This window comes from Argiope bruennichi, chromosome 2, assembly GCF_947563725.1.
Source record: "Argiope bruennichi chromosome 2, qqArgBrue1.1, whole genome shotgun sequence".
NCBI classification, from domain to species: domain Eukaryota; kingdom Metazoa; phylum Arthropoda; class Arachnida; order Araneae; family Araneidae; genus Argiope; species Argiope bruennichi.
In genome coordinates this window covers 39,304,853-39,449,031 of record NC_079152.1, presented here as the reverse complement: position 1 = coordinate 39,449,031, position 144,179 = coordinate 39,304,853, and the positions used below count along the sequence as shown (strand labels likewise).

At 27.8% G+C, this 144,179-nt stretch overlaps 4 protein-coding genes across 5 annotated transcripts; 2 read left to right on the top strand and 2 right to left on the bottom strand.

The window, feature by feature from the left end:
- Positions 1-27,880: 27,880 nt before the first annotated feature.
- Positions 27,881-44,823, bottom strand: LOC129961681 (uncharacterized). The gene is made up of 3 exons (XM_056075211.1): positions 44,525-44,823; positions 30,647-30,778; positions 27,881-29,499 (listed from the first exon to the last, which is right to left on the bottom strand). The coding sequence occupies exons 1-3, from the start codon at positions 44,586-44,588 to the stop codon at positions 29,255-29,257; spliced, it is 441 nt and encodes a 146-aa protein (XP_055931186.1). The 5' UTR covers positions 44,589-44,823; the 3' UTR covers positions 27,881-29,254.
- A 9,370-nt stretch (positions 44,824-54,193) lies between these two features.
- LOC129962171 (gastrula zinc finger protein XlCGF49.1-like) lies at positions 54,194-54,889 on the top strand. Its single transcript, XM_056075910.1, has one exon. The coding sequence runs from the start codon at positions 54,194-54,196 to the stop codon at positions 54,887-54,889; it is 696 nt and encodes a 231-aa protein (XP_055931885.1).
- Positions 54,890-59,210: 4,321 nt separating this feature from the next.
- On the bottom strand, positions 59,211-103,003 carry LOC129960900 (GON-4-like protein). Of its 2 annotated transcripts, none has more exons than XM_056074622.1 (18): positions 102,313-103,003; positions 99,482-99,613; positions 94,510-94,626; positions 92,049-92,213; positions 89,265-89,433; positions 86,039-86,182; positions 85,382-85,685; positions 83,993-84,107; positions 79,894-79,980; positions 75,569-75,719; positions 73,849-73,978; positions 72,020-72,170; positions 71,347-71,460; positions 69,453-70,136; positions 64,712-64,986; positions 62,796-62,898; positions 60,563-60,637; positions 59,211-59,326 (listed from the first exon to the last, which is right to left on the bottom strand). In XM_056074622.1, the coding sequence occupies exons 1-17, from the start codon at positions 102,613-102,615 to the stop codon at positions 60,566-60,568; spliced, it is 3,216 nt and encodes a 1,071-aa protein (XP_055930597.1). In that variant the 5' UTR covers positions 102,616-103,003; the 3' UTR covers positions 59,211-59,326; positions 60,563-60,565. The 2 variants fall into 2 exon arrangements, with proteins under 2 accessions (XP_055930597.1, XP_055930602.1); XM_056074627.1 differs by having other exon boundaries at positions 60,567-60,637.
- A 6,830-nt stretch (positions 103,004-109,833) lies between these two features.
- On the top strand, positions 109,834-111,071 carry LOC129962170 (uncharacterized). The gene is made up of 2 exons (XM_056075909.1): positions 109,834-110,273; positions 110,330-111,071. Exons 1-2 carry the CDS (start codon positions 109,834-109,836, stop codon positions 111,069-111,071), a joined length of 1,182 nt encoding a protein of 393 aa, XP_055931884.1.
- Positions 111,072-144,179: the final 33,108 nt, after the last annotated feature.

The following is a 144,179-nucleotide window of genomic DNA, read 5'->3' as shown; positions in this document are numbered from 1 at the left end:
GTGAACCAGTGGTGGACCAGTGGAGTCGAAGAATAGTCGGGATTGACGGTAAAGAACTGGCCTTCCAGAGATAAGCGGAGCAGAGACGGAGTGAAGCTAGTGCTGAACTAAGCTGTGCGCTACTCTCTGCAGTAGGGACTTGTGTATGCTGTTTTTGTTGCACGTCTCGGCTAAAGATAATCGTCTTCTGTGCTTTATATAGTTGTCGTCTTTCTGCTGTCCTGTGTGTCTTCGTGTAAATAAACGTCGTTGTTTTATTTTCTACTGCCGCTTGGTGATTGAGCGTTCTTCACACCATATAACTCCCACTATCCAAACGAACCCCGGAAATTTCGGAACAATATTTTAAATAATAGAAAAGCTTTCTTGAAAATTCTGTGATTTTCTACATATGATTTTTATGAAAGTATATATTTTTGTTGCTCGTTGTCAACACATTCACAGTTTTTTTCCAAACATTCAGCCGGTTATGATATTTTAAATTAATTGAATTTATTCTAAAATGTATCCTTAAATTCAATTTTTTTTATCAAATTTTTTCACTGTGAATCTTGAGAACAAAATTAATTTAATGTATCATCCATCTCTGTTCCCTTTTCCACTCCCGTAATCTTAGAATTCTGTAACTAGTAGTTTGATGCATCTAAGATCTTGGATATAACTTCGAAAATTTTAGAAATCAATTACATGTAGAATTTTATCTTGAACAAATGACAAAATAGTTTCTTTTACCAGGCTTTGCGTCATTGGAAAGAGTGAGTACTTTGAGTAATGTATCCTCTCAAAATAATCCGATGCATCAAAATTTCTTGAAATAAGAGAAATAATAAGAGAAATAAATAATAGACAACTAATAAAAAAATAATTGGTAGTTAAAAATGAATGATGATTTTCATTCAAGTGATGCACGATCAATAAAAATCTTTGTAAATAAAACCTATGTTTTTCTTTTCAACAGATTTTTAATAATTGGGAAAATAAAATACTTTTTAAGAAAAAGTATTTTTTACATTGTCAAGGTTTCATTTGGTCAGAAATTTGAGCCAGTTAATGATTTTCTTGTGTATAAGAATCACATGCCAAATTTACTTGACGAATTTATTATATTTTTGAAATATCATATTCACGTGAGCACTTAAAGGTATAGTTCCGTTTTTTTTAATTAGAGGGATCTAAAATGCCGCAATACATAAAAATCTAATTATAGTATTTAATTGTCTTTATTTTATTCATGTGCACTTCGTGAACAAATAATTAATTAATTTTAAATTGTAATTTATTTATAATACATACAAATACGTCAATTTTAAAATATAATAATTTAATTAAAATACATGTAAATACGTTAATTTTAAAATGTAATCATTTATTTATAATACATACAAATACATCAATTTTAAAATGCAACAATTTATTTATAATATATACCAATACGTTAATTTTAAAATGTAATAATTTATTTAAAATACATACAAATACATTAATTTTAAAATGTAATCATTTATTTATAATACATACAAATACATCAATTTTAAAATGTAACAATTTATTTATAATATATACAAATACGCTAATTTTAAAATGTAATAATTTATTTAAAATACATACAAATACATTAATTTTAAAATGTAATCATTTATTTATAATACATACAAATACATCAATTTTAAAATGTAACAATTTATTTATAATATATACAAATACGTCAATTTTAAAATGTAATAATTTATTTAAAATACATGCAAATACGTTAATTTTAAAATGTAATCATTTATTTATAATACATACAAATACATCAATTTTAAAATGTAACAATTTATTTATAATATATACAAATACGTCAATTTTAAAATGTAATAATTTATTTAAAATACATACAAATACATTAATTTTAAAATGTAATCATTTATTTATAATACATACAAATACATCAATTTTAAAATGTAACAATTTATTTATAATATATACAAATACGTTAATTTTAAAATGTAATAATTTATTTAAAATACATACAAATACATTAATTTTAAAATGTAATCATTTATTTATAATACATACAAATACATCAATTTTAAAATGTAACAATTTATTTATGATATATACAAATACGCTAATTTTAAAATGTAATAATTTATTTAAAATACATACAAATACATTAATTTTAAAATTTAATAATTTATTTAAATTACATACAAATACGTAAGTTTAAAATGTTATAATTTAATTATAATACGTCCAAAAACGTTTTTCACAAACTTTCACTGAAAATGAAATGCGATTCAAATGAATAGAAGTGGGCAAAAAACTGTCACTACTATTTTACAAAACTTCTCTAATTTTCTGTATACAGCCCCAAACCATCAACTGCAATAAACAGCACCGCGTTATAGATTTTCCTGAAATTGAAATTAAACTTAGTGCTCTCATTTGCAATTAAAGTAGTAAGAAATTTAACAACCTATAGCAGGAAAATTATTCTCGAAGGAACTGGCGACAAATATATCCAAAGCATTTCCAGCGTTAGAAAATTCACAGGAATACACTGTTGACATTACACCAGATCTGACTTTAAACTGCCTATCACTTTTCCTGCGTGCACACGTCCCGACGCATTTCTGAATATTTATTTCCCATACATTTTAAAGAGTGCTGGAAGGCCGAAGGATCGGCGTGAATAGCAACGAGTTGTAAATAGAGAATTATTCATGAAATTTCAAAAAAAAGAGGGGTCTGCTGAGAAGAGGGAATAGAATTACTTTTATTTCTTGTTATAAGCAAAATAGGTTTGATGTTTTCTTGCCTATATTTATTTTTCAGAGAAAAGTGAGGAAGAATTTTTTTCTGATTCATAAAATTTGAATATCGTTCTTTGAAATGAAGAATGTTCCCATATATTTATTTTGGGTTATTGAGGAAATTGATGTTTTGAAAACGTTGAAGCGATATCAATTGAAAAGTGAAATCGCTTGGTGGATACCATATTTTTTTACAAGTATCAGATCCGGTCAGATGTTGAAATTTAACGGAATTTCTTTATTGCCTTCGTCAAGTATATCTGAACTTTATGAATTTTCTAAGCTTAACTTCTTTAAATTATAATGTGAATAATCAGAAAAAAACTTTCTTTTCACATTTTATAAGGAAGAAAAGAGGAAGGAAACTAAATGTTATTAATTGAAAGAGAAACTAAAATTCAGAGAGGTATTTCAGAAATTAAACATCTTTTCGAAATTTTGTCGAATATTCACATAAATAAGAAACTTCAGAGTAATACGACATCTTTTATTTCAAACTAAAATAGCGGTAGTTTTAATAATGACTAAGTGGAAAATTCGTAATAATTGATTTTATATGCCTCTTCAAGAATTTAAGAGAATATATATTTTCATTTTTAATTTCCACTCTCATGCTTAGAATTGCATAAAAAGCACTTTTTTTAGGTTAACATGGACAATCGAGTAATTTGAACATTCTACTATTTTCCCCAATAAATCCATTTTTATAAACCCAACTTAACAAAAGATATAATAATTTTTTTAATTCAAATTCGTAATTCGCAATTTTTTAACGAAGAGTTGAAGTTTCCTTCTATTACTAGTACTTCGAATTTAAAGAATCTAGAGCTTTCTAAAACTCTGTCAAAAGCTCAAATACTCAAAAAGTCCAAAATTCATCTAAAATGCATCAACTGGAGCAGAAGAAAACAAAAGTTAAAAGAAAAGTTTTATGAATTTTAATTTTAAATAATAATAGAGTGCAGGTACTACAGCCTATTAGCTATAAGTTTTTTCACTGATAAGGTTACGGAATCTCTGGTTTATCATCCAAAAACCATAATATCCATAAACCAAATGTGTTTTAAAAAATTAATATATATATATATATATATATATATATATATATATATATATATATATATATATATATATATATATATATATATATATATATATATATATATATATATATATATATATATATATATATATATATATATATATATATATATATATATATATATACAGTGTGGCTATAATTAAACTTCCCCTATAAACAACATCCTACAACTAAAACGGGTGAGCGGATTACAAAGAAATTTGGTATATAAATTACACACGAGATGCGCTCATGGAATTTCAAAAAAAAAAAAATTAGTTCCAAAATGTCGACCAAGGAACGCTTTTTCAGGAAAAACATTAAATTTAACACAATAATCGACCAAAACGGAATACAAAAGCTTACGGGTAAAAATTACAAAATATTAGCAATCCAGAACAGGAATTATGAGGAAAAAAATGAAAAACCGAAAAAAGCTAAAAACTCCATAACGCTTCGCATTCGAAATATCACAACTGATCAGTAACGATCTGTTATAGAATACACTGACCATCACTTGAAACTTTGCAGGTGAATGAGTGTGGTCACATGGAGCACATTATGTTACATCGCCCTGGACACGATTGAAAACTGCTCCTTTTATGAAAATTCGTCCTAGTCCTTTTTCTGTAAATTGAAGTTTTTTTTCCCCAAATCAATTATTACAAAAAATGATAAGTGGAAAATATAAAAAATAAGCCTTTATTTTTCTTCAAGTTTTAATATTTTTGCAAATATAGGTTCTAAACTACTTTTTCGTTTTCAGTAATTTATGACCCCCTAAATCATCAAATCCGCATGTTACCAGCATGAAAAAAAATCTTTTAAAAATGTGCTTTCACTTAAAAAAATTCATAGGCTAAACATCATTTATTATTTTTTATTAAATTTTTACAGCTTCCAACAGTTTTCCCGACTCCATATATTTTTGCGATTTTCACATATACACGTTTCATCTATATACTACTAAACGTCGTTTAGGACCCCATGTTGCATGGTGATTCTTTATCCTGTTGATGGCCATATCAAAGAGAAATCTACCAACCACAAAGCGAATGAAACGTAATGTTTATATAAAGTTTAAGATAAATATATTATTGATATTATCTATTATGTGTATACATATATATATATATATAGAGAGAGAGAGAGAGACAGAAAAAAAGAAAATTTCCCTTAAAAATATGTTTCAAATAAGTTAAAAAAATTATAGCAAGTAAACGAGAAAAGATTCAATAGACATTAATCTGCATTTTTGATTTCTCAGTAATTAGTGAATTTCTAGTTAATGTTCTCAAAGATTCGTACTATAAAAAGAATATTAAGAAGAATATTTGTTCTCTTTAATTCAAAAAGCGTCCCTAAAATTTGTGAATCCCAATATTTAGATGACGTTTAGTAGCTAATTAACATTTCAAAACTGGTTAATGCTCTCAAGGGATTCAGCTTTTAATTTCAAAGTTGTGATTGCATTTTTCTCGATAAGAATTTCTCTCAACGTTTACTGCTTCGAGGGTGAGAGCAATAAATAAATGCCTTTTCCTGGCAGAGTGTTATCTTTCCTGTCTAGACTCCATTATTTGTACATTCCTTAGAAGATGGATGCACTGGTGATGTAGGAATTCGATCGATATTATAAAGATATTCCCTGAGCAACAATATTGTGCGGAATAGTTATTCTTGTACCTTAGGTATGGTATGTGAAAAATACTCAAAACAAAAATAACATCTTACAATTTCTTGCTCTGACTTTTGTCTACTATTTAGCTTCAGTACTTTAAAAAATAAAAAATTGACATTATCTTCCATCTGATAATTCCAATGATATATTCATTTCTACTTGATATGAAAATTACTCTCAGATTTACATAAAGCTTTTCTTCCGCTCATTCGCAAAGCTTACCCTTTAGTAAATAGATGGATCAGATAATGTACAGATTTATTAGTTTGCCATAAATGTTTAGACTGACTATCAATTGAAAAGCTAAAACTATTTTAAAATTCTCTGTGAATGGCAACATTCTTCAGTATGGCAAGATGTTTGATAAACAAAGTTGTTTATTATTAATAAGTGTCTAATTTTGTAAAGTTATGTCATTTGTATATAAGATTTCTTAATAACATCTTTTCCATTCATGCATGCTAAGGTTATTTACAGACAATTCTATAATTAAAGTTTGGATATCATAACAAATTAAATTAAATTTATATCTTTATAATTCCCATTCTAAGACACTCAGATCAGATGTTTCCGATGGATGTTGTCGGGTATGATAACGATATGGAGTGGCTACCCTTACGGAAGACGGGTCGTGCTTCTTATGGGAGGGGTTGTACCGTGACCGGAGATTGTTCTCAGGACTCAATCATAATTACCATCAATATTGTCTCGACGTCCAGATGATTCATTTTTCCCATATGCCTAAGGGTTTGACGAAAACAGCTAATTTATGTTTTTCTCGTTGTAACTTTATAACAGAATTCCTTCCGTGTTTTAACATGCAGAAAGTATAACTTAAAATTTTTCCTAGACTAGAAACCAAAAATGGCTGTGGTGGTATAAAATCAAAATTATTTTTCAGTAACCCTAAATTAGTGTAAGGAAATGGAAATCAAACACTTTTCAAAGCACGGTTGATATCTTTGTTGAAATTACACATTATTAAAACTTTCAAATAATAAGAAAATCTCATTAATATTTCCTCAATAATAACTAAGACAATTTTTTAAATAAACTTAAATACATCCTATCCTACATTCCTTTCAGCGGAAAATGTATAGCAAATTTTTAGCCTAAAATTATATTAGTTTTTTTTTTACGTTGTAAAGAAGAGAATAATCCTATAACTTCCAATTAATCTTTCGCCCCTTAATTTGAATTCCAAAATTATTTTACGTTCTAAAAAAACAATTGACTGACTCTGACATCAAATTTAAAGACAGCCAAATTAATGCATTTAATTCGATAATCAGTAGAAAAAACTTAATTTTCTTCAAAAATAACATCAAAATTAATATCAAGTATTTTCAACAAGCCGTATGTGCTAATATTACTAATATTTATTATTCAAGTTCTTAATAATTATTTGTCCATAGGATTTTCTTTCTTTAAGCATTAATAATTAGAATACTTATTATCAGCCAGTTTTAAGTCTCGCTAATTGTTTGATCTATATGTTAAACACTGTCTTGAAAGGATTTTGGCCCTCTTGAAAATGAATAGAATTACAAGTTGACTAAAAATTTGCATTTTGCTTTTTAAAAAATCAGAAGTACAGAATTTACCAGTACTTCTTATACTAGTACTTCAAGTACTAGTATTTATCTCTATATATCTCTTAGTAGAAAAATCAAATATATATCTCTTGTTTTTAACAAAATTTCAGTTATTTAATTAATAAAAAATTCTATCTTGAATTTATTTTTTAAATGTATTTTTACAAATCCATGCATTTATTACTATAAATTTGCCTACATATGGTTGAAAATAAATTATCGAGCTTTATAAGTTTCATAGTAAAGGTGACTGCTTGATATAACTATAAATATCTACAGAACAAATCTCAGTATTAAATTAACAATATTTTTGAACAATTTCTGAAACTTTACATGCTCGTAGCAGGCTGAAAATTCAAATTCCTTTGAAAAAAATATTGAGATAGTATGCAAGTTCATATATATAGTTACATTAAACTTGTTTATAAAAGACTACAGAAGTCCAAAATTCTTTTATAAACATGTTTAACTTTAACATACAACGCCATTAATTTGGAAACTGCATTTATATTCTAGAGGATACAAATAAAGTGAAATAATAAGCATATATATATATATATAAACTTGTATACTATCTCAATATTCTTTTCAAAGGAATTTGAATTTTCAACCTCCCTCAAGCATATAAAGTTTCAGAAATAATTTAAAGCCTTCATTTATGTTCTAGAGGATACAAATAAAGTGAAATAATGAACAGATATCTTAATGTAAAAATTTCTGCATGATACTCCAAACATTTAAACTTTAAAACCACCCCTAAGAATTCCATACCTTTCAAATATTTACTTTATTCGTGAGAAAATTGGTTGCAGTTCTGTGTCTTTTTAAACTATGTTTCTGAAAATGCTGTAATAATATAGATATACCAATATGTAAACATTCTTAATAGATACTAAAATTTTTCAGTCGAAATATGACAATAGAGTAATAAAGATTTAAAAAATTAAAGCTAGTTTTGATAAGCAATTTAAAAATTACTATGGGAAATGAGGGCCATTAGTTCCATAATATTTTGAAGATTTGCTTTCTAAATAAATAGAGAAGTATTTTAAAAGAGATTCAATTAAAACGTTTATCACGATTTTTCAAAAATTCACCAACAGGCATCAGATTCGATAGTGTAAATAGAATAGATTGTGTGTAAGCTAATTAAACCTCATTACATGCAAGAAAAATACATGCAATAAGATTTAATTAGCTTATATGCATATTTTATTCTTTTATTTCAATTTACTCTTAATATTTGTAAAGATGAAATCTTATAATTGATTTTTAACTCATTTCCTGAAATGCTAGCATTTAAATTTTATGCATTCGTGTATTTTGAATGACTACATACTATTTTAATATTTTTCAGAATTTAACTATTATTAATAGATTTATTTAAATAAATTATAAATAAATAATCATTCTATGTAAATATCATCTCCTAGTTATGAATCTGACTTCAAGTTATTAATTAAAGATTCTATAATATTGTAATAATGAGAAAAACTAAAGATTGGAAAGTAGAAAATAAATAAAAGTAATGAAATTGATAGCAATGAAAGTTTATTACCGTAATAAAAGTTAGCGCTTTAAACAATTTTCAAAGCCATTTTTGATTTTTCGATGTGATTAATTTTATCAAAAGAATAAAATTAATCACTAACTATGAAAAAGTAGTTCATAAAACAGGTATTTTTAATTTCATATTTTTAGCTTGTGAATAAAAAATATGGTCACTAATTCAAAAACATTGAAGCATGATGACTGATTGCAATGGTCATCTGCATCGCTCTAGAAACCAAAGTGTTTTAATATATTACTTTCTGTTAGTTATACATTTTAAATTTTCACTGAGCCGAAATGTATTTTAAGTTCAATTTTTCTTAAAATTAACTTAAATAGAAGACAAATATAAGTTAGAAAGTTATTCAATATATAGTAAAATCATAGTGTCTATTACTAATAAAAATGTACACAAGCATGTTCTATCCATAATTACTGTACACGAGCATGTTCTATCCATAATTACTGTACACGAGCATGTTCTATCCATAAGTACTGTACAGAGCAAACACTGTTTAACTTAGAGTTACTAAATTTGGAATAAAGATGTATTATATTGGGTTATATACACCTCGAAAAGATTTTTAAAGTTTAATTAAAATTTTTGTTAGTTAAATTAACGAAAGATTTTGTGATTTTCCATGATAACATTGTGAATATTACAGCACAAAAATGGTTTTTATCCCCTCTAAAAATTTAAAAGTGATCCTTTCAGTAATATCAATTAGTTGTCGCGCATTTTTTTAAATTTTAATTTAGACAAATTTTTAAGTATATTTTTTATGCAATACTTTGGATAGTATTTTTAATTAAAGAATTAAATTAAAGTAGTTTCATTTCTTCAGTCTTAAAATGAAAAACTGAATAGGCATTTTTCATCAAACTTAAAATAAAGAACTGAAAATTCTGTTTATGTATCTACTGTCTATTGGAAAGGAACTATAGATTTTCCTTTTCTTATTTGATTTTATTAGAATTTTTGTAGCTTACAACAAAGCTTACTAAGATATTAAGTTATTTAAGAAATATATCAAACATATTAAAACATTATATTTGCCATCAGCAGATCTGACCGGTTTGGCTGCTAACAATATTTCAGAAATGATTATCACAAATTGACCAACAATATTTATTGTAAAAAAATCTCATAATCATTGACAGAATGCTTAAGAGATATATAAAAAGTATTATTTATAGTACACTTGAGGTGAAAACAATAACATCAAAAATTTTGTTTCCTTTCGATGGGAATTTTTATCCATATCTTTCTATCATAATACTTAGGAACACTTAAATAAAAAATAATTACTAAAATCAGTTTGAAACAAATAGTCTACTAACAGAAAGAGATCAGATATATTAAAAACTTGGAAAGAAAAAAAAAAAAAAAAAACGGAACTTCATAAAAATAATGTAAAGTAAACATAAATAAATGAATATTGAAATGAATTAACTAATATAAAAACTGCTTAAAATATCAAAATATTGTAAAATTGTTGCGTAAAAGAAAATCAATTGATCACAGAAATTATAAAATTCAATTCCAAAAATGCCAAAAACTGCACTCGCATTTTTATGGAAATGCTTTTGCCAATCTGAAAGAAAATTTTGCCTATTAGCTGTTGCCACAATGAAATACTAAATAAGAATAAATAAAATATGAAAACTGCACTCTCATAATTACATTATGTTACGGGACTCTCAAATTAAAAATACCATTATAATAGTATTCAAACAAATGTGATCTACTTACAGAAAAAAATAAATTGATAAATATAGAATAAAAGAAAATTGCTGAATAGAAGAAGAGAAATAACTCCGCATTATCTATATAAGTCTTCATAAACACTTCCGTGTTCAAAATGCGAGTTTACATAATAACAACCAGTTATTTTTCATGCTCATTTTCATTGTTCGCACACGTGCAAAATTTAGTGTAGTTATATTAACTTCCCGTTTTAAAGCAACGCTAAATCTATTTTGGAACGGACCTCGTAACCTTGAAACGCGGTTAGATAACGAGAACGCCACCTGAGCTGTCAGCACCCTCTTCAAACTTCCGCATTAGCAGGGGGGTGGAACACTTGACCCCTATTGATTTAAAATGGGCCTGGCACGCTTACACGACGGTTCTTCAATTGTATCGAGCCTCTAACTTGAAGCCCTCAACTCGCAAAGCCGAAACCTTACCACTAGGGCACCGCTCCCCTCACAAATACAACAGAATAGAGGCCAGAACAAATGTTAAATGCCAAAAAAATGTTGCTGTCATCTTAAAACAATTCTTATATAAAAATATTCTTTATTTTTAGTACATTTTTTTCCCATCAGCATATTTTAATCTAGACAACATACTATTGAAATTACATCTAGACAACATTCTGTTGACATATATTAAGTCATACTTCAGCAATTTAATTTTGAATTCAACTACACATTTTGCATGAAGATTAAGAATGACAGAACAGCCAAAAGGTACATGGCTTTATTTTTTTGTTAGATGAGAGAAAATTTATGTTTTTCATGCGACTATGACATTACACGATTTGATTCCATGAAAAATATTCCTGTTTTTAAACAACTGAAATTATAAAACTACTAAAGTAACTCTGCTTTAATTTCTGAATCATATATTTTATTATTTGATTAAATTTGATTGATTGATTAATTTTGTTAAAAATATTTGATTTTAAGGAGCATAAATTTTAAGCTTTAATTTCCTTAATTTAATCTGAACTTATTTTCTTGGCAGCAGGTACATAAAAAATGACAGGAATCCATCAAAAAGAGCTAGGAATCAAAAGCACATATGAGGAGAATACAATTACTCAAGCATATTCCGAGTTGGTTGGCATCAACATTGAGAAAATATGTCATGAATAACCTTTCGTAATCGTGCAGTTTAAGTAAAATATACAAAAATAACATAAAAAATTGATCTTAGGTGAATTAAAGTAAATTATGGAATAAAAAAACAAATATTTTTCAAACTGCTTAAAAACTCTTTCAAAATGATTATTACTTCTATTCGAATGCCAAAAGAATATTAAACTTTCTTTCCAAAAGAAGCGATATTTCAAATATTCAGTTAATTAGAACTTTCATAAGAACTTCGGTACTTTTCCGTTTCCTGGGGTCGTAAAATATCGCCACACTGTTGGAGATTATTTTACGATTATTTTTTTAACAGTTTCGTGAAAATAAGTTAATTGTTGGAAACGACATTAGGAATATAATTGTACTTTTCCATTTCCGAGAGATGTAAAAAGATCGCCAACTTATTGGCGAGTTTTTTAAAATTCTTTTTTTGCTGACGATTTTTATTTTATTTATTTATTTATTGGCGATTTGGCGAAAATAATTTAATTGTCACCAACGTCCCTCGAAAATGAAAAAGTACCAAAACTCCATTCCTTTCTCCTATACCTTGAAAAATCAAGATAAGATTTAACAATTATTCAAAAAAAACCTCAAAACTTTATTTTCAGTTTTAAGATAGTTAATTTACATCTTTTTATGTGAAATATCTTTTACATCTTTTTTATGTTTATTTATCATCAGCATTTTTACACTCTGACTTAATCTTTTTTATCCCTCCTATCTCTGAACTGAATTAGTTATTGGTATTTTGTTTAAAAGTCAAAATTTCAAGAAAAAAAAATTATTTATTTTTTTTCTTTATATTGCAAACATGTCATTCCCAGAAAAATATTTCCTATTTTAAATTACAGTTCCCAGAGCTTACTTTGATTTCATTCAAAATGTTTTGCTTTTTATAAAATTTTAGGATAAAATTTTAAATTGGAAACAAATTTTAAAGATTTTGATGTTAATAAACTAAATAAAAATCAGTTTGTTAATTATTTAATAAAAAATTTATACTAATTAAAATATTTTACTATGTTACTTCTAAGTTTTTACTTTAAAGAAATCATTATTTTCTTCCCTTTAGTTTTAAATGATGCAGTTTCTAAAATTTTCTTCTATTTTTTCAATTCAATAATTATTTCAAGTGTTTCCTATCAGGATGCGTCCACCTCATTCAATATTATGTTTTAAAGCCTCTTGCAGTAATTTAAAACGCAAAACCTTTTAAAAACAATAAATTGAATCGTTATGATAATGTTTTATTTTCATCAGTTTTTTATATATGTGTTCGTAAATTAGTGTTATTAATTTGCTAGTGAAGATATTTTTATAATCTGATTTCCCGATTTCTGCATTCTGTATTTTTTCTTTCACTTTTCTGATATTTATCATCATATTATTTAATATGTGCAACTTCTTACTCTTCAGTTTCTTTAGAAGTTATTTTATAAGACTGATAAATCTCTTTTTGGAAGCATTTCAGATCTTCTCTCAAATTATAGTGAAAATTTTCTGTTCAAAAATTAAATGATTTAATATATACAACTTCTTACTCTTCAATCTCTTCAGAAGTTATTTTATAAGACTGATAAATCTCTTTTTGGAAGCATTTTAGGTCACCCCTCAAATTTTTGAGAGAATTTTCTATTCAAAAATTTAATGATTTAGTATATACAACTTCTTCCACTTCCGCTTTCTTTAGAAGTTATTTTATAAGACCGATAAATCTCCTTTTAGAAGAATTTTTTTAGGCTTTCATTTCAAATTTTCTTGAAAATTTTCCATCCAAAAATTTAATGATTTAATATATACAACTTCTTACTTTTCCGTTTTCTTTATAAGTTATTTTATAAGACCGATAAATCTCTTTTTGGAAGCAATTTCATCCCTCTCCTCAAATTCTTGAGAAAATTTTCTATTCAAAAATTTAATAATTTAATATATAAAATTTCTTACACTTCCGCTTTTTTAAGAAGTTATTTTATAAGACCGATAAATCTTCTCTTGGAAGCATTTTTGATGCCTTCACTTCAAATTTTCTTGAGAAACTTTCCATTCAAAAATTCATCCAATTTCGTTCAATAAAAACTAATATACTGAACTCTAAAGATATGTATTTCCTGCATATATTTCTCTCTCACAAACGCTTCTATCTTTCGCACTTCCTATTTCCCAGTAAATTTCATCAGATCAAAGTTCACTTGTTGATATTAAATTTATTCTTTCTCTCTTATTTTTTAAAATTATTTTATCATTTCTTTTTAAAATAAAGTATTTACTATATATTCTATTCTTCTTATCTAAATATAAAAATTCTATTCTAGATTCAAATATATTTCTATGCAGATATTTTAATAAAATGCAAAAATCCGATATCGCTCTTTGCTTCTGAGTAAAATGTATGTATGAAACATTGAAACATGATATCCCGTGTCGGTGTGAATACATTTGCCAATTTCCGGAACCATTTATTGCTGTATATACTTCAAGCTAAAATAACAGAGTAATATTTGTAAAGTCTAGATTTTTATCAATATACATTTCATACTTCAACATGATAAAAAAAAGGATTTCTTTAGAAATTAATGAGTTGTTTCCATGTACTACAATAAAAATAAATATAAAATTTATGTCCTTTAATATAAAAGATAAAAAAGCTTAAGCGAAGAATTCCGTTACAAAAAAATTATTGATTTTATTGTTGATTTTTATGCATGCTACTTAATAAATAATTTATAATTATTGAAATTTCATTTATCGTCACTTTAATTACAATTTTATTAAGTATGAGCATCTTATTAAGATATTTTTCTAAATTTTTCTTATATTTAGTTGAAAATGACCATCAAAGTTTATGATCGTAGCAGGATATGAAAGCTTTGTTTGCGATGTCAAGTTATTGTAAATATAATTTATTTGTGATTGTTTGTATAATTGTAATAATAAGTAAATATAATTTTATAATGATTTCATAGATTTTAGTCTAAAGATTTAAACCTAGAGAATTCGGGGTCAAGTTAAACCGTGAATTCCTTTTTATGTTTTTCCAATCATTCTAATGCAATTTAAATTCTGTAATAAGTGAGATTGTCTTGCTGAAAGATTTTATTTATATGGATATTGTAGCTTCCACAGAGACTAGTACACTCATAATATTCCACGAAATTGTTCCTTATACTATAAGTCGGTGACATTTTTTTTTACTGCAAAGAAGCATTTTAAAAATTATACATACCGAATTAATACTTATGTAATGGAAATTTAGCAATTTACGTGATAAATTAAACTCTTAAAAATTCATTCAAAAGTGTTTTTAAATGGGATTATCTATGTTTTAACTAAAGGAACTACAATAGAAAGCCTACAATTCAATTATTTATTGATTAATTAATTTCATAATTAATAAATATATTTTTAATGAGGTAGAAAGATTACCATTGTTATAAATTTACTAGAAATTATTTAATTTTAATTTTGAAACAAGATAATTCATTCACATTTCTCAGCTGACTTTTTAACTGATTTTCCTATAAAACGCAGGAAAAAAAGTATTACTAATTTGAAAATCAAAAGAAGATCAAATGTATATTTTTAGATGAGCTTAATTATCAGGTAAACTGCTTTAAGTATCAAATACACCTTGATATTTCCTAATAAAATTTTATATTACAGACAAGTTTGCAATGTAGAAAGAATAGATTTCTAATTTTCTAAATTTTCTAATTCACTTTTAAGATTTGTTAATTTTGAGTCCCAAATTTCATCGATTTTTGCATACTATCTCCTATTAAAAAAATATTTTGCAATTAATTATATTAAATTTATAACTAATATTTTAGAATTTTTAATTTCATTTTGATATAAATATATTAAAACCCTTTCGTGAAGGGCGTGTCATATATGCATCACCAATGAATGTCTCTATGGAATGCCGGGCGTACCAACCCTTGCATTTCTGGAAATAGAACTCATGGGACGGCGATGCATATGTGCATTTTAAACTGGAACAATTTTTAAACGCCACTAGATGGCTCCCTGTATCCATTACTTTTGAAATAAATATAGTTTTAGTATCCTGACCTTCAGTTTGCTCATATTCAGCCGTTGGTGTTTTACTCATCAGCTGTACCAGGGGATGAGGGAAAGGTTAATGTAAATAAACAGAACTGGGTTGTGTAACTTTCCACTTGATAGAATCCTTCACGTTTCTGATCTCACCTCCGATTTTTTTTTTTTTTTTTTTTTTTTTTTTTTTTGTTATTACCGTGTAACCGTAAGTAATCTTTTTGATTTTTACCGTCAGTTCTGTTATATTTGGAGCAGCTTTCATACATTTTCGCATTTCTTTTTTTATTAGGAAAGATTTGGTTTCGGTTTTATTATGGCAAAAAAAATTCCATTTGTCAAAGAAAGAATGTTCTCGCATTATAAATGAACTAATAATCTAAAAATGTAGAAAAAAATGACGATGTTATAGGACCTAAACTTTATTTTTTGTAATGTTTTCTTTTCAAAGTTACACGTAGCGACGCAAAACCCCCTTCCTGTGGGATGATTCCTTACGCGTGCGCTCCGTCCTGTGCGTGCGCCTAGGATAGAGGCTTCCCGTCCCGAAAGGGTTAAATACTTACTTATAATGATCGGTAGTTATGAATTAAAGATCCGCTTCTTGCTAACCCTGCCCTGTATTTTGATGTTGCTTCCACAAGTTCTGCATCAATTATTATGCGGTGTTTGTTCTTCGATTTCTCTTGACGTATGGTCCACCGTATCCATTCATAAGGTAGGTCAAAAGTCTGATTTATTAAAAAATGGAGCTTTTAATCAGGGAGTGACAATCTATTCTTGCTACTTAGAGCTAAAAGTCAGTCTTATTGTCGATGGAATCAACAGCAGGGATAATATGATTATTCATCTACTTCGAAACCAACACTCGCTAACTATCCACTTTCTGCGCACTTTTCGTAATTCATTCCTTTATTTTAGCTCATAATTGTTTCATTTGTCATTAGGCAAGAACGCCACTTATCTCTCTTGTGTTATCTTGTTGTAGTTTAGCACTGTTCCCACACTACTTATTGCCATCTTTCCTTTTTTTATGCAGTAGTTTTGGTCAGAATAACTATCCCTCCTTTTTTTAAGTCTGATTAATCTTTCAAATTTTTCGTGGAACCAATGCTTCAGTCTTTCTTGGATACTCATAGACACTTACTTACGCATCACATGTTTCGGGTATTAGATTACAGCGAGAAATAATAAGAGTTATATTATGTGACTCGACAGTGTATGAGCAACTTTCATATAAGTTTATGATATTTTTGAGTTTTCTGCAGTTGAAATGAATTCTGGGGTACTGTGATATCCTTCGATGTAATACGCAGAAAGTTTAAAACATTCATAGATGAATGATATATGTACAAATTGTAGTTTTAAAAAGCTTCGAAATTATCAGGGAAATTTCTTCATGAAAAACTGAATCAGGGAAAAACAGAAAATATTTAATAGGTGCTTAATTTAAACAATCTAATTCATTTTCTAACAATAACAAAAATTAACCAAAAATCGATAGAATGAAGTGGGGAAACGAATTTTAAGAAACACTGAAAAGCTTTTAGATGCTGTAATTAATTTTTCAAATTCAAATTCTCATCATTTGAACTTTAATTCACTTCTACATCAAGAAAATGCAATGTGCACTTCAACGATCTCATGTATTCTACCATCGGGAATTGCACTTAAATGATGATTTTAAAAATGTTGCAATTAAAGAATCAATAAATTTTTTAAAACAAAATTGGTGCAGTAAGTAAACTTATCCTCAAAGCTATTTCCAAAGTTATACAAAAACAGGATGTGAAAATTAAAGGTTATTAATTTCATGCCCTAAAGTTATTGGTTCCCTCATCGATATATATATATATATATATATATATATATATATATATATATATATATATATATATATATATATATATATATATATATATATATATATATATATATATATATATATATATATATATATATATATATATATATATATATATATATATATATATATATAATCTCATCAAATTTCAGCAGATTGATTGTTTGTTTTTATTAGTTAAGATGGTTTACCCATATGAAAACAGTGATTAACACTGGACTTCATTGTGAAGATAATATTTTATAAACATTTTATCTACACATTTGGGACACTGTGATGCCTCAATTCAAATAATGAGACTTTGCCACCAGATAGTATGTATTCTTTAATATTAATAAAACATGTAAGAATCGTCACTTTGTTGGGTCCAGAATAACAATGAAAAAAAAAAGAAAAGAAAGCTTCAGTAAAAATTCAAGATTGATTTATAAACTGCGCAGCTTCATTTCGATTGCAAATTCAGAGTAAACTCCAAATATGCTAATGTGTAGAAATGATTGAAAAAATATCAGCATAAGGGATATCTAATTGAAAGAAAAGGAAAGAATTCGAATGAATTCGAAAGTATCATTATTTCTTTAAAGTTGGATATATATATATTTGCATTTTCCTATAGTTATATCAGACGCCTTTATTGATGTTAGTACGTATCATTAATTTAAGAACGTTCATCGACAGAAAAATTTTTGGGTACCAAAAAATTTCATAGAGCATTATTTATGAGTTGTGTGTGAAAATTAAGATACTTCTAAAATTAATCAATTTTCTTTAGTAATTAAGTAGAAAAACTCATTAGATAAAACTTTCTATTTATTTAAGAAAATGTCTATTAATGTAATTATTTATATTAATTTATAAATATTTTTCTAATTATTTAATTTTATCATCTAATTTCTGTTTTATTTACTACAAATTTCAAGGAATATTTCATTGTGAATGGATATTTTCATTTAAGGATATATATTTTTATCGATTTTCTTTTATATTTTCTCTGATTTCTGACAAATGAAACAAAAACAAAATAATTTCTAATTTAACTTTCTAAGCAAAACCATTCAGAAATCATATATTCTAATGGTGATAATGATTAATAATATACACCAGAGAATATTTCTTTTCTGTCTCTTCTTCTTATCTTCGCTTTTACAATATTTATTGCGATATTCTTTTAAAATATTCAGAAAGAAATGTTTCTTTTACAAAACTCCCAATAGAGGGCAGCCTGTCTTTCAAAGACTTCATTGCTTTTACATAACTCCTAATAGATGGCAGCACGAAATGGATGTACTTTATTCACGCAAAGTGAGAAATATTTAAAGGTAACAATCAAATTTTAATTGTAATGAAGCTGTTAAATAATTAATATTTTCCAACTAAAAAATGATTGAATTGTAAAAATATAAAATAAAAAGATCTTATATGGAAGAGTATACTTACTTTTATTTGATTTATTTAAACGTCCTGTTTAGAATCTATTTCATAGAAAAGATTTTTATATATAGAAAATCGAGCCATATACCTTGATATAATAAGCGCAATTCTGTCAGACATCGCACTTTCAAGATCTACAAATGAGAGATAAAAGGAACTTTAAAGGCAGGAAATCATCCAAAATAAATAGTTTCAATGTTAATAACTGTGTGAGTTTATGTTAAAGTTAATACCAGAGTGGGTGAAAGAAATAAGATATTAAATTAATATTCTTAAAAATTTATTTGAAAAACTCAAGAAAATGTTTGAAGAATATAACAACAATCTTACTGACTCGTCGAAATCTTTGTACATTAGGTTAGTAGTATTAAGAATAAATAACTTCAAAAATTGTAAAAATATCATGTTATTTTTTTAAGGTTTTTAAAATCACTTGTGCAAAATATAGCTGAAAATAATGTATTTAATAATTCAGTTTGAACTCATTTTTAAACAGAAAAAAAAAAGGTTCAGGAGATGAAATTCGTGAATCAATGTTTAATTGCATCCTATTCTCAAAATCTGAATTACTCAGTAATGGCAGTGCAATAGTGGACGTCATTTAATGTAATCGTGGTTAATACTAACATTCACTTTATACTATCAAAATTGTCTGGTCTAAACCAAAATATTCCAATGTATGAAATAAATATTTGTTTAATGTGTGCTCACGATATAGTTTAATGTTATCGGTTTTGAAGTAAGAGATTGATCCTCCATTTCCAACTAATGTTAACGACTGACATTCATGAAAATTTCTCACTTCAGTTGCAAGGAAACTATTTTTTCTGATGTAAAGTAAAAAAAAAAAACACCATGTGAATGCTCGATTTATGATTAAAATAATTAAATTTAAATATAGATATAACGTTGCTTTTGTTGTTAAAAATAATTTCTAATTGAATACACAAATATTTACATTATCAGTTTGTCTGGCGGTTTATTATTCTAAAACTACGATGAATAGTCACAACATTAGATACATTTGCTGTGCTATTAGGATACATAGTTCGAATCTCTGTTCAAGAATAATCTTTAAAGATGTTGGTGAAGCTTCTATTGAACATGATATTGGTTCAAAAGAACTATCAGCAGTAGTAAATACTGAATTGCAACAGTAAATACTTTGGATTTACAACGTTTTTAAATGTGGATAGCATCTTTGTAGTGATTGGAAATCTTGTTTCGAGTTCGGTTGAACTCAGAGGGATGTCCATCTCTATATATCATTTGATCTGTAGTTTATTACCAACCTCTATTTGATCATTAAACTTTTATTTGAAACTGTTTCGAACAACCACTTACCATCAGCATTTGAAAGGGTCTCGAATGGTTATTTTGTCTTCGACTTCAAACTGATTCACTAGAGAATCCTCACTTTTTACATAAACATTCTCATTTAGGAGTAATAGATCTAGATATATATTTACATCACGATATTAAAGCATCATTGCAGATGGTAAGTAGCTGATAGAAAGGGAGGTTTTACGATACTGTCTTAGAAATTTCTTCAGTTTATATTTTATGTTATCAAAATCTTTGGATTGTCACATAGCATCTTTAAAAGTTTGAAAAAATCTTTGTCTGTCAATTAGAACTTAATGGTTTATCGAAGAATGAGGGCCTCATCTCATAAATGTTGGTCTTCAGATTCTTCCATAAGAAGTAACCGAAGCGCGGTAAATCGATCGATGGAGAGAGGGAGGTGTCATCGGAGTGATCCACTTCACCCAATCATTGCCTCACAAAGCGTCATCCAAGCAACTGCGGATAACTGCTTTGCAATGAGCTGACACATCGTCTGATGAAACCAATTTTGTTAACGAACCGCTGATGAAACACTTTCCAGCAATTATATTAAAATATTTTCAAGAAAAATACATTGTACAAACAATTGAGTTGCGTTGATAGAAGATATGGGCTTATGAGGAAATCATTTACAATGCGCATTGAAATGTTCACAAAGAAGCGTTTTTGGAGCGCATGGGGAGGGGAGAAGTAACTCGTGTATTTATTTTTCAATCATCAACATTATACTCATTTAAAACGCCTGCCTATGTAAAAGTTGACTCGAAACAGCCCATAAGTTGGGAAATTTAACTGCTACTCACATTTCTACAAGAACCATTGGTAAAATTATAAGCTCAAAGAGTAATTATTTGCTTTAAAAGCTTAGATTCTCTGAATATGGAATGGGTGTAGACGTTCTTCATTTAAAATTCCCCAAACAGTGAGTTTACTCTTAAGCACAGACATACAAAATCTTTGTTACATGCGCAGGTAGTTTTATCCAACAACATACAGGGTGTGTTCTTCAATGTTTGGATGTCGCACAGTTTTTGTTCTTATCTTTGACTTGGCAATGAATGAATCATTTTCAAAAAGATGCCGATGCAGTTATTCAAACATTTTTTGTTCCACATTTGCACATTTTGTGTTTGGCATATCCTGATGCAATAGCCTGCTGAGCCGTTACTATTAGAAGCATCGCACGTACCATTTTAATAGGAAAAGACATATTTATCTGACTTTTCACTATTCACAAAATCTTCATTGAGGCCGAAAATACAATTACAAGGGATATTTTCTAGAAGATGCATCAGATAATTGGGCTACCAACTAACTACACTTGTCTAATTCCTATTACTATTAGTGGCTGCAATTTCGGGCATTTATTGTAAATAATGATGTAAAGATATTTCAAACAAATAATAATTTTTTTTCTCATGTATCGTTTCTTGCATTCATCTCCAAATACATCAAATTCGATTTTGCATTCCGATCGAAAGTGCCGATTTCGATCTTAGAAATGTAGGTTTTAGTAAGCTGTACCATACTTCAAAGCTCTTTTCATAATTTTAAATCACCTTGTAAGTATGTCAGCTTTAAAATATATAATTTCATCATATAATGTGTTGTTGAAATAATACATAGTATGAGAAATCTTGTTTATGGAATTAGTATAATAGTCTTGAATAATATAGGCATTTACTTTTCTGTAGTCTGTAACAAGTTTGATACTACCGGAATGCTTGTTACTGCGTGTAAAGATGAAGTCAAAAGGTAGTTTGAAGATCTGATCCTATATACTGGAACTCCTCTTTACTTCTAAAATTTATGAGGAATCATTTTGAATAATCAATAATTACCCTTGCTACGTATAACTTTTAAATAAAGATTTTATATCCTCCACTTAATAAAATTGTGGCAAAATTTTATGATACTTTAAAATGCTGGAGATAAATTTAATGAATGCTGATCAGGCGATCGCCGAATTGAAGCTTTTTGAAAATTTTTCGCACATATATCAATTAGTTTCTAATCTTTTAAATGCATTAGTAATTTAATAAATTTTAGGAAATCGACTTTCATAATATTGATAACCATTAACGCAAGGAAAAATCTGCAGTGAAATTTACATCAAAGATTTAAAGTAAGAATTGAAAATTTAGATCCATTTATTAGATTCCTAGGAAATCCTATTCTCATTAGCATCAAACAATTAATTGTGATATAGAAAAATATTTCGCGACAATTTAGGCGTTATTACATAGAAATACCTTATTATCTATCGAAAATCTCAGCTGAAAACTTTTATCAAAAATTACGTTTGTAGGCTGTGTGATTTCTCTACTTACTTGGCCTCCGCACTTTTAAAGCCAAACATTTGAGAGCATCGAAATGTACAAAAAATGCGAAATTTGGCATGAAACTAATAAACAATAATGAACGATAAATCTTATTATCATCATCGAACAAACAATCGATAAGATTATACACCATCTTTTATAATGAGGGGGATCTCAAAATGTATCCTGAGACATTTATTATACTTTTTCGTTGAAGAAACTGATCCTGCACGCAGTGCTGGGACTTCATGAAGAAAAGGAAAACTCCTTGAAGTATACGTCCGGAATCTTCGACTTATTTAGAGTGATCAACCGCGAAAGTTTCAATTGGATAATTGTTGGATTTTACCTTGGCCATTTAATAGGATATCCAATTCCACAACCCCAAATCGAAGGAAATAGAAAAAATAGCTAGAAAAATCTCTAAATAAATGCTTCAAGTTTTTGGCAGGAATTTCTCTGTTAAGAAATCACTAGTTCAAACCTTCATTTCCTCACCATATGCGTTTATTTATTATCACTTAAGGACGCTTCTGAAAGCAAACTTCAATTTCAAGATCCTTAATTTCCAGAATACTCTTTGAATAGTTGCAGCTTCAAGCTTTTTTACTGACCTTTAGCGAGATTTTAGGTTTTGAAAAATATGACGGAAACGGATCACAAAGTATCTTGATAATTGTCGATGATCAAGGGTTTATAAATCGTACCATAATATCCTATACCTAAAATACCAAAACTGTTCTCTGCCATATTTTTAAAAAAGCGCAACTTCATATTTCTTTTCCACTCAGGAGAAATTTTCAAGGCGATTCATGAATTATGATCATTTGATTCATCGTTATTATACGAGGGTGGTTTGGACTCGCTCGTGAACGTCATTGTAGCAAAACAATGTGTGAAAATTTAGCAATATGGTTGGTATGAAAAGTATTTAAAATAATATCAACTGAAAAAACAAAAAGAGTCCAATAACATTCCATATATCGTAACGTTATCAACCTGAAATCAATTCCTAGATTTATTGGATCCCCATCGTGATTAATAGGTAAATCACATTAAGTAGCTGGGAGTAAGTGCAAGCAGTTAAGTGTTCTCTAATTGCAGTCTCTTATATTGTCATTTATTTTGGTAAATTGAGATAACCATATGATGACTTATCGCAATGCAGTAATTCTATTAACATAGAACTTTCTAATTTCTCCGCTTATTTTATTATTATTTTCCAGAAAAAAATAAGAGACCAAAATCGCAATCATTTTGGTTTTGATTTTGCTTTCCTTTAAGAAAACAATTGTAATTTCATTCTTCAAAAAATAATATTGATTTTCGTTTTATATCTTTGAAATTTCGACTACGATGGCATTCATCTTATTATGTGCAGGTCTGATGATTCTAAGGAGATTATAAAAGACAAAATTCATTTGTTAAAATTCTATATATAATTAAGGTAATGAATATTTCGAATGAATATTTATACATATGTATACATGAGTGTTTAAAAATATTCCGACGATGTAAAATCTTTCAGTAAAAATATTAAATATCTTTCAGCACAAAGTGAAAACACTGAAATTCCATTTATTATGGGGCATGGTTATAAAATTAAGAAGCTCTGAAAGTTTGCTTTAAATCCTTAAATACCAAAAACCAAAACTTCAAAATACTTAATCAAAAAAAAGTTGATAAAGATGATCTTTTCAACACATATGAGATTTTTAAAAAAATGACACACAAAATTTCTTTCTAATAGTATTTTATTTACAATAAATTTTAACAAGGCAAAATATGTACAATTAAACATTAATTATTAGAAAAAAGGGCAAAAAATATTACTAATTTTCTACTGTATCTTTATAAGAATAAGAAATATGGTTGAATTTAAAATATGTTAAACAGAAACATCACGAAGAAGGAGATGTAATAGTCAAAATGTTGTTGTGCTTTTATGTCTGTTGTAATCTATCACTTTTAATACTGTTACCAGCATTTTAAATATAATATACTTCAAATTTCATGTAATTACGAATATTAAATTAACATTGAAAAAATTTTACAATAAAATTTGGAAATAAGAGAAAACTTGTCCATTAAGAATCAGATGAATTGTTAAAAAAAAAAGCTTCATTTCTCCAACCTTGAATTTTGATTTACTTTTAGATGAATATACTAAAAAGTGAAGGAACAGAAAATGAAATAAGGCATTTTACATAACCTTCTCTTTGCGTCTTTATTTTAATCGAATCTCTAATTTCATCAAAATTTCTGCTGACTAAATCTTTTAATCTCAATAAATATGATGAAATAGCAAGTGATACGTTTTCAATACATTTTAAGTGATTCTTTTGCAGTAATATCGTTAAAAAGTGAAAAAAAGAACTGTTTTTGTGGAAAGCACAGAACTAATACAGCTATAAATTATAAATATATTACAAATCTATTGTGTTTCTTGAGATTACAAAAAAAAATCATACAACATGAATTAAAGATACATTGTATTCTCATTTATAATGAAGTAGGAAGAAATGGAAATGGAGATAAAATGGCAGTTTATTACATATTTCAATGAATACAGGTCAATGATACCCAAAACTATTGAAATGAATTTTTTAATTGCTATGATATTTCAACTTATAATTGCATTAAATTATTCAAAGTTATTCTACGCTATTGCATGCGAAAAATGATTTTTTAATATGTAATGTGAAAATAAGTCAACTAGTCAGAATCGTCATTCAAAAACTATTCTGTGATTCAATGAAAACACCAAAATCAAATTCCAAGCTATTTTCAAATGCCAAAAATAAATGGAGTTATTAATTATTTAGTAATTTTGCAGTGAAAATGATTAAAGTTATTTTAATGTAGAGGATTGTTTCAAAATAGTTAATGAATAGTTAAATCTAGCATTTTACTTCTAATACAAGTATTATTGACCTTGTTCTAAAATGTGAAGTTTTTTTATAATAAATCTAAATTTTTCTCATTTTTTAAAGACTTATGTTATTGCTATTCCCCAAAAAGATAAAGAAGCAAAACAGATGATTTTTCGTTCAAAAGCAACAAATATAAATATAAAATAATAAGATGACATTTTTAGAACAATTATTACCAGGAATCTAAATAAAAAATTAAACTTTTGTTTAAAAAAATGGATACGAAAATAATTTTGTTAGGGTTTAAAAGCAACAAATATAAAATAATAAGATGGCATTTTTAGAACAATTATTGCCAAGAATCAAAATAAAAAAATTAAACTTTTGTTTAAAAAAATGGATACGAAAATAATTTTGTTAGGGTTCAAAAGCAACAAATATAAAATAATAAGATGGCATTTTTAGAACAATTATTGCCAAGAATCAAAATAAAAAAATTAAACTTTTGTTTAAAAAAATGGATACGAAAATAATTTTGTTAGGGTTCAAAAGCAACAAATATAAAATAATAAGATGGCATTTTTAGAACAATTATTGCCAAGAATCAAAATAAAAAAATTAAACTTTTGTTTAAAAAAATGGATACGAAAATAATTTTGTTAGAGGATCCACTTACAGGAGAATTCTAATTTATGCAATTACCAAAAAAAAAACCAATAGTGTGCATCTCTATTTATTTTATACAATGGAATTAAATAAATTTGCTATAATTTGTGTCACATTGCCACAATTTTTGTAAGTTTTTCTATGGAAAATACGATCCTTATTTATGAGTGCTCTATATGCTTGTCTATCAACTTCTTAAATTGTTTTCTGTGTTGAACCTATTAAAGTGAAAATTACAGTAATTCAATATTTAAAATATCTCTTCCTCTTTTTAATGTGAATAAAAGTGCACAACACACACTTACGGAATGGAGTAGAAGTACGGAGCTGTGTTAAAGCCATACAAATGACTTCCATCTAAATCAAAAATCATCTATTGAAAGACACTTTGGGGTGATTTGGTGATTCTCACTTTTCTAAGTGGCAAGCATATAATTAAATGAAAACATCTAATTATTATAAAATTTATGAACAATAATCTTTATATATTTATTAGGCTTATAAATCATATGATTTATAAGAAAAGAATTTCTTAATAACCTGCAATATAGTTTATTAGTATATTTATTAAAAAGTTGCACAAAAAAGTGCTTTCCAATTTAACATAAAACTAAAATTTCTAAAGACTTTTTTTATTATTATTTAGAGTATATATAATATTTATTTCAAAATTTAAATAATATAACATTTGTATGAAAGTTTCATTTTCATACAAAACTTTGAAAAGTTAATTATTAACGCAAAAAGAAAAATTCGGAATCAGTTTTTGTTTTACAGTTCAATTGATTTTAATTATACCAGTTTTTAATGGAATAATATTTTTAATTTTAAAAAAGTTGTATAGATAGAGAGAATGTGTGTAAATTCTTACAATGCACACTTGAGTGAAATAACAATTGAAATAACATTGTAGTACAACGTTTCTAGAATTGTATTATTTGCTTAGATAAGTTGATAAGATAAGTTGCTTAGATAAGTTAAATTGATAAGATAAGTTAAGTTGCTTATATAAGTTATTACTGTACAAAATTATCTGCTTCTTAATTATACATCCTTATATATTTTTTAATGTGAGACACGTGGTAATGTTGCAATATAAAGTATATTATTGTGCAGTCTTTTTATGGAATTAGAATTTTAAATATTTATTTCGTTTGTCTCTTTTTATTCTGTTTAAAAAATAAATGTTTTATTATCTATGAATTGCATGAAATTGTGAACAATTATTTATATGCTGGTAGCTTTGATGGAAAAGTGATATGTAACTGTAGTTCTTTTGATCCCATAAGAGTTGATGCGTCTAGTAACAAGATAAAGTGATAAATTTGTTTTTAGTGAAAAAAGTCTATCGCTACGTATGAAAAATTGCTACAACTTTTTAAAAGTTATTTTAAATTGTCTTTGATCTTCTAAACGAGTGACATCGCACTTATCACGTAGGAAAGCAGACTTATGAAATGTATTCTGAATAACACATCATTTAGTATTTACAATCATAATATTTATATAATTATATTTTTTCGGAAAATCAAAATAGGAACTTAAATCTATGATCTATTTTAATCAGGAAGCGATGAAACTACCTCAAATATACTAAAAAGAAAAAAGTGAACTGTTATGGACATTTAACTATAGAATAAAGGAATACTTAGAAGATTATATTTTGTTTTTCATTATTTTGAAAAAACAATATCATTATATCAAAACTTTTATCAGAAACAATTAATATTATCCCAAATAAAAATGTCTGAATATTATAAATCCCAAAAGAAGCTAAAAGCATTCCAATATATTATCGTCACTTACATACAATTTGAAACAAACTTTGTTCTAAATGTAGTAATTTATTTACAAAAATTGCTCTTGATTTTTTTTAATGTTACAATATTATGAGAAAGAGGAAAATCAAGTGATTATCCTTAATTTAATTTAAGAAACTTTAAAAGTTTTTCTAAGACCTTCTCACTCCTTAATACTTGATAGTAATCTTCTGCAATAAATGATTTCAGTCTTTAATAACGTTAAATAATTCTTTGAAAAAGAATACAAAACAGTTTTTTTTTCTTTTTTTTGTAGATTTTGAATATAGAAATCATATCCTATCATATTTACACAATTTACATGATTCAAAATGCAAATGTAAACCATTAGTTTTAAAATTACTATTAACATATGGAAAATATCCCGATTTTATACATTTTAGATACTATATATATATTAATTTCTTGATTTGTGCAAGCAACAAATGCAAAACTAAAATATTTTCCAGCGTTCCGACCACCTTGTTCAGATAATATATAGCTCAATATTATTGCATCAATTATTATATGATTATCAATATAACAAGATATAATGACTAATTTTGGTTATAATAGATAATTTATACAGCAAAACTATTATTGATATAGTAATATAAAATATTTATATGCTCTTCTACAAATATTTCTTCTTGAATGCTTTTTAAAAACTGAATATTTCTATAATCTAGAATATTTTTTGTTTTGAAATTTCAATACGAAGCAAATAAAGTTTTGATTTTACTCCTGAATTGCAAATATAATTTTCTACCTCAGTTTTCAGTACATTACTAATTTTATTTTAAATGCAATGTTGCTCTTTTTGCATATATTAATATTCATATAATAAACTTGTGAACCTACTCTTTTTTTTTTGTGCTTTAACATTAAAATATGGAGCATCATGAATTTAATACTGCAGTAATTAGTGATTTAAATTTGTTTGTAGTTGATTGAGGCAAGAATTTCCTATAATCTTTACTGCATCAATTGTCTTTAAAAACAATTTTTCCATTCATTAAGTATTAATTTTTTTTCTCAAACGAACCATTTTACTCTTACAGTCAAAATCCAATCCCTTTCATACATTTTTGCATTCATTTCATGTATTTCTTCAATTACGTCTTCATATAAAAATCTATTTATTTTGTCTGAAATTGAAATGATTTTTTAGGAAGAGAAATAATTATCTAGTGCCAAATAGGAAAATCACATTCCCAATAAATATTAATCTCAAAAAGAACATTTTTATGCAGAGGAGTGGCACTGTTTTGATTAAAAAAATCATTTTAAAGAGAACAATGAATCAAAGAAATATTTCTATGTATAACGTTGAACTCCAAGAAAGATTGTGAGGATAAGTAATGCAGATATGATTGCAAAAGCAGGCCGGCAGATGGCACCACTTCCTGTATTGCATCCATTTTCTTTACAACAAGTTACGCAGTCGTACTCATCTCGACTCCGATCACAATGATCGAGACCCAGACCTGACGCTTGTGATGCATCTCTTAAAGAACAAGGTGCAAGTGCGCATGTTTTGCGGATCCAAGCTTCCTCCCCCTCTGTAAGAGAGAGTTTCCAAAATTAATTAGCTTCAAAAAATTACATTAAATAAACACAGACGCATAAATAAAAGTTTGCATAATTATGGAGCAATTACTTCAAACTATTTCATTTAACATGGGAAGAAAAGTATTTTATATTCACCAGATAAAAGCCAGTTCACTTGTCATCAAAATATGGGGAAAGATACACAGCAATAAATTTTTACTAGTTATTTACTTTAATACAATACGTACTACTTACTTCTATCCTAATTAAGTAATCATTACTTTCAACGGTTCTTCTTATAGGTCATCTTAATACCTATACTTTTTTACATATGACTTTTTTCTGAGAATAATAGTTTTGCATTTAAGCGCGGAAACTGATATTTCACTTCCATTCCATACCTCCTGCTCTCTAACAATTTTGAGTCCTCAAATTCTGATTGAATATATATATATATATATATATATATATATATATATATATATATATATATATATATATATATATATATATGAAATTTTTAACACTTATTCCTTTCTATATCTCAGTGCTTAGTTGGAATTCTAAAAATTTCACTTAGATTTAAAAGAACAAAAAAATGTTTTTCCGAATTTCTGCTTTTTAAAACTCATTCCTAACCTAATTAACTGACTTTAGCATTCGATATCGATCGTTCACCTTTGTCATCTATGGCACATAGTGCACCACATTTGTCATCTCGTAATTTTGCCATGCACGATATACTTTTACCACGGCGGCCCAAGAACCGTTTACAAAATTAGCCGTTTCGGAAATGCTTCCACCTGAAAGCCAATGATTATGCCTTTTTGGACGTCGGATAAATCGCTCCGTTTCTGCATGACTATAAGAACGGAAATGTTTTCCGAATGCCTTTAACATACTTTATATATCCACCAAATTTGCTTCGAACACGTGCCTTCTGCGATTGGCTATTTAAAGCTGACGTCAAAAGTAGGCGGTGGTCACATTAATATGACTGGACTGTGTATTTGCTTTCCGTATAACTTCATTATTTATTTTATTTTTTACGTTATTGATTTCCAGTACAATTTTGAAACACCACTGACGCTACAACAAAACAGAAACCATATTAAAAAAAAAAACGTGTTAATAAAGGAAACTAGGCAAATAACTTACTTAATTTAAGAATCCTCGTCATGCAGCTATCATATGCTTGATCCTCTGGACATGGTAACAAGTATTCATCTGTACATTGGTCAGACTTTCTCACTTCACACTGATAGCATTTCAGTTTCTCAAGCGTGCATTCTGTAAAAAGCAAAACGATCAATATATTACTCAAGATCTTAATTCCCATTTATAGCATTTCATGATAAAGTGAATTTAAAAAATCCTCTCGACAAGAATGAGGACCGAGATAGATTTCATATAAACTCAGTTAATACTTCCTGATTCTTCCAAATAAAATCAATGAAGTATTGCACACTGAAGATACCTTAAATAACGAATTTATTGCTAACGTATAATTCAGCATATATTGAAAAATAAATGATAAAAAGGATCTGAAATGCCATATTTAAGTAAATAAATAATTATATTCAAATGCATTCAAAATAGCTAAAACACTTTCAGATTCTGAAATTTTCTAAAGTTAAATCATTTTTACATGATCTTGCAATAAAGATTTCTTCTCCTTTATTTTTATTTAATTACTTTTCTTCAAGCTATTTAAGTTTAGTTCATGTGCATTTAATCATAATTTCAAATTAAGGAAAGAAAGTAAGATTAGAAACTTTATTGCTTTATTTATTTAAATGTGGCAACACAGATCAAGTTAAAAATAATCGAAATGAGGGATTAAAATCACTTTCACACTAAAACAAAACAATTACAGCTATCTAAATACTTTTAATTCAAAAGTTGTTCGTCTTAAAAAGATATCAATGCTTCTAACTTGATTTTTTTAAAGTAAAAAAGTTATGTGGATATTAAAACTCCAGCCGCACCAACCCTCCTTTGATTCGTAGATTAGTCATGTATGAATTATCTTTTTACAACATATCAAGGAAGGTTAAAATCTAATCTCAACATTACTATAATTACCGTGTCTGCTTTACTGCTGTGTGCGTGTGTGTGTGTGTGTGTGTGTGTGTGTGTGTGTGTGTGTGTGTGTGTGTGTGTGTGTGTGTGTGTGTGTGTGTGTGTGTGTGTGTGTGTGTGTGTGTGTGTGTGTGTGTGTGTGTGTGTGTGTGTGTTATAAATACATATCCTCAGAAATTTTACCACAGTATCAGAAGAACCATTGCTATATGTTGCCTTCTTATATGGAATCTACCTAAAAAAAATGTAGATCAAGAATGAAGGCTGTAAAAAAAAACTAAACCTTCTTCATATAAGCTACACAAATGTTGAAGTAATAAACGCTTTACTCCTGTTTTGAAAAAGGAATCGTGCATTTGACTTTTCACTCATTTCTTGATATACTGCAGTTCTAAAACTCTAATTGGTAAAAATTTAACTTTTGAATAATTACAGAACTTAATTATCAAATAATCGATTGATTCTAAACAAATTTTAGAACCAAATTAACCTTTGACTATAATTTAATATGCACGACCAGAGTTTTTCTATATCTTCGTAAGAATTCAGGTTCGAGATACGTTTTAATATTCTTTTTTATAAATAGATTAAATGTGGAACAGATAATCGTGTTTGTGCTAAGTAACCAGTTATATGTAGAACTCGGTATAGTATGAAGAATTTTCACAATAAATAACTGTATAAGGAGTATTTATTGTAAAGACAGCTATAAAAGGAAATAAAAATAAAAGTTTACAAAAGTTCGCCATATGGATTGTGCATTCTAACTGCAACAGCCAATGAATCTATGAACACAATGAATGACATAAGAATCTTTCTAAACTTCCTTATTAAAGTCTATTATCAAAAAATATTAAAATTTAATCCTAAACTCCTGAATATTAAACTTTCTTATTAAAATCTATTAGCAAAAAATATTAAAGTTTAATCCTAAACTCCTGAATATTAAACTTTCTTATTAAAATCTATTAGCAAAAAATATTAAAGTTTAATCCTAAACTCCTGAATATTAAACTTTCTCTTAAAATCTATTATCAAAAAATATTAAAGTTTAATCCTAAACTCCTGAATATTAAACTTTCTTATTAAAATCTATTATCAAAAAATATTAAAATTTAAATTAAAAACTCCTTAATATTAAAGTCTATTATTAAAATGATCGAAATTTGAAACTACTTAGTGTATTTTGATCATAGTCTATTGCTTTTATGACTTGCCTATTTGTGTTCAAAAATTATTTTATGTTTTGCAATACAATTATAAAATTGCATTGATTAAGAATAATTTTTATAATTTTCTCTCAACTCAGAATGGTACAAATGTTTTACTACTAAGCAATCTGGTTTAAACCATAGAAATAAATAGTTCTTAATAAATTTCCTTTAATTACCCTGTAGATAATTTTACTTTCTTTCATATAATGTTATCCAATGCATCATTATAAGATTGTTTTCAATGAAAGATACAATATATAGATGGTCGTTTAGTTGTTACAAAATAATCATAGATCGTTTGCTCATATGAAGTGATGAATATAGAAAACAATCCAGTGTACCACCACTTATTTCCCAATAGCCCATTTTAGTAAATGAATGCTGAGATTGTGTCCTCTAGTATTGTCTAAAAGATAAAACCTTTAACAAGCTTTTTTTTCATGTTCGGTTTTTTTTTTAATGATTTTTTTAATATTTTTGAATATAGAATTTTGTAACTTACTTTTCATTCGCTTCTTGTTACACTAAAGTTCTGAAAATTTCACACTTGCGTGTTTCAGATGACAAAATTAGATTTTAATGTATAAAATATTATCTTAATTGAATGTTCATTCCATAAGAATGATACCATCTGGTAAATAATTTGTAAAGAGAATTATTTTGTGATCTCATTATATACGTATATAAACCCTGTATGTATATAATAAAGGATGTTTTTAAAGATGAATTCAAAAATAAAAAAGGGGAAATTTTTTTTTAAAAATCCTTTTAAAAAGATGTTACACATGTCTGGTAAAGAATTTGTACAAAGGTGTTTTTATGATTCCATAATATATATATATATATATAATAACTGATATTTTTAAAGATTAATTCAAGAATAAAAATGGGAAAATTTTTAAAAAGTGTTTTTAAAAACATGTTTGCTCTAATGTTCTATTGTTAATAACTACTAAGAGAAGAAAGTAATTTTTTAATCAAAAATATGGACTTACAAAATAGTAAATTTGGGTGATGTTGACAGAAATCCTCAACTCAAAGTTGAAATTTTTATCTCATTTTATGAAAAGCTAGGGATATTTTTTTGAATACGATCAATTTATTAGTATCGCTTCAAATTTCTTACAAGTAGGATAATGAACATGCATGTGAGCGCCTAGCATTCTTCGAGCAGAATCCAACACCATTTTGCGTTCAAGATGCCTATCTATACGTTTCGTAAAGTGGGATTAAAATGTTTAAAAAACAATCAAGCATCCACTGACACGTGACATATGATCAATCATCCGCAAGTGACGTAGAAGCTATGTATAATCACCGCAAGTTAAGCAAAAAGACAGGTTTACAACTCTCAGATTCACGCTTTGGAATAAACGGGGAAGGGAAGGGTCTCAGTTGATTTTTTTCGTCTCAAGAAACAGCAGTTAACTAGGTTTTGTACTGCGAAACATTGGGAAAAATTCCTTATACTGCTTCATGATAATGCAAAACAATATGTTTCAGTTCAAAACATCAGATAAAAAGCTTTTTGCTGGAAGATGTTCAATCATTTCTCTCCTTTCCTCTCCTCCAATATTCCAGACCTCTCACCTTGTGAACATCGCTCCTTCCAATATCTGAATACTTTCCAGAATGATATGTAATTAGGCATTGATAACGAAAGAAAAATGACTCTGAGTAAATGGCTATCGGCAAAATTATAAATCAGAAAGGTATCCAAAATTTTGTTGTTCGTTTCAGTGAGTTTTTCACTTTCAAAATTAATCTTATTTTTTAAAAATTAATTGCGCAAAAATAAGATTAATTACAAAATTAATCTTATTTAACTTGCAAAATTAATTTTTATTTCAAAATTAATCTTGCATTCTAAACAAACCTTTTATTTTTATTTTTTATATAAAATGTTTTGTTCTTTTTCCGATATGCATTGTGGTTTGATTTCCTGACTGTGTGCTTTATAGTAATTCATATTTGTATGATTTTGTCCTAGCACAGATGTTTTTGTTTAAAAAAAATAAATTTCTATTTTTTTAATATAATGGCATACCCAGGGCATCAAAGAGGATATATATATCGCCTCATGAGAGATAATGGAAACAAAACATCAGAGCATAAAATTCAGAAAAAAAGACACATAAAGAAATGATCGAAGTCTTATGCTCTAAAAAAGAAACTGGATTATCTTTCTTTTGCTTTTTTCCAAGACTATTGTTCTTCTAAATGTGAATACATTTACAACCAAAGCACCAGTTTAATTAATTAAAAGATAAATAATAAATAATGTATAGAAAAGACTTTATTTAAATAATTCTTATCACAATAATCAGGAATCTGCTAAGAAGGGAGTCATTTCCAATTTATTTAATTCCAAATAAAGGATAGCAGATTTCAGTAATAAAATTTTCCTTGGATTGTTGTTACATTATTTGAACTCTAGATTGAAAACGTGACACAAAGGCAATATTACTTTTGTAACTTTGTAAATGTGTTTCCTATCTTTTTCTAACACGTATCCGTCATACGTCTTCCACTATATTGATCCAAAGAACTTATGTTTTTGAAACCAGAAACTTAGGAGAAAATTATGCAAAAAATTATATATATGAAAGAAATTTCAAATATATATATATATATATATATATATATATATATATATATATATATATATATATATATATATATATATATATATATATATATATATATATATATATATATATATATATATATATATATATATATATATATGCATCTTTAAATAAAGTTTCTACATGCAAGAAAATTTCAGAGATGGTGAACAAGAAGGTTTTAATAACAGCTTAAGAATTTTCAGATGTTCTTGATATTCTTTTTGAAAAGTTGAATTTTTGCGTTTTCTATGGATATATTAAAAAAAGTAAGAAAAGTAATTTATATAAATTTTATATTTATAAAAAAATACTGGTTTTTTTATATAAATCTATGTTTAAATATTATTATCTATAGCTATGTAATTGAATGCTCGTTCGTTTATTTGTTTGAACCTTAAACAATTCCACACCAGTTCGAAACGAAACCTAGCACAGCTTCTTGGCACTTAAAAGAATTAATTGTGTTATAAAAAATGAACCTAAATACCAATGCACTTCTAAAGAGAGATAAATGAATATTGAATGATTTTACGTTTTTCCGACATAATTTCATATCATGTCATATCACAAATATTAGTTTTTCATCTTCTCAGAATTTTAAGAAAATTAGCTTTTTAGTGACATAAATTTCATTTCCCCCTGACTTTTTTTCTAATTTTAATATTTTTTTTAATTTAATTTAAACATAATTCTCAAAAATACCTTCCCCTCTATCCTAATATTTAATTACATCTATCATTTGCATGATTTTGCCAATATTAAAATTAAATTTTTGACTTATATTTTCCCTTTTTGCTTTAATTTCTTAGCAATTATCAGTATGCTAATGTAATTTTCGCCTTTAAATAACCCTTTTAAAACTGCCACCCAATTTTTGGTTGCATTTATTGAAGTTTTAAATGCATCAAATTTAGGAGCATTTTATTCTTAATTTTCCATAACTAAAAATAATTATAATGCCAGATCATGCATCTAATGCATAAAACAATGTTCCATTATGGCTCTATTTAATGTTTCCGATGCACAATCTTAATAATTTTTTACTTTGTTACATACGTAGTCTAGAGAATGTATTGTAATCCTTAAAAAATTCGAAAGGGAAATTTGGACGAATCTCCACGTTTGTGAACCAGTTTCCTCTAAAAGTCACCAGGAAGATACAAAACCGTGCTAACAATTAAAAAAATATTTTTATTGAAAAAATTTCCTTAGTTTTATAGATTAATCATTGCTAATTAAGGTTTCGAAATTTTTTTTAGAATAAATGAGCATTTTTACTGAAATAAAATGAAACATATTTTTGGCAAAAGCATCAATAGAAGGAAATTTTCATTGTATTCATTTTAAGTATCCAAGTTCTTTTATTCACCTGTCTTGAATGCATATTATTTTTCTGTCAAAAAGGATTTCTAATATTTTGTTAAACCCAAAAATGCCGGAAGTATCAGTAAATTGCAATGTTTCCTCACCATAACTGTATTCTTTTGTTGGAAATGCAGTCAATTATAGAGTCCAGGGATGAAATGAGGAGAGTGATTTCTTGAAAAATTGTCCAACAACTGTAAAAGAAGCTGTGGAAAGAAATATAGCACGTTTAAGTGATGTTGCGTAGCAACGGCTTTTGCACGAACTTCTTCAGAACTTTAGGGAGAAAATCGATTTATACTCTAAGAAATTAAGTTATACGATCGTGGATTCGTGTATATTTGATTTTGGTCTCGCAATTCAATCCAAAAATAGCCTATTCTATGAGGTTTTGCAGTCAAGAACTTGCATCATTGTTAATAATAGGGAAAATGCCTTTCTTTTTCCTCAAAAATTACAAATATGTATTTAAATACTGTTACATTATTGATATTTTATTCCGAATAAGAAATATGCATATATTTATATTGAAAGTAATAAGATAAAACCGTGCCATGATTCCAATTGCTATCCCGTTTCTCCCCATTAATTTCTTCATAGGAATGATATATTATCAGTGGTTCTTCACCCTGAATTTTCAGAGAAATCGAAAAAATATATTTCACTGCACATTTATAGGAAAAAGCCATAACAAAACTCCCTAACCGCAATCATTGTACCAATTTTCGAAAAATTTTATTTCATATGATAAATTATGATCCCGAAATGTATCAAAAAAGGGCACCTGACCCTCAGAGCCAGGTATATTGGTTATATTTGATTTTAGATATATCGGATCGTTTAGATATAATTTCATTCCAATGATTTCATCAAAGCCTTGCTATTTTAATTGTCTTACTTAAATTATGTTCATTATGTACATAATCTTTTCAAATGGAGACAATCCCATAGCATCATAGCGCTATTAAAAACGTAAATAAAATAATAACTTAATAAAAACTAACCTATCTTTTAAATTTCGAATTATTTTAATTTCACTCTTTTATTTGTTTTACAAATACATAGATATTACAATTAACCTAATAAAACAATAATCTATCTTTTAAATTTCGTATTATTTTAATTTCACTCGTTTATTTTTTTTATAAACTACATAGATATTACAATCCTTCTTCAACTTTCAACAATGAAAGAAAATTCTATCATTCAATATTTGATGGAGCAATAAAAATGGTTTGAATTTCAGGACATCAATATAATCTATTGTTGAAGAATAGGAAAAATAATATTTTTTTTTTTCTAATTGCCAAAATTTAGAAAACATTCCCATAACTATTAAACTGATATCACTAAAAATATTTTATTTAACTTGAATCATTTTTTTATTCATTGTGGCAGCTCTAAATGATGCCAAGTGTGCCTCTTATGCCAAGTGTGGTGGCTCTAAATGATGCCAAGTGTAGTAGTTCTAAATGAAATGATGAGGTTTGTTGAGAGCCAGCACGCACGTACACTCATCTAAATAAAATTAAAGATTTAGATGGTGAGCGAATAGTTAGTCTTAGAAGGCGGCTAACAGTAATTAATTTGTAATTAATAGAATCCTTTAAACTCCTTTAATATAGGTCAAGTATTCTTCACTAATTCATTTCTGGAATTTATCACGCATGTCTCAAAAAGTTAAAAGACATGATACGCCTCTAAAGCATACGTTAAGGCGTAATTTCACATATTGCTTAAGCTGAAATCTGTTAGGTACCTGTGAATAAGTATGAAACGTTTTATCGCAAAAGGATATTCGAATATTTATGGAGTAATAACTGATTTCATGATTTGAAGGATAATTTGTACTTGATTGCTGAATTTTTATGACAACTATGTAGAGAAAGCTTTCACCTTTCAATCGCTTTATCCTTTAAAGGGCCATTTTTTCTAGTCATGGTATATTAAAATAATTTTAGGATTGAGATTGGTTTAATAAAAGTGATTCATTTAACTTATTAGATAAATTTAATTTTATTAATTAATTAGCAGCAAATCAAAACACGGCCTTTTGTGTGAGATAAGGAACTGAAGCATCTCAGTTTCTTCTGTCTTACTGAAAAATGCCTCATAACTTATCCCAATCTATATAACTTCATTCGAATGTTGATAAATTTGATGGAAAGCATACTTCCCATGGCCCTTGAAAGAGTTAACATATTATAGTAACTGTTAAAAGTAATTCAATAATTTGTATAAGCTATATATGTTATTTTATTCTGGTTCCTTCATTCATGTTAATATATCACCCTTTTAGATTGCTATCTTTCCCAAGCACATTAGTACGTGTTAAGAATGTTAAAAGAACCTAAAATCGTAATATTTTTTCCAAAGCACATTCTGATCTTCCGGCGTTGAAGAATATTCTACCCAAGGGTGCTTTTCGATGCTTTTGGAACTTTAGTTAGTTTCCGTTTTGAAGGCATAAATCGTATGAACAAATAATAAGTTTAGAATTAAAGTGTCCTTCCAAATGTTTATAATTACTTTAGTTACTGAAATTTGTATTATATTTTAAGTCTTTGCACATGTTTTTTTTCTTTCTGTTATCGACTGTAAAATGTTATCAAACAAAAAGCAGATCCATTGATTTGCACCTAGACTATTCATATAGAGTCATTATTTAAGTAAATTAAATTCAACAAAATAAATAATAATGAATTTCCTACGTTTTGCTTCCTCGTATATAAAGCCTGCAAACTATTTCAATCGTCAAAAAATTCAAGCTCAAAGCTCTTATTAATCTACATGTTGTTGATATACTTGAGTCCGAAAAATAAATCTTTATTATTTTATTATTGTTGTTTTGTCTTATTGTTATTATTATTATTTTCTAGTCTGATGGCACGTGAATACGGCAACCTAAAAATAGAACAAGTTAGATAAAAAAAATATTATGTAACTTTCACACAAAAATTGTGAATACATATCAAATTTTGGACAGAATTGCTGATGGAAAATCTATCGATCCTTGCCTGTTAATGTGTGGGCTATAATTCATAAACGAAACATGATAAATGGATGAAATTTGGATATATACAAAGTTTTATCACTAGAATTATAGAATTACATCAGAATTTTTAACAAAAATCCCAAAATATTGGATATCTAATGTTATGCTAATTCATGCGTTTATAAACTCGATAACTCTAAAACAAAATAAATTAAATTTGATATGTGTACTTGCCACTGAAATTGTTAATTTGCTCCAACTTTTGGATCTAATTAGTTTAAGAAGAAAGGTCCGAAATATATAATAACTATACAAATGATATATAATAATGATATATACTTACATAATATATGAAAATACAATATATATATATATATATATATATATATATATATATATATATATATATATATATATATATATATATATATATTATGAAAGATTTTCTCCAGTCTTAGCGGCTTAGTTTCACTTTTGATATTATGAAGTGCTATACGCGTCACAATAATGCGAGAAACAAGAATATCCTTGAATAGATAAACCCAATTAAAGATATGTAGGCCTAACAAAACTTTCAGTAAGAATTGAAGAAATATTTTAATGAAGACTAAAAATGAGATAAAGGTCTTCAGCTTAAGAGACAATCAATTACTTCCAAAATTTCGTTGGATTAATTTTATTTAAGCATGAGAATATTTTAATTGTGATTGTTAAATTAAACTTAGAAATTATGTTTCTAGAGTGCAGGATTGAATTAATAGTGTCAGTTGCTAATTAAACCAATTAATTTTTTAATTTATCAATGAAAAGCGGAAACTCTTAACGCTACGAAACATTTGTGGAGAAATTATCATTTGTTTAAAAAAGGTAATTTGCAATAACCGATACCAATGCAGTATTTTTGTCATTAATCTCTATAGTGATTCGAAGTGAGCAGTGGACTATACTTATACTTAACTTAACTATATACACTCCTTTTGAGGTGAGTAGTTCATATAATGCATGGCTGATTGCGGTATTGCATTGCTGTTGGCTTTGTTAAGCCTTACAAACTGAAGTTGTTTACAGCTTCTGCGGGGGTTGGGGAGGCGATGCGGGTTAACGTTCTAAAGAACCTCTGAAAGACTCGACCGAAAGGGCGTGTAAAGGGGTTGCCTTAATTTTAAGATTGCCAAGTTTGGCGTTAAGCTATATTCGCGTGAACACTCTACTTGATACAGAGTAACTGTTAGAGAGAAATGACGTTATTTAATTTTTTGAATGAAAGCCGAAGCCTCATATAGAAAAAAAAATGATCAATTATTCAGATTCAACATATCATAGAAAGAATGGCAAAATGTAACTAGGTTGATTAGACAAGAATATTTGATGATGCAAAAAAGAACTGCATTACACATAGCAATATCAAAACGGTTTAATCCTGTAAATCCTCAGCAGAATGCAAAATGGTTGTTGCAAGATTTGTAATCAGCAATTTTGATATAGCAATGGGCGAAATGATTTTGTAGCATTAACCTTCAGATTTTGAGATTGATGAAATCTAAAATATCCATTTAATGAGAGCATTTTGAGAAATGAACCAAAAAGGGCATTCTCCTTTGTAAAATCTTTAATTATAATCCTTTCACCCTCCATTGGGATTTCTTATTCTTGTCTTCGATCATCAGCAATAAAATGAATTGACGAACATGCGGAGAAATGATTGTATAAGAGAAAGAGTCGATCTAAAAGGTGATTAGATAATCTATGGATTAACTTCCCTAGGAGAATATAACTCTATTGATCTAATGTCGTAACATTTGTACTAGCTTGTTTGTAGAGATAAGAAAAGCGTTAATATCTGTTGTATACGACGTCCGCACCATGGAAATAACAAGACTTTAGCAATCACAGACCAATACACACGATGCTATTAAGAACCCTGTTGCAAATACTTCCAAAATCAATATAGAAATGACATTTGATAGTTGTTTATTCCAGATTATTATGAATTAAATTACAATTTTACAATGCTATCGTTTCGTGTTAAGTAGATCTATACCCGGGGGTTATTGGTTTACTATCGCAAGACGAAAAAAAAAAAAAAAATAGATAAATGATTGCAATGAAATAAGTTATAAAAACAAATTTTTAACGTAGTTTGTTAAAATTATGATTCAAGTTGACAAATAATGCACTAGTTTCGCTTATATTAAAATCTAGTTCAAAATTAAGATAAAGAGAAAGGGGCTTTGCACTATTATTGTTTTAAGCAGCAAAAAAATTATTTGGAAGTTATATTATGAAATAGTTTATAACTAATTTTAATGTTGTATTTAGAATATTATGAGCTCTTTTGCTACACAAGAAAATAAAAATTCAAGGATCAAAAAAAAAAACCGAACACATATATATAATTATTAATTACATTCGCTCTATGTTATTCAAGATGATATAAAAAATTTATTATTCTGAATGAATGCATAATGCTTTTTCATTCACTTAACATATGATCACTGAAGTATGCTGTTAAAAAGCATTGATAGCTAAACATATTTAATTGTCTTTTAGCAGTGCTTGACCTTGGAAAAGTTTCAGTTTTATTTTAAATTTCCTGCCAAAGAAGGATGTCCACAGCATCAAAGTATATAATTGAAAAAAACTCAGAACTGAAAAAAAAAATTCTATACTTTTACGGTCAAGGTTATCATTATCAAATTATTATCATGAATTGCAACATCTTTGCAAAATCATCTTATTATGGATTGCATCATCTATCAGCATCAACTTTGATAACAATCTTTATTCTAATTAAATAATTATAAACTTAGAAATTGCTTTTTAAAACTATTTAATGTTACTATATAAAATATGAGCTTTTGAGCGAATTCTATTCTAATTCAGTCTGTCCTTATTTTACAGCTTTCAGTTATTTTAAGGGCAAAATAAAATTACATTTTTAATAATGTAATGTATTTTATGCTTAAATGAATATTTTTCTGCAAAATATAAATGAATATCTTTCTTCAAAATTTCATTTGTCTTTGATAATGTAAAATACTACTAGCTGTAATAAACCAGTTAATATATCAGCTTTATTAAAAGCAATTTATTTCATTTTAATTTAATTTTCAATTAGGAAATAAATATGTTTTATCTCCCTCAAAATTCTTATTCTATTCTATCACAGGATTTATTAACTTTACAAAATAAATTTTAAAAATACGTGCTATTTTATTTGAATTTGAGTAAAGTTCATTATTTTAGAAGATTTTTTTTCACTACAAGAACTTAGAAGAGTCTCTATTTTATTCAAAATTTATTCCTATCTCTTTCTTAAAAATAAGTAAACTTGGTAAAATTTTCAGTCGCAGAAATCTGCATCTTTCACTTATATTAAATAAGAGTTTGAATTGCAAATACAGAACTTAACCCTTTAAAGGGCCATTTTTTTCTAATCATATGATGTTAAAATATTTTTAGGCTTGAAATTAGAATAAGAAAAGGATTCATTTAGCTTATTAGATAAATTTAATTTGATTCATTAATTAATTTGGTAAATTAATAATTAAGTGACAAATCAAGACACATCATTTTGTGTGAGATAAAGAACTGAAGCATCTAAGTTTCTGTCTTTCTAAAAAAATTTGTCAGAACTTATGCCAACCTACATAATTTCATACAAAAATTAATAAATTTGGTGGGAAGCATACTTCCCACGGCCTTAGAAAGGGTAATAAAAGCTCACTATTTTTCTATTTAAATTAAATAAAAGAAACTATTTATTATTCTATACAAATTTTACTATAAAAATTCTTTTTTTAACAATTTTTTTTTCAGGAACATATAATTCCATAATAAAGATGCTCTTGCAATTTAATAGCTGTTTTAAATATGCTGATAAAAAGATGAGTGAGAAGTAAAATTGAATTAACCAAATTATAAATTCTTTTTATTTTTCAAAGAATAAGAAATCAATAAATCATTAACTTTTACTATGATTTTTTTTAATTAATTTGCCTAAAATATTTATTTTAGCATTGAGTCTACTCTGATAACAGTAGCTTCAAAATTCGTGTTTCTACAAACTGTAATTTTTATTTTGCCTTTTTAACAATTATTTACCTTTTATTTGCCTTTTTAACATTTAAACAAGGAAAAACAAACTGAAAAAAATATCTATTTTTTTATCGTATATAAAATTTTAACTTACTTAGATTGAATTTAACTAATCTGAAAATTATGCAAAAGTAAAATATAAGTTTAAGATATTATTTAAAATTTGCAAGTCGAATAAATTTATGCATTGTCTGGATGAAAGGGAAAAGAAACTGAATTATTTAAGTTCTTTCGTGTGTAGTCAGCTGAAATTTTCTTTTAGATATCAAGCTTTTAATTTTATTATTCAAATTTTTCAAATCGAAGATATAGAATAAGTATTTTTATAAAGCATATTTAGTATTTTTAATTCATCGTCAAGTATTTTTATTTTTAACCTTTTTCTTTGAATGAAATATCGGATTTTACTAATTTATTCCTTTTTGTCTTGGTAGAATACATCAAATAGGAATAAATGTTAATTATTATCGAAATTCTCTTTTATTTTCATGTTTTATAGAATTATTATATGTATTTGTATAGATGGAGAAAAAATTTGGTGCAGTAATATTCATAGGTAATATATACTGCATTTAAAACAAATGAAAAAAATATTTAACGATTATTTTAACATCAAAATCAAAACTAATTATCTAAAGAAACCTCTACTCACCAACACCAAGCATTAAAGGTAACAGAAAAACCAAGTCGAAAGCATAAATATAGAGGAATCGCATCACGCACGTTTCCAAGCGAAACAAAACAAATTTCAAATATCTGTCTCTTTTTCAAGTAGATGATGAATGCACAACTGTAGAAAATGATTTATAATCATGCAACTCGGCAATTTTAAAGACAAAATTCACCAAAGAATAGGAAATGGGCAGTGATTACATGAATGTGGTCCCGAACTTCACAGAAGCATGAGCTTTTATCGATTCCTTCCTCGGATGGAGATTCGGACGAGATGAAGAAAAGGGATCGGATGTGGCCGTGCACACGAGCGCCGTCTTGCGCTCGGTAGTTTGCTTCATAAATATTTTATATGCGTCTTGTGGCTTGAAGTTAGAAAGGTTTTTTTTTCATAAGATTTGTCTTATGCAGGTATAAGGAGTCTAAAGGTAGAAGTAAGATTTCAAGTTGTGGTTAATAGCGTTTAAAAACTTTGTGAATGATTTTTTGACATAAAATTTTAATTTTTTTAATCTTTTAAATAGCTATGAAGTTTTGTCGGCTTTATTTTTATTTTAAATTTAAATAAAAAAAATTTACAAATTTATGTAATTTTAAATTTTAATTGATTTTTTTATGGGAAATAAAAATTATTTTAAAAAAAATCATAATAATATGAACTATTTCAAATTAAAAGAGAGATTTTTTAACTTCATTTGTGTATACCCCCTCCCAAGAAAAGGAGGGGGAGCATAAACTTTATTAGATAAATATTATGCCATTCATTATTTATGAAAGCTAAATTGAAATTTCATTTTTTATATTTAATCTAAAATTTAAATTAAATGTTAGAACATATATCGAGCTCTTAATTTCAGTTTCAAGGCAAAGATCTGTACAAAATTTAATTACAAATTAAAAAATATTAATTAAATAGTTTGGTTTAATTTTTTTTTTTTTTTTTTTTTTTTTTTTTTTTTTTTTTACGTATTTGCACTTCTGTACCTTATGCTATAGGTTATTTCAAAAGTACAATTTATCAAATAATAAATAATTTTAAGAATTCTGTCATGAATTTTTAATTGTGTATTATATTTTTTAATGAGAAAGACAAATTACTAACAGGTTACCCGCCCCGTAAAAAAATGAGAGAAAAGTAAATGGTTGTCATCAAGACATTATTGAAGTGGGAACTATGGTTGAGTCCTTATGGGCATCGTAGGCTAAGTACAACCTTTCTGTAGGAAGTTGATCCCGCCATCGGTGGACAGAAAACTTCGCCATAGGGAAATGAGAACCAACTACCACACATCTCTATATTTGAAATATCTCCTAACTTCTCAGAAAAAAGATTAAATAAATAATGGCATGAATAAAAATTGATAATTTTTTGCATGTATAGAAATAATATGCAAATCGCATGAGCAAATAAAATTGTAGATTTTTTAGGCAATTATTTAGTGAAAAAAAATGGCAAACTGAGTCACGGATTTTGGATACCTTAAACCCAATACCAAAAGAGCCGCGGTGGCCTAGTGGTAAAATCTCGGCTTTGCAACCGGAGAATAGTCCTAGTGTTGCTTTAAAAAGGGACGTTAATATAACTAAACTAAACGGTAGCATTAAAAAAAGATTTTAATAAGATTTCTAGACTATGTGGGGGAAGGAAAAATAACAAGAAATCTATCAGAGTTTCTAAAATATCAATATAAATTACTGAACAAAATAAATGTTATTCGGAAATTGCAATTTCAAATATACAATTAAATAAAATATTTGATACATTTTTTTTTCTTAAATTATTTTTTTTTTTATAATTTGTGGACAGCTATGTTACTATAAACAGACTTTAGAGATTACTTTGAATCGCATAGTAATGACGGTTTATATATGTCTGAGCATATGGTAGTATAAAAATAAGGTATCAGAAATATCACCACACCATGTAAATGTTTTAATGGTAATTGCATATTAATATATGTTTCATTGGTCAAAGTGATCACTACGAGCTGTAAATACAAGAAATCACATGGCTGGTGCATGAATTTCCGAATATTCGACAGAATTCAGAAAATATCTTAGACTTTTACAGCAGCTATTGCAATGTATGCAGACTTGTTCCTCGGTGATATTAATAGAGATAATGTGCATCATTGGCATGATATGCTGACAGAAAATGTCATGAATTTATGATAGATCAGCTAAGATTGATTTTGAAATGTATGTAATGTATCTTATTCATTCTAATTTAAACATGAAAAATATATGTTATCATTTTATATTTTGTTTAAATAATTATATCGCCTAGTAGAAATAAAGTTCTTTTTTATATTATATAAAATTTATGAAATTCAGTTAATTTTTTTTTAATTGCAAAAGCCTTAATCTTTAGCAATTGATTATTGTTTTATTTCCTTGAATGAACTTCACTGCAATATGTTTATGTTCTACTTCAAATAAGTAGCTTCATCATACAAATTCGATTGCAAACAGCATCTGATGCAAATCAAAAAAATTCACAAAGTAAGAATTCAATGCTTTCTTTATTTACGATGTAGAAAATTCTTTTGAAACCTTAGTACAACTTTTTATATAATTTTAATGATCTTTTAATCGCGTTCTTTTAATGTAATTGTTCTTGTTTTTCATTACCATATTGACTAATGCTAAAGAACATTGATTTCCGAAATTTCTGTAATTTGGCACAGTTTATTTTAGTATAAAATTTGCTTATTACCCCATTCAGAAACAGCTTGGCATCAATTAGAGAATTTTTCGGTTTCAATTGGGAACACTTGTAGCTGAAGATTGCAATAACCAAGCCTTCTGAGTAGTTCGTGGCTCTCCTGAAACTTTGTAGTTCAGTAGAATTGTGCTTTAGCTTGAAAAAAACAATACATAACAGCAATTTTATTGCTTTAACTTCTTTGGATGGCTATCCAAAAGAAGTCTCTACTTTTGATATTGTATACCGGATCGATTAAAGGAAAAGAAAGTTGAAACATATAGTTTTTCATGTTTAAATAAAAACCTATTTGCATGAAAGAAAAGGTTTAATTAGAAATTTTTAAGAATTAAAAAGATCTACAAAATGAACTGTTGAACTTTAAAATAGCTTAATTAAAACAAGAGTATATATTTTTTAATTTAAAACCTTGTCCGAATTTGTGGAGAGAAAAATATCTTATTCTAAATATACTGTTTTATAATTTCAAACATTATTGAAATAGTAAGCAAAACTGAAGAAAAGAATTGAATTATATATCTAAGAAAATTTGAAGTTCAAAAATATTTTTCTGAAGAAGCCAACAAATCTTTAATTGAAAATTTTAGTTACCATTAATCCCGACGGATCAGCTGATCATCATAGACAGCTAATATTAAATTAAAAAATGCATAGATAAAATGTTAAAATCGGGCTTCGAGGTGCACTAAAACACTATTATAATTACTTGACTCGTAATGATGATTTGAAATTTCTTGTCTGTAAATCAGATAAATAAGTCTGAATACGTATGCCTACCTTAAATGAAATCTTAATTCAGTAAAAGAGATCAGCTTTGAGATGTCTCATGACAAAAATCTCATGAAGGAATTTAAAAATGTAATATATGCAAAATGTGATTAACAAGAAGAGATGGATATTAGTACAAATTCGGGAAAGTGATTAAATTTTTATGTATTTCAGTCTTTTTAATGTCAGAAGGTTGCGTGTTCAAATCACGTCCGGGCCAACAATGTAGCGGAGTGATATGAGCGAGAATAGAACCTGGAACCTTGTGGTTCAGAGTCAAGTAACATGACCACAATACAAAAGCACTTTCTCGGGTAGCGTAGCTGTTAACTGGCTTATAAGCTTTTCACCACAACATCGTATATTTAAAAAATTGATTTTTGAACGATGCTATTAATTAAAAATATAGAGAGAGATCACAGTTTCGAACCAAATTTAACTGACGCATGAAATAAATGAAAACAAGTAGATCCATACCGAAACAAAACCTTTTGAATGAAAGTTATCATTAATAAAACATCAATACAATAATAAATCATCTCAACAATAATAAATCTTAAAAATTGCCATTATAAATTATTACTCATTATTTACTGAAGTATATATATTTGTATTGTAGCGCATAAATTTTATTTATAAATATAATTAAATAATAAAAGTTTAAATGTTTAATTCTTTGATTATAAACTCTCCATTTGGGATGCATTCATTTTTAATCGGAAAATACTTTTGACATGGCTGATATTTGTTATTATTATTTACATGATAAAAATTTGAAAAATATGAAAACTATTGTATTATAAGGATAGGATGGCTGAAATTAAAAAGAACAATAGCAATTCAACTTTCACTACCGGGACTGTCTTTTAAAAAAATAGATTTTAAATTCCAAATCTAATTAAAGATTCAAGTAAATGGCTTTAAAAGGAGAAAATAAGCTTTGGTTTAACGCTAACTTTAACACTGTTGGGGAAAATAAAATGAAGAATTGTTTATTGACACCAACTTTTAACTAACGAAAAATAATTAATATCTTTTTTAACTTTATTTTTAAAATCATTTTAAGTTAACTGCCCTTATTTTCTATTTCCTTTTTTAAGAGTGAGAAATGAAATTTAATCTAAATATAACGACCTACGTTTTGCAAAAAAATGTGAGAAATCTTAAATTTAAAAGAACCAGGGGAGACGAGAGATTTATTGGTTCCACGACTTAAAGTGAAACAGTGGTATTGTGGAGAAGCATGACAGAAAAGAAGAAAATTTCAGAAAGGAGTTTTAAAATAATAATATGGTTGAATGTTGGTTTATGAAGGCTTATATCCATCAACGATTTGGTACACTAGTATACGAAAGATCAGCCAACGAAGTGAAAACCAAAAATATGTTTTTCCGACTCAGAGTTGTCTGAAAATGTGCAGTTTCGTCAAACTCTCGAGTTCAAATTTTTTGACAATCACAATGCTTTCTCATCATATACCAGAAATAAAATTCTTTATTTGATTTGATTTTGAGCAGAATTGCTGTGATAAAGATATTCTAGTTTTTTTACTACTTTATAACTCTTGTTAAATCAAGTTATTATCTTTCATTCTTTTTCAGTTTTTCAGCATTGTTTCTCAGAATATCCATGTGCCCTTTTCAGTTCACCACTTCGGCTTCTTTTCAAAACTTACTTCGCATTTCTTGAAGCATACTGTATTGTGTATATATATTTGGATTACTGAATATATTAAAAGGAAAGTTCATGCAGTTTTTCTTGGTAGTAAAAATTTACAACTCGTGGTTGGAAAATTTCTTTCAGTGACACTTTTTTCTATACTAAGAGCTCATTAGAAGCTTTTATATCAAGGTTTTTTTTTTTTATCAAGATTGAATAATTATAAACCACGTGCTAAAAAATTTTATTTCTCCTCATCTAAAAGCTGAATAAACGAAGTAGATTTAGCTGTTAGAAAGCGGATAATTTACTCTGTTTTGATGGTTTCAAAGACTTTACCTATCAAAATACTAAAGAAGACAGTCAAATTTGAGAGCTGATTGAAGAAAAATTTCTCTATTACAACAACATATAAACCTTTGGATGTATCCCTATTAACATAAGATATTTTACGGCATCTCTACAATGTTGTACGACATTCTGAATGCCGGCCAAAGTCCTGTAGATATCTTAACAATGTTGTTGGGCATTTTGTGCTAATTGAGATATGTGATTTTGAAAGTTTTTTTACCAATGACAATGACTACATATCCTGTTTATTTAAGTACTCTAAAAAACTTTAGGAAATAAATCACATGAGAATTAAAAGAACATAGGTCAACCCACTTTCTTTTGAGAAAATAAAAGGGAGCAAAATTGTTTAGGTTTAGTATATTTTATTTTCATAGGGAAGAACTTTTAAGAATTTTTAAGGTGAAAAATTTTAAAAATATGGTTTCTGGAAGTGTTAAAATATTTTTCGACAACTAAGAAACTAATTTTATTTGGAACAATACGCAAAATGAGTTTCGTGAATTGTATTTTGTCAATTGATATGTACACTTGCTTCATATCCTAAATTTAAGATTAGAAGTATAAATAAAAAGAACTGATTTCACTTTTTGTGCTTGCATCAAGCAGTAATTTTTAGAAGCGATATTTTCAAATAAATTATATTAATGCAGAGACATGGTATAATTCTTAGAGACATGGTGAAATGGGATGAAGAAGTTGAGAATCGCCAGATTTTTTAGACAGAACCAGCAGACAACCACTAGATGACAATGTTTGAATAATCGAACATATTTCGTCAATGACATTTGGAAGAATATAATTACAATGCAAAAATGGACAGAAATTTTATTTTTCATTGCTTTATTTTTTAAAATATATACTGACACATTTTGTAATAATTTAATAATAGAATCTCAGAAATTGGTAAAAATTTGTTTGATCTGCGTAAAGCATGAATATTTTGTTTCAATATCTTACTTTTGTAAATGCAATATTTATGATTCAAACCGGCTTTTATTCACAAATTCAAAAATACATTTTTTTTTGTATAGATAAGCAAAAAATTAATTTATTGCTTTAAATATCACTCAATTCTCTACAGACAGTATAAATAAAATCAATAATCAATGCAATCAGTCAGCAGATGATGTGATGGTGAAGACAAAAGATAAAATGAAAATATAATTGCATGCAATCTTTTGATCTTAATTTTAAAAAAAAATTCGTCTGATCATATCATATATAATTTTCAGAAAACAAATACATTTTTTATTGCCTATAGACTATAACAATTTGTAATCGTCAAAAAATTCGAAAAAGACTTTGAACAGTTTCCATGTTTCAGACCACCCTGAATCAGAAGACATAAAAGTATGAAATTATGTCTGTCTGTCTATAAACACGGTAACTTAAAAAACGCTTTACTCTAAATGGATGAAATTTGCTACATGGATTTAACACCAAATCTGCAGTTTTTTTCCCAAAGTTTGAATAAAATATATTCATAATTTTTTTTTCTATTTCTCTAATCACCTGAATTTCTAATTAAAATATTATAATGTTAAGAATTTGTCAGTAATTCAGAAATATAGTGGTTAATTTAATATATAAATTAAAATTTGTTTTTATATCTCAATTGCTATTATTATTTCTAACGAATACTATTATTTACAAATTACAAAACTATCTCGACAAATGAGATTGTAACTACGTACGTTCACAGGAGAGGAATAATATCTTGGTCGAAAGTATTTTGAGGCATGCGCTCAAGAATCATATGAATAATAACAGTTAAGCTCTAAAAATTATTTTTATAGTGACAAAATTTTAAAATTTTCAAATGGCAATACGAATTTTTTTTCGTGTTTTCCGTAGCAAAATGCAACAAATGACGTTCGAACGGTACCTTTAGCACGAAATTCACCAGCTGTAGACAGACTAATAAGAAAAGAGAAAATAATCAATAACAGCAGTGAAATAATAACAACAACAAAACATTTTAATGTGTTTCACAAATTTTCTATTTGACCTACTTCAACCACGATAACACTTCAGATTTCACGTCTCTGTTAGGCACACTACAAATGTTTTTCTTTTCATTTTATTAGGTTTCTGTGAACGGCATGATAGTTACAGTCTTATATATCGGTAGGTGATTTTATAATCACCCTGCCAATACGTACATTGTATCTTCAGTGATTTAGTAAATTTTAAATCTATTACTTTACTCGAAGGATCACGAGGAATTTTATATGCCTTTAGTGATAAAAAAATAAAGTTTTATCCAAAATTCAAAATTACAATATTTTTCTTTCTTTAATTTAAATTTTCTTTTCTGTAAAATATATTTTTAGCTGAAGTTTATTGGAGAAAAAGTTCTTGCACATCATGTATTCTCATAAAAACTTTTTACATTGAATTCCTGGAGTATGTTTTTCATGAATCGAACCAATTTATTCTAGATTTCCAATGTTTGAGCCCTTTGAAAATTTTATTCCTTTCGAGCAAAGGTATATAGTTTGTATAATGAATAAATAAAATTGATGTAGAATCTCATTAGAAAAATCCAGAATAGAAATATTTAAATGCTGAAGTTGAACTGAAATTCTTATATTTTGTGAATATTTCAGAAGCAGTATTTAAATTGCAAAATATCCACTTTCAATTTTATATCATTTTAAATAATCTTTAATTGCAATAGCTTGTGTTAATAGAATCTTTGTAAAATTATAATTTCCCTATTTTCAATCTCTACTAATAAACAAAATGAGTGTATAAATATGTTTTTCTCTATTGCCCTCTACAGACTAGACCATTTGTACCCTGTCAAACCTGACACATATGTACTTTGGAGGGTTGGAATATGCACTTCGAAACGATATATTTGCGATCTTATGTATAATTTTAGTTAATAAAAAAATAATTGAAATTTGGTTTTGTCGCCGTTAGCTTTTGAATATATTACAGAGCAAAACTGATTTTTACACTGTCTTAAAAATAAGCTTTGCATTAAAACTAATTTTTGTCGCGTATTTTTTAAAAATTTTAAATCAGTTGTTAAAAATATTTTAAGCATATTTTACAACAATATTATTCTTAAATTGAAAAGTAAATCTTTATCATTTTTGCTTGTAATACTTCATCATGGCTTTTTTTTCCAGTGTTGATCAGAATATAAAAATTCACTTATTTCTCCATGTTCAAAATTTTTTATGAAATGTGAAATTTAAAATGAAAATTGAAATTTAGTTTCAAAATAGTAATTTAAACATATGGGGCATTAAAAGGTGAAATAAATGTATCAGTGAAACGGACGAAGGGGGTGGGGTGAGAGGGATCATTAAAGCTGTAAATGATTTGAGTAAGCATAATACTTTTGACATGATTTATATACAATAAAAGTTTAAATGGAAATTTAAATTTTTGTAAGTTGTTTTCTTTTTCTTTTACTTTTTTTCTATCTTATTTATTTATTGTTTTCTTATTTTCGAACATTAATTAATTTTATTTTACATAAATAAACGACAAACTGAAACATTTTATGAAAAATCGAAGATATTTTAAATTAGTTCAAAGAATCGAAGGTATCAACAAATGTATTCGGATCACTTCGGGTAAACCAAATTATGCCATGTTGAAGCTGCAGGAAGTGTAATTATTCAAGAAATTTTGCTTTTTTAATCAAATATAACATCCTAATTTATTTCACTAAATTAAGATTTACATTGCTGTTTATTGAGATAAAAGTAAATAGTTTTGATAGTGATGATAAATATTTAAAAGAAAATAGAGTTTTCACAATTTGCTTATTTTGTTCTTCATTACGTGATTTGATTCTTGCATGAGCAAATTATGTAAATATTCGAGCAGAATCTTTTAAATCTGCCTTGATATTATTTCAGCAAAATAAACCTCACATAGATTGTTGCAAACGTTAAAGTCCTTTTTTTTTTTTTTTTTTTACTACCCTCTGTACCATCTACACGCACGTTATTTTGAAATTCGTGAATGGCAACTACTACTCCAAATAAAAAGATCCCTTATTTTTGTATTTTTTTTAATTAATGTTTGTAAATAATATGTTCCACTATGCAATTTTTTTATAAGTCAGTTATTATATAATCAATTATTTTAATATAGAATAAATAATCTATATTATTCAAAATGTCGTCAGATATACAGAAAAATGTAGAAGACGAACAGCTGGTTGTGAAATATAGTGACTTATTGAAAGAGACCAGTTCTGAACTGTGTTCTGCTACTTCTAAAAGGACACATGTTTGTGATTTTTGCTTTAAGGGATTTTTAAACAGAAGTTCTCTCCAGTGCCATTTACTGACACACACTGGCGAGAAACCTCACGTTTGTCAAGTATGCAAAAAAGGTTTTACGCAAAAAAGTAGTTTGCAAACGCATAGTTTAATACATATAGGCATGAAACCTCATGTCTGTGAGGTGTGTTCACGTTCATTTACTGACAAAAGTACCTTGAGGAAACATTATCTTATTCATTCAGGTGAAAGACCCCATGTTTGTGATGTTTGTCAAAGAGGATTTGTTCAAAAAAGTACATTGCTAAAGCATTATATGACTCACACTGGAGATAAACCACATGCATGTGAAACTTGTGGCCGAAAATTTGCACAGAAATTCAGCCTTCAGACTCATTATTTAACCCATATGAAAGAAAAACCATTTGAATGTCCCTTATGCAATAAAAAATTTACTTCAAAATGCAAATTGGGTCGACACGAAAAAACACATTCTAATGGTCATCTTTTTCTTTGTACAATTTGCAACAAAAGTTTTAAGGCTAGGGTTAGTTTAGAAAAACACATACATACAAATGCATTTGACTAAACTAATACTTTATTGTGAAAATGCAATATAGGTTTCAAAGGGAAGGGAAAACTTAAAAGACATTATAAGAGGCATCAATGATGATTTAAAAATTGTTTCATTAAGAAGATTTACATTCAAAATTTTTTTATTGTACATGATATGAATTTTCTATTTTAAATGCTAAGCATGTTTATTTGGGTGAAAATTAAGAAGGAATGTCACATTGACGTTATAAATACATTTAAGGTGATTTGATATTTTAAATAATTTTTATTTGTTTGAAATGTGATAAATATTTTATTCTGTTTGATTTTTTTTTCAAAGGGAATGGTTTATATGATATATAAATTTTCTTTTGTTATCTTTGTGACTATATATGTTTGTAAAGTATCAAACAGAAAACACTAAATACTTGAATGAAACATTCATATATTTTTCAAGTTGTGAAAATTTGTTACTGTATAGCAAATTGCATCTGTATTGTTTTAATTTTTAAAATCATACTGCATCATTTATGTTTTTGTTTTTTTTCCTTTGATATGTTATTTGATATCAAACACTGAAAGTATGTCATTCTAAATAAGTTGAAAATATCTATTTAGAATAACATATTGAAGAATATTTAAAATCTTCAGTAATTAAATATGAAAGATCTTAGCAATCTTAATTATTTCTTATTTTTATAATAAGAAAAAAAACTGAATGTATTATATTTATGGCAATTGAAGTTATGTTTTAAATTGTTATAATCTTTGAATTTTAATTCACTTGTTATTAATTAATGTTATTTGTTATTATATTAAATGTTTATTTAGTAGAAAAATAAGAATTTAAAATTTATACATTGTGTTCATTTTAATGGAAAGACTATTTATTGTTTTCAAACTTTTACTTAATTTGTTTCGTGTTTTTAATTACGGAATTTTATAATCAATTTTCACTATCTTTCTGCAGTGCTAGAGTTTTGAAATTTTGTGCACTTACATTATTTTTGATTTTTGGAACTTGTTTATTAGCTAACCAATTAATCTGATTAAATACAGACCTATCATTTGACATCACACAGTAAGGTTATTGAAGAAATAATGTTTAAGATTTGATAATATTTATAATAATGAATTTTAAATTAAAGACTGAAAAATGATTGTTAAAATAAGAAGATATTTTATTTTTCTTTAACATGCTAATAAAAGTACAGATGTTTAAATATTGAATTTACATTTTAAATATCTAATTCTTTTATTTTTACTTTCATTGTAATTTATCATATAATTGTTTCATTTTAACTATATTGTTACATTTCATTTAAATTTGCCATCTCAAAATGAAAAAAAGAAACATACTGAGCAAAATACATAATTTACCTTTGGTGCTAAAAGAACCATTTTTTAAAAATTTTGATTTCCTAAATCTTAGTTTTTTTCTTTATTTTTTTTGTCTTTTCCTCTGTCTGTTGCCTTTCATATTTTTTTTTAACTGAAAAAAAAAATTAAGCTATTTTGCTGTAAATTTATATAAATAATTCAGATTTCATAGAATTTAAAGATATGCCTGTGCAAACTTAAATTAAAATTTTTCAAAAAAAAAAAAAATGAATAATAAACATCAGTAGTTATATTATTTGAATTTGTGATGTTTGCTGCTGTAATGAACATAAATTAAAAATTTTCCCTTCTTTATTTTAGCAGTTTTTATAAGTAAATGTTATTTTTTCCACTTTAAAATTTTACTGATGAAAGTATAATCCTTGTTCTTAACTTATGAAGAGTATTTGATAACTCATTTCTGAATTATGTTAGCATACATTTTTAGATGTGCATTATACAACTTTTAGTTTCTTCTATTTCATAAAATTCTGTTAATATTTGTGAATGACATTCACTGATTGACCAATGGATTTTTACAATAATAATTTAACCAATACCATTATTTTTAATACTTTGCCAATATTTTATTATAATTAATATCTTGTAATTTCTGAAGTAATGCTCAATATACATTTGCTAGCAGTTAAATGTTTCAAATTAATATTCTCAATAAAAGGTCATATTCTACTAAATTCATTTAATTACCTGCGTAGCATATGATATGCTGGTTTAAATTTTTTAAAAACATTTATTTGTGATGTTTTGAATGTTTTTTAATCAATATATGCATACATATAGTTTGTTCATTAGAATAAATTTAATAATCTTGTTAAAAATTTACTGAATAATTATTTATCAAATGTACAGTTTTATAAAGAAAGAAAATGAAAAGCAGGCACTTTCTTATTGATAAATTTTTCATTAATTGTTTAATAATAAGAAATGCTATATAAATCAAAATGGTTAAAGATAAGAATTTGAATATATAAAATAGCTTGTTTATATTTACATGTGATATAATTGGCATTTTATATGATTATAATCGTTGCATATATTATTGTTGCAGATTTTATTATAATTGTTGACAAATATTGTTGTTTTCTTGGCTTTTTACTATTCACATCATTTACAATTAATATAAACTCAGTTGAAAAATTCAGATACAAAAAGAGTATCAAAAGTCATTAAATCAGCTAACATAGAAGAGTCATATTGCAAAGTGTTCAGAATATACACATGGTATGACGTGGTAACTTGCAGATTTTATTGTATTTCCCACTATCTAAATGGCATATAATCATTCTCATTCCTCTCACATTTGCAAGAACATGTCTGATGTCATTTTTACTATGCAAAATGTGATTTATATTCTGAGCTTAAATAAATTAACTGGCAAAGAAATGTCATAAAATATGAAGGTAGCTGTGAAGCAACCTTGTGAATGCCATTCTTGTTTGAACATAAAATCTCGATTGTCAACCTATATTTGTATCCTGCCTTACATTTTCAACCTGTGCCCAGTGATATTGATTTCATCTAAGAAAAACATCTTGACATTTAATAAAACTCACTATGCTTTCCAGATATACATAGAAAACATTTACTGATAATGTAGGAAAATTTGACAATCTTCTCTTTCTAATATATGCAAAATGTATACCTACAATGAACATTTTGGGAGTTATATAAAACTGTAACAGCATAAACACTTCAAATGTGTCTTGTATTACAAAATAAAAATTTATATTTTACTCAGGATTTTGAATAATCCTGTCATCATTTGTATGCGTGATATTATGTCCCTGTTTGTAATGAATTCAAATCTTAAAATGTATTCATAAGCAGTTAAGTTTATAACTGCTTATGAATGATGTTTTTTTGGGATCTCTGAAGTAGTCCATATTATTGTTCATATATTAATCTGTTCAAATGTGTTTAAAAAATCACTATAAGATATACAGTGACTTTACTAGATCCAAATGCATATTTCTAAAGGGGGAAAAAAAATTGGAATTAAGGACCATTTGTGCAGCCCATCACATCTAATGATTAAAAGTTTTTCAAAAAATGCATCCATACTGTTGTGTCACAAGGCACACATTCCAAAGAGAAAGGAAAATTTATAAGCTTATGGTAATAACAAACCTGAGGTTGTTTTCATAATTAAAATATTTACAACTTTTTATGATATATGTAAATAAATACATGCACTATAGAGATGAAATACTAATCAAATTATTGAAATTAGTTTGCTGTATGAAGAATTTATCTTGTTTCATGTAACAGGTTTTTTTAATTATTATTATTATTATTAATTCATTTTCAGCATGTATATTATCAGAAACTTATAAACTACAATTTAAAATTTCTTCATATTTACATAAATGATGAATATTATGCGATTCCAATTGAATAGATAAAGAATTTACTTTGCATGAAGTTTTGTTATGGTGGTGATCATTTTAAATATATATAAAAGCATATGATTAAGAAGGATTTGAAATGCTTAATTTAAAATATATCTATAATAAATATTGTCTGTAAATTTTATTGAACACCTTGTCTACTTCTATGAACATCTGACAACAGTCAGTTTCATTTCCATTGTAATTAAATGAAATAAGAATTATCAATTCATTAAGATTTCAATTTAATTAAAAATTATTACATATAAATATATGCTGTAAAAATAATATGTATAATAATAATCTTTTATGTTATTTAAGGAATCAGAAATAAGAGCAATTATTAATTTTTATATAAATTTATTCTGTCTGTAAAATAGGTAACATTGCTATTCCATTTTTAAATGGAATTAAAATTTTAAAGATGTGCTGATAATTTTGCTTTCCTAATTTACTAATAAAGACGGTTACAGAATCATACGTATGCTATATATATGGCAACAAATAATAAAGATATCAGATAATAAAAATAGTGTAGTATTTATTATTGATATTAGAAAGAATGCATAAAGCTTTGAGGTTTTTTTTATTTTATAAGAATATTATGTACATATAATTTAGAACACTATACAATATGAACAAGGTTTCTGTTTCCCAATCAATTTAAGAACTTGAAAAGGTACCTGAAAAAAATATTAAGAAAATTAAAACAAAAGAAAATTTCCACAGTATTCTTAAAAGTAGAACAACAGATATAAATACAGGTGTGGAACAAAATAATACTGCACTTCAAATGAAAACACTGTGGAGTAAAGTAAAAATAATTGCACAATAAACTGAAAAAAATTTAAACAAAATGTGCCTATGAGATAAAAAATTATGGTAAATTATTAAATAAAGTTTTTTTTTTTTTTTTGCATGAAAAATATAACAAATTAGGCTATCATAGAGAATTCAAAATCACAGTCTAGATTCATAAATGACATAAAAAAAAGAAAGACATTTCAAAGAATATGAAACATATTAAAAATGTCAGTGCATTACTGATAACATAAAACATTTGTCAACATGGCATTGATAATTTGTATACAATGATAATTTGCATACAATGACATGCCTCTATACAGCACCTTCCTCATAGGAACGAAAGAGGGGGACAAGTTACCATGAATATCTTGGACATTTTGCCAGGCTCTCCGCAGAACACTCTATACACATTCAGTGAGTCCCCTCACTTGTTGGTTTAAATGGTAATGAGATAGCTAAGACAGCCTCAGCTGACATATTTCTCGGTGATGCAACACTAACTTATTTTGAAATCTCCTCTATCAAAAAAAATGGAGTCGAGTGCACTTGGGACAGTTCCACTTGCTCACCTTTGGTATTTTGGTAAGAGTCCTGGTTGGTGTCACCATCTGAATATCTCTAGAAAACATCAAACGGCTCTCTCTCTTGTTTTTTGAGTGGACACACTAAATTCCTCACCTCCCAACACGACCGAAGAATCTTTGCTGAATGTCCTTGGTGCAAGGCAGATCAAGCCTCTTCCAATCATATTCTTAAATGTTAACATTTTACTATTTTTAAGATTTTAAGGGATCCGCTATTGTTTTTGAACTCTTTTAGAGATCTTTGGTTTCATGGCAGTGGTATAGTGGCACTATACCACATGGGATCACAAACAACAACAATGACAATTCAATATCTTAGTGCCTGCTTCAGATAGAAAGATTATATATATGAGGGATGATCAAACAAATGAGGATGTTTTTATATTCAAGATGAATTTACAATAATCATAAATGTAAATTATGACTAATAATATTATCAGATAACCTACAACATTTACATATGTTACAATTTGTACATAAATTTAAAATCAGAGAAAAACTAATATCATAATTTGAACAAATATTCACCTACTAATGATTTTCACTTCCATTTTTCAGTTTCTCTGAAAGCAGTTTTAACAAGCAAATAAATCGCTGTTTGACCTAAAATACAAAATTAATAAAAATAAACTACATAATAATTATGAGTATTGCATCTACTAAGCATTTATTTTTATTTAACATAATTAGAAAGAGAATTCATAAACCTTTTATATGATTTTCGAGAGCGATTTTGTGACTTTTTCAGGGGTGTTTGTGGGACCCCAAAAAATCCCCTGAAACTTTTACGGACTTACTACCGACATTTTGGAGTTTCGAGAAGGCGGGGGGGGGGGGGAGAAATGAAAAATTACGATTATGAAGTATTGAATGACCTAATTATAAAAGTTCAATGAATTACTTTTTTTGCAAAATTAAGACCTTTGAACCCAGGTCACGTGATCGCACATCTGGTCGAACGAAGTCTCTCCCTTTATTTTCTGCCGCGCCTACTTGCCGAAAAGAATCCAGAAGAGAATGTCCGAGAACCGGGGGAATGAGTCATAACTCGCAATAAGGAAAGAACAAAAAAGAAGTTTTTTCCCCCTTTTCACGCATTATCACTGCCTTTGGAGAAAGAAAGGAAAAGTTTTCACCACACACACTGACCTTGCGTTTTCTGCTTTCAAAGCAAACAAAATTACCCAGATCAAAATAAATAATTCATTATTATTCCTACTTCCTTTTGAACGACGATCCCCGGAATTTCCGGGTATCGAAGTTCAAAATCCCCGGAATTCCGGGGTTTCCCCGGAGCACAAACACCCCTGCTTTTTTTTCAGTCAGCTTGGATGAGATGAACATTGATGAAGAGAATAATGATTAAAATAAAATGAGTTATTCATTTGTGTTCAAATGAATGCAATATTGTACAGTTTTACAAAAAAATTGTGCAAGTCTATTAAATTAAAGTGCTAGAACCTACAGCTAATTAAGTTTACATGGATATTAAATAATTAATTTTAAGCAAATGCATATTTTACATAATGGAAATAAATTTAAAACAACAAAATCTTTTGAAATATTTCAAAGTCAAAACTAAACCTTCCATTAATTTGAATATGCAAATTCCAATAACTTATTTTTACTACCAACATTTAACTATTCAAATATACTTTATTTCACAAGGAAATAAATTGTTTGAAAATTTTGTTTTTTAAATAATACATTAGAGGATGCAACAAAAATCATTAATTTAGATGCATATTATATAATCTTATATGAATACATGTGATCATTTTGCTTTAAAACCTTTCAAGTAACCTAAGATGTAATGCTGGAAACTTGAGGGTTACATCTCCTGCTCACTAATCCCAAGAATCACATTTGATTCTTTTGGCATCCCTATATGACCCCAGCTCATATTATTTGCTTGCAATATTGTTATGTATTTGCTATTAGTAATAAGAAATTGTATATGTATTCATCACTAATAATAAATTTTTTTTTAAATATAAGAGAAAGATTAAAAAAGGAAACCAATTTCTGCAATGGAAATTTTCTAGTAGCAGCACACATATATAATTCTAAAAATACTTATAAAATGAAAATTGAATTAAAACTGAATTTCTTTAGCCCTCGATTTTGATAAAATATATTTTACAAAAATGGTTTGACATAAAATTAATAATGAGATAATCACTGAACATGGTGAATATTATTAAGATTAATCAAATAATGTCAGTCAATTTTGATGAACTATATCTTATTGCAAAAATACCATTATACATTAATGATATATTGTTTTTATCATATTATCTTAAATTATACTTGAATAAGAATGATAGAACATTCTGAGTGATTAGCTATACTTCAAAGTAATGAAATTAATTGGTGATGAAAATTAGAGATGCTCCAATAGTTTGCAAACTTCACTTCAACTACAAAAATGCATAACACTTCTATTTCATTCATTTGAATTTGAGCTTTTATTGTCTTCACTACTCATTTTCAAATTAAATAAAAACTGCTCAACTTAAATTCATTTTTTTTTCATTCTATTTAAATATATATATATATATAAAAGCATTGCCTCAGAGTTTCTGCTGTAAGAATGTAAACAATTTAAAAATGAGAGTTGTCACAAAATGACAATTAACAAATTCAGTCTGATTCTGAACCTTCCTTCCTGAAGAAGTATTATACAAATACAAGTTGGCACAGAAAATTCACAATAGCTTAAATTACATAAATTAATTTTCATATAACATCTATATTATACCTTGATAGGTGTTATTGATCCTATTTCATCTGCTGATACACGGAAGGCACGCTTGTTAATTCCATATTTTTGACAATTGGAAATAATTAACTGGTCTTCCTCTCTGGTTAAAAAAATATATATATTATTTTATTTAAATGTTATAACACATTAAAAAAATTAAAAATACACTTGACAACTAACCGGTTTAAACAATGGAATTTAGATACATCTAAACAAAAGTTATAATTAACAACCCATAATCCAACTAAATTTGATTCTAATTAATATATATTTAGAATAAATCTAGTTAATTTTTTATTTTTTTTTCTTAAATGCTTCCTTGTTCATTTAAAAAAAATATGCACAGGATCTTACAATCTAGTTTCTATTCCAACTGGCAGGTTGTTAATTAAATATATATTTTCAACACTATTTTCATACAAATGTTTCGTAAAATTGGGCTTTAAACACTAAACTTTGATCAGTGAATGCATAATTATTGCATATAATGTGAAAATGGCATAACTTGTGTAATCCATCATAAATACTGCAACTGCAAATACAACTGGAAATTAAGAATGACAATAACAACACATTTCTTACGGCTTAAAAGCTATGGTAATAAAATTGAAGGGAAAGTGTATTAAAGTGCTTCCTACTGTTAAAAGTAGTTTAATTTTGTGTGATATTTCTTTACAGGAATTAGAAATTTAATAAATTAAAAACGGATCAAGTTTCAAGAAAATAAAAATAATTTACATTTTTAAAGACCTTTTGAGAAATACAGAATTTGCAAATCTCTATTATTAATAAATATGAATATGTGTGTGTTGGCACTCTTAAAGGGTAAAACATTGATCTACAGTTACTAAATCTGGTACTTGTGTACCTTGGTGGAAGGAAATGTGCTCCTTAGAATATTTTTTAAAAACTTTAACTGAAATTTTAATTAATTAAAAATTAAGCTGAGTTTTGGAGTTTTCCCACAATAACTTTTGAAAATATTATTGTGAAAAAATGATTTTTACACTGTTTCAAAATGTAATCATTTGGTTTAAAAATTATATGTGTTTTTACTAAATTTTAACAAAAACTCATATAAAAAAATACCCCCCCCCCTTTTTACTAACAATTAATTGCATTGTTAGCTTGAAATTCAAAACAGTTTCATTGCTTCATCAAATAATTAAATCTCATGATTTTTCTTCCATTGTTGAAAGCTAAGGAAGAGGGATTCTGTTTAACATTTATGTAGTTTACACAACAAATAAAAAAAATTAAAATACCATAAAATTTAGAAAACAGATGATTTATGCATATAATAGCTAATATAATCATAGCAAAATCATTATACTATGATTTCATTGAATTGGCCTCCATTAGAAAAGTTTATTTCCATAGACAATGAATTGAACATAAGACAGATTAGCACAGCTTTAATGTTTGTTAATTTGATGGAATCATGCTCATCAAGTTATATCTAAACGATTTATTTGAGAATATATATATATATATATATATATATATATATATATATATATATAACCAATATTCCTGGCAAATCAACTAGTTGCTTGAAGCAAATATTAAATAAATAAACAAGGAGAAATTAAAATTATTAATAAAACACTTCATAAATTTAATAAAAATAAATTTAACTGAAAATAATATTATTGCATATATTTTTCAACAATTTTTATAACACAATTAACTTAATAATAAATATTCTTTAGGAAAGTTTCAGAAAAATCAAAATAATTAAACAGTTATAGAACAAATAATTAAACACACGCACGCACACACACATATATAAGCCTTTCGGGGAAAACTAAGTACACTATCTCATAAATTTTAAAATAATTAAATAATGGAAACAAAATATTCAATAAACAACAAATAAAATTTAAACAGCATATGTGAGAAAATGTACTTACGTGCTCCAGTTTTTTTTAGATTTACCAGGCTTCTTTGAACGTACTTTATTTTTGCAAGTATTTAAATCTTTTTTTCTTTTTTCTTCTGAGCATATGATATCCCGAATTGTACTAAAATCAGATGGCAGACGCTTTTGTACTGAATTTGATGCAGGAGGCAAAACAGCATCTTCATTAATACCACAATAAAATTTTTGAATTGGTTCAAGAAGTTCATTGCATATAACATTGTCTTCATCTGAATCAGAACTCTCATCACCATGTGATGTGACAATCTGTAAACAAATGCAAAAAATCTTTAAATTTCAAATTTTACCAATGAGATAGTATTATGAAAACAGAATTAATCCTAGAAAATGAATATTGGAAGAATAACTTTGTATCAGTGATACAAAAACAATAAAATGATAATTAATGAATTAATAACTAGGTATATGATGAATTAAATTTGTTACATAAATAATAAAAACATTTACAAATTATAATCCCACCATTACAAATAGATGTACATATGCTTACAGGGATGGAATATATATGAAAGAAATAATTTATGAATTAAACTTTATTCATAGAAGAATGGACTACTATTGAATTTAACAGCACTATGTTTTTGATTTTGAGCAAATGTGTAGAAATCAGCTTTCAAGGAAACATGAAATCATTTCTGATGCAGAAGATTTTTTTATTACTGAAACCATGGCCGAATGAGATATTATTGCATAAAGTTTGGACACCAGATATCATCATAAATGCTCAATAATGTTATATAACAGCATAAAGGGATTAAGAAGATAAATATTACTTCATGATCGTTCATCTCAAACATACCTAATAATGTGGAATGAAGTGCCCAGACTTGAAAAAGCAGTTTAAGCAGAATGAATGATTGTCAACAATGCTACAATTATAATCCTTTATCATTCCTTTCAAGGTATACTGAAAGCTAGGACCATACCTAAATGTTGCATTCAATATAATCGGAAACTATTTATTTACTTCTCATCAGGTAAGAAACAGTCAAAGTAAACCTTCCTGGTAGATTGACAAAACATGAATGATTATTCATGAAATAAATTGTTGTTACGACCATTAAGCGTAGTTTCACTGAAAGCATATAATGAGATCTAAAAACAATTTACAAATTTTTTTCTGCCATTAATGTTTACAATCTGGAGTTTCATTGTGGCAGTTTTGGTTGAAACGGGCTTCTTGGAGATGACTATTCATATCAAATGTATCTGAATACTAATGATCTGTATTTTAAAACATTTCAATCATTACACATTTTCAATCATCACACAGTGTAATCTATTTTATAATATTGCACTTTACATTTATTGGTTTACAATCTATTTTTTTATGTGAAATTTCCTTTATGTGTTATTACATTAGGGAAAATTGTGCTTCTTGAGCACTCCAAAAAGGTATCCAATTTCACTAATGAAGTTGCTAATTGAGAGTTCAACTATCATACCTTTACTGAAATTTATCAGGTCTGATATTGCAGTAATTTATAGAGTATGAATTACAAATGTTAATCAGTTAGTTTGCTGGGAGATGCCGCTTATAATAAATTCTTCAGATATAACTTCCATGTCCATGGCACTATTAAATTGTTGAACATTAAAACTGCTTCATTTCAATAGTCTTACATATGTTCCATTTACTGTATTCTTGGGACTATCTAATGGGAATCAATCCTGTAACATTATAATGCAATCAAAAATGTAAATGTTCAATTCAACTAACTCACAATACTAACTTTTGTGATATTGCAACCTCACTTTTTAATTCATTTTGAAAAATGCATGGATAATAAAAAGAGGCACATGATTAAATATTTGTTAAAACACAGAAAATGTTTTGAATTTCTCGGCATCATAGTTATTTAGTATTGGAAATTTAGAATATATATATATATATATATATATTTGAAAACTTGCCAAAATTCAGGAAATGTTTTCACAACTATTAAATTGAATAAATCAAAAAGACAATTTTTAGAATTCTGAGATGGTATGAAATTTATTTATTTTTATGGTATAATATTTTCATAAGTTATCATGGGAAAAACTAAAATTCAGTTTAAAATTTTATTAGTTTAAAGAAATTCATTCAAGGCACACATTTTCACCTTCCGAGGATTATGTACCAAACTTTATAGCTCATGATTAATGTTTTTTATCTCTCTCTCTCTCACACACACACACATGCACAAAGCATAGACACACACAATTTTACTATTAATAGAGATAATGGTTGTCTGCAATAGTCATGATATAAATTGGGAAAAAAATGCATTTCTTTTTGTAGCTAGCAGATGATAAACCCAAGTACTTTATAGTGACACTCTACAAGCATAACACAAGGCCTTTTTTGTAAATATTAGAATCAATTTGTATCCTATTAGTATGTATCATAATCAGATGTATACTAAAAGAATACAGAATATTTATATATACATAAAAAAAAAAGAAGAAGAATTATGTCAATGCATCAGGAATCAATCCAGTTATGAAATCCTTGACACTGCATTTATTCTAAATTACACATATGAATTTGGTATCAGGCACTTCATAATTTATACATTTTGAATGCAGTATTTTGAGAATTTTAAACTAAAAATAACATTGGAAAATCATGGTTATTGTCATTGTTGATGCTCCTACTTTAAATAGTGATTGTAAAAAGGGGAGGGGTTAGAAAATCTCATGCAAGAAAGTGGAAATAAATTCAAAGAGCCATTTAATAATATACTATAATGTTGGATAGAAAGTAACTATATATTAGACTTTTCAGTTTTTTTATTATTTTATTTTAATAACTAATTTGTATGCAACATTCTGAAGTTTTCTAAATTTATTTAACTATAATCATAGTATTAATACTAATGACCTACTATAGAATCAATAATGGTAATATTTACAAATTTATTACTTTTAGTTATATTGTTAGATTGGTAACAAATAGAAATATACCAACTGACAAGAAGATATTTGGCTTTAACAAATAATGTGTAAAAGGTATTCAATTTTATTTCTTAAGGTTGAATAGATTTTACTAATTATGACAATGGTAATATCTTCAAGACATTAAAAGGAAGAAAATATAATGACAGTAGTTTTTCAGCAAATGAACATTCATTGATAATATAATAAAATTTTAAAAAGTCATAATAAAAACTCCACGAACAGGTAACTAAATATTTTAAATTCAAGTGATACATTAACATATCCCACTGCTAAACATATGTAAGAAATTGAAAATCAACAGTTATCTATTATTAATCCTAATTTAAAAGAATTTAATGATATTATGTTACGACTAAACAAAAACAACAATAAAATGCAAAGTGTTAAAAAAAAAAAAAAATGTTGCCATAATTGTTATGTTAGGTTACTGCAATAATCATCATCTCCATTAAATTGCAACAAAATTTTTGCAATAAAAATTTTAGAAATAATATTTTAGGAATAATATACTCATTGCCTGCTAACACTAACTTTCTGTGCAATATAGATTTAGATAGGTCTATCTGTAGATGGAATACAGAAGCAGGCATACTATATTTTTTTCTAATTTTCCTTTGATAATGTGCTGTATCCATTGCTTTTATGTTTTGAAATACTAAATGAAATTGATGAAACCATGACAGTCATGCATTCATGTCTTAGAAATAATCATCATTACAGATTATGAATGCTTTGTGAAACCTACTTCATATGGATGAGAGTATGGGTGAACTACAAGAAATACTTTTATGCAGAATCTTAAGAAAAGCAGAAATATCGAGTTTTACAATAAATATCAATTTTAGAAGTTGAAAATTTTATTAATTATCTCAGCATAACACTTATATGAAGCCTAATTGAAACTGAGAATGAACGTAACCAGAGATTAGATCCAATAATAATAATAATAAAAAAAGTAAAAACATGAAAGTTAATTTTAATATGTATCAGCAGCTTACAACCGATTGACAGCAGTCTTTTACTGTCGAAAAACACCCTCTTCAAGGATGAATAATAAGCTCACAAAATGTATATATATTATTTCTATTGTTAGCAATTCTTTTTTCAACTAATAGAAAGCTTATGGAGAGAAATACAATACTAGTAGATAGGTTTTTATGCTGCTTCTGACATCACATATTCAATTTACATTAAAATAATTTGCTCGTTTTAAAAGTTACGTAAACAAACAATTCAAGATAAATTCAATCTGCATTCTCATTGTACGGAAAAAGAAATTTTGAATAAATATATATAACAATAAATATCTATTTTACTATTGTTTCATTTTGATAAATATTTAACTTCCACAAACCATTTAAAAAAACTTATCTTATATTTTTTTTTCAGGCAGGGGCAATGTTTGAATGTGCAAAAGTTTAACATGGATTTGCTAATATTTATAAAATTGTCTAATCTCTTTTTTGCATGCAAAGGGGGGGGGGGGGGGTAAAATGGACTAGCATTTCTGTGAACAGCAAATATGGTGAAATGAAAAGTAGCACACACACATACATAAAAAGCAATCAATAGATTAATTATTCCTCAGAAATAGAATATTTACAAATGAACTTTTCCACTATTGTGGTAACATTTATAAAACTATATTTTTATTAGACTTTTTTCCCTTATAAAATATGTATTTAGAATTTTATAGCCTGAAAGAAATTACATAATTTATAAAAATTTATCTCTAAGAAACTAAGAGGATTTCAACAAGTATTACTTACTCTAAGACTGGGCTCAGTTAATGCAGAATGCTCTACGTGTAACTGGTCATGCTTTTTATGGGATGAATTATTTTCATTGTGTACTTCATTGGAACTTTCGCTAGATGAAGGTTCCTCTTTAACTGATACAGGATTAAAAGTCTGAGTAGTGGCACTTAAAGATATTTCAGTTTGGCATGTTTCATGATTTGTACTCATACTTTTTGTTGCCACAGTACGTTTTCTTAATGAATAGATTTTTTTAGTTATAGGATTCTTTAAATTAAATGAACATTCTGAGGATGAATCTGAATTATTTTCATTTTCAATACTTTCCTCATCCGAAGTTCCTTCAGACAGAGGTTCTTGTTTAATGGTTTGTGAGACACAAGAATTAGATGAAACTTCAGGTAATTCAGGATACTGAGTGCTTTTGTTGACCTGATACTTTGCAAGTCTTTTTCTTTTCCTAGTGATTCTCTTTGGAAGGATTATACCAGAATTTCCATTTGAAACATTGTTTTCATTTACTGAATAAACTTTACAAATCATTGGCTGTAGGATACCTTGTGGATCTGGAGGGTGATATTCATGGATAATAGTAGGTGCAAGCTGCATCCGTGGTAAGATTAACTTAGGTCTTTTGTCTTGAATTCTTTGTTTCTCCATGATTCTTTTTTGAAGACTCTCTCCACTGTAGGGTTCCTGCAAAAAAAATAATATATCTTAATCAATTAAAAATGTAATTCATCCTTAAAATTACTTTCCTTACTTATTCTTTCATTTTTGAAAAATAATATGAAAATGTTAAGAATGAATGAGAATTATTTTTAATAATTTGCAAAAACAAATTATTAAAAATATTCTTTCATATTAATTTAATTTTTTAACCAAATTATTAAAGCAGTTATCTATTAATATTTTATTATAAATAACAAGATAATTTAAGTGTCAATTATTTGTGAACAAGGAAAGTATAAGAGTCAGAGTCATCAACCTAAATAACATGGAAGAATGTGAAGTTGAATGCAAGAATATTTTAGTGTTGTCTGTCCCCTACAAATAGCAATGATTGACAAGTTTTAGAATCAAGCAGATTCTTTTAGTTTTATAGTTTATATTCTATCTTCATAAAATTTCTTGCTTTACATTTATGATAAAATTGCTCTTCCTTTGGCATATATTTGATAACTCTCATTAGAAAAATAAACGGATTTATATATTCTCCAAGGAGTTTCTAAAGCTTTGGTCCCTATAATACATATATATAAATTTAAAAAATAATAATAATAACAGTGAGAAAAAATTGAGAATTTTATATGTCCTTTCATTTTTTAAGTATTCTGTATACCACTGAGTCAATACTGTACAACTGAACACAAATAAATTGGCTACTTTAACTCAGCACATATTTATTTGAAAACTTAGCTTAGCTTGTTTTAATATATACATTTTGGAAACATTTGAAAGATAAATATCTATATGTGGAAACTTCTATTTTAGTTTTTAGCACTTATTTGAATTTTTGAAAATATATTTTAAAATTAATATCATGATGAACTTCTAATTTTGTTTTTGCATATCAATCATGAACTCAATTTCATATTGTATTTTGTCTAATAGTGTGTATACTTTGCACAACAACGATAAAAACAAGAAAATGATAAGCTTTTTGTAACAATAAATTTCATATAAATTCTAAATAATTTAATATAAAAAGATTCTAAGTACTATATAAAAACACTTATAAACTTATTAGTACTAATGACAGGACAAAAGCACAAATAATATCAAATTTAAGGAAAAACTTTTTTTTTTAAAATCATGGCAAATCACTGGGATTTAAATCTATAGAACAAAAATGTAAAAAATTTCACTTTCAAAAATAGACAAAAAAAAAAAAAAAAATTGTTACCATCCATGCAGGCAAAGCTGAAGGTGGATATTCTTCTGGGGCTTTGACATTGTTAGGATCAAAAATCCTAATAACTCTGTTGAATTCAGGAAGCTTTTTATATTTACAATAATACTGAAATTAAAGAATTAGCAATGAATAAGAAAATTATAACAGAAATAAGCAAATTATAATATAAATGAAATCATAACTATTTTATTTATTATATGTAATTAAAATATTATCATACATAACACTACAATATTTTATTAAATTATTATACAAGGTTACAATTTAGAGAAATCCTTTATATCAGTTTTAGGTAATTTTATAAATTTAAATTAAAAATCAGTAAAAAAAATGTTTCAATATCTTCCTGTAAGAAGCCTTTAAAACATGCTTTGAAAACTGAATTATTAATTTTCAATCATCAATAATTTTTTTAAAATTTCTTTTAAAAATAAAATGATAAACATTTAAAAATATTTATATGCAAATTCATAGGAAACCTTAAGAAACAATTTGATTTAAATTTTATGAGGTTTTATCAGGTACAATAATGCAATGGCAAATATCTTTTATAGCAACCATTAATAAATATGTCAGACGTAGTATAATTATAAATTCATACAAAAGTTTCAAAAAGGAAATAAACAAAAAAGAAAGTGTCATTTGGAAAATATTTTATACTAACAGCAATGGGGTTTTCTGTATCCCTTTTCTGTTTCGAATTCTTAATACGACACTTAATTTGATATCTTGATTTGGTAGGTAACAAAAACTTCTGAATGCATTCAAGAGGATCTTCCATATATGAAAACTGTTCTAAACCCAAGGCAATAAGACTATAAATATACAAAAAAAGTGTAATGTAAATACAAAATGAATTGTTTTTCAGATGCATATATTTAAACAAAGAGTAATTATGTTAAACCGAATGAATATCACTTAAATTTTAAAATTTAATATTGAACATTATACATTAAAGGTGAATGAAAATGAAATGAATATTTTTAAAAAATTGAGATATAAGCAATTTTTTAAACAAGTTTTGTAGAATATTAACAGCACTATTTTAACTAGAAAGGAAAATATTTATTCACATATAAATCAAAACACACACACATCAATCAATCATATTATCCACACATCAATCAAAACACATATTTTACACATAAAAAAAAAGATTAGAGTAATTTTTATGAAAAAACAAATGGGAATTTGACACAAGTGAAGTTTTTCAAAAGTTAACAATAAGCCAATCTAACAGGGGGAAAGAAAAAAAATTAGCATAGAGTTACTTATTGCTCTCTTCTCTACAACAGTACTATTTCATATAATGCTTCTTTTAATTTACTTTAAGCCTTGAGAAAAAAATTATATATATATAATTGCAGAAAATACTATTATAATATATATATATATATATATATATATATATATATATATATTAGATAAACTTACAATATATATATATATATATATATATATATATATATATATATATATATATATATATATATATATATATAAAGTATTTTTAAGTAATCCTTAACCACATTTAGCAATCAACTTGTTCACTGAGAATATTGATGAAGCTTCAGTTAGATTAAATCTCTTGTGTACAACTTGTTCAAAGTTCTGTCAACAAAGTATTTTAATGCATTAAATTGAGTTTTAGATATAAAGATGTGATATTCTGATAAACTTACAAGAGCTTTAATTATTTGCTTTATTTATTTTTCCTAATCCACATATCACAATATAGGCAATTAAAAGCATAACTTTCTAATGGTACATTATTATTATTTTGCAATACTTAAATTTACTTTCTTACTCCTCAGCAAACTGCACAGATAATAAATTTGAAACCTATTGTTAGAAATTATGCAAAAGAAAAAAAAAAACAAAAAACGCTAACTTAAAAAAAATCGTAGAACAATTAAATTGGTATAATTAAAAAGACAATTTATTTATATTTTAAAATGGTATAATAATAATTTTTTGTGCAACAATATTTACATATTGCAGAGAAAGCCATGATCTCACTTATTTTTCAATTTATTAAACTTTTGAAGGAAAAATCATTTTAAGGTGAACATTTCCACCTTCTAAATTTTATGTGCTGATAGCTCTAGAGGCTAAGATCAAATGCTTTGGCTTATCAAGTGGAAACATGTATTATTTTTATTATTATCAGACCCTATTTCAAATAAAAGTTGAAATTGATGAGATATGACCGAAAATTAGAGAGATAAACAGAAATACAATTTACAGATCTATCACTATATGAAATAAGTTTACAAATAATAACTAAGTTATATAAAAATAACTTATAAGCTATAATAACTAAGTTATATATATAAAAAGATTTAATTAAAATTTTTAGAAGCTTTTAATCCTGGCAAATTAGTTGGCTATCAAAGATGGCTATTTAACTTCAGTTATAAATATTTTTCTAATTCACTTCAACATTAAAGCTACAAAATTAATTTAAAAAATGCATTCAAGAAATTATCTTACTTATCTTCTGCTGCTGAAAATGATGCTTTGCTTCCACGGTAAAAAGTATAAAATCCAAATGTAGGCAATAGTTCAGGGTATATGAAAGCTTTACTTGAAGCAAGAGCTTTCTTTACATATTCTGGAATGCCTGTAAAAAGTAGAAGTTTCGTAAAATTTAGGCATAAACTAGTTTCTAATTTTGTCTAAAAGAAGTTTAAAATTAATCACAAGATTATTAAGACTTATCCAAAAAATTACTAATAAATTTCTTAGAAAAAAATTTATTAATTGATATATTTTTATAATACTTTGAAAATAAATAAATTATTTTAAAATTCATCAAATATTAATTGGAAGCTGCTCATAACTCCATTTTTTTAAAATTCTTACTTGAAACTTTTTCAGTAATAAATAAACTGATTATTTTTCCTCTTAATAAAAACCTCACATTAATGCAAAAGTAGAAGTTGTCATATTTATTACAAAATTCTCTCACAAGGAACTTCTTATCGCAATGAATATAAATAATGGTTATATGTCCTTATTTCTACAAAATCAATGATTATTTTATTATGAAAATCATAGTTGTTTCTTTTTTTTTTTTTTTTGCTTTCCCATGATATTTTTAATTTTTGAAGTAAAAGTATGGCCATGAAAATTCAAAGCTAATTAACTTAAATTTTATAAAACTCTTATAAAATGATATTTTTAAAGAGTTTAATGGCTTTCATTCCTAACCCAAACTCTATGATTTCTTTCAGAGTATAATATGCACTTTAAATCTTTTTTTTATCTATTAAAATGCAGGTTATAATTACATAAGCAATGTATGATGCTCTATCAACCATAAATATTCTAGTTGTCTATAGCAGATAGTTAAACTTAAAGAAAGATTATCTGTTCAAAAGAATAAAAAAAAAACTTGTTCAATGATATTAACGATACTTTACAATAATTCCTTACTTAAATATTTCTTTTAAGAAACACTGATTAAATTAAAAACCAGCATCATTAACAAAATCTAAATAGATTATATTTTCCAAAATTATATAAAAAAGCAAAATAAATATTTAAGCTTCACTTAATATTACAAATTATTTTATCATTATAATAATTTTATCTATATATAAACTTCTTAGTAATTGGCAAATGTCTTTAAATTTCCATAAACATTTTTCTGAAGTTATAAAAAGTTATGTAAAGATTTTAATAAATCAACATACAAATAATTAATACCTGGCATTAAAAATCACACCTTTATGCAGGAAAAAAACAAACAAAGAAACCAAAAAAAAAAAAAAAAAGGGCGGGGGGAATTCTGATAGGCACCAAAGACTGCTTTTTCTATCATTAGACAAAATTCAATAGTTAATTAATTATTAACCAAATTATTAGTTTGAGGATCAAAATAGACAAAGGCATTTTATTACTTTCCCAAAAAGTTTATTAATCACATAAAATTAATAAATTGTAATTTAAAAGCAAATACATGCTATCTATATTTATAGAAAATAATTACCTAAATATTTCACCCCTTTTACAAAATTTCTTACTCAAAATAAATCGAATCAAAATAATAGTTTGTATTTGAATTGAATAAATTATCATTTTCTAAGAGGCATGCACACTTTTTTGAAAGATAGCGCATGTACAGATGTAAGAAATATTAACTGAGCTATTAAATATGGTTTTCACTTTATAACATTTATTTAAATATTCCTTTAAAAAAACCTTTTACCTTTATTCATTTTTCTTTTTTTGGCTTTCTCCGGCTCTGCCAAGTTCTCAAACTTACTCACAATATCTATTGCATCATCTAAATTATGAGCATAAAATGCTGATCGTTGATTATTAGGAGTACCTCTAGAAGCAAGTATTTTTATTTCATACTGAAAGGGATAAAAAAAAAATATGTTCACAAAATTTATTGGGAAAATATTTGAATCATACATTTTATCCTAAACAGAATAAGAACATTATATTTAAAATAGGGGGAAAAACAATAATAAAGTTGTTAATTTGCTATTAAAAATTGCTGCAATCAAAGCATAATTTTCAAGATCTATTACTTAGTTAAATTAGAAGAAATCTTAGTGAACTATACCTATGGACTAAAAAAGAAAATGTTAAACATCCATTAATTCACAGAAAGGAATTTACACTTTTGCATATTCAAAGAAATAAATATTCAAATAAATTAGCTACTTCTCTCTAGTGCCCAACTTATATTTGGACTTTCTAAAAAAACTTTTGTTTTAAATTTTTTGGCTTCAGATATACAGATAATATTCTTATATTTAACTGTGAAAATTTCAGTTCTATTAGCAATAAATAGCTAATATATTATTAGCAAATGTTTATTCAGATAAAGTTTAATCAAAACCAGTAAGTATTAAGATCCATTTATTTTTCTAGACTTATGAATAATAGAAATAGAAATTTATGAGAAAAAATTAAATCTTCTGAAACTCAAATAACTGTTTTATGCCAAAAACAAAATAACACTTCAGGAACAGCATTACTATTAATATAAATATTTTGAAATATTTAATATAATTAATGCTGAACTTTTAATTGAGGCTTTAAGATGTAAATAAAGGGTTGCTTATTAATGAGATAAACTTAATATATTATTATTGCAGCAGGGTAATCAAAGCCAGATGTCTAATTTTGTCACTTTGAGAGTGCATCTTTTGTCATTCCTTTTCTGGTAAATTTTTTTTTCGTATAACTAAAAAACTTGTTTTTCAAATCTTTAGAAATTGCAAAAGTACTGCATTCAGGACAGTGCACTTTTATTCTTTATAAGTGTATCTGTACATGAGAAATAGTAGAAATTGGAAGTCTTTGGAAGTTTTATCTTTATGAAGAAAGGTACACTTTTTATACCAGCATTTTGCTTGAACAATGAAATTTTAAATAGAATCTATTTTGTAAATACAAATTTAAAAATTAAATAAATTGGTAATATTTAAATTATTAATACATAGAAAAAATTTAAGATGTTTTAGTTCTCCATTGAATATGCATAAGCTGCCTTTTTTTAGTAGTTTAATTTATGGGAGAACTTGGGAATTATTGTGATGACACTTAGAAACAACCGAGATGTTGACAAAAACATGTCGGCAAAACTCAATGTATCCTATTAATTACTCAATAGTCCCAAATTGGCAAAATATATTGAAGAGTTGAACTATTTGTGGGCCAAGTGAATTATTGCATCTTTATGATGTTTAACAACAATAAACAAACATTAAAGTCAATAAAATAAACCTATTCTGAAGTCATCCACAACAAAGTTAATATTAAACCTTGAAATATTTCACTGAACCTAAAGTACATATTTAAAGATATTGAAAAACTTATTATCTCTCTGAAATCATATTTAAAAGTATTGTTGCTCAAAAGAAGTGCAATGAATATGTTTGATCATGCTGAAAATATGAAACTGACCATGATATTAAACAGCAAAAAACCTAAATGATATTTGAGTATTATTTGAATTTTTAATTTGCAGAGAGAAACATTAGGAAATTTGTGGCAATTGAAATTCAATTTTTATGTTATATGTTATGAAAATTATTCAAATAAATGTTCTTAGACTAACTTATTCCTTTGCAGTTATAAAACATAAGTGATGATGAAATCAATTCACTTATCCAATCCGACACAGTAACAGAATGTTATGAAATTAATTCACTTATCCAATCTGACACAGTGACTGAATGTTATTTGAATACGTTCATGTTGCAAACCTATATGAGAAGAGGAGTGTCTCTATACTTTGTTAACTGGGTGCATGTCATAAGACAAATAAATTTCTTACCAAGCTGCTATATGTATTACTGCAGAAATTTTTATGAGATCATGAAATTTAACCAAATATATTTTCTGTATACCTATCTTCCTCCCCCCTTTACACACAAACATGGATACTGAATAAATAATAATAAACTATAGTTGTGTGCGTTAAAAATATATAAGTTATTATAACAAAATATCAATATGGAAAAGATGCTTAGGATATTTAGTCATTTGACATATTCTGACTGTGAATAATATTGAACACTTATATTTTAAAAAGATTTTGCACATTTAAAACAATTTAATTACAATATTTCTTACAATATGAATGGTTATTCATACACTGATATCTAACTTTCACTCTCTATATTTTTTTCAATGAGAGTTTACATTCACAAAACTATAAAAAAGCTTTATTTCAAAGAGGTGGAGTTTCACTTTATATTTGTGCCCAGAATCTGAAAATTCAATTATCAAAAAAATTTATTGAAAAAAATAGTATCTTGCAAAATATCTAAGTTTTCATATAAATTAGACTCCATAATAAAAAATTCAAGAAAGAAATATTTTTAACAGCTATAAAGTTTTTTTTTTAAAAAAAATTTCTGTACTTCAGCCATTCATCTCTTATCAACATTACCAACACATCCTTATCTATCTATTTTTGTTAGTTTACAGTATATTACTTAAATGTTAAAATTCAAACAAAATGTTTGCTGCTGATGATGATAATTAGGAATTAAAAATTAATTAATAATTAAAAATCCAATTATTTAAAGAATTAATTCATTTAAGAATTAAAAATTTTATACTGAAATATTTATATGTATCATTTTTTGCCAAATTTGGAGGAGTTTTCGATAGGAAGTTATTATCATGTATTTTAATCTTTTCAGCAGGATAGTAATTACCATATTTAGAATCATAAACAAATTGGTTAGAGTTATGTAAATTTAATATTAAAGAAAACTATGTTTTTAACGGAATAAATTTTTATAAACAAGAAAAAGGAATTGCAATGGGAACAGCTTTTTCAAGTGCGTTAGCCAATATTTTCCTACATTATTATGAAAAAGAAATAATTAAACTTAACTTAATAATAGGCTGGAGATATATTGATGACTTAATTTTGTTAAATGTGGATAATCCTAATGATATTATTAATTGTTACCCAAAAGAATTAGTTTTAACCCAAACAAACGAAAATCAACTTAAAGCTAATTATTTAGATTTAAATATAGAAATTGATAATGGAAAAACTTTGATAGGTATTTATGATAAAAGGGATGAATTTAACTTTAAAATAATTAAACTTAGTAACTACCATTCTATTTTAAACTCTAAAATTTTCAAAAATTTGATATTTTCACAATTTAACAGGATTAAAAAAATTTGCAATAATAAAAGCTCTTATATCTTAGCAACAAACAATCTCATTAAAAATTTAACTATTAACGAATTTCCCAAAAACTTTTGCAATATAGAAGTTTTGATAAGAGAGGGTCTGTTTAATTTCTGACTTCCTCCGGTTTGTTAGCTTTGGGTTTTAATTCAATAGATGGCGCTTCAAGTTTGATGATGATGCATTATGACGAAACGTGGGAGGCGGATATAGCTGTAAACGTAGAAAAATTAAATTTCAGTTTACTTTAACTAAATGCATCTACAATAGCACGTTTTAACCTCAAGTAGTTTTCTTCAGAATTGTACTTTCAATTTGTTATTTTGCCTTGTGTTTATATTACTTTTTTGGTTCTATTTTCATGTATTTTGTGGTTTGATTTGCTGTGGTATTATTTGGATTGTTTTTTGCCAGTGTTTTTACTTGTTTTAATCTTGTGATACTAATTTATCTCTAAAACCTCAATTTTCTGGGATTTTCGGGTCACGAGGGGTCAGTTTGTTGGACGAAAGTCAGACCCCTCACAGAAAAAATCCCTGGTTTGAATCCTTGCCTGAGGGTGACCCTTGAGAAAGTCTTCGGGCCGGATTCAGTTAATCTTTCTTTTTGATTCTTTGGCTATTAACTTAATATTTATTTCTAATTTTGGTTAAAAGAATTAATTCATTTAAGAATTAAAAATTTTATACTGAAATATTTATATGTATCATTTTTTGCCAAATTTGGAGGAGTTTTCGATAGGAAGTTATTATCATGTATTTTAATCTTTTCAGCAGGATAGTAATTACCATATTTAGAATCATAAACATTTAAAGTTTGAAATTCAATAATTAATGATGGAAAAGATATAAACTTACCAAGAAAAACCTGGATGATGCATTGATAAAATGCAGGCTTGAAAATCCATGAGAAAGCAAATAAGACTGAGTAAGCATCTGTACATACTAAAAAGAATGAACAGATTAATATTCATTCTCCTAAATAATAAACAAGCTCATAGAAATCAAAATTCTTTAAGAATATTACTTAAGTTCATAAATTAGCAGCTTAACTGATATTTAACATATTTAACAATGCAAAGCTATAAGAAAAATATAAAACAGATTCTTTAATTATTGATCTCAATTATTATTTCCTTGAAAAAAAACAGGCAATATAAAATATGCGAGATAATAAACATGTTGAAAAACAGAATCAATCAATTTTAGATTTTGGTCATTGAAAAAAATTTCATCTGTACAAATATAAAAAAAAAAGAAAAAAAAATATTTGCATAAAAATAATAACGTAACAACATAAAAAATTTAATGATATTCGCTCATCTCAAATTTGAAAAAAAAAAAAAAAATACAAATTCCGTTAATAAAAGGCATAAAAAAATGAATATATATATATATAATTCTGTTTCTTGTATAAACAACAACAAAAAAGCAAAATAACAATAAACAAACATAAAATACAAACCAAATTTATAACAAAAAGGGAAGAAATCTTGGCAAGAATATCAAGGAATATTATTTGATAGGAGAGGTATTTTCTAAATGATGATAATTTTGATAGATAATTATATTTTCTTTTGTATAATAAACAAAAGGTTAAGGCAATGCCCCTTAACCTGTTGTTTATTATACAAATTGAAAAACTGGTTTGATCTTTCTGATGTAGAATTGTGAATTTTTATGTTATAAATATTTTTATCATGCAGTATTCTTCCGAAGAACGACAATCACAAAACTAAGTACCACCCAATAACCTCCATTATTGAAAGGCATATCAAATTAGACAAAACATCTTTTTTTTTCTCATCCTTCAATCTATATAATGTAATTTAATGAAAAATTAAAAACAGTTTTAATTACATTCTACAGCCTATCAATGCACTATAAAAGTTTATAAAAATTGCAAAATATTAAATAAATTTCATTTTAAATTAGCACTAATAATAACCTTACTTGCATAGTCACTTAAAATAATAATTTTACTTAATACATTGAAAATTAATTTAACTAAAATAATCAGTTAGAATCATTTGACATTTCTTTTTTATATTAAAAATATGTTTCTCTATATGATTATTTAAATCATTTAACTTTGCAAGATCCTCAGATTTCCCTTTGCTTAGAAAGTTTGAGTCACTTCTTCATTGCATTTTAGTGCTTCCGAAAAATCGTGAATTTTACACATACTGTCTTCACTCACAGAAAAAAAGCCCCTAATTACTATAAGAAAGATCAAATTGTCTGATTGCATTTCAAAGAATGAAATTTTTAAAATTCTAGATCTCTTTCTCAATCCACAAATCTTGTCAATTTCATTCCATCAACCCATATGTTTGAATCCATATGTGCCAGTAATTCATTAAGCTCCCCCCCCCATCTGTTGCATTATCAGCATTAGCAAACACAGCTTTCTTAAAACATTTTAGGATTTTCTCAGATTCCACATTTTTATGACATGATCCATGAGTGTGCATCTAAAATGGACATATATTTGGCTAAGTCCTCACAAAATTTAGAAGAAGAAATTTGCATAACAAATTGTACTAGAGGGAACTTTCCGTATTCAACTTTAAAGTGGTGGGTAAAAACTCTGATCAATAGATTGTACCATAAAAGAGGTATTCAGTGGGAAAAAGGCTAATTTTATAGTTATACATTTTAAATCATCAGGGCTGAAAAGTAGCATCATCCAGGAAGAAAATTATTTTCCTTACTTGCCTCCACATTCTTTAGTCCAAGCTTACAAAGCAATCATTCAATTGTCATCCATGTTTTCTTGTTAGAATTCCAAAAAACATTCATACAACACTGACAGTCTCTAGCAATCTTGGCTTTTTTAGTTTTTTCAATAATAAGTGGAGTTCCAAACTCTGCAAGCATGTTGCAATACCACAAAATGGTGAAAGGTTCTTTGGAAATTTTACCACCAAAACATTTCTCTCCTTTGAAACACAAGGTTTTATCTGGAAAGATGTGATAAAACAGATCAGTCTCATCAACACTAAAAATGTTTTTGACATTATATCCTAGGGAACTTGATTTTAATTTTTCAGTCCAATCTGTAACATGATTTTTGTCTACAGATTTCTCTTCACCACAAAAAAAAAAAAAAAAAAAAAAAATTGAAAGAAATATTGTAACACATCCAAAGTTTTGCTAGTCATCCATTTTATGCCTTACACATGTTCAATCTTAAAGATCAATCAATTTCTCAGTCTTTTCCTTGAAGCAAAATACAGCTTATATGAATATTCTTTGCATGAGTAGTGTGGAATCATTTTATCACCACTTCATCAATTTCACATGAATTGACCGTCCACATTTTTCTAATCCCATCTTTGTCTTTAAAAGTTCACATATTTGAGTTTTGCTAACTTTCAAATGCTCAGCAAAACAACTCATATTCATCTCTTGTTTAGCAAATTGAAGAATATTTGTTTTTCAGAATCAATCTTTTCTTTCTTTCTTTTTTATGCCATTATAATTCACACTAAATTTAACCAACATGTTTACAGGATAGCTTAACCAAGAATTTATATTTATAAAGCAAGTGCAGTGAAAAAAAAAGCAAATTACTTTCTATTAAATTTTGCCAACAACCCAAAAATAAGATCAATAAATAATTTCAAAGATAGTAATATTTTAAAAATTGTGGCAGTATAAAAATGATTTTTAAAAAATGTAATGAAATAAAAAAAATTAAATCTAACCACTTGTTCTGAATAATCAATTTATTTAGCAAAGATACATAATTGCCAAATTATAAAGCTTCAAAAGAGTTAAAAACGTTTACCCTGAATGCAGCCAAGGCCAATTTGAACTAGAATAATTTCCAATAGATGGTAAGACCAAAAAAAAGCTTCTACGAAATTTAATAACAGAGTTTGAAAGTAGATTTTTAGTAGATAATATAGATTATTGGTACTAATAGAAAATTCTGTTCAAATATGTCAGACTATATGTATACGAAGAAAGATAGGGAAATAAATTAAGGGATAAATCTCACTGATCATTAAGAAAGGAAGGAGGCAAAATTTACTTCTGTAAATGTACTACAATTATGACATATCTGGACAACTTATCGAGATTTTGGATAAAAGAATCAAAATATTTTTTGTACAGTTCAAGTCACTGTCCACTATTTGGAGTAGATAATATGAGTTCTTAATTTAAGTGAATTAAATTCTCAATAATGTCTACTATTCAGAAATGTCCTATAAAGGAGGCAACATTGTATTCATTTGTTTTAATCTTATTCTTTTCAAGTTTAATATTTTTTAATGGGTTTTATAAATGTTAATTCATTTGTCATTAAGTAGAAGAAAGAGGGGGTAGGGAGAGACATTATGTATTTTTTAAATAAAATTAGAACATTTCTCCTTTTGATGAGTAATAATATCTAATAGTCTTTCCAAAATTTCTTTCCTTTTTATATTCCTGCATTTTAACTCGGATTTTTCTGCATGTATTTATATATATATATATTAAAATTAAAAATATTTGTAAATTGATCTTTGAATTTAAATTATTTTAAAAACTTATTTATTATTCTTAAATTATCAGAAAATTTTACATATTTTCCCTAAAAATCTTTTTTTTTTTTCCCACATTTTTACTCAGCACCAAATGTTACAATCACAACTTTTCAGCTTTTCTCAAGATTTTCCATATCTTTTTTTCTTCAGAAGTACAGACTCAAAACTTGCAATATAATTTTAATACATTTACACATACATATACATTCAACACTGAAAGTAAACATTTTTATGGAGAAATATTTCAAAGTCATAACTTATTATTTGACACAAATTTAATTTCACAATTACACAGTATGTTGTTCAGATTAATGTAAAAACTAAAAATAACTTTGTTTTCCAGATTCAAGAAAAGAAAAAAAAAAACATCAAAAAATATTTATTTTCTACTCATCAAATATTTTGCTATATCAAAAAATTACCATTCTCATTTGTTCTTCTAATTGGCGTCGTTCATCAGGAATCATCCACTCTTTCCTTACATTTTCGACTTTAACTGGACTTGATGGCACATCTGTATTTGAATGTGGTGCATTCCTATTGAAAAGCATTTACATTTTCTAATTTCTTTTTAAAAAAGTGTCATTTTCAGATAAATTGCATGAAACAAATCATCTTTCTTAATTGTGAGAGAAAAAAACTTTTAATTTTGCAATACAATACAAAAAATTAATAGACAAGTTAATTGCATAAGGCATGAAAAAAAGCATTGAAATTTTTAATGAATACAGCCTTTATCACAATAAACAGAAATAAATATAAAATATGGATAAAATGTCTGTTATTCAATAAAGTTTTATTGCTATGCCAATCCTTTCAGATTTAATGAGCAGAAAAATTAAACATGCTAAAAAAAACTATTAATAATTAAAAAAAAAAAAACTTTCTTCCCTAATTAAATATTTTATGAGATTTTAATAAAAAATTCATAAATCTTTTACACATGTAATTGTTACAATCTTTAGTAATAATAAAGATGAATGTATTTGGATGTTTGTCTACAGGTGAGAATGTTAAACCTACAGTTACTAAATCTGATAGATATATATTTTAGAAATGAACATCTCAAAATGATTTTTACTGAAACTTTAATCAGAAATTGAATTAATAAAAATTATCTGAAATTTTGAAGTTTTTCCAACACAGTTTTCATAAATATTAGTGCACAAAAATGGTTTTTATACCATCTTAAAACTCATAAAACTATCTTTACAATGGAGCAAATTTAGCAATCATACATTTTTTTTCTTTTTTTTTCTAAATTGCAGCAATTTATTTATTGATTTTTTGGCCAGTTTTCAACTACAGATTACATTATTGTCCTGAAATTCAAATGTTTTCTATGATTCATAAACTATTTAATTGTTAATTGTTTATAATCAATTAATAGTTTAATTAAATCAATTAATAGTTTAATTAAACTATTAATTGATAAATAGTTTAGCCAATAAAGAAAGGTATTTAATTTCTGTGCAGTGAACACCATGCACAAAAAAGTGCAGTCACAGTATTGAGAAAGTTATAAAATATAGGATTCAGACAATTATGTTATTATTAGCAATATGATGTCATAGGATAGGTTCCCATTAGAAAGAAAAGAGATGAGAAGAAAAGCATCATAGTTTGAATGCAAGAGGGCAATTAAAATTAAATGGTGGCTTTCATGGGATATTAATATAATTTTGAAGAATCAGGATGAAAAAAATATATATATATTAAGAGAATATTAAATATTAAGAATAAAAATATGTTATTATAAAATTAACTATTGTGCAAAAGTAATTTAAAAGAAGACTTCTTAAGAAACCTACTCTGATTGACTCTCAATTACTTCTTGTTCTCCTGATTTATTAAAATTGTCCTTTTCATTAGAATCCTTTGAATCTATGACAGTTTCTAAATTGTTACAACAGTTTTCTAATTTTGAAACATTTTCATTTTTTTCTTTTTCTGAGACATCTTGGCTTCCTTCTTTTTGTATATCATTTGAATTTTTTTCATTTCCTGAAAAAGCTACACTCAATTCTTCCAAAAAGCTGAAATCTTGTTCTAAAAGACTTTTATCTTCTTGCGCAAATTCTAAAATTTCTGTCATCAAAGCATTTACCTCATCACCTACAAACAGATAAAAAAAATTATTGAAAATAAATAAATGAATAAAAAAAGAAGAAGAAATGACAATGCATTCAAAGATTCATTATTATTTTATGAATCATACAGTATAATAGGAATACTAATTAGAGAACAATGCTTTAATGCAACATTTACAATATTATTTACTTAATTATTTGACATTTAAATTTTAAAAAATGTACATAATTATGTTAAAAAATTTTTTTAACTACTTTTCCATATAAAATTCAGTTACTCAGAATTAATAGAATATTTCAAGAATAGAATTCTGGTTGTGGTATGAAATACTATCTAGGTTCATGAATAAGAAATATTTTTTGTCAAGCATGGCTTACCTGTAACTTCTAATGGATTTTCTCCACAAATTTCATCATAATCAATTTCTTCATCTTCGTCTTCTTCTTCCTCTTGAACATTATACTCAGGATCTCTTTCATCCTCAGTATCATCAGCTACACTTCCTACACCTGATCCTTGAGCTAAATAAATTTCAATCAGTTAATTAGCTTTAAAAAATTTAAACAAAAAAAAAGTAAGAAAGCAGATATTAGTAATATTGGTGTCAAAATACAATAATTAAACATCAGGACTAGAATTTTACTAAAATAACTTTAATAAAGAATTCAGTAACCTGGTTTTATAAAAAAAAATTGATATAAGGTTCCAAGATCAGAAAAAAAAAATCAATAAAATAATATCAAAGACACTAATAATCCTTAATGCACCAGGGTAATGCAAAATATAATACATTTAATTTTGCAAAAATGAAATGCTATCCAAGAAAATTTTGCAAAAAAAATTGTATATATAGTTATATGCATAAAATAACAAGTTGTACTCAGTTTGACAAAGATAATAACAAATAAAACAATATCAATAGTAAAAATATGAATATTTAAAATAAGTGTGCTAAGGACATATCATATTAAGCAATACACAATTTATATGTTATATTTGCAATTTGTTATAATACTTTTTGATATTTTTATTCTATTAAACATGTGCCCCATGCTTTGATACATCTTATTTTTTTTCTTCTTCTTTTACTTAGTTCAAGGAGCAAAGAATCCCTTGCAGCCAGTAACCCGCAAGCTAGGAGATTGTTGGATTGCATTTGCGACTTGATACCCCCCCCCCAATACCATCGAGCGCCAAATGTTCTCACTTTTAATTTTTTCCACATATTTATTTTTAAAAATGAAACATTATTTAACATGGATTAGTACAGGGATGTTCAAAAGCAATTTCTGATGAGTTCATAATACAAATTCTTGAATGGTAAAAAATAGTTATAAAGCCTCTCCATGTCATTCACAGATATTAATTTTGCTGATCTTGTGATTTGCTCCTTTGATAATGGAAAATTCTTTAAGATACTGTCTTCTCACATTTAGAAATGATCCTGCCAAATTATTACCCTATCATGGGTAAGAAGAAATTTTTTAAGGGTTATACTACAAAAAAAATATCTCTGAAGACAAGTTCTCTACCACTTTGGCCCTGTTTTTAAAAAAAGCAATAAGAACTTTTATAATTATGATGTTATTCACTACAAGTACTTGAAGAATGATATTCCTTGTCTTACAAATGTCAAACATTATGAAAAAAAGGGAGGACAAAAGTCGTGACAGATCCGGTCGATGGAGGACAGGACATTGATCTGCGATTGAAATAGCTTTTTTCTTCTGACAACTTCCAAAAATTTAATTGCATAAATATAATTTTTATAACTTTCTAGAACATCAAAAATTATTTTTGCATTTATATGAATCTAAATATTATGCATTTACCCCCTGAATTCTGAAACTAAAAAAACTTTTTAACTTTTAAAAATAGATTTTATTATTGGCATGAAATTCAAATAATTTTCATTATTTCATCAAATATTTAATCATATGATTTCCTTCCATTGTTGCAAGTTACAAAAGATCAATTCTGTTTATTATTTGCACTATTTACAAACATACACACACAAAAAAAAAAAGAAAAGAAAAGAAGAAGCAGGAGGAGGAGTAGAAGAAGTACCACCATGAAAGAAATTTGTCATTAGAAAACTAATTACATTTTTAATAGTACAAGATGTCACTGTATTTGAATCAGCTGGGTCACTCAAATTTATAAAAAACAGAAACGATGTAACTATTAAAATGATATAAATTTAATGTCTTTATAATTTCATGTTTCAAAATACATTGTTGTAGAAATCCCAACAGTCAATTAATGTCAATAAAAAATTTAATTGAAATTAAATACAATTAATATTTTAGATGGAGCAACTAATCTTCAAAGGCAGCTACTATTAAATAATAATTATAATGAACAATAAATATGAAACTTTTTAATTATTTTTATTAACATAACAAATATAAAATATTCAGTATATTAAAATTTATGAAAAATCATCTCTGATCATACATGAGTGAGATTCACTCAGATGCTCTAATAATAAACACTGAAAGAAAAACTGCTGAAATTGCAATTTCTCAAATATAAATTAACAAACAAAGCAACAATAACAATAAAATACATGGCTAAATAAAAGCTTTTTAATTAAATATGTTAAGTTTTTATTTTGAATCCCACTTATTTCTGTACATCCGATTTTTTTTAAAAAATGAACAAATATTCAAGGCCATCCATGATATTTTGCAAAGAGAGCTTTTTATAAAAACAGCTAGATTTGCATGTAGCAGTCATCTATTGGGACCCAATGTTTTATATGAGAAATGACTAATCTCTATGCATATGATTTATGCTTAAAGTCATAAATTACTTTCTTGGGACAATTTGTATAAAGAAATGAAAGAAAAATATATTAAAAGATACAATAATAATCCATAAAATTTCAGCACTTCCCAATCGGCTCCAAGTATAGAGCAAATTCAAGAGCTTTAGGGTTAAAAATAAAGACATATGGTTCCAGTAAATAATCCCAAAGATAAACCTTCATTTTGCTTACAATATTTTAAAATAATAAAACACAGAACATTTCCCACACTTTTTCAGCACAATCATTTTTTAAACTAGTAAATTCACTTGAAATGCACTTTCACTTTAAATGAAATCTAGGTATTCAAGAATATTTTTATGCAGTACACACTTTTTCACAAATATTTTTTTTAATTATTTAAACTCTTATAACTAATTATAAAAAAGTGCTGATGACATTAATAACTTCTAAAAATAAGAATATTTAAAAAAATTTTGTACCTACTTCTAACATAAAATATTATAACAAGATAAATACTAATAAGATATTAATACTTAAAAAATTTTCTAAATACAGTTGAACCTCTGTACCACCAACCTGCATGATCATGATATTAAATAAGAAACCCTTAGAACTACAAATCATTAACTTGCATGAAATTTTTATCACATATTATTTCTATCTATTTCAATTTATGTCTAAATAAATAATGATGATGATAAAATAAAAATTACTAATAAATCTCTAAATTTGAATTCTAAAATGCTGTTTTTTAAGTTGTACAGTTAATAATAAATAAGATCAATGATCATCAAAAATAAATTTCATGTAATTTAAGAAGCTGCACTTACTCAATGGTTTTGTAAATTCACAAAGAAATTCTTTCCAAACTGCATCATCGCAATGTGTGTCATACATATCAATTGTTATATCAGGTGGTTGAAAAGATGATTCAATAGTTTCTAATGGAGTGTCATTCAAACACAATTTAGATCTAGTTCTTTGAGCAATTTTATCTACCTGCAATAAAAGAAAAAAAAGTAGATTACATTAAAATTTTAATAAATCAGTATCGCTAATTTTTTATATCATCACAGTTTAAACTTGTGAATTTTCTAATTATGTAATTTATTTACAAAATAATAATAGTCTTTATTCAAAGTATTGTCATAAGCAAAAAAAAAAAAAAAAAGTAAGAAAATAAATTTTTATAACAAAGTAAACAATGCAATACTACTGGTCATTTTTTTCATTTAAATTCATATAATGCATTTTGAGTTTAGATAGAACTTATCTATTCATTCTACCACCAACAAATCAAAAAATGAAAATCATAAAAATATAAAAAATAATTTATAAAAAAACTTTTCTTAATAAAATATTATTTTAGTACAATGAATAATGTCTTGATCATTCTAGAGCACAATTTCAAACATTCACAATTTTCTAATGATGACATGTTCTCTAAATGTATGGGTTATATCAGTTTATGTGAGCAATCAGCTTGATATAGTTGATGGAGAATTTTTTTTTTTTAAATGATATCATCATTTAACTTATATATATATATATATATATATATATATATATATATATATATATATATATATATATATATATATATATATATATATATATATATATATATATTGTCAAAGAACACATTGTATTCTTTCAGATTAGGTCATTCCTTTCCTTTAAAGGAGCATTACCAATTTTATAATTGCAAATTTTACTTATCAAATATCCTGAAATAATAAAGACAATTTGACTTCCCCCCCTTCTTATTCACACATCAAATAACAGGTTTAGAAATATTAGTAGGAAAATTAAATTCTACAAATTAATCTTTGTATAGGGGGAAAGAAAGCATTATTTTGATTCCATTATAATTGTGCACATATATAAAAGGTACCATTTGAAATTATGTAAAGTTTTCTAAAAACCATACAATTACAAATTTCTTAAGGGACAGTTTACATACTGAAATACATTACAAAATTTCTGCAGACAATATCAATTTTTTCAAACACTGTATAAAAATTCATGTATTCAGCATTCAATTTGCTTGCTTCTTATTTGCTTCACACATCAAATAGCAGGTTTAGAAATATTAATGGGAAAATTAATTTTTATAAATTAATCTCTGTGCAGGAAAAAAATAAGCATTATTTTGACTCCATTATAACTGTGCACATATATAAAAGGTACCATATGAAATTATGTAAAGCTTTCTAAAAACCATATAATTATAAATTTCTTAAGGGACAATTTACATATTGAAATACATAACAAAATTTCTGCAGACAAAATCCATTTTTTTTCAAAACTGTATGAAAATTCATGAATTCATCTTTCCATATGCTTGCTGCCAAAAAACAAAGAAAGAAATTTTAAATCCGTAATGGTAAAATAAAAATGGATTTTTATACATACATAAATATTTTTTTAGAAATTACTCATTGAATGGAATCATTTTTTTCACCACATTATTATGTTGTAATCTACTGATAATTTACTTATGTTTTTCAAGTTGAAATAATCTTAGCATTTCATATTATTAATCAAAATAATAATACTTAAATTGTTGGAATAGCAATGTTCATAAAAAGTAAATACAAGAAAATTTTTGAAATTCATGTAAATTTTATTTAAACATGCACTTTTATATTACATTTCTTTTCAAATGGTATCTTTTGGTTAGATGTATGAAGAAAAGTGTTAGATTAATATTTTGTGGGATGTATTCGCTTCCTAATAACTATGATATTAAAAGAAGATGGTCACTTTTCTACCCAAGCTTCTCATGCCAGTTAGAATTTGCTGCATATGATGCTTATGTAGGACCAAACAATATAACCTATTTACCACTTGTTATATGCATATATGTTCTTTAAATTAGAAATTAAAATTTCCTTTATACCATTAAAATATAAATTTCTTAAATTTATCATTATGCGTATATTGCTTGTTGTTCAGATCACATACAATATCTATATATGCAATGGCATGCACTTAACACTGTCTTTGAGGGTTTAAATTCTTTAATATTTCAAACGGCAAGAGTAATTTAAAAATATATATATATATTTTATTAATCAACATTTATTTGTACATTTTCTTAAAATTGCAAGAGTAAAAATTCTTCAGAATACAAATATTAGGATGATTTTTTAAGAACAATATATCTATTTTCAAGCTTATTTTTCATTTTACTCCAAGGATATAAGTATCTCAGATAAGAGGGAAGGGAATCTGCAATCTTTTCTTATTCTTTTGCAGGACCTTTGATGGATTTTAGTTTCATTTTATTTGTTACAGACAATTACAAAAAATTTATACATTGCCTACATTAAGTAAAATGTGAGGTTAGATCAAATCTTCTATGTTAAATCTATGTAAATGTACTTTTGAGAATACATTCACACAAAAGTATTAGGGAAAAAAATTATCCTAAAGTCTTCGCCAATTAAAGTTAGATATTAAAATATTTGGAACTATTTCTCTCTCTTAAAATGTCTTGTGTTCATATAATACACATTAGATCAATCTAGTTAAAAAAAAAAAAAAAAAAATGCTTTCATCACTGTGCTGGTAAATCAAAGTAACTGCAACAAATTTGACCAAAAGTATACCTCCTTATCATGGGAAACATCAGTTTCTGGCAAAGCAATTACAAGAGCATCTTCATCATCAGATAACTGATCTGGAGGTTTTGAATCAGGCAGAATATGTTCATCCATCTTGGAAGCGTTCAAATCATCTACTTTCACAGATGACATGGCATCTTCATCACTTAACTGAAAAAGAATATAAAAAAAATATATTTATCAATATCATTTACATTTATAGTTCACTTAAAAAAACAGAAATTATACATGTGGCAACATAAAACAATAGCTGCAGATAGCTAAAATAAATATTTATTTATAAAAACATGGTAAATATATTTTTCAATTACTAATTATTTAATTGATAGTTTAAAATGTTAAAAGGAGTTATGCTTATATATAAAAAATATCATGATTTTTATTAACTATAAATCTTCAGTGTCTTATTTATAGAACATTATTCCATAGCCTCTGTGGATAAAGCAAATACATTTCATTCTAGCCTTTTTGTTTGAAAAGTTAATAGTATCCCCAAATTTCTAAATAATTTTTGACCAGCATATTCCAACACTAGTCAGATTCTGAAGGTAAAACATTATTATTTTTTTTTTTTCATTGTGATTTATTTTGGAGACAGTGGAAGGAATTTGAAAATAATCTTTATTTTTACATATTTTATTACATTTTAAAAACTCTTTTAATAATTATGTATAAAAAAAGTCTTTTAAATGATTTCTTACTGATCTTTTGACAAATGTTTAAAGAAAATTCCATTCAGAATTTTATTTTAATTTCTTAGTTATCTTAAATCATGTTCTTAAAAAAATTTAAAAGAAATTTGCTGAAATCTATGCTTGAAATTAAGCAGGGTTTTAATGGATTAACATTTAACTTAAAGGGAAATAGCAATAAATCTTAAATGTTAATGAAAGACTTTAGAATCTCATAATTTTAAGTCATGTATATCATATTATAAACATATTTTAATTTTATCAGCAAATATAAATCTTGAAAAAATTAAACAAGAGACAAAAATTTTGTAAACATGTGTCAGCTTTTCCTCAACAGCAAAAATATTAATTTCATAGAACGTTTTAAGAGGAGATTAAGATTTCTAGAAAAAGTTCTCCTCACAATATTAGCACAAAGTAAAAAATAGTAAATAAATAAATAATAAGTATTATGTATGATAGTAGGTAAGCAAGAATTAATTTATTATAACTAAGTTAAAAGGGGAAAAAAAAAGATTATCTGGAAAACAGTATGTGCAGTTATAAATAAAACGAGCTAATTTAATAATAACATTAAAAAAAGACAAATAAATAAAAACTTTTACAAATTCGTATTTATAATAGACAAAATTTATACAATGTGAATACTTTAACATTTAAAAAAAAAAGATTTTTAGCGCAACAAATCTAAAGTAAATTTTTTGGGCAATTTACTAAACAGAAGAAAAATGCTTGTATTTGAGAAAAATTTGTTTCGTGTTTAATACAAACCAAACATTTCATGTCACAATGCTAAAATTTAAAAGCATATGTATATTTATATCACTTTGGAATAAATGTGCATTTTATAGCCTCATACAGTGATAGAAAATAAAATTTCAAAGTAGAAATTATAAAATAAAAAATTCTGGACTAATTTTTGAATAATATATAGGAGTATATATCAAAATGTTAAATAAATATTTGATGAAATTTATATTTAGCTACCATTAGTTTAAAATTATTTAATTCTTTAATCAAATTTGAAAATAAATAAATAAAATTATAAATATATTTTACAGAAGGAAAAAAAAATCAATAAAAGTTTGTTACTTGCAAGATAAAAATTAATGACAATCTGTGATCAGTTTTAATATTAATATTCTATTTTTGAATATACAGCTTGTTAGTCAAAAAAACTATAACTTCTGTTTATTATGACATGTGGATATTTAAAAAATTATTAAAAGTTGGCATACAAAATTTCATTATTTTTGTTAATGAGTTAGGGTTGATGCACAAACATAAGGTAATATAAAATTGAATTGTGCTTTGGAATTTTTTTTTTTAAACTGAGCATCTAAATATTTCATTTGCCTTTCTTTTGTTTCAAGCTCTCAAAAGCAAACATCACTTAAAAAGCTTTATTCAAACCCTCAAGTACATTGATATTTATTAACAGAAACCTTTTAGCACAGAGAAGGTAAGTTTACATTCAAGTTTAAATTTAATTATAAACTTTTCAGCAAGTTATGATAATTTTAGCAAATTGTTGAAATATTTATAAACCACTGACAGAAAAAAACTAATTAAACTTATATTAATGAGTTTGATGCTAATAAGCAACTTATAAGGCAAATGGAGGGCAAGGAGGGATTCTAAATTCTAATTTAGGAAGAACAATAAATGTGGAATTACTAAATAATGGTTTTTCTTATACACAAATAAAATTGCTAGAGGATAGAAATGGAAATAAATATTGAAAAATCATTTACTTCTTCTTCATTAGGTTGATAATCTTCATCAGATGCACTTTCTTCAGAATATTCTTCTTCCAATAGTTTTTTTGATACATCATCAGGTTTTTTAGGAGTTAAAGCAGGCCAAAGTGACTAGAAAATTTAATTAGATGTTAGAACTAGAAAACAAACCTTACGTTATATTAGTTAGAAATAACTTTTATAATTAACACTTCCACTTTTAAGAACACTGATAATCTATTTGAAGACAACATGGAATACTTTAAAAAAACCTGGTGGACAAAAGCACCAAGAATATTAACACGTAAGTAAATGAATGAAACAAAAATTGAGCTGTTTCGTATAAGTCACAAGAGCAATTCGTAGATGCATCAGCTAAAGGATTATAAAGACAAACTTTTGAAAAATTTTGTCTACTGTCAGATTTAAAAAAAGAAAACAGAATTTGATTAGAGAGAATTGATAAAATAGAACAACATGTCTTTGGTTTTAATAGATAACAATGTCTAAACCTGACTAATCTGTGCAATAACTACTACTTCTATTTTTAAGACTGCTTTTTTTTTTTTTGGTGATTGTATATTTCTATTATACTAATTAGTATTATTTCCTTTATTATAAATTTAATCAGAGATGTGATTGACCAAAAGTGGATAACAGAAGAAATCCAAAAAACAGCATAAAATAATGCACAAACAAAAAAAATGATGCAAAAACTATGATTTGAATAGACAATGTACAGAAAAAAATGATCAAAACTACAGTTCAAATGGCATTTTTGCTAACTGAAAAAAAAAAGTAAGTTATCAATACTATATGATTTTTCCAAGACATTTTAACATATATATTGTTCAGGAAAAATTCATATATATATATAGGACAACAAATATGAGGGTAAAACCAATACTTCATTGTAAGCATACCACACTAGTATATTTTTTAGTAAATATTTCTTTAATGCTCAGTGGATCTATGTGATATATCTCAGACACATCGTCTTTCTTTTTAAAGGTTTTTATAGACATGACTTAACGGGCATTTCATAGTATGTTTTTGAGCATCAGTCGCATATATATGAATAGAACAAACAACTCCATTTTATTTACTTTATTTTAGATTCAGATGAGAAAGAAAGTTTTAAGACCTGGAAGCTTTTTTTTAAATGAACATTTCTCTGCAATCTGGTAACTTTGCCATGTATTTTCTTAACAGCTTCCTTTGATACCAGCTTTTGACTGTTGTCCCAACAAGTTTTCAGCCCCCCCCCAAAAAAAACACCTTCTGCTTAGTAGTTTCCTGCTACTGAACACATGTTTTAGAGATTTCCATCAATTTTATCTTTAAAATAAACATTTTATAAAATTGTACTACAGATTTCTTAGAAAGCTTTAAAAAAATGACTAATCCAAAAAAAGCAAAAAGCAGCAGATCCACATAAAAGTTACATAAAACATTTGGTTACATTTCAGCTTAAACACAAGTGAGAAATATATATTTAAGACAAGTTGATATAATCAGTTTTGATAGTTGGAAATTTTGAATAGAAGTTGTATTAGATGAGCATCAAATAAAGCCACCATCAGAACAAAAGACAGTGTAATTAAAACAGAAGACAATAAAAAAAACACTTTACATTTTCTTTTAATGATTGTGGATCAAATTCTCATTTAATAAATGCTGAAAAGTATTTCACTTAACTTACAGAATTAAAGATAATAAATATTGCCAAATCTTGTCAAAATTTAGTTACAACCAAAATTGGTTTCATAATTAACAAAGAAAAAAAATTGTAGGTATGCATACTGAATTGTATGTATTTCCAAAAGATGGAGACAAATTAAATTCAGATTCTGTAGAATAGTATCATTAGAACTTGAATTAAATAAGGATAAGAAAAAAAGAATATGCTACCATGGCTTAGTAATTAGCCAAGCAAAGATGGAAATCCATTTAGCACTGAATGCTGCCCAATAAACAGATAGAATTACATTAAATAGAAACTTACTCGCAAGAAGCTAAAAACAGATCAGATTACAAATACTAGGAAGAAAGCTACTGATAATAAAATATAATCATATTAGAAAAATAAAACACAAACTCTTATAAAAGAACCAAATAATACAAAAGTAATAAATTGCAAATGGGTATTTTAACTTTAAAAGTTTGGTAACATAAAAATTATTTTAACTTTGGTAGCATAAAAAGAGATAAAGCAAGATCAGTATCTAAATATTTTAGGTAAAAAAATGTAAATAATTATTCAACAACTGTTGCTAAGAGCAACATTAGCTGGAGCACAGTCTCTACTAAGAGCAATATCAGCTAGAGTAGAGTCACTACTAAGAACAATATCAGCTGGAGCATAGTGTCTCTACTAAGAGAAATATTAGCTGTTAAAGATTATTCAAGCTTAAACTCTATCATATGGATGCAAAAATATGATGAAAAATTTAAATGTGAACTGGATTCTGAAATTTATAATCACTAGCTCAAAAGTTTGGCTATTGATCAAAAGTTGGATATCTTTGTAAAATTTTTATCTTAGTAGTATTATGTACAACCAAAAAAAAGCAAGCTACAGTGCTTTATCAAATATCAAAGCAGAATATATTGCAGAGCAGATTTAGATATTTTTTGATCGTAGGTAATGTGTATTATCCTTCTTTTAATAAGATAATTTAGTTTTATATTTCAGCACATTTTTAATACATTAATGATGTTTTATTTTATTAATTTTTTTATTATATTACTTGTTGTTTATTTATTTATTATGATTCCAGATTGACCAGCATCTGCATCTGTATATAATATTATTGAAGAGGCATTTGTTTATAAATACTCTAAAAACTAAATGAACATAATAAAACATGTAAGAATCTGATAAATTATATTTCATAAAGCATTAACATTATCCTAATATTTTATCATTCATAATATATATATACAGTACACTCCCGATTATCCGCGGAATTGGGTGGCGCTGCCGCAGCGGATAACAAAAATCGCGGATAATCCGAAAAAAACTAAAAACGGGCATAGCAAAAAAGAAAACAGTCATTCCAACTTTGAAAAATCGTTTTATATAAAATAAAACGTAAAATAAACAGCAGGAAATGTTTAACTAACGCTTAATATTTTAGTATATCACTCAAAACTAACCTAAAATGCATTTTGTTAATGAAAACAGAAAAGTGCTTTGTATTTACGAGAGGCGTCAAGGATACACAGAAAAATTAATACATATGTACTGTTTTAATACTGTAATGTATTATGTAATTACAAAAGCATAACTGTAAAACTGCACCTTTTTGAAAAAATCAGTCAAAAAAAAAAAAAAAAACCTTTGTGTGGCAGGCGCGGATAATCGGGAGTCTACTGTATATATAACTAGGAAAAAATCTTTTCATTAGCTTGCTTTGCCCTCCTCTTAACCTAGCAGCTGATTACTTGAAAATATGACATTGATCACAGAAGGTTCAGCTGTGACTGAAACTTTTTAAATTTTGAAATATTTTGCAGGATCTGAACAGTGAAATAAAAGACAGAGAAGATAACATAGAATGCTTAAGCTTATAAAAATTCTTGAAATCAAACCAAGTCTATAGATATATATTATCACTTCCTGTATAAAAACAGGAAAATAAAGCAAATAAAATTGCACTATATTAAGGCTGAAGAACAATCAATAGACATATTAATAAAAGGACAGCGATGACAAATTTTTCAAAAATTTTGTGTACTATCAGATTTAAAAGACAAAACAAAGGATATGATAAGAAGCGTCTTATCAGTGCAATAACTACTACTTTTAAGATCTTTCACTTTTTTGGGAAGGGAGGCAGTTCTATTTTATATATCATCTGCTTCTAAACTGCATTATTTCTCATTTTTCTAAATTACAATAACAGATAAACTTAGTGCACTCAAATTTAGCACAAACATTTATTGAAAAATACAAATTAGCAGCATGAAGTGGTTTTTCCAAACTTTTAGTTAATTAAAAATTAAGGGAAATTGCAGAAATTAAAAAAATTAGAAATGAATAAAAATTAAGGATTTTTTTTTGTAAAGAAATTATTATACAAAAATAATTTTTACACCTTTTAAAATTCAAACATTTATTTTTTCAATGGTACCAATTTAATTCTTGTGCAATTTTTTCATTATATTTATAATTTGTTAAAAATGCTTTTAATGCATATTGTTGTTCAGACTGCTTCCATTGCTTACCTAAATGCCTTTTCTAAATATCAGCATTATAATGCTAACACATAAATTATTCATATCTGATAAAATTGTCATTACAATAACTATGTGAAATATGCATCAAATAACACAGAATACACTTTAAAAAATTGTCATATTAAAAAAAAAACATTAAGAGTCATGACACATATATTTGTAGATAAAAAAAAAGAAAAGAAAAATGAATTTCATATACAAGAAATATTCTGATTTCAATCTAAAATAAGAATGATTCTGTAACTCAATATACAATTAATAAAATTCCAAAATTTCTATATTTCTATAAAATTTAATAATTATTATTAATAATTTAATTTCTATAAAATTTAAATATTTCTTTGGGCTTTAAATAATAAAAAAAGTATTAAGAAAAACTTAAAGAAGGAAAGGAAAATAATATATTAAATAAACAGTAAAAATATAAAATTATCTTTCTTAATATAAATTTCTACTCATTAAAAAAACAAAATAAACATGCACTTTCAAAATAAGGATAAATTATTGAAATAATTTTTAGCAACTATACAGATTATCAAACAAGCATTTCCAAGATAGAATTACTAAAGGTTTAATGCCATCAAATAACTTGATAGACAATAACATATTGATTGATGAATATAACATATTATAATAATTGATGGATATAACAAAGTACCTTTATATGATCTCATCAGTAAGATCATATAAAGGTACTTTCATGATTAACTAAACACTATAAGTTCAAAAGTAATAAAAATTTTACCTTGTTGATTTCTTTTGCTGCAGGTACTTTTGATATAGGCTGGTCTTTGGTTTCTAACTGAGACTTATTTTCCTTTTGTGATTTCAATGAATTTTGTACCATAGTCAAAACTGAATTATTCGCTAAAAGATACTGAAAGATAATTTTTAGTAACAAATATGGAATGAAAAAAGTACTTTCTACAGGCAAATATTAATAAATTAAAAAAGTAATCTGTAGCACACAAGATTCAAAATACATTTAAAAAATAAAGTTTTTATTTTATTTAAATTACAGAATACACAAGCTATGTTAAACAGAAAATAAATAGGTTTCAATCTGATATAAAAACAGAATGATAATGCAATTAATGTCATTATGTACTTGAAACATAAAACAATGGGGACTTAAAATGGAAAATTTGCATATTCTCTCAAAAGTATCTATAAAATGACATAATAATAGTTTTGAAATAATAGATGCTATTAATCATACTAAAATATATAGATATACATATTCAGAAAAATAGGCTTTATAACATCATATGACAATTTCTATAGCTAAATTTTGTGATTCCCATCTTTCAACATTAGGTGAAATTTAAAAACAAATAGAAATAAAATAGTTAAAAGGAATAGCCATCAATATTTGGATTATGGAATGACAGAGAGAACAATCAAGAGACTCATAACTGTGAAGTCTCAAGTGCAATTGTTAGAATCCAAAATATAAATATAATGCCTTATATCAGGGATAGCTAATCAGTGGCATGTATTCCATTGATGGCACGCAATACAATATTTTGGGCATGCCACCGATCAAAACAGCTTGCATGCGACTTCATTTAATAAACTGAATTTGTCCCAATTCGATTGGCTGGAAATCGAAGAATTTGAAATGCAATTGGTTTATTTCCAGTCTAATTAAATGTGGATTCAAAAATTTATTGAAACCGGGAAAAAGTTGGAATTTATTGAAACAGAAAGGCTAATAAGCAACATAAGTAAAACTGCCAGCAACGAAATTTTGGAAACATAGAAATCAATTCAAACATTTAACTGTTTGAAGAAGCTGGCTCATTCTATTTTAAGCATATTTTCATCTATGCTTGTGAGTCATTTTCAGAGAGGAATAGCATTACAGACTCGCTTAGAAAGCATTTGGCAGATGACTCCAATTCAGCGTGCATTCTGAACAACTTACAATCCTAATATAAGTTATTTGATATCTAATCTGCAACAATAGAAGTCACATTAATGTTACTTTAATTTGAATTACACATATAACTAAAACATTTACTCTACAAGTGCAAAATGTATTTTTTCACAGTAAATGAAGAGTTTTGAGTTGTTAGCATTTAGTTTTATTATCTTCCCAATAATCACAAGCCAAAATTATTTGACAGCACATCTATACCTCATTAGACATTTCTTTAGAAAAAATAGCATGCAGATCCATAAAGGTTCGCCACCCTGCCCTATATCATTTCATTTATGAGAACAATTTAAGAACATTGGATCCATAGAATAAATGGCTGGATTAAAGTACCAAAGAATCATGATTGCAAATCAAGAACAATCTACATTTATGTTTTAAAGGAAGGAAACATTTGAGTCCAATAGATCTCCAATTATTTTATGACTTATGTACAAAAAGAAAGGTAAGAATAAGATTGTGTAGAATTCAAAATTTTAAGTAAGAAAAATCTCTTTGTAACACATTTTACACAAAATACAGCTTTGGCAACATCAATAATTGAAACAAAGACATACCTGAATGCCTTTGGGAAAGGCTCTGTGCCTGCCATAAGATTAAAGATAAGATAAAGGAGCAGTATATCCATATTTGTAAAGTGAAAACAAAGAATTTAGAATTTTTTTTACTGATGCTGCACTTTGTTCACGGATTAATCAAATTGAAGTACATACAGAAAACAAAAAAGTTTACCAAATAGATTGTCAGATAGATCATTACACTTAAAACACACAATATATCTGGGATACACTTCAATTCACCATTCCTTCTGAAAACTATATTGTTAAAGACAAAGAAGCATCATAAACTGCCTAATTTGTAATGAAAATTCAAGTTCTAAAATTTAAAATTGTAAGAATCAACAATATCCTTGAACATATTTCTTTGTCCAATAATATATTCTTTGTTTTATGTTTTTTTTCATTGATAGATCATATATATGATCATGTATGCACGTTCTAAAGTTTACATGCAAGCAATAATCCAACCTAGCCAGATGCCATGAAAGGTTAAAACACCTTTTTCTTGCACTATGTCAACTTACATGTATACCTAATTTCATTAAATATTTTGAAGAGTTTTAATAGCAAATGCCTAACAATGAAAAGTGTAATAATTTTGAAAGTAAGCACATATAAGGATTTTATATATTATTTAAATTTTATAAATATGTGGATTAATCTTAAAAACAATATGCAAAATAAAAAGAGGTGAAGCAGTACAGCTGTTACATAATAGTTGTATTGCTTTCAAGAAAAAGGTTTACTCAATATCAGAAGGTTTCATGGTTTATATCAGAAGACATTTTGCATAAATATAATATTTGAAATAATGAGTGTCATTATGTTTTTTGTTTGCTTTTTCAGAAAAAGTAAAGAAAGGCATAAATTACTTTAAGAGAAAAATGAAATAACTAAACAAGATCAAAATATTTCCATGAAATAATTATATAATAGAAAATTTAGCAACAAATAGAATCATACAAAAGACTAATAAATATTTTGCTCAAAATCAATTTATTTTATGATATAAAAGAAATATAATTTTTTTTTTTAAAAAAATAAGTGTTTGTTTTATAAATATCAGCAGATACAAACCCTAAGAATAGTTTTTAGATTTTCAGCTGTCAATTTTTTTCTGCTGTATGTCCGAGTATTTATAGTATCAATCATTTCACTTTTGTTTCCAAGAACTTTTTTCTCATTTTTATCCATCTCAACATCAGAGATTTCTGTGTTTTCTTCTAATTTTAGTCGTTTAGTAACATTTTCTGGAGATACCATTTCAATAGACCTGTCTATGGACGTTAATTTCCTTTTTCTACCACTTGTAAACATCCAATTTTCATCAGCATTACTTATGGAAGATACATTTTCAATATAAACCTTTTCCGCCATCATCAGTTTTAATTAATTTCTAAAATCTAGTAACATGCTTTTATGTTCAATGCGGAAATGTAATCGGAATTTAATTCCAATTTATATATAACTTTAGTTCTCTATATAATTGACTCATTTCTGAAAAATATATTTTATTATAAAAAAATGCATCAAAATTGAATATCAAGTATATTGTGCATTCAAATATGAATGAGCATTATTGCAGTTCATTCTATGCATTTACATTTTGTTTTCATTATTCTTTTAAAATAATAGCAAGTTTTCTGGTTTATTAATTTTAAATTATTCAACACAAATTCAAGTGGAAGAAAAGTTTAAGCGAAATTCAAAGATGTAATTAAATAATGCAAAAAGTAAACAAATAACTTAACTCCTCTCCACTTTTTTAAAAAAGATTATTTTTCTCTCGATGAAGCAATTCATTTCATTTCAATGGTATTTTTTGCAACTTCCAATGGCTTTTCGTTGGAACAACTGAAAAATATCACTATCATTTGACATAAAAAATATTACGAATTCGTCGTAACATGATATTTATTTCTATTTTTTTTTTCAATTTATTTCTGTTACATATTTATATTTGATCAGCCTTATTTAGAATAATGACAGTTCCATTTTTATGAAAAGAAGGACTTGCTTGAGAAATGGAGATCAGACTGAGGTTCGGTTTGATCATAGTAAAATTTTAGGATTTATTTCTTTAATATATCAAAATTCAAAATATTAACTTAAAAACTTTCACCAAATTTTATTGTGTTGATAAACTGCCTTTGTATCTCACTGGCGAAGAAACATAGTAATTAGTGATGTGCCGTTCAATACATATCGAATCCTTGTAGAGATGCATAATCCACGATTTTTTGAGTAACAAATAATTTTGCTATTGTTATTTTTAAGTATTTGTTCCAAATGTCTGTTATTTCAATCATATTATTAATTAAAAATTATTAATTAGTATTAGATATAAAATTTATCAATTGTAATTAATACTTAATTTACTAATTTAAGTAACGTGTGATTGAATTAATTTATCTATTTCAGCTTACTTTTTAAATTTTATTTTTTTCAAAACTATTTATTTAATTTATTGATTACAGTAAATTATTTTCTGAAAAAGTTGAATAAAAAATATATGTCATTTCTTTAAAATATTTACATTAGTTCTATATTCTACCAATAGATGGCGCCAGCAGGTGAACAGAATATATGCAATCAGAAAGGCATGTCACAGGCAATTAAAAATGTTATTTATGGGATAGTGCATTATCAAATGCGAATATCGGAAAGTCAAGGTGGGTACAATTAAGCGGTGCGATGACTTCACACTTTCCAGTGAAGTCACCGCTCCGATAAATTTCTGTGATATGCAATTCACTGATACGATAATTCCAAGGATAACCGGTCCGTTCACTTTCCAAACAATTCACAGATTTCTCTTTTTCCCTTTATTCGTGTTAAGGGGATGAGACCCTCAGGACACAAGGGAAGAATGTTTTGTGTTTCTGGGATTTCTTTTCCTCCCCCTGGAGCAGGGATAGGCAAACTGTTTTCAATCGCGGGCCAAAAATCGAAAAAAAAAAAAAAAAAAAAAAAATTGGCGGGCCAAGATAAATTTTTCTAAAATTTTAAAAACAATATAAAAGTATTACAGTTTAAATATACGTTAATGAGATGAATGAAATTGCGATTTCATTTTTAAAAGTTACTTATATTGAGGTTCGATGTGAGATGCATTGATTCTAAGGAACGAAGCTAAATGCTCATCTCTCAGTCTACTTCTGAAATAATTCTTTCTAAGGTTCATACTTGAAAACACTTGTTCACATATCTAAGATGAAGCAAACATAGCACTGATTTCTGGGCTTGAGATATTAAAGTTGGGAAACTTATTTCAATAATGATTTGTAAAACTCTAACTTTTGTATATTTAGAAACAACTGCTTGAAATGATTGTTAGATTGCAACTCAATTAATTACTGCTGCAAATCGACCTCACTGCTTCACAATTTACATTGAAAGACATGGCAAAAAGAACCAATTTTGTTTGAATGGCACTGAAATCTTGAAATTTGCGTTCGAACTCAAAATGCAATTTTTTCAAACCATCTTCATAATTCTTAAGCTTCTCTTCATTTACTGAGAGTATTGAATTTAACCTCGGGAAATGAGACAAATCGTTCTTAACTAGCTGCCTAGCAAACAGATTAAGTTTTAGTTCAAAAGCTTTGAGATGGGTCCAGATATCGTCGATAAATTGATTTTTCTCTTGCATCTTGACATTCAAGTTGCTCATATGACAAAGAAGATCTATGAAAAATGCAAAGTCCGAAATCCATTATGTATCTTCTAACATTTCGCACTCCGCAGAACACTGTTTCTCATGGAAGAACGACACAATGTCGTCTTTTAGCTGAAAAACTCGATCGAAAACACATCCAGCACTAAGCCAGTTTACTTTCATGTAAAGAATATTAAGTATATAATAATATGTAATCAGAATATTAACACTCTGGGTGGTTTCATTTTACATGTGAAACTTCTGAAAAGCGAGAGACACCAGACTAGTAATCTATCGTAAAAGCGCATCGGTTTTCCAAACGAGATGCACTGAAAGCGTTAGACGAATTTTTGCTTTCCCCCAAACGTCATGTGGGGTCAAGAGTCCCTAAGGGAAGGAACAAGTTACCGCTCATTCAAGTCAAATTTTATTGCTTTCCGTTATTTTGTACGGCTACAAAAATCAGAGGGTTTCTAAGAATAGTGAATGGGAAGACTTCTGTTTCTTTTTAACCCCGATCGCTGAAATAACACTTTGCCAATCGTTGCAATCCGATGGCGCGGGTCGAAACTGCGTCAACTAGTTTGCAGGCCGACACTCGGACACACAAGGCAGCATACGACCTGTCGGAGACCGAATTTAAAGCCACATGTTTATTTATTTTTATTCTATAATGGTGTATATCCATGCGTGAAAGCCATGTGTATAAAAGAAGGGATAAGTCTGCGCATGCCCAGAATCTCTAACCAAACTGAGACTTTTATTTGCACAATTTCTTTATTTTGGAAGTTTTTTTAAATAATATATTGAAATCTTTGTAAATTCTTGTCAAATTTTAATACTTGAAAAGAAAAATAATAATTTTCTCTATACTGAAAATTAAAAAAATAAATAAATAATATGAAAAAAAGTGAAAATAAAAAGGATTTCGATGGCGCGGATCGAACCTGCGGCAACTAGTTTGCAGGCCGACACTGGGACCACAAGGCAGCATACGACCTGTTGGAAACCGAATTTAAAGGCACATGTTTATTTATTTATTTTTATTCTATAATGGTGCAAATCCATGCATGAAAGACATGTGTATAAGAGAAGGGATAAGTCTGCGCATGCCCAGAATCTCTAACCAAACTGAAACTTTTATTTGCACAATTTCTTTATTTTGGAAGTTTTTTTAAATAATATATTGAAATCTTTGTAAATTCTGGTCAAAATTTTACTACTTGAAAAGAAAAATAATAATTTTCTCTATACTGAAAATTAAAAAAAAAAATAAATAATATGAAGAAAAGTGAAAATAAAAAGGAATCCGATGGCGCTTATCGAAAATGCGTCAACTAGTTTGCAGGTCGACACTCAGACCACAAGGCAGCATACGACCTGTCGTAGAACGAATTTAAAGCCACATGTTTTTTTATTTATTTTTATTCCATAATGGTGCATATCCATGCATGAAATCCATGTGTATAAGAGAAGGGATAAGTCTGCGCATGCCCAGAATCACTGAGACTTTTATTTGCACAATTTCTTTATTTTGGAAGTTTTTTTAAATAATATATTGAAATTTTTGTAAATTCTGGTCAAAATTTTACTACTTGAAAAGAAAAATAATAATTTTCTCTATACTGAAAATTAAAAAAATAAATAAATAATATGAAGAAAAGTGAAAATAAAAAGGATTCCGATGGCGCGTATCGAACATTTTTCAACTAGTTTACAGGCCGACACACGGCCCACAAGGCAGCATACGACTTGTTTGAGAAAGAATTTAAAGGCACATGTTTATTTATTTATTTTTATTCTATAATGGTGCATATCCATGCATGAAAGCCATGTGTATGAGAGAAGGGATAAGTCTGCGCATGCCCAGAATCTCTAACCAAACTGAGACTTTTATTTGCACAATTTCTTTATTTTGGAAGTTTTTTTAAATAATATATTTAAATTTTTGTAAATTCTGGTCAAAATTTTACTACTTGAAAAGAAAAATAATAATTTTCTCTATACTGAAAATTAAAAAAACAAATAAATAATATGAAGAAAAGTCAAAATAAAAAGAATTCCGATGGCGCGGATCGAACCTGCTTCAAATAGTTTACAGGCCGACACTCGGACCACAAGGCAGCATACGACCTGCCGGAGACCGAGTTTAAAGGCACATGTTTACTTATTTATTTTTATTCTATAATGGTGCATATCCATGCATGAAAGCCATGTGTATAAGAGAAGGGATAAGTCTGCGCATGCCCAGAATCTCTAACCAAACTGAGACTTTTATTTGCACAATTTCTTTATTTTGGAAGTTTTTTTTTTTATAATATATTGAAATCTTTGTATATTCTGGTCAAAATTTTACTACTTGAAACGAAAAATAATAATTTTCTCTATACTGAAAATTAAAAAAATAAATAAATAATATGAAGAAAAGTGAAAATAAAAAGGAATCCGATGGCGCGGATCAAACCTGCGTCCACTAGTTTGCAGGCCGACACTCGGACCACAAGGCAGCATACGACCTATCGGAGACCGAATTTAAAGCCACATGTTTATTTATTTCTTTTTATTCTATAATGGGGCATATCCATGCATGAAAGCCATGTGTATAAGAGAAGGGATAAGTCTGCGCATGCCCAGAATCTCTAACCAAACTGAGACTTTTATTTGCACAATTTCTTTATTTTGGAAGTTTTTTTAAATAATATATTTAAATCTTTGTAAATTCTGGTCAAAATTTTACTACTTGAAAAGAAAAACAATAATTTTCTCTATACTGAAAATTAAAAAAATAAATAAATAATATGAAGAAAAGTGAAAATAAAAAGGATTCCGATGGCGCGGATCGAACCTGCTTCAACTAGTTTACAGGCCGACACTCGGACCACAAGGCAGCATACGACCTGTCGGAGACCGAATTTAAAGGCACATGTTTACTTATTTATTTTTATTCTATAATGGTGCATATCCATGCATGAAAGCCATGTGTGTAAGAGAAGGGATAAGTCTGCGCATGCCCAGAATCTCGAACCAAACTGAGACATTTATTTGCACAATTTCTTTATTTTGGAAGTTTTTTTAAATAATATATTGAAATCTTTGTAAATTCTGGTCAAAAGTTTACTACTTGAAAAGAAAAATAATAATTTTCTTTATACAGAAAATTAAAAAAATAAATAAATGATATGATTAAAAGTGAAAATAAAAAGGATTACGATGGCGCGGATCGAACCTGCTTCAACTAGTTTACAGGCCGACACTCGGACCACAAGGCAGCATACGACCTGTCGGAGACCGAATTTAAAGCCACATGTATATTTATTTATTTTTATTCTATAATGGTGCATATCCATGCATGAAAGCCATGTGTATAAGAGATGGGATAAGTCTGCGCATGCCCAGAATCTCTAACCAAAATGAAACTTTTATTTGCACAATTTCTTTATTTTGGAAGTTTTTTTAAATAATATATTGAAATCTTTGTAAATTCTGGTCAAAATTTTACCACTTGAAAAGAAAAATAATAATTTTCTCTATACTGAAAATTAAAAAAATAATTAAATAATATGAAGAAAAGTGAAAATAAAAAGGATTCCAATGGCGCGGATCGAACCTGCCGCAACTAGTTTGCAGGCCGACACTCGGACCACAAGGCAGCATACGACCTGTCGGAGACCGAATTTAAAGCCACATGTTTATTTATTTCTTTTTATTCTATAATGGTGCATATCCATGCATGAAAGCCATGTGTATAAGAGAAGGGATAAGTCTGCGCATGCCCAGAATCTTTAACCAAAATGAAACTTTTATTTGAACAATTTCTTTATTTTGGAAGTTTTTTTAATTAATATATTGAAATCTTTGTAAATTCTGGTCAAAATTTTACTACTTGAAAAGAAAAATAATAATTTTCTCTATACTGAAAATTAAAAAAATAATTAAATAATATGAAGAAAAGTGAAAATAAAAAGGATTCCAATGGCGCGGATCGAACCTGCCGCAACTAGTTTGCAGGCCGACACTCGGACCACAAGGCAGCATACGACCTGTCGGAGACCGAATTTAAAGCCACATGTTTATTTATTTCTTTTTATTCTATAATGGTGCATATCCATGCATGAAAGCCATGTGTATAAGAGAAGGGATAAGTCTGCGCATGCCCAGAATCTCTAACCAAACTGAGACTTTTATTTGCACAATTTCTGTATTTTGGAAGTGTTTTTAAATAAAATATTTAAATCTTTGTAAATTCTGGTCAAAATTTTACTACTTGAAAAGAAAAACAATAATTTTCTCTATACTGAAAATTAAAAAAATAATTAAATAATATGAAGAAAAGTGAAAATAAAAAGGATTCCAATGGCGCGGATCGAACCTGCCGCAACTAGTTTGCAGGCCGACACTCGGACCACAAGGCAGCATACGACCTGTCGGAGACCGAATTTAAAGGCACATGTTTATTTATTTCTTTTTATTCTATAATGGTGCATACTGTTTGTCGACGACAAGAATACTGCTAGACATTCGTCTATGTTTACGGCGGGCGCTATAGAAACAGGTTGCGGTAGGGATGATCCATTTTCAATGGGTGGAATCGGAAAGAAGTCTGGGGAGGGTATTCTTTTTCTTGGCGTCAATGTGAAGCGATAACAGAAAATCTATTGCTCATTCGTCTTCTCGCTTTAATCGCAGTTGCACGTATCTTTATATTCGCTTAACTTATTTCTTTTATATTTTATTAATCTTTTCTTTGGTTAATATTAACTGCATTTTATTATTTAATATTTTTTTTTGTCTCGTAAATTTTGACATCCTTTAAAATGCCTTTTCGATTTAAGAAAGGAGAGACTTTAAAATCACAAGCACGTAAAATTGTGCATAATGTTGCAGAGTTCTGCTCCGAAGAATCTGCAGCAAAATCTTTGAAGGTTCCTCTTCCACAAGCCATGAAAAGAGCTGCTCAGGCGACTGGAGTGTCGGAAGGCACTATTAGGAAAATTAAAAATGAAGTTTCGACACTGGACAAAACGGAAGTTTTGAGTACTCCTGGAAAGCACCGTAAAAGGCCTATTGACCGAAATTGTGAAATTGACGACTTCGACAAATGTGTTATTCGTCAAACAGTTCAAGATTTTTACGTCCAGCAAAAGAAAGTGCCTTCTTTAAGAAAATTACTTCCCGTATTGAGAGAGAAGTTGAATTTTCATTGGAATAAGGAATCATTGAGGAAAATTTTGCATTCAATGAATTTTCGCTGGAAGAAATGCGCGAATAAAAGAAAATTTCTCATCGAAAGACCTGATATTGTGTTTTGGAGAAACAACTACTTGCGAAAAATGAGGCAGTACAGAAAAAGTAAATGCCAGATAGTTTTCATTGATGAAACGTGGGTCGACAGTAATCTAACATTTAGAAAATGCTGGCAAAGTGATACAATTTCAGGAGCCGAAATAAATATAAATCCAAAAATCGATTGATCATTGTGCATGCTGGCTCGTCCACGGGATTTATTCCTGGCTCTCAATTAATTTACAAAGCGTCAACTAAAACTGGTGATTATCATGGCCAAATGAATTATGAAAATTTTGAGAAATGGGTGTTGGAAAAACTCATTCCAAATTTGCGCCCAAAAAGTGTCGTGTGCATGGACAATGCTCCATATCACACAAAAGTTGCAAATCCGACACCTACCAAATACAGTACGAAGAAAGAAATGACCGATTGGCTGATTAATAACGGAATAGAATGCGATATGAAAATGAGGAAAGCGGAACTGTATTCGCTAATTGATAGGAATCGCCCTAAAGAAATCATATATAAAATTGACAGCATAATAAAAGAAAATGGGCATTATGTCTTGCGACTTCCTCCCTACCATTGCGATTTAAATGCGATTGAATACGTTTGGTCTTCAGTCAAAAGACTCATCAAAGAGAGAAATATAACAGGAGACTTAAGTTTAGAAAACTTACAGAATCTGTTGTGCGATGCTTTGGGCGGAGTGTCTTCCGAGGAATGGGAGGCTCATTGCCGTCATGTGGAAAAACTTGAAAATTCTTATTGGGAAAAAGATGGAATTTTAGAGGAAGTAGTAGACGAACTGGTAGTTCAAATTGGAAGTACTGAATCGGATTCCGATTCAGAAGAAACGGAATCATGTGATAGTGATTCAGAATTTTTTTAAGAAACTACACAACTGTCACTCGATCTCTGCTAGTTTTGTCATTTTAAAATAATATAGTTTTGCATTCTTTTAATCATAATTAATATATTTTATAAATAAAAAGTGAGTTTTAAAATTGCTTTTTTATTTCTTTTCGATTATTCAATTATAGATTATAGCAGAATGGAATTGTATTTAGTCTAATACATTTTGTTTCTGATACATTGTTATTATTTTCTATTTTTTTCATTAATGTGTTCTTGATTTCTACCATTCATGTTTGTGTTAATAATCAAAAGTTTCAGTTTAACATAGTTTTGATTGTCCTTATTTTTTAAGGTCTGTTTTATTTATTTATTTTGCAGATTTTACTAAATTTAAAGCATGAAATTTAGTTAGTTAATTGCTGATTAATTAATTTTTATAATTGTTATGATAATACTTTAAATTGTAGAAAGTGAAACGAAGAAAAAAACAATAGATTCTAATATTTATCAGGAAATAATAGAATATTTTAGCATGAAGTTACTATGGGCTAAATTAAGATAAAACCTTGGAAATTAATTAAATTGAAATTAGAGTTTAAAATATCATTATATATATACTTTTATAGCTTTTTCTGGATCAAAAACTTTTATTTAATGTTATAAACTGAAATTTAATAAAATAATTTGCCTAAATTAGAATTTAACTTTTTAGCATAAATAAGATCGCCTTTTGAATTGATCGATATATGGAACTGGAAAATATAGAAATCCATTTCAGATTATATTTATAAAAAAAATGCACAGTTCAAACTATTAAAGCAAATTATACTCAGCTGTTTGTATAAGTAAAATTAATTGATCATTCATTTTGAATTTTTTATTTGAAAAGTGTATTGAAAATTTATTAAAAAAAAGTTCTTGCAGGAAACTTTGAATTCCATTATTTTTTAAACAAGTATATTTCACAATTCAGTATTTTATTTTCATCGAAATTATTGAGTAATTTCCTTAAATCTACAGGTATAATTAATTTAGTTATCTACTATCACAATCATTGTCAAGATAAAAAAAAAATGAGGAGGGGAAAAAAAACCCGTTGTTTTAACCTTTTGCTCTTAGTGTTAAATAATAATTATGAGAAATTGTATTTATAGTTTAAAAAAAAAGAATTACTTTGAAATTCAAAATAGTGATTCTATTATGCTATATGAAAATATTTAGAGATTAAAACGATTTAATTTCTTTTCTGGAATTGAATGAGTATATGCAATTATTAAGAAGTAATTCTATTAAATTTTTATCGCTAAATATTATTCAACTATATAATGGTATGAAAAAATATTATATTATAGGTAGCGCATTACTTTTTTTTCAATAAAATAAAGAAAAATAGTCATTTATTGAGACTTGTTGTCTCGCCTCTCTGTAGTTTCAATAGCTTTCCTTCTTAACTAGGATTCCAAGAATCTAAAAATTGTATGCACGTTAATGTGAGTTAGAAGGATTAAAGTATTTAACGAGATTCCTTTCTACTCAGGTGCACTGATTGTGATAGTAAAACGGTAGCAGATATGTATTCTCAAACGGTATTGATAGGCTTTGAATAGAAATGTGAAGAACATTAGGAGTGAAGAATTTTCAACCCCGAAATGATAAAATGCATGCAGGAATTTGGATCCTTTATTGCTTCAAGGATACATTGAAAGGAAAAGCTCATTTATCACTCTTATTTGAATTGACAGCTCGTGAGAAAATTTTTTCTTTGAAATAATTGTATTTCTTTTTCAAGTCGGGGGAAATGAATAAATGGTAATCTGGAATACAAAAACAAACTTTTACCGCGTTTTTCGTAGAATAATGTAAAGCGATATTGGGCTTATTTAGTTGGGTTCCTTTAAATCTGGGACATCTGGCACGTGCATGAATGAACACTTGAATTATCTTTAAATTCAGAATACTTTTACATATAAACTTTGCGAAATTAATTATGCTGTAAAAAGCTTGTGCATATTGAAAATAAGTTACAAATCACAGTTTGATTTTTAAAAATCTGAAAATTGATAGTGTGGTAATCGTTAATTTTGTGTTTCGGGAAATAGTATATACATCAGAAAAATAAATATAAATTTGGAAAGGTTTCAAACCTATTTAACAATGAGCATTTTACTTTAAAACAAAATAAAAGCACTTTTATAAAATTTATGAAATAAGTACGATTAATTATGTTAAATTACGATTAATTATGTTAAATTAGATTACCTCGCGTTTGCTGCGGAGAATTTGATATTAATAACTTATATAAATTTAGAGCAAATGAAATGAAGACGATTAATGTTTTGTCATGCATGATTTTACTTCTTAATTTTTTTTTTCTTCTTGTGTTGTCGTTAGACATACAAATATTTATTCAGTTTTTCTATTTGATTTGTTTTGTTCTTTCTATACATATGACAGGAATGCCGGATATTTTCAATATTCCGAGTATGCAAATGATTTTCAGCTGAGTGAATTATTTTTTTAAATTTGTTTTCAAGAATTAAATGCAATAATACCAAATATCGCCACTTTGGCGCTAAACGTGCCAATGTAAGAAACTTGAATGAATTTCTACCTCTGCGAAATGAACTCTTCCTACAGTAACCTGTTTCTATAACGCCCGCCGTAAACATAGACGAATGTCTAGCAGTATTCTTGTCGTGGACAGACAGTATCCATGCATGAAAGCCATGTGTATAAGAGAAGGGATAAGTCTGCGCATGCTCAGAATCTCTAACCAAACTGAGACTTTTATTTGCACAATTTCTTTATTTTGGAAGTTTTTTTAAATAATATATTTAAATCTTTGTAAATTCTGGTCAAAATTTTACTACTTGAAAAGAAAAACAATAATTTTCTCTATACTGAAAATTAAAAAAATAAATAAATAATTTGAAGAAAAGTGAAAATAAAAAGGATTCCGATGGCGCGGATCGAACCTGCTTCAACTAGTTTACAGGCCGACACTCGGACCACAAGGCAGCATACGACCTGTCGAAGACCGAATTTAAAGGCACATGTTTACTTATTTATTTTTATTCTATAATGGTGCATATCCATGCATGAAAGCCATGTGTATAAGAGAAGGGATAAGTCTGCGCATGCCCAGAATCTCGAACCAAACTGAGACATTTATTTGCACAATTTCTTTATTTTGGAAGTTTTTTTAAATAATATATTGAAATCTTTGTAAATTCTGGTCAAAGGTTTACTACTTGAAAAGAAAAATAATAATTTTCTTTATACAGAAAATTAAAAAAATAAATAAATGATATGATTAAAAGTGAAAATTAAAAGGAATACGATGGCGCGGATCGAACCTGCCGTAACTAGTTTACATGCCGACACTCGGACCACAAGGCAGCATACGACCTGTCGGAGACCGAATTTAAAGCCACATGTATATTTATTTATTTTTATTCTATAATGGTGCATATAGATGCATGAAAGCCATGTGTATAAGAGAAGGGATAAGTCTGCGCATGCCCAGAATCTCTAACCAAACTGAGACTTTTATTTGCACAATTTCTTTATTTTGGAAGTTTTTTTAAATAATATATTTAAATCTTTGTAAATTCTGGTCAAAATTTTACTACTTGAAAAGAAAAATAATAATTTTCTCTATACTGAAAATTAAAAAAATAAATAAATAATATGAAGAAAAGTGAAAATAAAAAGAATTCCTATGGCGCGGATCGAACCTGCTTCAAATAGTTTACAGGCCGACACTCGGACCACAAGGCAGCATACGACCTGTCGGAGACCGAATTTAAAGCCACATGTTTATTTATTTCTTTTTATTCTATAATGGTGCATATCCATGCATGAAAGCCATGTGTATAAGAGAAGGGATAAGTCTGCGCATGCCCAGAATCTCGAACCAAAATGAGACTTTTATTTGCACAATTTCTTTATTTGGGAAGTTTTTTTAAATAATATATTGAAATCTTTGTAAATTCTGGTCAAAATTTTACTACTTGAAAAGAAAAACAATAATTTTCTCTATACTGAAAATTAAAAAAATAAATAAATAATATGAAGAAAAGTGAAAATAGAAAGGATTCCGATGGCGCGGATCGAACCTGCTTCAACTAGTTTACAGGCCGACACTCGGACCACAAGGTAGCATACGACCTGTCGGAGACCGAATTTAAAGGCACTTGTTTATTTATTTATTTTTAATCTATAATGGTGCATATCCATGCATGAAAGCCATGTGTATAAGAGAAGAAATAAGTCTGCGCATGCACAGAATCTCTAACCAAACTGAGACTTTTATTTGCACAATTTCTTTATTTTGGAAGTTTTTTTTAAATAATATATTTAAATCTTTGTAAATTCTGGTCAAAATTTTACTACTTGAAAAGAAAAATAATAATTTTCTCTATACTGAAAATTAAAAAAATAAATAAATAATATGACGAAAAGTGAAAATAAAAAGGTTTCCGATGGCGCGGACCGAATGTGCTTCAACTAGTTTGCAGGCCGACACTCGGACCACAAGGCAGCATACGACCTGTAGGTGACCGAATTTAAAGGCACATGTTTATTTATTTATTTTTATTCTATAATGGTGCATATCCATGTATGAAAGCCATGTGTATAAGAGAAGGGATAGGTCTGCGCATGCCCAGAATCTCTAACCAAAAGGAGACTTTTATTTGTACAATTTCTTTATTTGGGAAGTTTTTTTAAATAATATATTGAAATCTTTGTAAATTCTGGTCAAAATTTTACTACTTGAAATGAAAAATAATAATTTTCTCTATACTGAAAATTAAAAAAATAAATAAATAATATGAAGAAAAGTGAAAATAAAAATGATTCCGATGGCGCGGATCAAACCTGCTTCAAATAGTTTACAGGCCGACGCTCGGACCACAAGGCAGCATACGACCTGTCGGAGACCGAGTTTAAAGGCACATGTTTACTTATTTATTTTTATTCTATAATGGTGCATATCCATGCATGAAAGCCATGTGTATAAGAGAAGGGATAAGTCTGCGCATGCCCAGAATCTCTAACCAAACTGAGACTTTTATTTGCTCAATTTCTTTATTTTGGAAGTTTTTTTTTTATAATATATTGAAATCTTTGTATATTCTGGTCAAAATTTTACTACTTGAAAAGAAAAATAATAATATTCTCTATACTGAAAATTAAAAAAATAAATAAATAATATGAAGAAAAGTGAAAATAAAGAGGAATCCGATGGCGCGGATCGAACCTGCGTCCACTAGATTGCAGGCCGACACTCGGACCACAAGGCAGCATACGACCTGTCGGAGACCGAATTTAAAGCCACATGTTTATTTATTTATTTTTATTCTATAATGGTGCATATCCATGCATGAAAGCCATGTGTATAAGAGAAGGGATAAGTCTGCGCATGCCCAGAATCTCTAACCAAAATGAAACTTTTATTTGCACAATTTCTTTATTTTGGAAGTTTTTTTAAATAATATATTGAAATCTTTGTAAATTCTGGTCAAAATTTTACTACTTGAAAAGAAAAATAATAATTTTCTCTATACTGAAAATTAAAAAAATAAATAAATAATATGAAGAAAAGTGAAAATAAAAAGGAATCCGATGGCGCGGATCGAACCTGCGTCCACTAGTTTGCATGCCGACACTCGGACCACAAGGCAGCATACGACCTGTCGGAGACCGAATTTAAAGCCACATGTTTATTTATTTATTTTTATTCTATAATGGTGCATATCCATGCATGAAAGCCATGTGTATAAGAGAAGGGATAAGTCTGCGCATGCCCAGAATCTCTAACCAAAATGAAACTTTTATTTGCACAATTTCTTTATTTTGGAAGTTTTTTTAAATAATATATTGAAATCTTTGTAAATTCTGGTCAAAATTTTACTACTTGAAAAGAAAAATAATAATTTTCTCTATACTGAAAATTAAAAAAAAAAAAAAGAAATAATATGAAGAAAAGTGAAAATAAAAAGGATTCGGATGGCGCGGAACGAACCTGCGTCAACTAGTTTGCAGGCCGACACTCGGACTACAAGGCAGCATACGACCTGTCGGAGACCGAATTTAATGGCACATGTTTATTTATTTATTTTTATTCTATAATGGTGCATATCCATGAATGAAAGCCATGTGTATAAGAGAAGGGATAAGTCTGCGCATGCCCAGAATCTCGAACCAAAATGAGACTTTTATTTGTACAATTTCTTTATTTGGGAAGTTTTTTTAAATAATATATTGAAATCTTTGTAAATTCTGGTCAAAATTTTACTACTTGAAAAGAAAAACAATAATTTTCTCTATTCTGAAAATTAAAAAAATAAATAAATAATATGAAGAAAACTGAAAAGAGAAAGGATTCCGATGGCGCGGATCGAACCTGCTTCAACTAGTTTACAGGCCGACACTCGGACCACAAGGCAGCATACGACCTGTCGGAGACCGAATTTAAAGCCACATGTATATTTATTTATTTTTATTCTATAATGGTGCATATCCATGCATGAAAGCCATGTGTATAAGAGAAGGGATAAGTCTGCGCATGCCCAGAATCTCTAACCAAAATGAAACTTTTATTTGCACAATTTCTTTATTTTGGAAGTTTTTTTAAATAATATATTGAAATCTTTGTAAATTCTGGTCAAAATTTTACTACTTGAAAAGAAAAATAATAATTTTCTCTATACTGAAAATTAAAAAAAAAAAAAGAAATAATATGAAGAAAAGTGAAAATAAAAAGGATTCCGATGGCGCGGAACGAACCTGCGTCAACTAGTTTGCAGGCCGACACTCGGACTACAAGGCAGCATACGACCTGTCGGAGACCGAATTTAAAGGCACATGTTTATTTATTTATTTTTATTCTATAATGGTGCATATCCATGCATGAAAGCCATGTGTATAAGAGAAGGGATAAGTCTGCGCATGCCCAGAATCTCGAACCAAAATGAGACTTTTATTTGTACAATTTCTTTATTTGGGAAGTTTTTTTAAATAATATATTGAAATCTTTGTAAATTCTGGTCAAACTTTTACTACTTGAAAAGAAAAATAATAATTTTCTCTATACTGAAAATTAAAAAAATAAATAAATAATATGAAGAAAAGTGAAAATAAAAATGATTCCGATGGCGCGGATCGAACCTGCTTCAACTAGTTTGCAGGCCGACACTCGGACCACAAGTTAGCATACGACCTGTCGGAGACCGAATTTAAAGCCACATGTTTATTTATTTATTTTTATTCTATAATGGTGCATATCCATGCATGAAAGAGATGTGTATAAGAGAAGGGATAAGTCTGCGCATGCCCAGAATCTCTAACCAAACTGAGACTTTTATTTGCACAATTTCTTTATTTTGGAAGTTTTTTTAAATAATATATTTAAATTTTTGTAAATTCTGGTCAAAATTTTACTACTTGAAAAGAAAAATAATAATTTTCTCTATACTGAAAAGTAAAAAAATAAATGAATAATATGAAGAAAAGTGAAAATAAAAATGATTCCGATGGCGCGGATCGAACCTGCTTCAACTAGTTTACAGGCCGACACTCGGACCACAAGGTAGCATACGACCTGTCGGAGACCGAATTTAAAGGCACTTGTTTATTTATTTATTTTTAATCTATAATGGTGCATATCCATGCATGAAAGCCATGTGTATAAGAGAAGAAATAAGTCTGCGCATGCACAGAATCTCTAACCAAACTGAGACTTTTATTTGCACAATTTCTTTATTTTGGAAGTTTTTTTTAAATAATATATTTAAATCTTTGTAAATTCTGGTCAAAATTTTACTACTTGAAAAGAAAAATAATAATTTTCTCTATACTGAAAATTAAAAAAATAAATAAATAATATGACGAAAAGTGAAAATAAAAAGGTTTCCGATGGCGCGGACCGAATGTGCTTCAACTAGTTTGCAGGCCGACACTCGGACCACAAGGCAGCATACGACCTGTAGGTGACCGAATTTAAAGGCACATGTTTATTTATTTATTTTTATTCTATAATGGTGCATATCCATGTATGAAAGCCATGTGTATAAGAGAAGGGATAGGTCTGCGCATGCCCAGAATCTCTAACCAAAAGGAGACTTTTATTTGTACAATTTCTTTATTTGGGAAGTTTTTTTAAATAATATATTGAAATCTTTGTAAATTCTGGTCAAAATTTTACTACTTGAAATGAAAAATAATAATTTTCTCTATACTGAAAATTAAAAAAATAAATAAATAATATGAAGAAAAGTGAAAATAAAAATGATTCCGATGGCGCGGATCGAACCTGCTTCAAATAGTTTACAGGCCGACGCTCGGACCACAAGGCAGCATACGACCTGTCGGAGACCGAGTTTAAAGGCACATGTTTACTTATTTATTTTTATTCTATAATGGTGCATATCCATGCATGAAAGCCATGTGTATAAGAGAAGGGATAAGTCTGCGCATGCCCAGAATCTCTAACCAAACTGAGACTTTTATTTGCTCAATTTCTTTATTTTGGAAGTTTTTTTTTTATAATATATTGAAATCTTTGTATATTCTGGTCAAAATTTTACTACTTGAAAAGAAAAATAATAATTTTCTCTATACTGAAAATTAAAAAAATAAATAAATAATATGAAGAAAAGTGAAAATAAAAAGGAATCCGATGGCGCGGATCGAACCTGCGTCCACTAGTTTGCATGCCGACACTCGGACCACAAGGCAGCATACGACCTGTCGGAGACCGAATTTAAAGCCACATGTTTATTTATTTATTTTTATTCTATAATGGTGCATATCCATGCATGAAAGCCATGTGTATAAGAGAAGGGATAAGTCTGCGCATGCCCAGAATCTCTAACCAAAATGAAACTTTTATTTGCACAATTTCTTTATTTTGGAAGTTTTTTTAAATAATATATTGAAATCTTTGTAAATTCTGGTCAAAATTTTACTACTTGAAAAGAAAAATAATAATTTTCTCTATACTGAAAATTAAAAAAAAAAAAAAGAAATAATATGAAGAAAAGTGAAAATAAAAAGGATTCGGATGGCGCGGAACGAACCTGCGTCAACTAGTTTGCAGGCCGACACTCGGACTACAAGGCAGCATACGACCTGTCGGAGACCGAATTTAATGGCACATGTTTATTTATTTATTTTTATTCTATAATGGTGCATATCCATGAATGAAAGCCATGTGTATAAGAGAAGGGATAAGTCTGCGCATGCCCAGAATCTCGAACCAAAATGAGACTTTTATTTGTACAATTTCTTTATTTGGGAAGTTTTTTTAAATAATATATTGAAATCTTTGTAAATTCTGGTCAAAATTTTACTACTTGAAAAGAAAAACAATAATTTTCTCTATACTGAAAATTAAAAAAAAAATAAATAATATGAAGAAAACTGAAAAGAGAAAGGATTCCGATGGCGCGGATCGAACCTGCTTCAACTAGTTTACAGGCCGACACTCGGACCACAAGGCAGCATACGACCTGTCGGAGACCGAATTTAAAGCCACATGTATATTTATTTATTTTTATTCTATAATGGTGCATATCCATGCATGAAAGCCATGTGTATAAGAGAAGGGATAAGTCTGCGCATGCCCAGAATCTCTAACCAAAATGAAACTTTTATTTGCACAATTTCTTTATTTTGGAAGTTTTTTTAAATAATATATTGAAATCTTTGTAAATTCTGGTCAAAATTTTACTACTTGAAAAGAAAAATAATAATTTTCTCTATACTGAAAATTAAAAAAAAAAAAAGAAATAATATGAAGAAAAGTGAAAATAAAAAGGATTCCGATGGCGCGGAACGAACCTGCGTCAACTAGTTTGCAGGCCGACACTCGGACTACAAGGCAGCATACGACCTGTCGGAGACCGAATTTAAAGGCACATGTTTATTTATTTATTTTTATTCTATAATGGTGCATATCCATGCATGAAAGCCATGTGTATAAGAGAAGGGATAAGTCTGCGCATGCCCAGAATCTCGAACCAAAATGAGACTTTTATTTGTACAATTTCTTTATTTGGGAAGTTTTTTTTTTTTAATATATTGAAATCTTTGTAAATTCTGGTCAAACTTTTACTACTTGAAAAGAAAAACAATAATTTTCTCTATACTGAAAATTAAAAAAATAAATAAATAATATGAAGAAAACTGAAAATAGAAAGGATTCCGATGGCGCGGATCGAACCTGCTTCAACTAGTTTACAGGCCGACACTCGGACCTCAAGGCAGCATACGACCTGTCGGAGACCGAATTTAAAGCCACATGTATATTTATTTATTTTTATTCTATAATGGTGCATATCCATGCATGAAAGCCATGTGTATAAGAGAAGAAATCAGTCTGCGCATGCACAGAATCTCTAACCAAACTGAGACTTTTATTTGCACAATTTCTTTATTTTGGAAGTTTTTTTTAAATAATATATTTAAATCGTTGTAAATTCTGGTCAAAATTTTACTACTTGAAAAGAAAAATAATAATTTTCTCTATACTGAAAATTAAAAAAATAAATAAATAATATGAAGAAAAGTGAAAATAAAAAGGATTCCGATGGCGCGGATCGAACCTGCGTCAACTAGTTTACAGGCCGACACTCGGACCACAAGGCAGCATACGACCTGTCGGCGACCGAATTTAAAGGCACTTGTTTACTTTTTTATTTTTAATCTATAATGGTGCATATCCATGCATGAAAGCCATGTGTATAAGAGAAGGGATAAGTCTGCGCATGCCCAGAATCTCTAACCAAACTGAGACTTTTATTTGCACAATTTCTTTATTTTGGAAGTTTTTTTTAAAATATATATTTAAATCTTTGTAAATTCTGGTCAAAATTTTACTACTTGAAAAGAAAACTAATAATTTTCTCTATACTGAAAATTAAAAAAATAAATAAATAATATGACGAAAAGTGAAAATAAAAAGGATTCCGATGGCGCGGACCGAATGTGCTTCAACTAGTTTGCAGGCCGACACTCGGACCACAAGGCAGCATACGACCTGTAGGTGACCGAATTTAAAGGCACATGTTTATTTATTTATTTTTATTCTATAATGGTGCATATCCATGTATGAAAGCCATGTGTATAAGAGAAGGGATAAGTCTGCGCATGCCCAGAATCTCTAACCAAAAGGAGACTTTTATTTGTACAATTTCTTTATTTGGGAAGTTTTTTTAAATAATATATTGAAATCTTTGTAAATTCTGGTCAAAATTTTACTACTTGAAATGAAAAATAATAATTTTCTCTATACTGAAAATTAAAAAAATAAATAAATAATATGAAGAAAAGTGAAAATAAAAATGATTCCGATGGCGCGGATCGAACCTGCTTCAAATAGTTTACAGGCCGACACTCGGACCACAAGGCAGCATACGACCTGTCGGAGACCGAGTTTAAAGGCACATGTTTACTTATTTATTTTTATTCTATAATGGTGCATATCCATGCATGAAAGCCATGTGTATAAGAGAAGGGATAAGTCTGCGCATGCCCAGAATCTCGAACCAAAATGAGACTTTTATTTGCACAATTTCTTTATTTGGGAAGTTTTTTTAAATAATATATTGAAATCTTTGTAAATTCTGGTCAAAATTTTACTACTTGAAAAGAAAAACAATAATTTTCTCTATACTGAAAATTAAAAAAATAAATAAATAATATGAAGAAAAGTGAAAATAGAAAGGATTCCGATGGCGCGGATCGAACCTGCTTCAACTAGTTTACAGGCCGACACTCGGACCACAAGGCAGCATACGACCTGTCGGAGACCGAATTTAAAGCCACATGTATATTTATTTATTTTTATTCTATAATGGTGCATATCCATGCATGAAAGCCATGTGTATAAGAGAAGGGATAAGTCTGCGCATGCCCAGAATCTAGAACCAAACTGAGACTTTTATTTGTACAATTTCTTTATTTTGGAATTTTTTTTAAAATAATATATTTAAATCTTTGTAAATTCTGGTCAAAATTTTACTACTTGAAAAGAAAAATAATAATTTTCTCTATACTGAAAATTAAAAAAATAAATAAATAATATGAAGAAAAGTGAAAATAAAAATGATTCCGATGGCGCGGATCGAACCTGCTTCAACTAGTTTGCAGGCCGACACTCGGACCACAAGTTAGCATACGACCTGTCGGAGACCGAATTTAAAGCCACATGTTTATTTATTTATTTTTATTCTATAATGGTGCATATCCATGCATGAAAGAGATGTGTATAAGAGAAGGGATAAGTCTGCGCATGCCCAGAATCTCTAACCAAACTGAGACTTTTATTTGCACAATTTCTTTATTTTGGAAGTTTTTTTAAATAATATATTTAAATTTTTGTAAATTCTGGTCAAAATTTTACTACTTGAAAAGAAAAATAATAATTTTCTCTATACTGAAAAGTAAAAAAATAAATGAATAATATGAAGAAAAGTGAAAATAAAAAGGATTCCGATGGCGCGGATCGAACCTGCTTCAACTAGTTTACAGGCCGACACTCGGACCACAAGGTAGCATACGACCTGTCGGAGACCGAATTTAAAGGCACTTGTTTATTTATTTATTTTTAATCTATAATGGTGCATATCCATGCATGAAAGCCATGTGTATAAGAGAAGAAATAAGTCTGCGCATGCACAGAATCTCTAACCAAACTGAGACTTTTATTTGCACAATTTCTTTATTTTGGAAGTTTTTTTTAAATAATATATTTAAATCTTTGTAAATTCTGGTCAAAATTTTACTACTTGAAAAGAAAAATAATAATTTTCTCTATACTGAAAATTAAAAAAATAAATAAATAATATGACGAAAAGTGAAAATAAAAAGGTTTCCGATGGCGCGGACCGAATGTGCTTCAACTAGTTTGCAGGCCGACACTCGGACCACAAGGCAGCATACGACCTGTAGGTGACCGAATTTAAAGGCACATGTTTATTTATTTATTTTTATTCTATAATGGTGCATATCCATGTATGAAAGCCATGTGTATAAGAGAAGGGATAGGTCTGCGCATGCCCAGAATCTCTAACCAAAAGGAGACTTTTATTTGTACAATTTCTTTATTTGGGAAGTTTTTTTAAATAATATATTGAAATCTTTGTAAATTCTGGTCAAAATTTTACTACTTGAAATGAAAAATAATAATTTTCTCTATACTGAAAATTAAAAAAATAAATAAATAATATGAAGAAAAGTGAAAATAAAAATGATTCCGATGGCGCGGATCGAACCTGCTTCAAATAGTTTACAGGCCGACGCTCGGACCACAAGGCAGCATACGACCTGTCGGAGACCGAGTTTAAAGGCACATGTTTACTTATTTATTTTTATTCTATAATGGTGCATATCCATGCATGAAAGCCATGTGTATAAGAGAAGGGATAAGTCTGCGCATGCCCAGAATCTCTAACCAAACTGAGACTTTTATTTGCACAATTTCTTTATTTTGGAAGTTTTTTTTTTATAATATATTGAAATCTTTGTATATTCTGGTCAAAATTTTACTACTTGAAAAGAAAAATAATAATATTCTCTATACTGAAAATTAAAAAAATAAATAAATAATATGAAGAAAAGTGAAAATAAAAAGGAATCCGATGGCGCGGATCGAACCTGCGTCCACTAGATTGCAGGCCGACACTCGGACCACAAGGCAGCATACGACCTGTCGGAGACCGAATTTAAAGCCACATGTTTATTTATTTATTTTTATTCTATAATGGTGCATATCCATGCATGAAAGCCATGTGTATAAGAGAAGGGATAAGTCTGCGCATGCCCAGAATCTCTAACCAAAATGAAACTTTTATTTGCACAATTTCTTTATTTTGGAAGTTTTTTTAAATAATATATTGAAATCTTTGTAAATTCTGGTCAAAATTTTACTACTTGAAAAGAAAAATAATAATTTTCTCTATACTGAAAATTAAAAAAATAAATAAATAATATGAAGAAAAGTGAAAATAAAAAGGAATCCGATGGCGCGGATCGAACCTGCGTCCACTAGTTTGCATGCCGACACTCGGACCACAAGGCAGCATACGACCTGTCGGAGACCGAATTTAAAGCCACATGTTTATTTATTTATTTTTATTCTATAATGGTGCATATCCATGCATGAAAGCCATGTGTATAAGAGAAGGGATAAGTCTGCGCATGCCCAGAATCTCTAACCAAAATGAAACTTTTATTTGCACAATTTCTTTATTTTGGAAGTTTTTTTAAATAATATATTGAAATCTTTGTAAATTCTGGTCAAAATTTTACTACTTGAAAAGAAAAATAATAATTTTCTCTATACTGAAAATTAAAAAAAAAAAAAGAAATAATATGAAGAAAAGTGAAAATAAAAAGGATTCGGATGGCGCGGAACGAACCTGCGTCAACTAGTTTGCAGGCCGACACTCGGACTACAAGGCAGCATACGACCTGTCGGAGACCGAATTTAATGGCACATGTTTATTTATTTATTTTTATTCTATAATGGTGCATATCCATGAATGAAAGCCATGTGTATAAGAGAAGGGATAAGTCTGCGCATGCCCAGAATCTCGAACCAAAATGAGACTTTTATTTGTACAATTTCTTTATTTGGGAAGTTTTTTTAAATAATATATTGAAATCTTTGTAAATTCTGGTCAAACTTTTACTACTTGAAAAGAAAAACAATAATTTTCTCTATACTGAAAATTAAAAAAATAAATAAATAATATGAAGAAAACTGAAAATAGAAAGGATTCCGATGGCGCGGATCGAACCTGCTTCAACTAGTTTACAGGCCGACACTCGGACCTCAAGGCAGCATACGACCTGTCGGAGACCGAATTTAAAGCCACATGTATATTTATTTATTTTTATTCTATAATGGTGCATATCCATGCATGAAAGCCATGTGTATAAGAGAAGAAATCAGTCTGCGCATGCACAGAATCTCTAACCAAACTGAGACTTTTATTTGCACAATTTCTTTATTTTGGAAGTTTTTTTTAAATAATATATTTAAATCGTTGTAAATTCTGGTCAAAATTTTACTACTTGAAAAGAAAAATAATAATTTTCTCTATACTGAAAATTAAAAAAAGAAATAAATAATATGAAGAAAAGTGAAAATAAAAAGGATTCCGATGGCGCGGATCGAACCTGCGTCAACTAGTTTACAGGCCGACACTCGGACCACAAGGCAGCATACGACCTGTCGGCGACCGAATTTAAAGGCACTTGTTTACTTTTTTATTTTTAATCTATAATGGTGCATATCCATGCATGAAAGCCATGTGTATAAGAGAAGGGATAAGTCTGCGCATGCCCAGAATCTCTAACCAAACTGAGACTTTTATTTGCACAATTTCTTTATTTTGGAAGTTTTTTTTAAAATATATATTTAAATCTTTGTAAATTCTGGTCAAAATTTTACTACTTGAAAAGAAAACTAATAATTTTCTCTATACTGAAAATTAAAAAAATAAATAAATAATATGACGAAAAGTGAAAATAAAAAGGATTCCGATGGCGCGGACCGAATGTGCTTCAACTAGTTTGCAGGCCGACACTCGGACCACAAGGCAGCATACGACCTGTAGGTGACCGAATTTAAAGGCACATGTTTATTTATTTATTTTTATTCTATAATGGTGCATATCCATGTATGAAAGCCATGTGTATAAGAGAAGGGATAAGTCTGCGCATGCCCAGAATCTCTAACCAAAAGGAGACTTTTATTTGTACAATTTCTTTATTTGGGAAGTTTTTTTAAATAATATATTGAAATCTTTGTAAATTCTGGTCAAAATTTTACTACTTGAAATGAAAAATAATAATTTTCTCTATACTGAAAATTAAAAAAATAAATAAATAATATGAAGAAAAGTGAAAATAAAAATGATTCCGATGGCGCGGATCGAACCTGCTTCAAATAGTTTACAGGCCGACACTCGGACCACAAGGCAGCATACGACCTGTCGGAGACCGAGTTTAAAGGCACATGTTTACTTATTTATTTTTATTCTATAATGGTGCATATCCATGCATGAAAGCCATGTGTATAAGAGAAGGGATAAGTCTGCGCATGCCCAGAATCTCTAACCAAACTGAGACTTTTATTTGCACAATTTCTTTATTTTGGAAGTTTTTTTTTTATAATATATTGAAATCTTTGTATATTCTGGTCAAAATTTTACTACTTGAAAAGAAAAATAATAATATTCTCTATACTGAAAATTAAAAAAATAAATAAATAATATGAAGAAAAGTGAAAATAAAAAGGAATCCGATGGCGCGGATCGAACCTGCGTCCACTAGCTTGCAGGCCGACACTCGGACCACAAGGCAGCATACGACCTGTCGGAGAGCGAATTTAAAGCCACATGTTTATTTATTTATTTTTATTCTATAATGGTGCATATCCATGCATGAAAGCCATGTGTATAAGAGAAGGGATAAGTCTGCGCATGCCCAGAATCTCGAACCAAAATGAGACTTTTATTTGTACAATTTCTTTATTTGGGAAGTTTTTTTAAATAATATATTGAAATCTTTGTAAATTCTGGTCAAAATTTTACTACTTGAAAAGAAAAACAATAATTTTCTCTATACTGAAAATTAAAAAAATAAATAAATAATATGAAGAAAAGTGAAAATAGAAAGGATTCCGATGGCGCGGATCGAACCTGCTTCAACTAGTTTACAGGCCGACACTCGGACCACAAGGCAGCATACGACCTGTCGGAGACCGAATTTAAAGCCACATGTATATTTATTTATTTTTATTCTATAATGGTGCATATCCATGCATGAAAGCCATGTGTATAAGAGAAGGGATAAGTCTGCGCATGCCCAGAATCTCTAACCAAAATGAAACTTTTATTTGCACAATTTCTTTATTTTGGAAGTTTTTTTAAATAATATATTGAAATCTTTGTAAATTCTGGTCAAAATTTTACTACTTGAAAAGAAAAATAATAATTTTCTCTATACTGAAAATTAAAAAAAAAAAAGAAATAATATGAAGAAAAGTGAAAATAAAAAGGATTCCGATGGCGCGGAACGAACCTGCGTCAACTAGTTTGCAGGCCGACACTCGGACTACAAGGCAGCATACGACCTGTCGGAGACCGAATTTAAAGGCACATGTTTATTTATTTATTTTTATTCTATAATGGTGCATATCCATGCATGAAAGCCATGTGTATAAGAGAAGGGATAAGTCTGCGCATGCCCAGAATCTCGAACCAAAATGAGACTTTTATTTGTACAATTTCTTTATTTGGGAAGTTTTATTAAATAATATATTGAAATCTTTGTAAATTCTGGTCAAAATTTTACTACTTGAAAAGAAAAACAATAATTTTCTCTATACTGAAAATTAAAAAAATAAATAAATAATATGAAGATAAGTGAAAATAAAAAGGATTCCGATGGCGCGGAGAGAACCTGCTTCAACTAGTTTACAAGCCGACACTCGGACCACAAGGCAGCATACGACCTGTCGGAGAAGGAATTTAAAGCCACATGTTTATTTATTTATTTTTATTCTATAATGGTGTATATCCATGCATGAAAGCCATGTGTATAAGAGAAGGGATAAGTCTGCGCATGCCCAGAATCTCGAACCAAAATGAGACTTTTATTTGTACAATTTCTTTATTTGGGAAGTTTTTTTTAAATAATATATTGAAATCTTTGTAAATTCTGGTCAAATTTTTACTACTTGAAAAGAAAAACAATAATTTTCTCTATACTGAAAATCAAAAAAATAAATAAATAATATGAAGAAAAGTGAAAATAAAAAGGATTCCGATGGCGCGGACCGAATGTGCTTCAACTAGTTTGCAGGCCGACACTCGGACCACAAGTCAGCATACGACCTGTAGGTGACCGAATTTAAAGGCACATGTTTATTTATTTATTTTTATTCTATAATGGTGCATATCCATGTATGAAAGCCATGTGTATAAGAGAAGGGATAAGTCTGCGCATGCCCAGAATCTCGAACCAAAAGGAGACTTTTATTTGTACAATTTCTTTATTTGGGAAGTTTTTTTAAATAATATATTGAAATCTTTGTAAATTCTGGTCAAAATTTTACTACTTGAAATGAAAAATAATAATTTTCTCTATACTGAAAATTAAAAAAATAAATAAATAATATGAAGAAAAGTGAAAATAAAAAGGATTCCTATGGCGCGGATCGAACCTGCTTCAAATAGTTTACAGGCCGACACTCGGACCACAAGGCAGCATACGACCTGTCGGAGACCGAGTTTAAAGGCACATGTTTACTTATTTATTTTTATTCTATAATGGTGCATATCCATGCATGAAAGCCATGTGTATAAGAGAAGGGATAAGTCTGCGCATGCCCAGAATCTCTAACCAAACTGAGACTTTTATTTGCACAATTTCTTTATTTTGGAAGTTTTTTTTTTATAATATATTGAAATCTTTGTATATTCTGGTCAAAATTTTACTACTTGAAAAGAAAAATAATAATATTCTCTATACTGAAAATTAAATAAATAAATAAATAATATGAAGAAAAGTGAAAATAAAAAGGAATCCGATGGCGCGGATCGAACCTGCGTCCACTAGTTTGCAGGCCGACACTCGGACCACAAGGCAGCATACGACCTGTCGGAGACCGAATTTAAAGCCACATGTTTATTTATTTATTTTTATTCTATAATGGTGCATATCCATGCATGAAAGCCATGTGTATAAGAGAAGGGATAAGTCTGCGCATGCCCAGAATCTCTAACCAAAATGAAACTTTTATTTGCACAATTTCTTTATTTTGGAAGTTTTTTTAAATAATATATTGAAATCTTTGTAAATTCTGGTCAAAATTTTACTACTTGAAAAGAAAAATAATAATTTTCTCTATACTGAAAATTAAAAAAAAAAAAGAAATAATATGAAGAAAAGTGAAAATAAAAAGGATTCCGATGGCTCGGAACGAACCTGCGTCAACTAGTTTGCAGGTCGACACTCGGACTACAAGGCAGCATACGACCTGTCGGAGACCGAATTTAAAGACACATGTTTATTTATTTATTTTTATTCTATAATGGTGCATATCCATGCATGAAAGCCATGTGTATAAGAGAAGGGATAAGTCTGCGCATGCCCAGAATCTCGAACCAAAATGAGACTTTTATTTGTATAATTTCTTTATTTGGGAAGTTTTTTTAAATAATATATTGAAATCTTTGTAAATTCTGGTCAAAATTTTACTACTTGAAAAGAAAAACAATAATTTTCTCTATACTGAAAATTAAAAAAATAAATAAATAATATGAAGAAAAGTGAAAATAGAAAGGATTCCGATGGCGCGGATCGAACCTGCTTCAACTAGTTTACAGGCCGACACTCGGACCACAAGGCAGCATACGACCTGTCGGAGACCGAATTTAAAGGCACATGTTTACTTATTTATTTTTATTCTATAATGGTGCATATCCATGCATGAAAGCCATGTGTATAAGAGAAGGGATAAGTTTGCGCATGCCCAGAATCTCGAACCAAACTGAGACATTTATTTGCACAATTTCTTTATTTTGGAAGTTTTTTTAAATAATATATTGAAATCTTTGTAAATTCTGGTCAAAATTTTACTACTTGAAAAGAAAAATAATAATTTTCTCTATACTGAAAATTAAAATAATAAATAAATAATATGAAGAAAAGTGAAAATAAAAATTATTCCGATGGCGCGGAGAGAACCTGCTTCAACTAGTTTACAAGCCGACACTCGGACAACAAGGCAGCATACGACCTGTCGGAGAAGGAATTTAAAGCCACATGTTTATTTATTTATTTTTATTCTATAATGGTGTATATCCATGCATGAAAGCCATGTGTATAAGAGAAGGGATAAGTCTGCGCATGAACAGAATCTCTAACCAAACTGAGACTTTTATTTGCACAATTTCTTTATTTTGGAAGTTTTTTTAAATAATATATTGAAATCTTTGTAAATTCTGGTCAAAATGTTACTACTTGAAAAGAAAAATAAAAATTTTCTCTATACTGAAAATTAAAAAAAAAAAAAAGAAATAATATGAAGAAAAGTGAAAATAAAAAGGATTCCGATGGCGCGGAACGAATCTGCGTCAACTAGTTTGCATGCCGACACTCGGACTACAAGGCAGCATACGACCTGTCGGAGACCGAATTTAAAGGCACATGTTTACTTATTTATTTTTATTCTATAATGGTGCATATCCATGCATGAAAGCCATGTGTAAAAGAGAAGGGATAAGTCTGCGCATGCCCAGAATCTCGAACCAAAATGAGACTTTTATTTGTATAATTTCTTTATTTGGGAAGTTTTTTTAAATAATATATTGAAATCTTTGTAAATTCTGGTCAAAATTTTACTACTTGAAAAGAAAAACAATAATTTTCTCTATACTGAAAATTAAAAAAATAAATAAATAATATGAAGAAAAGTGAAAATAGAAAGGATTCCGATGGCGCGGATCGAACCTGCTTCAACTAGTTTACAGGCCGACACTCGGACCACAAGGCAGCATACGACCTGTCGGAGACCGAATTTAAAGGCACATGTTTACTTATTTATTTTTATTCTATAATGGTGCATATCCATGCATGAAAGCCATGTGTATAAGAGAAGGGATAAGTTTGCGCATGCCCAGAATCTCGAACCAAACTGAGACATTTATTTGCACAATTTCTTTATTTTGGAAGTTTTTTTAAATAATATATTGAAATCTTTGTAAATTCTGGTCAAAATTTTACTACTTGAAAAGAAAAATAATAATTTTCTCTATACTGAAAATTAAAATAATAAATAAATAATATGAAGAAAAGTGAAAATAAAAATTATTCCGATGGCGCGGAGAGAACCTGCTTCAACTAGTTTACAAGCCGACACTCGGACAACAAGGCAGCATACGACCTGTCGGAGAAGGAATTTAAAGCCACATGTTTATTTATTTATTTTTATTCTATAATGGTGTATATCCATGCATGAAAGCCATGTGTATAAGAGAAGGGATAAGTCTGCGCATGAACAGAATCTCTAACCAAACTGAGACTTTTATTTGCACAATTTCTTTATTTTGGAAGTTTTTTTAAATAATATATTGAAATCTTTGTAAATTCTGGTCAAAATGTTACTACTTGAAAAGAAAAATAAAAATTTTCTCTATACTGAAAATTAAAAAAAAAAAAAAGAAATAATATGAAGAAAAGTGAAAATAAAAAGGATTCCGATGGCGCGGAACGAATCTGCGTCAACTAGTTTGCATGCCGACACTCGGACTACAAGGCAGCATACGACCTGTCGGAGACCGAATTTAAAGGCACATGTTTATTTATTTATTTTTATTCTATAATGGTGCATATCCATGCATGAAAGCCATGTGTATAAGAGAAGGGATAAGTCTGCGCATGCCCAGAATCTCGAACCAAAATGAGACTTTTATTTATACAATTTCTTTATTTGGGAAGTTTTTTTAAATAATATATTGAAATCTTTGTAAATTCTGGTCAAATTTTTACTACTTGAAAAGAAAAACAATAATTTTCTCTATACTGAAAATTAAAAAAATAAATAAATAATATGAAGAAAAGTGAAAATAAAAAGGATTCCGATGGCGCGGATCGAACCTGCTTCAACTAGTTTACAGGCCGACACTCGGACCACAAGGCAGCATACGACCTGTCGGAGACCGAATTTAAAGCCACATGTATATTTATTTATTTTTATTCTATAATGGTGCATATCCATGCATGAAAGCCATGTGTATAAGAGAAGGGATAAGTCTGCGCATGCCCAGAATCTCGAACCAAACTGAGACTTTTATTTGCACAATTTCTTTATTTTGGAAGTTTTTTTAAATAATATATTTAAATCTTTGTCAATTCTAGTCAAAATTTTACTACTTGAAAAGAAAAATAATTATTTTCTCTATACTAAAAATTAAAAAAATAAATAAATAATATGAAGAAAAGTGAAAATAAAAAGGATTCCGATGGCGCGGATCGAACCTGCTTCAACTAGTTTACAGGCCGACACTTGGACCACAAGGCAGCATACGACCTGTCGGAGACCGAATTTAAAGGCACATGTTTACTTATTTATTTTTATTCTATAATGGTGCATATCCATGCATGAAAACCATGTGTATAAGAGAAGGGATAAGTCTGCGCATGCCCAGAATCTCTAACCAAACTGAGACTTTTATTTGCACAATTTCTTTATTTTGGAAGTTTTTTTTTATAATATATTGAAATCTTTGTATATTCTGGTCAAAATTTTACTACTTGAAAAGAAAAATAATAATTTTCTCTATACTGAAAAATAAAAAAAATAAATAAATAATATGAAGAAAAGTGAAAATAAAAAGGAATCCGATGGCGCGGATCGAACCTGCTTCAACTAGTTTACAGGCCGACACTCGGACCACAAGGCAGCATACGACCTGTCGGAGACCGAATTTAAAGGCACATGTTTACTTATTTATTTTTATTCTATAATGGTGCATATCCATGCATGAAAGCCATGTGTAAAAGAGAAGGGATAAGTCTGCGCATGCCCAGAATCTCTAACCAAAATGAAACTTTTATTTGCACAATTTCTTTATTTTGGAAGTTTTTTTAAATAATATATTGAAATCTTTGTAAATTCTGGTCAAAATTTTACTACTTGAAAAGAAAAATAATAATTTTCTCTATACTGAAAATTAAAAAAAAAAAGAAAGAATATGAAGAAAAGTGAAAATAAAAAGGATTCCGATGGCGCGGATCGAACCTGCTTCAACTAGTTTACAGGCCGACACTCGGACCACAAGGCAGCATACGACCTGTCGGAGACCGAATTACAAGCCACATGTATATTTATTTATTTTTATTCTATAATGGTGCATATCCATGTATGAAAGCCATGTGTATAAGAGAAGGGATAAGTCTGCGCATGCCCAGAATCTCTAACCAAACTGAGACTTTTATTTGCACAATTTCTTTATTTTGGAAGTTTTTTTAAATAATATATTTAAATCTTTGTAATTTCTGGTCAAAATTTTACTACTTGAAATGAAAAATAATAATTTTCTCTATACTGAAAATTAAAAAAATAAATAAATAATATGAAGAAAAGTGAAAATAAAAAGGATTCCGATGGCGCGGATCGAACCTGCTTCAACTAGTTTACAGGCCGACACTCGGACCACAAGGCAACATACGACCTGTCGGAGACCGAATTTAAAGCCACATGTATATTTATTTATTTTTATTCTATAATGGTGCATATCCATGCATGAAAGCCATGTTTATAAGAGAAGGGATAAGTCTGCGCATGCCCAGAATCTCTAACCAAACTGAGACTTTTATTTGCACAATTTCTTTATTTTGGAAGTTTTTTTTAAATAATATATTGAAATCTTTGTAAATTCTGGTCAAAATTTTATTACTTGAAAAGAAAAATAATAATTTTCTCTATACTGAAAATTAAAAAAATAAATAAATAATATGAAGAAAAGTGAAAATAAAAATGATTCCGATGGCGCGGATCGAACCTGCTTCAACTAGTTTACAGGCCGACACTCGGACCACAAGGCAGCATACGACCTGTCGGAGTCCGAATTTAAAGGCACATGTTTACTTATTTATTTTTATTCTATAATGGTGCATATCCATGCATGAAAGCCATGTGTATAAGAGAAGGGATAAGTCTGCGCATGCCCAGAATCTCTAACCAAACTGAGACTTTTATTTACACAATTTCTTTATTTTGGAAGTTTTTTTTTTTTATAATATATTGAAATCTTTGTATATTCTGGTCAAAATTTTACTACTTGAAAAGAAAAATAATAATTTTCTCTATACTGAAAAATAAAAAAATAAATAAATAATATGAAGAAAAGTGAAAATAAAAAGGAATCCGATGGCGCGGATCGAACCTGCTTCAACTAGTTTACAGGCCGACACTCGGACCACAAATCAGCATACGACCTGTCGGAGACCGAATTTAAAGGCACATGTTTACTTATTTATTTTTATTCTATAATGGTTAATATCCATGCATGAAAGCCATGTGTAAAAGAGAAGGGATAAGTCTGCGCATGCCCAGAATCTCTAACCAAAATGAAACTTTTATTTGCACAATTTCTTTATTTTGGAAGTTTTTTTAAATAATATATTGAAATCTTTGTAAATTCTGGTCAAAATTTTACTACTTGAAAAGAAAAATAATAATTTTCTCTATACTGAAAATTAAAAAAAAAAAAGAAATAATATGAAGAAAAGTGAAAATAAAAAGGATTCCGATGGCGCGGAACGAACCTGCGTCAACTAGTTTGCAGGCCGACACTCGGACTACAAGGCAGCATACCACATGTCGGAGACCGAATTTAAAGGCACATGTTTATTTATTTATTTTTATTCTATAATGGTGCATATCCATGCATGAAAGCCATGTGTATAAGAGAAGGGATAAGTCTGCGCATGCCCAGAATCTCGAACCAAAATGAGACTTTTATTTGTACAATTTCTTTATTTGGGAAGTTTTTTTAAATAATATATTGAAATCTTTGGAAATTCTGGTCAAAATTTTACTACTTGAAAAGAAAAACAATAATTTTCTCTATACTGAAAGTTAAAAAAATAAATAAATAATATGAAGAAAAGTGAAAATAAAAAGGATTCCGATGGCGCGGATCGAACGTGCTTCAACTAGTTTGCATGCCGACACTCGGACCACAAGACAGCATACGACCTGCAGGAGACTGAATTTAAAGGCTCATGTTTATTTATTTATTTTTATTCTATAATGGTGCATATCCATGTATGAAAGCCATGTGTATAAGAGAAGGGATAAGTCTGCGCATGCCCAGAATCTCTAACCAAAAGGAGACTTTTATTTGTACAATTTCTTTATTTGGGAAGTTTTTTTAAATAATATATTGAAATCTTTGTAAATTCTGGTCAAAATTTTACTACTTGAAAAGAAAAATAATAATTTTCTCTATACTGAAAATTAAAAAAATTAATAAATAATATGAAGAAAAGTGAAAATAAAAAGGATTCCGATGGCGCGGATCGAACCTGCTTCAACTAGTTTACAGGCCGACACTCGGACCACAAGGCAGCATACGACTTGTCGGAGACCGAATTACAAGCCACATGTATATTTATTTATTTTTATTCTATAATGGTGCATATCCATGCATGAAAGCCATGTGTATAAGAGAAGGGATAAGTCTGCGCATGCCCAGAATCTCTAACCAAACTGAGACTTTTATTTGCACAATTTCTTTATTTTGGAAGTTTTTTTAAATAATATATTTAAATCTTTGTAAATTCTGGTCAAAATTTTACTACTTGAAATGAAAAATAATAATTTTCTCTATACTGAAAATTAAAAAAATAAATAAATAATATGAAGAAAAGTGAAAATAAAAAGGATTCCGATAGCGCGGATCGAACCTGCTTCAACTAGTTTACAGGCCGACACTCGGACCACAAGGCAACATACGACCTGTCGGAGACCGAATTTAAAGCCACATGTATATTTATTTATTTTTATTCTATAATGGTGCATATCCATGCATGAAAGCCATGTGTATAAGAGAAGGGATAAGTCTGCGCATGCCCAGAATCTCTAACCAAACTGAGATTTTTATTTGCACAATTTCTTTATTTTGGAAGTTTTTTTAAATAATATATTTAAATTTTTGTAAATTCTGGTCAAAATTTTACTACTTGAAAAGAAAAATAATAATTTTCTCTATATTGAAAATTAAAAAAATAAATAAATAATATGAAGAAAAGTGAAAATAAAAAGGATTCCGATGGCGCGGATCGAACCTGCTTCAACTAGTTTACAGGCCGACACTCGGACCACAAGGCAGCATACGACCTGTCGGAGTCCGAATTTAAAGGCACATGTTTACTTATTTATTTTTAATCTATAATGGTGCATATCCATGCATGAAAGACATGTGTATAAGAGAAGGGATAAGTCTGCGCATGCCCAGAATCTCTAACCAAACTGAGACTTTTATTCGCACAATTTCTTTATTTTGGAAGTTTTTTTAAATAATATATTTAAATTTTTGTAAATTCTGGTCAAAATTTTACTACTTGAAAAGAAAAATAACAATTTTCTCTATACTGAAAATTAAAAAAATAAATAAATAATATGAAGTAAAGTGAAAATAAAGAGGATTCCGATGGCGCGGATCGAACCTGCTTCAACTAGTTTACAGGCCGACACTCGGACCACAAGGCAGCATACGACCTGTCGGAGTCCGAATTTAAAGGCACATGTTTACTTATTTATTTTTAATCTATAATGGTGCATATCCATGCATGAAAGACATGTGTATAAGAGAAGGGATAAGTCTGCGCATGCCCAGAATCTCTAACCAAACTGAGACTTTTATTTGCACAATTTCTTTATTTTGGAAGTTTTTTTTTTTTTTTTATAATATATTTAAATTTTTGTAAATTCTGGTCAAAATTTTACTACTTGAAAAGAAAAATAATAATTTTTTCTATATTGAAAATTAAAAAAATAAATAAATAATATGAAGAAAAGTGAAAATAAAAAGGATTTCGATGGCGCGGATCGAACCTGCTTCAACTAGTTTACAGGCCGACACTGGGACCACAAGGCAGCATAAGACCTGTCGGAGTCCGAATTTAAAGGCACATGTTTACTTATTTATTTTTAATCTATAATGGTGCATATCCATGCATGAAAGACATGTGTATAAGAGAAGGGATAAGTCTGCGCATGCCCAGAATCTCTAACGAAACTGAGACTTTTATTCGCACAATTTCTTTATTTTGGAAGTTTTTTTAAATAATATATTTAAATTTTTGTAAATTCTGGTCAAAATTTTACTACTTGAAAAGAAAAATAACAATTTTCTCTATACTGAAAATTAAAAAAATAAATAAATAATATGAAGAAAAGTGAAAATAAAGAGGATTCCGATGGCGCGGATCGAACCTGCTTCAACTAGTTTACAGGCCGACACTCGGACCACAAGGCAGCATACGACCTGTCGGAGTCCGAATTTAAAGGCACATGTTTACTTATTTATTTTTAATCTATAATGGTGCATATCCATGCATGAAAGACATGTGTATAAGACAAGGGATAAGTCTGCGCATGCCCAGAATCTCTAACCAAACTGAGACTTTTATTTGCACAATTTCTTTATTTTGGAAGTTTTTTTTTTTTTTTTTATAATATATTTAAATTTTTGTAAATTCTGGTCAAAATTTTACTACTTGAAAAGAAAAATAATAATTTTCTCTATACTGAAAATTAAAAAAATAAATAAATAATATGAAGAAAAGTGAAAATAAAAAGGATTCCGATGGCGCAGATCGAACCTGCTTCAACTAGTTTACAGGCCGACACTCGGACCAAGGCAGCATACGACCTGCCGGAGACAGAATTTAAAGACACATATTTATTTATTTATTTTTATTCTATAATGGTGCATATCCATGCATGAAAGCCATGTGTATAAGAAAAGGAATAAGTCTGCGCATGCCCAGAATCTCTAACCAAACTGAGACTTTTATTTGCACAATTTCTTTATTTTGGAAGTTTTTTTAAATAATATATTTAAATTTTTGTAAATTCTGGTCAAAATTTTCCTACTTGAAAAGAAAAATAATAATTTTCTCTATACTGAAAATTAAAAAAATAAATAAATAATATGAAGAAAAGTGAAAATAAAAATGATTCCGATGGCGCGGATCGAACCTGCTTCAACTAGTTTACAGGCCGACACTCGGACCACAAGGCAGCATACGACCTGTCGGAGACCGAATTTAAAGGCACTTGTTTATTTATTTATTTTTTATCTATAATGGTGCATATCCATGCATGAAAGCCATGTGTATAAGAGAAGAAATAAGTCTGCGCATGCACAGAATCTCTAACCAAACTGAGACTTTTATTTGCACAATTTCTTTATTTTGGAAGTTTTTTTAAATAATATATTGAAATTTTTGTAAATTCTGGTCAAAATTGTACTACTTGAAAAGAAAAATAATAATTTTATCTATACTGAAAATTAAAAAAATAAATAAATAATATGAAGAAAAGTGAAAATAAAAAGGATTCCGATGGCGCGGATCGAACCTGCTTCAACTAGTTTACAGGCCGACACTCGGACCACAAGGCAACATACGACCTGTCGGAGACCGAATTTAAAGCCACATGTATATTTATTTATTTTTATTCTATAATGGTGCATATCCATGCATGAAAGCCATGTTTATAAGAGAAGGGATAAGTCTGCGCATGCCCAGAATCTCTAACCAAACTGAGACTTTTATTTGCACAATTTCTTTATTTTGGAAGTTTTTTTTAAATAATATATTGAAATCTTTGTAAATTCTGGTCAAAATTTTATTACTTGAAAAGAAAAATAATAATTTTCTCTATACTGAAAATTAAAAAAATAAATAAATAATATGAAGAAAAGTGAAAATAAAAATGATTCCGATGGCGCGGATCGAACCTGCTTCAACTAGTTTACAGGCCGACACTCGGACCACAAGGCAGCATACGACCTGTCGGAGTCCGAATTTAAAGGCACATGTTTACTTATTTATTTTTATTCTATAATGGTGCATATCCATGCATGAAAGCCATGTGTATAAGAGAAGGGATAAGTCTGCGCATGCCCAGAATCTCTAACCAAACTGAGACTTTTATTTACACAATTTCTTTATTTTGGAAGTTTTTTTTTTTATAATATATTGAAATCTTTGTATATTCTGGTCAAAATTTTACTACTTGAAAAGAAAAATAATAATTTTCTCTATACTGAAAAATAAAAAAATAAATAAATAATATGAAGAAAAGTGAAAATAAAAAGGAATCCGATGGCGCGGATCGAACCTGCTTCAACTAGTTTACAGGCCGACACTCGGACCACAAATCAGCATACGACCTGTCGGAGACCGAATTTAAAGGCACATGTTTACTTATTTATTTTTATTCTATAATGGTTAATATCCATGCATGAAAGCCATGTGTAAAAGAGAAGGGATAAGTCTGCGCATGCCCAGAATCTCTAACCAAAATGAAACTTTTATTTGCACAATTTCTTTATTTTGGAAGTTTTTTTAAATAATATATTGAAATCTTTGTAAATTCTGGTCAAAATTTTACTACTTGAAAAGAAAAATAATAATTTTCTCTATACTGAAAATTAAAAAAAAAAAAGAAATAATATGAAGAAAAGTGAAAATAAAAAGGATTCCGATGGCGCGGAACGAACCTGCGTCAACTAGTTTGCAGGCCGACACTCGGACTACAAGGCAGCATACCACATGTCGGAGACCGAATTTAAAGGCACATGTTTATTTATTTATTTTTATTCTATAATGGTGCATATCCATGCATGAAAGCCATGTGTATAAGAGAAGGGATAAGTCTGCGCATGCCCAGAATCTCGAACCAAAATGAGACTTTTATTTGTACAATTTCTTTATTTGGGAAGTTTTTTTAAATAATATATTGAAATCTTTGGAAATTCTGGTCAAAATTTTACTACTTGAAAAGAAAAACAATAATTTTCTCTATACTGAAAATTAAAAAAATAAATAAATAATATGAAGAAAAGTGAAAATAAAAAGGATTCCGATGGCGCGGATCGAACGTGCTTCAACTAGTTTGCATGCCGACACTCGGACCACAAGACAGCATACGACCTGCAGGAGACTGAATTTAAAGGCTCATGTTTATTTATTTATTTTTATTCTATAATGGTGCATATCCATGTATGAAAGCCATGTGTATAAGAGAAGGGATAAGTCTGCGCATGCCCAGAATCTCTAACCAAAAGGAGACTTTTATTTGTACAATTTCTTTATTTGGGAAGTTTTTTTAAATAATATATTGAAATCTTTGTAAATTCTGGTCAAAATTTTACTACTTGAAAAGAAAAATAATAATTTTCTCTATACTGAAAATTAAAAAAATTAATAAATAATATGAAGAAAAGTGAAAATAAAAAGGATTCCGATGGCGCGGATCGAACCTGCTTCAACTAGTTTACAGGCCGACACTCGGACCACAAGGCAGCATACGACTTGTCGGAGACCGAATTACAAGCCACATGTATATTTATTTATTTTTATTCTATAATGGTGCATATCCATGCATGAAAGCCATGTGTATAAGAGAAGGGATAAGTCTGCGCATGCCCAGAATCTCTAACCAAACTGAGACTTTTATTTGCACAATTTCTTTATTTTGGAAGTTTTTTTAAATAATATATTTAAATCTTTGTAAATTCTGGTCAAAATTTTACTACTTGAAATGAAAAATAATAATTTTCTCTATACTGAAAATTAAAAAAATAAATAAATAATATGAAGAAAAGTGAAAATAAAAAGGATTCCGATAGCGCGGATCGAACCTGCTTCAACTAGTTTACAGGCCGAAACGGACCACAAGGCAACATACGACCTGTCGGAGACCGAATTTAAAGCCACATGTATATTTATTTATTTTTATTCTATAATGGTGCATATCCATGCATGAAAGCCATGTGTATAAGAGAAGGGATAAGTCTGCGCATGCCCAGAATCTCTAACCAAACTGAGATTTTTATTTGCACAATTTCTTTATTTTGGAAGTTTTTTTAAATAATATATTTAAATTTTTGTAAATTCTGGTCAAAATTTTACTACTTGAAAAGAAAAATAATAATTTTCTCTATATTGAAAATTAAAAAAATAAATAAATAATATGAAGAAAAGTGAAAATAAAAAGGATTCCGATGGCGCGGATCGAACCTGCTTCAACTAGTTTACAGGCCGACACTCGGACCACAAGGCAGCATACGACCTGTCGGAGTCCGAATTTAAAGGCACATGTTTACTTATTTATTTTTAATCTATAATGGTGCATATCCATGCATGAAAGACATGTGTATAAGAGAAGGGATAAGTCTGCGCATGCCCAGAATCTCTAACCAAACTGAGACTTTTATTCGCACAATTTCTTTATTTTGGAAGTTTTTTTAAATAATATATTTAAATTTTTGTAAATTCTGGTCAAAATTTTACTACTTGAAAAGAAAAATAACAATTTTCTCTATACTGAAAATTAAAAAAATAAATAAATAATATGAAGTAAAGTGAAAATAAAGAGGATTCCGATGGCGCGGATCGAACCTGCTTCAACTAGTTTACAGGCCGACACTCGGACCACAAGGCAGCATACGACCTGTCGGAGTCCGAATTTAAAGGCACATGTTTACTTATTTATTTTTAATCTATAATGGTGCATATCCATGCATGAAAGACATGTGTATAAGAGAAGGGATAAGTCTGCGCATGCCCAGAATCTCTAACCAAACTGAGACTTTTATTTGCACAATTTCTTTATTTTGGAAGTTTTTTTTTTTTTTTTATAATATATTTAAATTTTTGTAAATTCTGGTCAAAATTTTACTACTTGAAAAGAAAAATAATAATTTTTTCTATATTGAAAATTAAAAAAATAAATAAATAATATGAAGAAAAGTGAAAATAAAAAGGATTTCGATGGCGCGGATCGAACCTGCTTCAACTAGTTTACAGGCCGACACTGGGACCACAAGGCAGCATAAGACCTGTCGGAGTCCGAATTTAAAGGCACATGTTTACTTATTTATTTTTAATCTATAATGGTGCATATCCATGCATGAAAGACATGTGTATAAGAGAAGGGATAAGTCTGCGCATGCCCAGAATCTCTAACGAAACTGAGACTTTTATTCGCACAATTTCTTTATTTTGGAAGTTTTTTTAAATAATATATTTAAATTTTTGTAAATTCTGGTCAAAATTTTACTACTTGAAAAGAAAAATAACAATTTTCTCTATACTGAAAATTAAAAAAATAAATAAATAATATGAAGAAAAGTGAAAATAAAGAGGATTCCGATGGCGCGGATCGAACCTGCTTCAACTAGTTTACAGGCCGACACTCGGACCACAAGGCAGCATACGACCTGTCGGAGTCCGAATTTAAAGGCACATGTTTACTTATTTATTTTTAATCTATAATGGTGCATATCCATGCATGAAAGACATGTGTATAAGACAAGGGATAAGTCTGCGCATGCCCAGAATCTCTAACCAAACTGAGACTTTTATTTGCACAATTTCTTTATTTTGGAAGTTTTTTTTTTTTTTTATAATATATTTAAATTTTTGTAAATTCTGGTCAAAATTTTACTACTTGAAAAGAAAAATAATAATTTTCTCTATACTGAAAATTAAAAAAATAAATAAATAATATGAAGAAAAGTGAAAATAAAAAGGATTCCGATGGCGCAGATCGAACCTGCTTCAACTAGTTTACAGGCCGACACTCGGACCAAGGCAGCATACGACCTGCCGGAGACAGAATTTAAAGACACATATTTATTTATTTATTTTTATTCTATAATGGTGCATATCCATGCATGAAAGCCATGTGTATAAGAAAAGGAATAAGTCTGCGCATGCCCAGAATCTCTAACCAAACTGAGACTTTTATTTGCACAATTTCTTTATTTTGGAAGTTTTTTTAAATAATATATTTAAATTTTTGTAAATTCTGGTCAAAATTTTACTACTTGAAAAGAAAAATAATAATTTTCTCTATACTGAAAATTAAAAAAATAAATAAATAATATGAAGAAAAGTGAAAATAAAAATGATTCCGATGGCGCGGATCGAACCTGCTTCAACTAGTTTACAGGCCGACACTCGGACCACAAGGCAGCATACGACCTGTCGGAGACCGAATTTAAAGGCACTTGTTTATTTATTTATTTTTTATCTATAATGGTGCATATCCATGCATGAAAGCCATGTGTATAAGAGAAGAAATAAGTCTGCGCATGCACAGAATCTCTAACCAAACTGAGACTTTTATTTGCACAATTTCTTTATTTTGGAAGTTTTTTTAAATAATATATTGAAATTTTTGTAAATTCTGGTCAAAATTGTACTACTTGAAAAGAAAAATAATAATTTTATCTATACTGAAAATTAAAAAAATAAATAAATAATATGAAGAAAAGTGAAAATAAAAAGGATTCCGATGGCGTGGATCGAACCT

Excerpts from the sequence above, each read along its gene's own strand:
- LOC129962171 (XM_056075910.1), top strand. The coding sequence starts at position 54,194 with ATGTCGTCAGATATACAGAAAAATGTAGAAGACGAACAGCTGGTTGTG.
- LOC129960900 (XM_056074622.1), bottom strand. The coding sequence starts at position 102,615 with ATGATGGCGGAAAAGGTTTATATTGAAAATGTATCTTCCATAAGTAAT. Across the intron at positions 92,214-94,509 it reads ATCAACCTAATGAAGAAGAA|TTAAGTGATGAAGATGCCAT; the intron begins GTAAATGATTTT and ends ATTCTTTTTCAG. Across the intron at positions 73,979-75,568 it reads AAAAAGAAAAATGAATAAAG|GCATTCCAGAATATGTAAAG; the intron begins GTAAAAGGTTTT and ends TACTTTTTACAG.
- LOC129962170 (XM_056075909.1), top strand. The coding sequence starts at position 109,834 with ATGAAAAGAGCTGCTCAGGCGACTGGAGTGTCGGAAGGCACTATTAGG. Across the intron at positions 110,274-110,329 it reads ATAGTTTTCATTGATGAAAC|GAGCCGAAATAAATATAAAT; the intron begins GTGGGTCGACAG and ends ATACAATTTCAG.
- LOC129961681 (XM_056075211.1), bottom strand. The coding sequence starts at position 44,588 with ATGCGATTCCTCTATATTTATGCTTTCGACTTGGTTTTTCTGTTACCT. Across the intron at positions 30,779-44,524 it reads ACCTTTAATGCTTGGTGTTG|AATGCACGCTTGAGAAACTG; the intron begins GTGAGTAGAGGT and ends TGCTTTTTACAG. Across the intron at positions 29,500-30,646 it reads GACGAGGATTCTTAAATTAA|AGGGGGAGGAAGCTTGGATC; the intron begins GTAAGTTATTTG and ends TCTCTCTTACAG.